Raw genomic sequence first — 144179 nt, 5'->3', positions numbered from 1 at the left:
CTGAGTCCTGGCCAGGTCAGTGAGGACTGTGGCTGCCCCCGGGACTTCACAGAGGGGCCCAGTAGGTCGTCAAATGCAAGAACCAGCAGACCACATGAAACTGACCATTCCTCGCAGTTCATGTGCATCAATTAATAAAAGGAACTTCTTGGGGTGGTGCAGAGCATGTCTGTGACTTTACTAGGCCCCATGGGGATGGGGAGTGGCTTTGAGCAGAGCAGGCATGTCCAGAGACACCCTGCATCAGCACAGGAAGGAACGCTGAGTGACCAGGTGGGCTTGGTGGGCAAAGAACAGGAAGCACTAGAGGTGACAGCAGTCGTCATAGTGTGGCTGAGACCAGTGGACAAAGACTAGCAGAGGCAGGTGGAGGGAAAAGCTGGGGTCCCTTTCTCAAGCTCTGGATACTTCCATTTCCTGGGGAACAAAGAAGGGAGAGTAAGCAGGTAGGGGTGCGAGGTTGACCTAGGCTGAATGGGAATTGATTGACAGTCCCATAGACCGGGTCTCCTGTGCTGTGGCCAGGGGCCTCCTGGCCATCTGTGGACACAGGGTTCAAGAGTGAAGCTATGCTGAGAAATAGAGAAAGGTGTATGCCCTTCCTGGCTCTTGGTTTGGAGATTTATACTCTCCTCTGCAGTAGGTCTAGTTCCTCTCCTCTTCCCCTTTCTGTCTGGAGAGCTGGTTGGGGTGAGATAGCTCACATCTGGGATTTGCGCTCACATCTGTCTGACTCCAAAGTCCATATCTGTCTTGTTGGTTTCACTCTCTGAGACCAGCTGCCTGGGGAGCCAGGGACAGCATATCCATTACCTTCCCATCAAAGAGTTATAAACCCAGAAAAGTGGCCCAGCCATGCGGAGACCTGGTTCCCAGTTGCTCGGCCCCACTCCCCCTATGGACAGAGCTGGAAAACGGGACTACAGGAGCCAATCGCAGAAGGCAGGGCCCCTCCCCGCTTCCCGCTGAGCATCAGTTGGGGGCTGTGTCTGAAGACCGCTCTAGGGCCAGGCCCCATGCACTAAAACACCAGAAGGATTTGTCATCTGAAAAGCGGAAAACATGACAGAGATATCTTGATGAGTCCATCACCGAGGATGAGGCAAGTCTCCCTGCCTCTGGCGCAGACATCTCCAGCCGAAAGATACCACCTCCAGATGTGGTATCCTCTAAAAATAGCAGGTGGAGTCATCTCCCCTGGCTAATTGTTCTAAGTGGTCCCTCAATGCCATCTGGAAGTGGGTCTCGCCAGTGTACCAGGACGACGCCCAATTATCTGCACGACGGCTCCTCAACGCGGGCCCCACAACAGAGGGGCAGCAGCTGTCTCCTCTTTCCTGTCCTCTGCCAGCACCCGCTCTGCCTCCAAGGACATGCGCTGCACGCCGGGTCCCCAGGCCCTGCCAGGGAAACCTTCCCCTGGAAGGACGTCCTGGGAGCAAGGTTCTAGTCGAGTGGGGCAATTTCCCTCTCCCTCACCACAGGGAGGCCTTGGAGCAGGTGAGGTGGGGCTTCCGGCTCTGTCCTTCACTGCTGGGGAAAAACTGGCCAGGTCACACCATTGGCAGATGCTGCTGTCTCCACTCAGGGATGGCTTTCTTGCCAGCAAGTCCGGAAATAAGGACAGAAGATGTGTGTGATTTTGAGTAGCGTGGAAAAAAAAGAGGGGAAATGGTTCCTGACCTGTGGCCCTTTAGTATCATGCCTGCCCAGCCCTGCCTGGAGATGAGGGGGAGGGTGCAGAATGTCTCCCTTCTCCCTGGAGAGTGTGGGCTGCTAAAATGGCTCACAGAATTTGCATCCAAGAATATTGGAACTGGAAAAAGACTCTCAATGTACCAGGTTGTCCCAATTGTATCTGTGAAGACCTTTTAATTTTTTTATTGATGCATATTAATTATACAGGCTTCATTGTGGCATATTATTACAGACATTAAAACATAATTTGGTCACTTTCACATCCCAATAAAGAGAGCCCCATAATTCCTTTCCTTTACTGGTCTCCCTTCTAATTTTAAGGAGTCCCCTCCCACTGCTATTCATATTTTTTTCCTTGTAGCTTCCACATTGGAGAGAAAATACATAATACTTTTCTTAGTGTGACTTATTTCACTCAAAATTATGGTCTTCAGTTGCACCCATTTTCTGCAAATGACACAATCTTCTTGTTCTTTATGGCTGGTTAAAACTCCATTGTGCATATTTGTGTGTGTGTTCGTGTGCGTGTGTGTGTGTGTAGACCACCCTTCCTTCCTTCCTTCCTTCCTTCCTTCCTTCCTTCCTTCCTTCCTTCCTTCCTTCCTTCCTTCCTTCCTTCCTTCCTTCCTTCCTTCCTTCCTTCCTTCCTTCCTTCTCCTTCTCCTTCTCCTTCTCCTTCTCCTTCTTCTTTTTGTACCAGGGATTTAACACAGGGTACTTACCACCGATCCAATATCTGTAGTCCTTTTTATTTTGAGCCTTGCTCTCGCTAAGTTGCTTAGGGCCTCACTTAGTTGCTGAGGCTGGCTTTGAACTTGCAATCCTCCTGCCTCAGCCTCTTTGGCTTGGAATTACAGGCATGCACCACTGCACCCAGCATACATATACCACATTTTCTTTATCCATTCATCTGTAGATAGTTACCAAGTCTGGTTCTATAACTTGGCTATTGTGAATTGCATTGCAATAAACATGGGTAGGTATGTATCTCTAAAATAGGCAGGTTTTAGTTCTTTTGGATGAATACCAAGAAGTGGTATAACCAGATCATATGGTAGTTCTTTTCAGGAACCTCCCTACTGATTTCCATAGTGACTGTACTCATTTACATTCCTACTAACAGTATAAAATTTCCTTTTCTCCCAGGTCCTCACCAGCATTTATTGTTATTTATATTCTTGATGCTTGCTATTCTAACTGGAGTGAGATGAAACCTCAGTGTAGTTTTGATTTGCATTTCCCTGATGGCTTAATATGTTGAGCATCTTCTCATTCAACTGTGGGCCATTTGTACTTCTCCTTTTGAGAAGTGTCTGTTCATTCACTTGTCCATTTATTGATTGGGTTATTTGCAATTTTGATGTTGAGTTTTTGAGTTCTTTATATAGTCTGGATATCAGTCTTCTGCTGGAGGAGAAGCTGGCAAAGATTTTTTCCCATTCTGTGGGTTGTGGCTTGGGATCAAAGGATCACAGGGATTTCGTTGCAATTTGGGGAACTAAGACTTAGAGAGGAAGGGCTTGGAAGTAGAAGAGGCTTCCTCTGGAGGTGACAGAGCTCTGTCACCATTCTCTTCTGGGAAAACTTCAGCCTGCAAAACTCAGCTCAAGCTTCACCTCCTCCAAGAAGCCTTCCTTGATTCTTTCTCTGCTGTGTTCTCTGATGTGCTTACACACACACACACACACACAAACACGCACACGCGAGCGCATGCACTCTTCCCTCTATCAGAACATTATCTGCCTCCCTGATTGATTTCAAGCTGCATGCAACAAGTGATCATGTGACCAGCATAATGCTTGTCGCAGCCGTTACTCTATAAACGTTTGTTGAACAAATATCTAGGAGCCAAAAGGGGAATCCTCGGTGAGCATCTATGCTGTCCCTTCCACCTTGTGATCCGGAAAGTCCTGGACTGCAGTGTATGGGCTCCCTGTGACTCAAGGAGGAGCTTCCTGTTGGTGCAACACTGGGAAGCTGCTTCTGCCAGATGCTGCCAGGGTTTCAGAGGTGGAAAACGAGCAAGCTGCAGTTTCTGTCCTGAGGGACTGTGTAGTCTGGGAGGTGGGGGACAGGAGCCCGGCTGACCCAAAGGCCTGCCAGGCAGTGGGGGCTGGCTGTCACAGATAACTGTCATGTCAGGGTGGGGAGGCTGGTGGTTGGCGGATGGGACTGTTCTCCCAAGGAGGGGGCATAGGTCAAGTCGAGATTCTACGGGTTTGATGAAAGGGAAGGGTATTCCAAGTGGAGGGAAGAGTGGGGACAGTGGCAGAGAGACATCTGTAGAGCACTTTAGGGCCAGGGAGGTTGTGCGGGAGCCCAATGACATCACCCCATCATCCTGGACCAGAGTGGGAGGAAGAGGAGGAGGGAGCCTGCTGCTGCAGAGGCCCTTGAGGAGAGTCCAGGCAGCCATGCCTGGACACCCACCAGGAGGCGGGGTCAGACTGGGGGAGCTCAGAGTGTCCCCATCTAAGGAGCTTCAGCCCTATCCAGTGGGCAGCAGGTCCTTCCTGCAGGGCGGGAGTGCAGACTGGGCAGCATAAAAGCAGGACGCGTGGGTATCCCCTATGGTGACTATATGTCTCTGTCACCCACCTGGATCCATGCCTTGAGCTCCGAGGGGGGCATTGTTCCTTTGGGTAAAGGCACTGCCTCCTCTTGCGATGCCAACCCCCCAAGAAAGGGCAGTGCATGCGCCTCAAATACCCCATCGTGGGCCAGTGAAACTGGATTGAAGAGACCCAAGCCAGCATGAGGGACCTTGGAGGCTGGGGAAGAGGAGGATCATGGTGCCAGCAGTACCTGAGGAGAAGCCTTGGCTTCTGGCTTGCCCCAGCCCTGGACAGCCTGACCAGCAGAGGTGGCTCTGTGCCATACAGACAGCAGCACCTGTGCTGGACACCTGGCTGCCACCTGGACTCTGCACTGTCACCTCCCATTGGCCATGTCACCTCCCTCAAGTTGCTTTTAAGTAACCTTAAGTGTCGGTCCCAGCTCTGAGTATGAGTTACTATTGGGGGGGGGGGGGAAATGCAAGGAATCAGCACAGAACAAACACAACTTGAAACTTCTGCAGAGATGTGGGGGGTAGGGTGGGATCCAGGGGACCACTCCTCCCTCAGGTTGCCTGCCCCAAGGACACCGGTTCTCTGGTGCATGGAAACAAGCTTCAGTGGCTTTTCCTCCCCTGGCCTGCTCCCCAGCCACTTCCCCTCCCGCCTCCAATTTTCTGGCCGAATTGTTCCTTGGTTTATCTTTGACCTCCACTGCAAACCAGGCCCACTCTGACAAAGCTTTGAAGTCAAGTGCCTGTGTCTCCCACTCGGGCTGGGCTGGGCCCAGCTGGACTCAGGCTGAGTCAGGGCAGAGGTTGGGGTGCACGTGGCTGGAGGCAGGAGCAGGGAGGCCCCCAGCTTGCGGGCTGTGGCAGATGGGAAAGGGCTGGTGCACACAGAACAGAGACAGGCATCTCCAAGATGGAGTCAGACAGCAACAGGGTATGAGTGCCTGGGGCCAGTTCTCAGGGCCTCGCCCCAGAGCTTGGTGGTGGATATTTCTGGGCAGCAGCTATAAAAGGCTAATGCAAGGTGGGTGTGGGGATGACTACCTGAGTGGTATTAATTGACCTTCTCCAGTGGTTCTCACACTTGAGACTCCTAGGCACAGCTTGTGAAAACTCTCAACACCAGGCCCTGCCCAAGAGTCTGATCCAGTGGGTCTAGTGGGGTCCAGAATTTGCATTTCTAACCAGTTCCCAGGGGCTACTGCTGCTGGTCTGGGTACCACACTCTAAAACTGCTATCTGAAGCCCTTTGTCTCCCACCTCTGGGGAAAAGGACCAGGCCAAATATACACAGGAAGCGAGCCTATCTCAAAATTCATTTTGCCAGAGTGAGCCATAGGGAGTCAATGTTGGCTGAGCTTTAATGGTTCCTAGTCACTCTATCTACAATATCTCAGTGAGTCCTTACAAGGGTCTTGTAAAGTGGGATTATCACACCCATTTTAGAGACGAGTCAAGTCACCCTTTATCACCTGTTGGGTATTGGCAGAACCAGGATTTGAACCCAGGCAATCTGGCCCCAGAGCCCCTCAGGACATCTGTGGGATCAGTTCAGAGCCTGGAGAAAACCGTGTATGTGAAGCACACCCCGGGACAGGGCTGGCTCTGTGCCCTGGTGCTCCTAGGCCCCCCTGCCTCCCTGGCTGGGTTTGCTCCCAGTGGGGAACACTTCTCTGAGGAACTAGCTGAGCCCCTTGCGTGAGCGAAGACCTATTGATAGCATCAGGAGCACTAAGAGGTTGGCTAGCCCCTTCCATTTGTTTTTTTCCCATTAAAGCTGTTTCAGAATCTCCTTAGCCTATATTTTATTTTTTAATTGAAGCAGGCGCTCCTCCCGCCCCTCTCCAATCCACTTGGCGGTATAATTCCGGGAGAGGATGGGAGGGAGGGAGGGAGGGGGAGAGAGAGAGAGAGAGAGAGAGGGAGAGAGAGAGGGAGAGAGAGAGAGAGAGAGCACGCACACAGGGACCTGTGGGTGCATGTGGGTGACTGTGTCTCTGCAGCATGTGTGTATACGCACATCCCTGGGTGCACGTGGACCAGGCACACACATGTGGGGGTCTGAGTCCATGCTGCCTGCCTCACTGTGCTTCCTAGATAGGCGCCGACCCCCGACTGTGAGCAGATGTGCCTTGCAGGGCAGGGCAGGGCAGAGGAATTGCAGATGCTTGGCTGCCAAAAGGCAGCCAGTTCTGAGGTCCAGCAAGGAGCCTGGAGCACCTTGACCCAGCAGAGGAGCACCTTACCCCGAATACTGCTGCTGGGCTGCGGGCTGGCCAGGAGGTGGCCTCTCCCCGCCTGCGCTGTTGCACCGCCAGGTGTGGGGGAGACCTAGCTGCCAAGCTGTTTATCAAGTCCTTTGAAATGGCTGAGGCTGCTGGCCAGGCCAGGGGGACGCAGGGCTTTCTGAGCTTTATGGGCCTAACTCGGTGCTGACCTCCCCCTCACTCCTCTCCTATGCCTCTCTGGCCTTTCCGCCCCTATTCCCATGATGGAAAAAGGAGGTGCCCTCCTCCCCATTCACTCTGCAACCATATGGGGACAGGAAGAGCCTTGGGGTGGGGGAGGGAAGAGGCAGGAGGGCCTCTGTGTCTCAGGGTAGGGGTGGGCTGGAGCTGGAGGGCGGTAAGGATGGTCTTTCAAGAGTCCACGATTATCTGCTCCCCTGTGTGATTACAGGGCTCCCTCCTAGCCCAAGACAGACCCCCTCCAGGAAGACAGAGGCGAGAAGACATCACTAGAACCCCCAGATCCTGGTCCACTCTTCTAGGCCCAGTGTGTGAGGCCCTTGGCACACAGCAAGCACTTAACATATTTATTGACTATTTAATAATAACTGCTAAACAAAGAGGGAAAGAGTTCGAGGCTTGGGGTAGGTGTGGATGGAGAAAAAGAAGAAGAGGAAGAATATGCCCATGAAGTGGTCAAAGAGAGAAGCCAGCAGCCCAAGCTTCAGCAAGGCCAGGGATGGGGAGAGACAGAGGACAGAGGGACATTGGGCAAAATGCCCCCAAGTTCCCCAGCTACAAAGGCCTTAGAAGCCCCGTCATCCCAGCCCCTCCCCTGCAGGACTGAGCACCAGTGCCTGCAGGGTCATCCCTGGCCAGGGTGCTTCAACTCTGCTTTCCCCCCGGGGAGTGAGTGGCTTGAGGGTGGACGTGGGGACATGGGGCTGTCCTGAAAGTCTGAATTCTTTGATGTTTTCCCATATGGCAGGGGTGGGCTGGGTGGGCCCATCTTCAAAGGAGAAAACCAGGCCTCCTTCTTCCTTTCTGAGAAGTGTTGGCATCAATCCTGGCAGGGTGGGGTGGGGACAGGCCAGTGGCAGCCTTCTAGATGTGAAGGCCACACTTGCTCTGACCTATGCAGGGCAGGGCACCCCGTTATGCAGTCACTCCATCATTATCACCATGTTTGCTGTGGGGGTCTTGACGATCTAGTTTGCAGCTAGAGAAGCCGAGGCTGAGCAAAGCTCAGAGGCCTGCAGTAGAGGGTGGGAGAGGAGAGAGGGGTGCAGAGAAGGGGGAGGGACCCAGATGTGCCTGAATCCAGAACCCGGGGCTGTGGAGCAAGGCAGGCTTCTCCGAGGGGTGGAATTTGATCAGCTGATCTTTCAGTGATGGTAAATTGCCTATCTGTAAGAACCCGTTGGAGAGAAGGAACCCGCTATTTTTTCTTGTCAGGAGAGTCATCCCGTCTTGGGCTACCACGGCTGCCACCCAGCATTAGGCTGCGCTGGGGGCCCTCTGCATGGAGCAGGGGAAATTAGAGCCAATCAGTGTGATTTCAAGGCAGCAGCTCCTTCCTGGGATCCCGAGGCCACGCCTGTTAACCAGCCCACAGCTCTGATGGCCTGATACCACAAACAAATGGCCCCTAATAGGGACCAGACCTCCTCCTGCCCTCCCACCTGCCTGCCTATCTTTGGGCATAAATGCTGAGCTGAAAGCATTGCCCCCTAGGTCCCCCTGAGCCCACCCTATCAAATGGCCCCAGGATCCGCTGATCCAGACCAGGCTCAGATGGGCCCCAGGCCATCCGATCCCTTGGACTCCCATGCCTTCCTCTACCCACTAGAGGGTCCAGAAATTCTCCACCTGCCCTTTGGCAAAGGAAAGAAATCTCCGGAGGCTGGGACTGCAGGAAAGACTATTTTTGAGGTTCATCCTCTCCTTTTTTTTTTTTTTTTTGGTACTGGGGATTGAACCTAGGGACACTTTGGCACTGAGCTACACCCCTAGATCTTTTTAATTTTTGAACTTTGAGATAGTGTCTCATTAAATCCTCATTAAATTGCTGAGGCTGGCTTTGAACTTGCGATCCTCCTGCCTTAGCCTCCCAAGTTGCTGGAATACAGGCGTGTGCCACCATTCCCAGCCCAGTCCTCCTCTTGACTTGATGGGATGACATAACATAATGATGAGGTACCCTGCCCTGAATAGTCCTTCTCAGATCAAGAAGGATCTTCACATCCAGGGGGCTGCCAAGGCCCCATTTTCTGGTCCTGACTTGGGCTCTCAGGGGTTCTCACCTAAGATTCTGCATCCTGGTCCCATCCTGCTCCCTCAGGGAGCTTTTCTAAGGCTCACCAAGGGCATTACTTCCCTGTTTACCATCTCAGCGGCTCCCTGCTGCCTTCAGGGTAAAGAGTACAGCCCTGTCCCCGTCCTTCCCACTCCCCAGCTTAATCCCAAATGAGCCAGGACAAGAGTGAGCCCAGCAAGGCACCCATCCACCTCAGATGCAAAATTGAAAGGGACACTAAAAAACTCAGTAACCAGAATAAATAATGACTTAAAATAATCCTTTAAAAATGTCAAAATGAATGCGCAAAAATCTGCCATGTGCAAAATATCAAAATATTTTTTTAATAATTAAAAAAAATAAATGACAGCGGAATGCATTACAATTCTTACACATATAAAGCACATTTTTTTCCCTATCTCTGGTTGTATATAAAGTATGTTGACACCAATTCATATCTTCATACATGAACTTTGGATAATGATGTCCATCACATCTTAAGGGAGAGGTAGGCTGACAGGGCAGGATTAGAGAGAGGGAGGTAAGGTGTGTCCTGTTGAATGCCGGCCCAGCCTGTCTTTATTTAGCCTCAGCCACCACCTCTGCAGTGCTAGCTCTGCAACTGGAGGCACCCACCTTGTGCTCTACCCACCACCAACATCCAGGCCTTGGCATGGGCCGCCCCCTCTGCTCCTTCTCTCTTCATTCTTCTGTTCCTCACCGGGGTCCTTCAAGATTCCTCTAAATCTGAGCTCTGGTGGTTCCTGCCTTACCCTGCAGTTGGGATTAGGAGCCCCTCTTGGTCCCTCCGCGTGCCCTCTACACCAACCCTAGCGCACCCCGCAGCACCGAGTGCCTGGGCTGTGACTGCCATTCCTTACAGCCTCTGGGGCCAGCTGGTGAGATCCTTCTGTGGACAAGGGTGGCTCAGTCATTCATGATGCCTGGCAAAGAGGGTTCTCCATCGTCTTTAATCGAATGAAGGAAGAATGAATGGACAATTGAAAGAATAACATGGTTGTGGGTCACATCCCCTTTCCATCAGTACTTTAATGATCAAAATGAAACAAAGCCCTTGCCGTTCCTTGGACCCAGATGAATCCGCGCTCTAGAGTAAACCCTGCAACATGTTAGTCTGATAAAGAGGTTCTAGCAATCTCTGAAAGTCTTGGCTATTGAAATCGGTCTATACTTTTAAAAAACACTCCCCCCCCCATGATTAGAGCCTTTCAACTTACTCTAAAAGATAACATAGGAAGGAGGAGACAATGCAGGCCAATCCTGCCCAAATAAGGGAAAACCCGACTTTCTTTTATTTTTAGCAGCTATTTCTCAACTGCAAGAAGGCAAAATTCCATGAACCAGCCTTACAGGAACCCACCAACTTCCAGAAACGTTTTATCAACTCATAAAGATTCACATGTGCTCAAAGACACAGGGCCTTTAGGGAGGGGCCCCACAGATGGAGCCTGAAGCTGAGTCTCTGTCTCCATGACAACTCCCCAGCCCATCTGGACAAGGCGACCCCTTGAATAAGCTCAGCTTTGCTCCAGGGGCTCAACCCATCTCTCCTCAGACTCCTGGAGACACACAGTCCTGTATTTTCCTGATGTTCGGTCGGCATGACAGCAGAGCATCCTTGAAAAGTGACATTCCCTGGAAAAGCTGAGCAAACCTGAAAGAAAAGAGAGGCCATCCGCTAACTTCTAGAGACTCCCTAACAGCAAGTCCCCTGCAGGGGCTCTGGAGGCAGAGAGGCAGTTAGCATACTTGGTGCCCTCTGTCATCTTCATCCCTACAATTGTGACCTCCTCACTTTGACCCTGAGCATGAACCCTAACCACATAGGATAGCTGGAGTCTGAGACCTGGGTCTCCTCGGCGAGTCCGGAGCTCTCTGCCTGTTGACTCATCTGTGAAATGGGATAACATCAGAATGAGCTCATCCCCGCCAAGCCGGAGAGCCTGCTGCCTCGTGCCATCTCTCTGTTTCCAACATGACTTTTATGGCTTCCAAGATGGTGTCTCCTTGTAATCTTCGTCTGCAACAGGCTCGTTTTTCTCCTCAAATTCCTCCGCGTTTGGCTAAGAACAGTCTGTTTTTCCTACATTTGTCAAGTTGCTGGAAATCCCTAATGCCCATTCGTGTTCCTTCCAAGGGTTAGCCGAGCACCCTTTGTCTGTCTTTCATCACTCTTCCTCCACACGCGGGCTCAAAGTTACATTTGAGTAGAACCCTGGCTATCGATGCCAGTCAAATGGAGACTTTGGCGAGACTCACTTGCCTGGGTCAGAGTGGGAAGGAGGCCCCAAAGCAGTCCCGAGCATCTTTAATGATGTGCAGAAAGAGAGGGGCCTCTGCCCGCCCGGGCAGATGTACACAGCTGTTAACAGAGAAGCCCCTAATACTGTGACCAGTGCAGAGAAACGATCCCCTCCAATGCTTCCTAGTGGAGTTAAAAAAAAAAATTTTTTTTTTGTGTTGTTGATCGTGCCTTTGAACTAAGGTCATTTAAGTATACAACAGATGTTCCTCGGAGGGAAACAGACTTATAAAGTCAGGAACACAGAAGGGACCTAATGGTTGACTGGGGGGGGGGGGGTGGCGCATTAAGTTCGTAGCAGTTAAACTCCTTGCAATGTTAAACAAAACAATGACGCAATTTTATGCACAATAAAAACCTGTCAAAACAATCATCCTGGGCAGTGGAGGTCCTTTCAGTCATCCTTCTTCTAAAGATAAACCAAGGGCACAAGTGACGGACGTTTCTGGCCTCTCTGTGTGGTTACAGCCATTGGCGTGGTAGCTTCAGTCATTCCTGGTTGAATCGTCCAGGATGGTGGAAGAACCGAAGAACTAACTGGGGATAGAGGACGGGGGCAGGCATCAGAGAAAAAGGCAGAAAAATCATGATCTGAGTGGTTTGCTGGTGGTGAAATCCATGGTCCCCCTGGAGGTGAGATGGGTGGGGTCTTTGGCAAGCCCCATGGTCTCATAAGCCCATCCACCATCTACTTTTCCAAGTCAGACTCCACTCTGAGAGCTTTGGCCTTCAGAATACAAATATTTATTTATTGAGTGTCTACTAAGTAGCAGGCGCATCCATTGGGCTTCAGCATGGTCCCCTGCCAGGTCCTGTATGCAAATGTGGATCTCCATGAGAGAAGCCTGCAGCCAGGCCAAAGAGAAGGAGATGTGAATTCAGAGAGACGGAGCTGTGACTCCTAGCCCTGGCGCCCACTGGCTATGTGACCTTGGAAGGCTCTGAGTCTTGTTTCCCCCATTTATAAGATGCATGTGGTGACACTTACATCACTGGGTTGCCAAGCCCCCTGGTGCACTGTAGGGGACTCACTTTTGTTCTTGAGAACAATCTAGCATCCGTGCCCCAGGGAGCTTCTGGTCTAGATAGGCAGGCGAGGTCCGAGTTCACAGAAGTGAAGGGGGTTCTTCCAGGCTTGGAAGAGCAGAGCTCATGAAAGCCACAAAGGCTTAGGTGTTATGGGAACTTAAGTAGAAGGTGGCCACGGAGGCTGGGTGATTAGGGGTGGGTTCCTGGAACTGTCCTGAGTGGGGCTAGCAGACTTTGACTATATTTTTAGTTATACATGACAATAGAACGTATTTTGACATATTATACATACATGGAGTATAACTTACTCTAATTAGGATCCCATTCTTGGGGCTGTGCAGGATGCGGAGTGAACTCACTGGTTGTGTGTTCTAATATGAACATAGGAAAATTATGTGTGATTTATTCTACTGTCTTTCCTATTCCCATCCCCCCATTCCCTTCATTCCACTTTATCTAATCTAATGAACTTCTGTTCTTCCCTATACATCCCTTATTGCATATTAGCATCTGCATATCAGAGAGAATATTTGGCCTTTGTTTGGGGGGATTGGCTTATTTCACTTCGCATGACAATCTCCAGTTCCATCCATTTGCTGGCAAATGCCATAATTTCAATCTTCTTTATGGCAGAGTAATATTTCATTGTGTATATGGATCACATTTTCTTTATCCATCTATTGAAGGCATCTAGGTTGGTTCCATAGCTTAGTTATTGTGAATTGAGCTGCTATAAACATTGATGTGGTTGCATCACTGTCGTAACTTTAAATCACTGCTGATTTTAAGTCCTTTGGGTATGTACTGAGGAATGGGATAACTGGGCCAAATGATGGTTCCATTCCAAGTTTTCTGAGGAATCTCCACACTGCTTGCTTTCCAGAGTGGTTGCACCAATTTGCAGTCCCACCAGCAATGTTTGAGTGGACCTTTTCCCCCACATCCTCACCAACATTTATTATTGCTTGTATTCTTGATAATTGCCATTCTGACTGGAGTGAGATGGAATATCAGTGTAAAGGCTAGTAGACTTTGGAAAAGGAAAAGGGGCAGAAGCCAGTGAGTGGACATTCACTGGGAGAACTGAAGGCCTATTTGAGGTGGGATGTGAGGTGGCCAGTCTGGCTGAAGCACAGGTTCAGAGGGTTAACAGGAGGAAGTTAAGACTAAGAAAGTGGAATGTGGATTGTGAGGGGCCTTGGATACCAAGCTTAGCTTTTTCTGGAGGCAGCAGCAACTCCTGTAGTTCTTTGAACTAATGAACACTAATCCCATTTTTATTCCAAGAAGATCCATTGGAGTCCTTGAATAGGAAAAGTCTCGCATCTCCTCGCTCTTGTGCTTGTGGCAGACATTACTAGTCAATCTCAGCTTGCAGGCCAGGAGACAGTTTGGAAGCTGCTCTGATATTCTGTGAGATATTCTGTGCGTGGGGTGAAGAAGGTGTGCCCGGTTATTTGAAAGCATGCATCAGTCTGTATTTTATTTATAGCCAATAGATAGAAAAATCTCACTGTGAGTGTACATCGATCTTCCATCTTTTCTGCTCCTAGGACCAGGGTTTCTGGGGCTGGAACCTTCTCTGCAGCTTCCTGGCTCTCTGTCCCCAGCAGTCTCTGGTGCCCCCTATTGGATTTCAGATCTGAGTGTGACAGCTGCAGCTGGAGTCTCCCTCTGAGCCCTGGCCCACAGAGGGACTGGGGCCGCAAGCTCAGCCACAGGGACCCTGCATCTGAGGCTCAGCGGTAAGTGGCGGTTTCCCATCTGCTGCCTCTTTGGCAGCAGTGCGCATCTGAAATGTCTGAGGGTTGGGGCAGGAGTTTGGCAAGTGTCGTCTCACCCTGGAAGAGGGTGAAATTTTCCTGAAATGACAAACCATTTCAATCTTTCAGGGCTTTCTAAAGTTACTGAGGTGCCAGAAAGGGAAGGCAAGTCTGCTTCATATTGTGGTAATTTCCTTCTTGATTTGCATTTGGAGCTCATTTGGATCCAAGGAGATGGCAGCTACTTATGACCCCTGAACTCACGTCCTCCTCTGCAGAAAGGGAGAAGTAGGGGGTTTGCTGGAGAGCAGGGGCCGCCCTTCAGCCGGCCAGGCTCCTGGCCTCCAAAAGGGAAGGGCAGCTCCAAGGTATCTCCTGAAAAAGCCTATTTCCACAGCAGCCCTTTGTCCTGACTGCTGCCCACCCCATCCCACCTCCTCCTGCCCTGAGCCTTGCCAAGTCCCGTGGCCCAGCTGCCTCCACCTCCTCAGGTACCATCACCTCTCACCTGCAGGGCTGCCATGGCCTCCTCCTCCTCCTGCCTCCACCTCTCCACCCAGCACCGGGCAGCCTGTTTGAAGAGCATACTATTGAGGCAGAGGCTGATCCAGTGCTGGTCCGAGTGCTTTGTCCACAGTAGCCTTGAGGACAGCATTGTCACTTCCCTGATGTCCATTTGATGGGTGAGAAAACTGAGGCACAGACTGCTTAAAAGCTCACTCGAGATGATACAGCTCTCAGTGGCAGGGCCAGGCCCAGAACCCAGCTGGCCTGGTCCAGAGCCCAGGCAGACAACCCTCAGGCCATGCTGGCTCCTCTGGTGCTGCATCCTTGGGTGCCAACTCTTTTCTCACTGACCTCTGGCCGCCCGTTGCATCTGAACAGCACTTCACCCTTGCCAGGCCCTGCAGGGTCTGCCTGGCCCTGCCTCTGCCCTCCCTTGGGCCATTTCCCTCTTGCTCACTCTGCTGTGGTCAGCCTGGACTGGAGATGTTGGGTAAAATATCAGAAGCACGGTTAAATTCTAACTTCAGATAAGCAGTGAGTACTTTTTTTAGGATAAGTATATCCTATGCAATATTTGGTATATACTTATACTAAGGAAATATTCATTGGTTATCTGAGATTCAAATACGTGCGCGCACGCATGTGCGTGTGTGTGCGTGCCACTCACTCTGGCGACTCAGGCTGGGACTCCTCCTCCACCTGCTAAGCTCATACCCTGCAGGGCAGCTACTGCACCTGCCTCTGGGCCACGTTCCCCTGGACCACGTCCCCCTCCCACGTGCCTGGAGGGCTCCTTCTCGTCCTTTCTGTTCCTGCTTCACCAAGAGGCCTTCCCTGACCACAGTCTGAACCAGGCTCCCTGTTTCTCTGCCTCAGAGCATCTTCTTCTTTCCCACAATTTAGAACTTCATGTATAACCTGCCTCCCTGTTTGCCTGAGAGCTCCCTCAGGGAAGGAGCCCACTTCTTTTGTTCACTGATGCCTGGTGCCCACCATAGCCAGGCCCATAGCATTGTTATGTCAACAAATATCCCTGCTTTTGCCCCAGCCGGCGCCTCCTCTGGGAAGCCCTCCATCTCCCCTCACCCCGTGCTGCACCCACTCTTACTTTCCTTTAGTCTGGTTGATCCATGTGGTGAATGAGACCAGTTGTGTCGGGCCCAGCTAGGTGGGTCCTCAGGAGCTCTTTCCTGCCCTCAAGAAGCTCATGATTCAGGAGGGAGGTGTGGGAATACCAAGCTCAGGTGCGGTGTGTGCCCAGGAAGTCTTAGGAGGATGGCCCAGGAGCCATGTTGTGGGGACAGTGACCTCCTATGAGAGTCCTGCATGGGCTGCCCTCACTCTCAGGCCTGGAAGAACCAGCTCTTCTGCCCCTGGCCCAGCAGAGCTGGGCACAGACCTTGGCACACGAGGTTCTGGAGACTCGCCTGCCCCTGGTGTCCCAAGGGCAGAGGCTCTGCTTGCTCTTTTCTGTATCCCCAGCTCCTCCTCAAGCAGCTTCAGTCAAGGTGAATTCATTTCTCACTTAGAGTGCTTTGGGCTGCAAGTAAAGAATCCATGATGCAAACTCCAAGAGTCAATAAGGAGACGCCTCATCTCCTACTGCAGGAAGCCGAGAGGCAGGTGGGAGATCCAGCCACCCAGTGATGGCATCAGGGACCCAGGTCTCCCTGAATCTCTGCTCTGTGGTGGGCAGCATGGGTGACAGGCTAAGGGTGGCTCCTCTGAGACTGCAAGCCACCCGTGGCACTTAGGTCTGTGTGACCTTCTGACCTCACCCAGCACAAGAGTGAATGATTCCATAATCATCCCTTATGTCCTTATCCTCATTCTGATGGGGGCAGGGACCCCTCTGGACCATGGGCAGGTGCTATGACAATGACACATTCTGATTAGCATATGGCAGAGGTGCTAACCTTTCTTAGTTAAGGCTCCTTTGGCACTTTAGTACTTTTTCACAGTATCCTAGACCAAAAGAAATAGCCAACAGTCCTGTTTATTAAGTAGAGTTACAATGTAATAAGTATGTCCTAACAACTTGATAGCCATTTGAAAAAAATAATGCACATAAATTGAGAGGAAAATAGCATTTTAATATCATCCTTAATTAACCACAATTATCTAGTAAGGGGATGCGCGTGCCGGTTGGGCTCTGCACAACTTCCCAGACCTGGAACTTGGACTGGACACCCCATCCCTTTTTCTTATGTACACTGATTCTTTATGTGGTACTTGCTTTTTATGACAACAGCCACTTAAAACCTGGTTTCACAAAGCTATGGTGTCCCCAGTACTATGATTGTGAAGTCCCTTGAGTTGGTGGTGCATATGATTCCAACATATGTGACTGTGTTTCCCTTGAAAATGGAAAATATCACTGTGAATTCACTGCAGCATACTGGGGTGCCTTGGATTTTGGGGTGATTGTGTCTCTCTGGAACTGAGCATGAAAGAAATCAACTCCTGGACAAAATTAGGATTCTGTGTGGAAAGAAGAGAGGTGTGGATACCAGGTAAGTAACAGGATACAGTGAAGTAGACCTGAATGTTTGTTGAATGAATGTTGGATTCCAAGGCCATCAAGAAAGGAAAAATACCTTCTGGAACCTTCTTTCTGATGCTCCCATTAAGAAACAGGGAGTGAGTTTGCTGCAGAAGCCAATTCCTACTGCAGAGCATCCCTTCCCGTTGTCTCTGTGGTTTGGCTTAATCCAACATGTCTATACCCAGTTCAGATAGTCACCTCGTCTGAGCAAGCTGGTGCAGTCTGTGAGCCCTTCCTAGGGGCCTTCCATTCACATGCTTGGCTCCCAATTCACTTTCTTTTTTTCCAGCCTCCCTTACTCCCCATTTCTGGTTGAGATCTGTATGACACTGGTGTCACTCACACTACCTCCCCTGGCGGGGACATCCTGTTCTGGAATCAGGGTTCCTGTTGCTGCTGATCACAGTTGACAGGGGCACAGGGGAATTGCTGACCAGTCTTGTCCCTCCAGAGACCTGGGCAGCCCCTCCCCTGGTACCCACTCAAACGTGGGCATCCTGGCTCCGCCCTGGCACTGGGTGGCAGGCTTAGGGCTGCCCCCAGCTGTGATGCATGTCTGATCATGGCTCTTTGTTCCCATCCTCATTGCAGAGAAAGGGTTCTGTCCTGATGGCTCCTCTTCCCCCACCCCCACCACCTAGCAAGGCTCTGACTTCAGGATCACCAGAGTCCCCGGGGAACGTCTGCAGGGTGAGTCACCGAGGCCTCCTGAGACCTCAGGTCCAGTTTCTCCTTGGCTACTGCTCCGGCTTATCGGAGCCCGTGTCCTTGTTCCCCAGCGGGCTGAGTTCACACAATCTCTTTCTGGAGATTGTGTTCCCAGCCTCTGCGGCGGCTGGGGCTGTGATAACCACCTGGTGAAGCGGCCTTCAACTCTCCTCCCTTGGAAGCATCGTGTTTCAGAGCCGCCTGCCTGAGGGCCACTGCACAGCCAGACTGACCTCTGGTCAGATGAAAAGCAGGGGCTGGATCCTGTGTGGGCCAGACAGCAGTAGAGCAGGACGACGAGAGAGCTTTGGCGTTTTCTCATCCCCAGATTCTGTTTACACCAACCTTAGAGACCCCCTGCATCTGCCTTGATGAATAATCCAAAGCAAGCAAGTGGTACAGCACCAAGCCCTGTAAGTGGAACTCACACGCACCAGGCACTGTGTCAAAATGGGCATTTTATAATCACATTGGATCCACGTGATCACTTGGCAGCTGCTTTGATGTCCTTTACTCCCACGTTATAGATTGTAAGACTGAGGCTTGGACAAGTTACATAACTTGACCATGGTCATGCTGCTGGCAGGTGGCAAAACTGAGGCTTGAGCCAGCAATTTGACACCACAGCCTGGCTCCCTATCTCCTATGCTACCAGACTGTCACAGGCCAGGTGGCATTGGGGACCCTCTAGTGCAGGTACTCTGATTGAATGATGCTGACTGAGTGTCTGGTTTCAAAGAGGTTCTGGTCTTCTCCTCTTCTGAGCCCAGACCTATTTCCAAAGAGACTCAAAGTCTTTTAATTTTGTGGGGAAGGTGGCCTTTGGGGGTGTGGAGAAAGAAGACTGCTTGGTGCTTGGAAATCCCTGAATGAATAGTGAGAGAGAGCAGAGATAACTGGCAGCGAGGTCTGCGATTGAGGGACCCTCCAGTACAGGCCGCGGGCCCAGCGCATTGAACTCTCCACAAGTCAGGTGCAGACTGGTCACAGCCTCCCAGAGGTGATTGGGCAACGGAAACCAAGAACCCTTAACATGTTTCGACACCGCACCCAGTAATGCCCTTCTAGGAATCGCTCCCAGAGCTTGTTCATATCATTACTTTCAAATACCAGAAATGAAAACAGCCTAATAGGGGGTGCTTCCGCAAACCCTGCTCAGCCCAGGAGGGAGGACCATGCGTCCTTTGAAAACTAGTATTTGCAGGAGAATTCAGTGTAAAGCCAACTTCCGATATTATGCCAACCTCGGGGTGGGGAGTGGGCAGAGGAGCTGCCCACAGAAAGGTAGAATGGATAAATCTTCAGGGTCTCAATTATGTAAGGAAATGAGCCAGCCAAGGGGCTGGGGAGAATCAAAGGCCAAGTGCCATCTTGTTAGTGGCTTTTCTCTGCCATTTTTTTTTCTGGTTAATATATTTTTATTTGCTGTTTTTAGTTGCACATGACAGTGGAGTGGATTTTGCCATGTTCTACCTACACGTAGGGTAACTTATTCTGATTGGGATCCCATTCTTGTGGCTGTGCATGATGTGGGGGGTTCATGGCCGTGTATGAGTTTAGGGAAGTCTGACTCCTTCTACTGTCTTTCCTGTTCCCATCCCCTCTCCCTTCCCTTCATTCCTCTTTGCTCTCTGTGATCTTTTTTGGTGTTTGTAAAATGTTCCAGAGATTTAGCCATAACAATAAATGGAGGGACATGCTTCTGGGTTGGGCCTAGGCATCTCCCACAGGGTGTGGTGGCAGAGAGGTCTCAGGAGATGTCGGGGTGCTCGCGTGCTCTGCTGACCCAGAACACTCGCTGCCTTGGGAGTTCAGCATGGGTATGGCAGGGGGCAACTCTTCTGCAAGCCGCCAGCTGGTTAGCTCTGCCTGCTTCATGGTAGAGCCTGGCCCTCATAGTTAACCCCTGAGGGGGCAGGAGCAGCCTTACCAACATGGCCGCCCTGTTGACCAAAAGTTGATACCGATTTGGGATTCCCCTCTCATCCTCTGCCAAGTCACAAAGCCTGTGTTGCCCTGGGAAGGCTGGCTCTTGGAATGTACAGGAAGAAGCAGAACCTCTGTGCCAGGAGAGATCTGAGTTTCAGGTCCTGGTTTAAGGGCCAGAAAGATAGCTACAGAGTCAAGAGGAAACTTGATGTCCAGGGTGCTCAGCAGGGTCCACCCAACCCGGGCTGCCATGCTCCTAGACCCACACTTCCTGTGGAGGGGAGGGTCCAAAGAGCTTGTACCCCAGGTAGGCCACAACTAGAGCAAGGGGACATCTCTATTTTTGTTTTATTAGATTTCACACACACACACCCCATCTGTGTCTGCACTAATAGTAGCCTCTATTTGTTGAGTGCTCGCCCTGTCCCAGATATCCTTATAGAGGTCAGCAGGGTGACCTTTAGAGAATGACCCTGTTAGAGCAACCTGGGACCCACCCAACCCCAGGCCTGCCACCTCAGGAAACGGACACAGAATGGCTGTGGCGCAGTGGGGGACAGGGAGGAGTGTCCCCCATGGATAGCCACAGGGTGCTAAGGAAGACGCCTGCCAAGCAAGCGAAGAACTACTTCCACATGGTGTGGTTGACACGCGGCTCCACCCTGTGGACACTCAAGCTCACCGTGACGTCCTCCATTCCTTTGATTGCCAGGGTTCCAGCTCACTCCGGAAGTCCCTGCCCCCATCCCACCCCATCTCATGGGCCAGCACCAGAGCTATGCACACTGTCCCTCAGGCACCCCCTGAGATGCCAACTCCTGGCCGTGCCTGGGGATGCATAGCACTCTGGCACCTGGGCTCCAGGAGACCCCTGCAGGAACGCGCTCAGGCCTGCTTTCCTGGCTATCAGCAGGACATGGCGCTCTCTCCGTGGTGGCTGCACTGGCCCCGCTAAGCTATGCTTGGCATCTGTGTGTGGTCACAGGGGCAGTTCTGGGGTTCCTTGTTGCTGGTTGCTCTGGTTTTGTTTTGTTGACTGCTGTTTCTTAATAAGGCTTAGATCAGTCAGAGATGTGGCAATGGAAAAAAAGTGTAAGAGACATTGGCTGTGAATGCCAAAAACTATCAGTGTCATCTTTCAGCCTTGCCACCTATCTTAACTACTATTTCTCAAGTTCTGGTTGTTCTTCCGCATCCTATTTCCCCTTAAAGTAACCTGATGAAGCAGGTGATAGTTGACCATTCATGTGTTCACATCCCTTTAATGAGGTGTTCTTGCAGGCCAGGCATTGTCACCCCTGCTCCGAGACGCAGTGACTGAGGTGCACAGGCCGGCGAGTAGTGGTGACCCGTGTGGATAACTTGCCGAGAGGGGACCGGAGCTGGAGGAGGACAGGAGCCCTGACCTGTGAGCTCAGGGTCTGCTGGAGAGGACCCTTGTTCCTTTCCGGGTTCCCCAGAATTCCATTCGACAGAATGAACACAAAAAGGAGAGCATGGAGCACACAGGTGCAGTTGGAACTTAAATTTGGAATCATCATTTTTGTTTTATTAGATTTTACTTAAAAATCTCTCCCTGTAGTAATTATAAAGCACTAATTGAAATAATAACAATAACAACAACAATGATGTAATGATGATAGAAGGGAGATTAGTACAGTAGAATAGGTGGATGGGGGAGGGAGAAGGGAAGGGACTGGGGAATGAGACTGATCAAATTATGTTATGCACATGTATGACTATGGCATAATGAATCCCGCAGTTATGTATAGATATAATGCACCCATAAAAGAAATTAATTTAAAAAGAAAAAATCTCCCCGTGTGCCAGTGTCTGAGTCCATTTGGGCTACTAAAACAAAGTGCCAGAGCCCGAGTGGCTTATAAAAATGAGAGTCTTATTGCTCACGTTCCAGAGGCTGGATGTCAAGAGTAGAGTGCCTGCACAGCTGGGTGCTGGCGAGGGCCATCGTCCACATTACAGACTGCTGACTTTTCATCGCATCCTTACAAAGGGGAAAAAGAGTGCCAGTCTCCAGGCTTGTCCTCACAAGGCCACTAATCTCAGTTCAGAAGGGCTCATCCTCATGACCCAATTACCTCCAAGGCCCCACCTCCAAATACTGTCATGTCGGGATTAGGTTTCAGTGCATGCACTTCAGGCAGACATGGACACAAGGCCACTTAGGTTACATTCACACACCCAGATCCCTTTCCTCACTAAGTTCAGTCCAACGTATTCTTAGTGGACCCTTGCTGTGTGCTTGGATCTGAGCTAGCTGCTCCAGGGATGAGGTAGACAGGGGGGAGTGAAGGAGAGGACAGGAGCAGGTGTGGTCTCTGTAGGCAAGGAGTCCAGGTATGCTACCAAGACGGCCCACAGAGGAGACATGGAAGAGGTGGCCTCTGCCTTGGGTCTCTAATGAAGGTAGGAGCCGGATTGGTGGTGAGACAGAGGAAAGGACATCCCAGATAGAAGGCCCAGTGAGGTTAACAGAGGGGACAGAAATAAGCCTGATTAGAGGGTCAAGACCTAGCTGATGGGAGAGAGCAGGGGACATGTTCTTGAAAACTTTAATCCAGGATGTTCTTGCTGAGAAGGGATAGCAAAGTCCCAGTCCCTTCTGGAGCATGGAAAGAGTCTCCTCTCACCACCTGGAGGATCCTCTTCTAGGAACTTGCCTGTGTTCCTCCTTCCACTATCTACCAAGTTTGTGACCAAGAGGTGCAGTGACATTAAGAGGCTGGCCTCCAGGTTGTTCTCGGTTGTTGGAGGGACATAACGAACATCGCTATTTCATCCCGCCGTGTGAAGATCAAGTGAGCTGTGAGCCTTATCAGTTCCAGTGTCCTGGTGGCTCGGACTGTGCAGCATCACATTCAAAGAAGCTCAGTCCAAGAGCCGAAGTCCCTGACAAGGAGGGTTTCATTCTTCCCCGCCGAACATCTCGGGAGACCCACCCCTCAACTCCCCGTAATGATTCTCAGATTCTCCTTCCTCCTCTCAGCTCTGCACATCTTGCTGCGCCTGCTCCCAAGCCCTCGCCCACTGAGCCTTTCCGGTTCTGTTCCTGCTCATCAGCCTCTGGATTCTCCTACATTAGTGTTTTTGACCTGTTACAGCTACAGGGCCTCCAAAGCACTTAGCACAGAGCTGGGGCCTCCTTTAGCATCTCGGGCGCATTCTGTTATTAATTAGGAAACTGTGAAAGAACAGAGTAATTGTTCAAAGATTAGAGCTCAAAAAAATATAATCGCATAGTCCAAATAGCACTTTTTTTTCCTCCTAGAAAGATTAAATAGCTGAAGACAGTTATTTACATCTTGCAAACCTTATAAAAGAAACTTTCCCATATGTTTCCGTCCCTAGACCCGCGTCCTGAACCGTGTCCCTGGATAGCACAGCGCTGCCTGCTGGCTCTGCTCTCGAGGTCTCTCTGGGTCTCAACTCCTTCCCTGCTCCCGGAGCCACCGTGAGCACCACTGAGACTCTGGAGCTGGAAGGGCTTTCATGGTCCCTTGGTTTCCAGAGTGGACAGAGAGACTAGGACTTGTGCCACTCAGGCTTCTCGGAGTTGGTTGGAGTCGTGAGAATTATTGTCTTAGGACAAGAGATGTATAGTGAAAAATAAGAACCCTCTGTTTATTCACAGTTCTGCATGGAGCATCTACTGCTGATCTGCGTTAGCAAATGGTGCTTTCCAATGAGAGCCACTCCTCTAGATTTATCCCACCTTACACAATTCCCTTGCAGTGTGACTGTCCTTTCTTCCACCTAAAAATGGGGACCTGTGTTAACTCTGCTCGAATCTGCATAGGTATGTGTGACTACTTTGACCAATAGATATGGTGCAAGTGATGCTACCTGACTTCTGACTTTAGTCATAAAGGTAACATAGATTCCATCTCTCTCTTCCCCCATACCCAGCTGCCACACTGGGAAGAGGCCAGATCACATGGAGAGAACTGGCGCGTCCCTCAGTTAATCGGCAGCATCCATCACCAGACATTTTGAATGATCCTTCAGATGGTTCTGGATCCTAGGTGAGGCCTGATGTTATGGATAAGATGCCCCTCCTGTGCTAAATTCCTGGCTCCTTCACAGAAATGTTGGAGATATAAATAACTATTGCTTTAAGTCAATAAGTTTTGGGGTAATTTGTTTTGCGGCTATAGCTAGCTAATACATAGACCCTTTGGGGAAACTGGACCTGCAGCTGTCAGAGTCTCTGGGAGATTTCTAAGTTAACAGACCACAGTGATGTTGTTTAATATGGCTTCCCCAAAGGGCAGCACTGAGGAAGTGTGTCTGACTCTCCAGGCACGGCGAGGCGAGGTGGGGGCTCTGAATGGCTTCCTGGAAGAGGTGACATCTCAGCTTGGTCTGGAAGGGCGAGGGGAGTTATCAGGTGAAGGGAAGAATGGCGAATGGGGACACTCCAGGGGGAGGACCTAGACCAGGGGTCAAGTCCAGGCAAAGGTTCATGCAGGGAGTCATCTGGGTTTCCTTGGTGGGTGAGTGACAGGTGTCCCTGAGAACTGATCCATACAGGAACCCACAGCTGGCAAGGCCCCTTGCCTCTGCCCGGAACTCGTGCTTCCAAGGCCACAGCCTCCTAGACCCTGTTCCAGGTCGGGCTCTGGGACCCGTGTGTGGAGGCCATGGCTGCCTCCTCAGAGAGGAAGGTGATTATAACATGAGTCACAGTGTCCTTCGTGCCTGGACAGTGATGCGGCCATCCTGGGCAGCAAGACAGGAACTCCCTTCAGATGTTCCCCAGCTGCTACATGGACCCAGTCCTGCTGTAGGACCTGCCCACCTCCCTCTGTCCCTGGGCCTTTGCCTGGGTTCCCTCTCATGCCTGAGTGCTGTTCTTTCTGCCGATTTTTACCATTCCTCCACAGCCCCCACCACGGCCTGTTTACCTGTGAGCCTCCCTGCTGGGGGAGGGGGCCCAGAGGCCAGGGATGTGTCTTCCAGGGCCCAGCGCAGAGCGGGCCTTCTTTGAAATCTTGCTTTTGGGTGAAATGACCGCGATAGATGTTCCTGTATCTGTCATCAGAGCTTGGAGGACAGGCCCTGGGTCTGCCCTCCAATCCCCACAGCAGACCTTCCACATCAGTGTCCACTGAAGGCTAACTGGATGGACATGTCTCTGTAACCCACTTTGCTGGAACATGGGTGGCTCTGGGCCTGATGCTGGGGGGCTCGCGCTCTGGGTGTGGTTGGTGGGTTGAGCTGAATGGGATTCCAGACCGGGGACCAGGGAGGTTAGGGTGGTGGCTTGCCGTGTCTGCCTGTGGGTCTCTCAGGCCCTCTGTGGTTTGGGCCTGTGGGTCGCATGCAGGTGTTTGTGTGTGTGCGAGTGTGCATCACAGGCATCTCAGATGTGCCCACACGTGTTCCCCTGCCTGCGAATGCTGCGTGTCTACTGAGGATGCTCCCTCCCTGCTGGGAGCTGGGACAGAGCCAGCCACCGTGTCTCTCTGGAGCCTCTCGCCTGGCAAGCACCAGGACAGCCAGCCCGGCTCAGCAGGACCCTGTGGTTTTTCTGGCAAGTTCCGAGTCATGGCACAGACACAGCCGGCAGCGCTGCCCACCCCGCGGCCCCCTGCCTGGGTGGCGTGCGTGTGGATGGGGCCAGCAACTCCCTGGCCTCCTTTTCGCTCAGTAAGGAACAGATTATAATTCCTGGGCAGGCTGCATCTGCAACCAACTCGAGGGAAATAATCGTTGAGTGAGTTGAAAGAAAAAAAAAAAAAAAAAAACTGCAGCAAGAAACTTCAATCCAGCCAGCCAGCCGTGTCATTAAATTAGGCTAATCTAAATCCTCAGAGCCTAATTTAGCAACCTCCCAGGCGACCCCTGCATGGCTCTCTGGAGTTCCCATTGCAAAGTCCTTACCGGAGGTGATTTCAGGGTACAGGGGGCAGTGGCCTTGCACACCGGAGGGGACACACAGAGCCTGTGATGGATGTCATTGGCTCCCCGGGGACCAGCTCTGCAGGAGGGTTATGAACTGAGAGACACACTCTGTCCTTGGGCTGAACCTGCTCCCACACAAGCCCCCAGACCCCTGCAGGCCTGGCCCGCTTTACCTGACTCCCAAGGGTTGGTACAAACCCTCATGGGCCACAGGGAAGGAAGAGGGTGGGGAGAAGCTGGGCTGGAGGTGAGGCATGGACCTGCCCAAGTCGCCTTAGCTGCTGGGCCTTGTGGCTGAACGTGGGGGGACGAGGTGGTCCTGTGCTACCAGGTCTGAGGTTTGTCAGGACGGCTGCCAATCAGGAGCCCACTCAGACACAGATGGTGCCTCAGCCAATCCCCGCACCCCGTTTCCCCTCTTCTTCTGGAGCCTTCGCCCCCTTCTATGATTTCCTCATTCATTCGTTGGCTCCCCTCTCTCCATCCCCCTCCCTCCCTTCCTCCCGGTCCATGCTTGGGGAATTGCCTGGCAGACACCCCAAGAGAACTTGGGGTATGCGTCCCCAAGGGCTGGTGCCGAGGCCATGGCCCCAAGCTTGCTCCTCTTCCTCTCCCCGTTTCACTCCTCATGGCCTCTTTCTGGGGTGCCGTCTCCTCTCTGCTCCCCACTCCTGGCTCCTGTGAGTCCACGGTGGGCTCGTGGGGAGGCCTCTTTCAGGGCCACTCAGGGGAAAGGTGGCGAGCTGACCTGATACATGGACTAACAGGGGAGTGTGGCCTGGGTCCCCCTCCCCCTTTGATCAAAAGCCTCTGAACCCCTGATGACATCCCATGGCGTATTCCTCTATTAATCAGAAAAGCCTTGACAGATGTAAGCAATTTGTCTTTGGAGAGGACGGGAGGGGGCGAGGCGAGGGAGCCCGGCCCGGCCCCGTCAGGGTGGAGGAGATGTGGAGGGTGAGTTTGCAATGAAGGCTGAATACATGCATACTAAGGAGGCCGGGAGCAGGAGCCAGGCGGATCAGAGAGGGACGCGTTTTCATTTCAAAGCATATTTCTCCCTTGATTGAACAGCCCCCCCACTACCACCACCAAACCACGGATGCTGGAATGAGGCAGGGATCCAGGGGTTAATCCCACCCAGACCCCTCCGGGGCTCAGATGCACGAAGCCACAGGGGCCTGGCGGGCAGGGTTCAGGTGTGGCCTTGTGGGCGTGCTCGTGACGTGGCCTCACCTCTGGCTTGCGTATGACGGGGATGCTCAGCTTAAAAGCAACCCAGATACCTCCTGGACCTGCCAGGCACATCTCGGGAGCTAGGTGTTGGGACACAGAGAGAGGAAACGCGATGTCAATTCTCTGAAGCCACCAGGCTAGACCACCAGGCAGATGCACAGTGCAGGAGATGGATTTTGTGGAGTTCCAAGGGACACTATGGACATGGTGAGGGACCGCTCAAACAGAGGGGATACTTCCCAGGGGAGCAATACAAGCTGGGTCTTGAAGGATAAGAGCCGATGTGCTCTCATGACCAAAGTCTTTCCCGCCTTTGTCCATTTGGAAAAGGCCTACTCACGTTGGGTCTCCCCCTCCCTGGCCCTCTCTCCTTCACTAAGCCTCGAAAGGCTGGGAACTGTGTCTGACTCCTCTCTTTGTCCTCAGTGCCAAACCCAGGGCCTGGCACAGAGCGGTAACAGGTGTTTCCCTAAGTGGGTGGAATGGTGTGCGGGCCGTGGGAACCGTGGCAGGAAGCAACCCCGGGTATGCAGAGGCCTGCAGCCCGCGTGTCCACGTCTGTGGGGCTGCATCCAACCAGGAAGGAAGCTGCACACAGAATGTCATTTCTGTTTCCACGAGGCTCCCTGGCACCACACGTAGGCAGCCCAAAGGTTGGACTGCAACCCAGGAGTCCTATGCAATCTCACTCACATTAGGGCTTGGGGAAAAAAAAAATTTAAAAAAGAGAGTGCTCCATAAATCTGTTTAGATGCTTCAAACGTAGACTTTAAAGCTGGCTCTTGCAAGTTTCCGAGGCCAGAGCTTCGGCCAATGTTTTGATCATCCCTGTCCCTCCCCTCCCAATAAACACCTAGTGCACTTGGCCAGGTTTTCTGTGGTCGGGACTTTGCAGATCTGTGATTCACCGGAGCGAGCCAGGGAACATGAAAAGGTGTCACTGGGGAGAAATATTCAGGGAGGGATGTGAGCGGTCAGCGCCTCCACCGAGTAGGACAGACTCCCACAGCTTTTCCTAATAAACAAGTTTCCAGGGCCCTTTGAATTCTTCCGGCGAGGAGAGGAGCTTTAGCGTTCACGTCGAGGGAGGAACATCACGGACAGCGACCTCGCAGGCTGGAGACTCAGGGAGGGGAGTTGAAAGCTCTGGCAGGAAACAGAGCTGGGAGTGGGCTGGCACCGGAGTTAGGGTCACTGACAACCGCCCTGGAGCACCAGCTGTTTGCCGGACACGGTGCTAGGCCCGTGCCATAAAAGAGGCTCAGAGAGGCAAACTGCTCTCTCTCAGGTCATGTGGCCAGTAAGTGGGGAGCAGGGGTCCAAGCTGGGGTTGCTGGTTTCCCAAGCTCCTGTTCCTCTGGATCGCAGTGACTTGGGCAACGCTGGGTCCTTCGTGGGCTCTGACCTGGGTCCTGGGCCTCAGCCTCCTCGTCCTGCTGATTGGACACACCCAAGGATTTGCTGATGCTGAGGACCTCCAACAGTCCCACATGAGTTTGGGGTCTGAGGATTTTGGAGGATTCACCCGAGACTCAGCATTTCCTCTGAGAATGCTCTTCAAGCTGCAGGAGGAACCTCAGCCAGCCACTGTGTGTGTGCCAATGTCACATCCCCATCCACACTAGTTATTTGTTTTGTGGTCCTGGGGATTGAACCTTGAGCCTCCCACATGATGGGCAGATACTGAGCCACATCCCTCCAGCCCTTTTTATTTTTTGAGACAGTTTCTCTCTAAGTTGCTGAGGGTCTCCTTAAGATGCTGAGGCTGGCCTTGAATTTGCAATTCTCCTGCCTCAGCCTCCTGAGAGATATGGTGATTATAGGTGTGTGCCCCATATCCTGCTCACCCGAGCAGGATATGGGGCACACACCTATAATCAACTCTCTGACCCACAAGCTAGTTTAATGTCACCCCCACCATCTACACACACACACACACACACACACAGCTCTCCAGGGCTTCTCTGGTTCATGTATTTTGCAGTCTCTTAGTGCCTGGTAATAATACTAAAAAGCAGCTTATTAAGAGCCATTTGCCTGCTCGTGCCCAGCATCGTATGGATGACCTGGATCAATTCTCACAACCTGCTCAACAGTGGGTAATACTGTCTTCATTTTGCATATGAGACAATGGAGACTCAGAGAGATTAAGTAACTTGTCAGAGGTCACACAGCTAGGAAATGGCAGTGCAGCTAGTCAAAGCCCTTAGCTGTCTGAGCTGTTGTTCATGTACAGCACTCTTCTTCTGCAGGCTGCCCTTCTCCTGCCTGAGACAGTCTCTTCTATCTAGTGAATCCAAACTTCCCAGGTGTGAGGGGACCAGCCTCTTCATCCTCCAGATCCATCTAAACCTACTCTGCCCCTGTGTGTTGGAGGTGTATGACATGCTCCGTCTGTGCATGAGTGAGTGGGTGGCTGCATGTGGCTGTGTACACTTGTGAGGACACATGTGGATGTGATTGTGTGTGCATGAGTGCCTGGGGGGGCAGAGGCAGGGGACAATGGCAGGGAGACGATTTGGCAGCCTTATGGGGCTGGGCAGAACCGTTCTGTGGGAGATGAGCCCTGAGTGCTCCTGAGAGCCACTGCTGAACCCCCAGACGACAAGAAAGGGGCAGGAGCTGGCTGAAAGGGAGAGGGAAGGGACCCGAGGGAGGGCAAGAGCCACTATCACCGGCTGAGCCAGCCCAGCAGGAGGGAGCTGCCCAGGGTGCCTCAAGAGACAGGTTCTAATCGAGCTGGGGACCCCTGGGAAACGCAGGCTTCAACTTCACCACGGCTGAGCGTGTCCCTGCAGGTGTGGGGACATGAAGGTGACCACACTGCTGGTTTTCAATGCCTTTCTTCTCTCTGAGGTCCCATCTGGCACTGGGACAAACCCTGAGGTCAGTGCCCCAAGAAGACAGCGGCTAAGCAAGGGAACAGATGTCCCCGACTCTGGGAGGAGTCCCATCAGGCTTCCAGGGGAGGGACACTTCTTCCAGGGCTGGGAGGAAAGCAGGGGCAGAGGGGGATCATGCTGTTCAGGATGCAGAGCCCCACGATCCCTGCCCCCAGGAATCCAAGGGACAAGTTCTGTATGTTGGGTATGTCTGACTTCAGGCTTGTTTATGCTTCCTATGAAGGGGCACTGGTCACTTTTGGAGAAGTGCCCAAGGGACTGTCAGCCTGGCACAGAGGGCACACAGGGTGGGTCTGCTCCAGGAACCTAGAATCATCCAGGCTCCCACTGAGAGAGGGGGAGTTGGAGCTGCCACCAGGCTGCCCAGTGAGGGTACAGGTGATCCCAGAATAGGGGACATGGAGGTGCATGTCCCCAACAGAGGGAGCTCAGTGTCATTGAGGCCAGGGCCAGGGCCGAGTCAGCCAGTGAGGAAGCCCGTGGACACTAGTCATGCTGCAGGAAAGGCCGTGAGCTGGGCACAGTGGTGCTTGCCTATAATCCCAGTGGCTCAGGAGGCTGAGGCAGGAGGATTGTGAGTTCAAAGCCAGCTTCAGCAAAAGCAAGGAGCTAAGCAACTCAGTGAGACCCTGTCTCTAAATAAAATACAAGATAGGGCTGGGGGTGTGGGTTTAATTCCTGGTCCCCTCTTCCCCCCAAAATAAAGCCATGAGTCCTTAGCCCTGAGCATCACCAGGGATGTCAGCAGGGGTCCAGAGAACCACTCCAGGGCTTGGCTTCACCTTCCTGAGGCTCCCCAACCCTGTGTCCTGGGAATCTAAAGGGGGGGAGGGGGGAGAGACTGAATTTGGCCTGAAAGATGCAGTGAACGTGTGACCCCTGTGTCCTCCCAGCGTCCTCACAGGGGATGTATTAGAGAGAATAAAGGAAAGCTTCATCTGGGGACATAGCCTGGTCAGGCAGTATGTGAGTTTGTTGACAGTGACACAAGGTCAACCTCAGGTCCAGCCGTCACTCTGTGCAGACGATGATGTGCCTCCCGTGTGACAGTTCTCTGCCTTCTGTCTCTTGGGAACAGAGGCCTTTTCAGAAGGTCATACCTCAGTCCCTCTCCCTCCGAGTGGCAGTGCCCTAGTTGCACCCTGTTCTTCCCACTCGTTCTGTTACTTTACGTACAGGGGAACTGAGGCGTGTGCCCTGTTCTGGCGGCTTGCGGAGCTGAGCTCATTACTGCAGTACCCTGGCTGCTGTGGGGCTTCTGGAGCAGCGAGAGCAGCTGCCCTGCAGATGCCTTCTTCTATCACCTCTCCAACAAGAGTCCCCTCTCTTGGGCCACCACACGCCCTGGCATTCTAGGCTTCAGTGGAGAACAGAACAGACAAGGTCCCTTCTCCCGCGGAGCAGCGTTGGAGCAAGAAGCGTGGACACAGGCAATCGATTACTCAATAGACAGGAGAAGTGTCAGGTCACAGTAAAGGCTAAAGGGACAATGTGACAAGCTGGTGCCGTCAGGAATAACCTGGGAAACAGCCCTCACCCGTACTGAGTGGTCCAGGAAGGGTCTCTGAGGAGGTGGCATCTGGACTGAAGCTTTATGGTGACATGGGCAGCCATGCAGAGGGCACGGGGATTCCAGATGAAGGAACAGCCTGGGCACAGGGGCGGGGGTGGCAGACAGCATTTGATGACCAAAAGAAAACCGCTTTTGGCTGCAGCCCTTCAGGACCCCTGGAGACTGGAGAGTGCTGGCCAGGTGACCTGAGGTGGAGAGGAGCCTCTTCTGCAGGGACACAGAATATGACTTACAATTTTGGAAGTGCACCCCTGTGCAGAGAACTGCCCTTTCCCACTGTGCTCACTGACGCTGCTTGTTCTGGGGACACCATCCATCCATCCTGCCTCCCCAGGGGGACAGCCAGATCTCGGAGGTAAGAATAGAACTCTCCTCCCGTTGCACCTGCCTGCCATGGAGATGCCAAATGTCATAAGTGAATATTTAAAGGTCCTGTCTTTACCGGGAGGGACCTAACAACAACCCTGCGTGCAAAGTGGAACTTTCTATGTGACGGCTTCCGCTGCTCAGAGGCAGCCTGAGGTCCACCCTTGCACCCAACAAAGCACACTTGGGAGAGAGCACCTTTGTTTTCTCTTGCCTTGGAGATGGTTCTCCAGGTTGGCGGGGTTCCTCTCCACCCAGGCTCCCACACAAGCTTGGAGCAGCCCTGAGTCTCATTAGGAGGACGCTGTCAGATGAGCTTAGTGTCCCGTGCGTCACTCCTCAATGAGATCTGATAGGTAGCAGACGTGTGTGCTGGGGATGACCTGGTGAGCAGCCACCCCTCTGCCCCCGCCTTGCCCGCGGGGGGCTCCCCCACCCCCTGCAGGGTGCTCTGCAGAACTCGGATCTGAATACATGAAACATGAGGCCATCCCCATAATCAGAGCTGACTTATGGGAAAATTAAACACAGAAGGACGCGCCAACCCAGGGAAACCTGGTCCTCTATCTCCCGGGAGGCACAGTCCTTCTCTGAGGGAGAAAGCTTGACCCTGATGTCAGCTGGAGAGCTGTGACCCTGGGGTGGCAGTTGCATCTAGAGTACACGTTTGTATCAGCTGGAGCAGGAGGTAGAATCACCAAAGGAGAACAAAAGGGTGAGATCTTTTGTTGGGAGTGTTCCATCCACTCTAAGTCCTCGTGGCTGGATGTCATTTATTTTTCATAAGGACTGAGTTGGAATCTCATTAAGTTTTTCCAGGTGACTCAGAGGCACATTATCAAACTCCTCCTGAAGCCGGGAGCAGCAACCACGGAGTCTGCTGAGCCGGTTTACGATGGAGAGGAACCTAAGGGGCTGGTGGAGTCGGGGCAGGAGGAGATCCGGGGGAGCTCTCCGGAGGCTGAACCCAGTACAGGGGAGATTGCACTAGGCCCAATTTAACCCCACCGTCGCCTGCTTGGATTGAAGGACAGGCCAGAAGTCCTCTCTCTTGGGTGGCATTGAATTTGCATCCTGGGGCAGCGGGAAGATACAGAGCTTGGGGTCTTCTTTGTACACCCTAATTTGCAGAAAGCCCTTTGAAATTTGCCGTAGGCTCCTTTTCCACTTAAAAAGATGCTGCTTCTTAGGATGTCAAGCACATGCTGGGCTGAAGGCTGTCATAACGCATCACCGAGGACTCCCACACCAACCCCTGAGCACCGCTGTCCTGGTCAAAGCAGAGGAGGCGAGCATCTTGCTGCCCACTGACGCAGGAGCAGAACGTGGGAGGGTTCAGCTGGACCTGTCCACAGCTGTGGACAAATCAGCACCTGAATGGGCCCAGTGCTGAAGGTGTCCATGATACAGTCAATGACTCCTCTTCTCAAAGACAGATCATAGCGACTGAAACCAGGCTACGGAACCAGAGTTTGGTGCCCTGAATGCCAGGCAGGATGGGGCGGGGCCATAGATAGAGGTCACCGTCCCCTGAAGGGCTGGAATGGGGAATTTGGAAACATAAATGCTTATGTGGAGGAGGTGGATGGAGGGCCAGAGGAGACTCTAGAAGATTGACCAGAAGTAACTCTAATCACAACAGCTTCCTTCCTGAGCACTGGCTACGCACGTGGCACCATGCCCGTCCTGGCCCCACCTACCCTCCTAACAAGCCCCCAGGGTGGCATACTAGCATTAACCTGATTGATTGACAAATGACACCACAGAGTGCAGGGAGCCTGAGCCCACCGCCCAGTCTCGTGTGAGCTAGCTTCGGCAGTTAGGATGGGAGCCCCCAGTGTTTGGGCCCAGAGGCCCTAATGGCTAAGAGAGGAGAAGTGGTGGTCAGGGGTCTGGGCTCAGGGTGCAGGTTCCTCAGTGGAAACTGGCTCATAGGAAGTCCATTGTGCACGGGGGTGGGGGGGGGCCTGGGAACTCCACCCAGTAGCTGCACACCCAGGGAAGAATCAAAAGGGGAGGGACAGAGCAAACAGTTTGGGGGCCTCCTGCTGACCATGCAGGCAGGACCGATAACTGCCTCCTTGGCTCTGGGCTTTAGGACCCATGGCGGCTCCCTGGTACCCACTGTTGTCTGTCTGCCCAGACCCCTGCCCCTGCTCAGTGCCCCACATCTCAGACTTCTCAGGTTCTGGCTGGCCTCTGGGGCTGGCACCAGTCAAGTGTCTCCTCTTGAACCCTGGTTGGGCATTGGCCTGAGCCCTGTGCTCCTGATGAACCCCCAGCCCCCAGTTACTAGCAGAGGTTCCTGGACCAGAGGCCTGACCTGTGGTGCTGGTTATGAAGCTGCTCTCTCTCTGCCCCAACCTGCCCTCCTCGGAGCTGGGATGCTCCTAGACTCTGCAAACCACATTTGCGCCCTACCAGGGTGAGTTGTACCTGGCTCTTACAGTCCACCAAGAGGGCCCCGGTCCCAGCTCAGCACCCATCAGTAGCTGCTAGCTCTGCACATTTAGGGAGCCAGCCCCTAGCACCCTCTCAGAGACGCCCCCTTCTGAGTCCAGACTCAACCTGCAGCCTCCACGTGTCCCCGTCTTCAAAATCCCAAACTTCCGCCTCTGCTGCCACAACCCTAGGTGTTCCTGCTAACCCTGAGCATCTTTCACGCGCTCATTTGCCATTACTGGATTTTCTTTGAAGAGTTTACTCAAATAATTTGCCAGTTAAAAAAAAAAATTGGACAACTTGCTTACTGTTGAGTTGTGAGAGCCCTTTATTCCTGCTATGCTGTCCTTACCTTTTCAAGCTCTTGCCGCTCTTTGCCTGTTCAGTTCTGCAGTTCTCAGTTAATGGTGATGGTTATGAAACCTGTCCAGTCAAGGAGGATCACGAGTTCAAAGCCAGCCTTAGCAATGGTGTGGGGCTAAGCAACTCAGTGAGACCCTGTCTCTAAATAAAAAATAAAAAGGACTGGGGATGTAGATCAGTGGTAAAGCACCCCTGGGTTCAATCACCAGTACCAAAAAAAAAAAAAAGGTATTTTCTTTTCTTTCTTTCTTTCTGGTTCTGGTGATTGAACCCAATGTGCTTTACCACTGATCTAAATCCCCAGCCCTTTTTATTTTTTATTTTGAGACAGGGTTTCACTAAATTGCTGAGTTTGGCTTTGAACTTGTGATCCTCTTGTCTCAGCCTCCCACACCACTGGGACAATGGGCATACACCATGGCACCCAGCCAAAAAGACATTTTCTATTGCTTGATGCCCATACCTGCTTAGGCCTCAAATTCCTTCTTCACCAGATGGAGACAGTGACTCAATCCAGGTGGCCTTGAAGACTCAGCCAGGAGATGCCAGTGAAGGGTGTTGTGGCCCAAGGTTGGGGCAGAGGGAAGACTTAGTCAGTGAAGACAGCAGTTCCCATAGGGCCTGGTCATGAGCCCCAGGGCAGTCCCTGGTATGGGCTTCAAGCCAAGGGAAGGAGCAAACAATCTCTTCGGCGCTGAAACACGGGCAATTTTCCAGGTCAAGTTCTTCTGTGACTACTAATGGGATGAAAGAAAGACCTAGGTTGCCTTGGGGTGAGGAAAATTAGCCCTTCTTACACAGTCTAATTTTAATGAGGACAAACAAACTTCCAGCCTTCAAGATGTACCATTAAGAAAAGAAAAGGCAAGTCATCACTGCAAGAAAACAAAACAACACATATAAAAACAACTAAACACATAAACAAGTCATAACTGCAAGAAAACTGGACTTTCTGCTAGCGGCCCCTCCTTCCCTCAGCCCCTCCCTCTGTTCACCATGCTGTGTCCAGGAGCCTGACCAGATGGATGGCGTGAACATCCGCCTGTCCACTGTCTTCCCGTTGGATTGGGCCAGGCAAGGCCCCAGCGGAGCTCTGAGCAAGGCAGGGGAGTGGGGCTAGGTACTGCTCTAGCTGACCTGCAGGGTGCTGCTGGCCACCCATGGGCTGAAGGTCACTGCCCCCTCAGGCAGCCTGTCTGGGCCTCTCCTTCAGGGTCTGGTAAGCCTTCCTTCCTCCTCCTGCCCTTTCAGCGTCTGGACTGTCCCTGTCACTCCCCACCCTGCTTACACTGTTTGATGAGCCTGTTGGTGAAACCTCCTTCAAATTATCTTGACCCAAGTGGCCAGCCCTTGCCGGCTGGGGCCCCCACTGATGCAGCCTGTGATCTTCTTGGTGGAACAAAACAGACTCCAATCCTGGCGAGAGCATCGGGGTGCCGGTGGAGCAGGTGGAAGCAGGACCAAGGGGCCCTGCCTGTCCTGTGATGTGCAAACCCTTACCCCGATGCTTGTGTCTAAGGGAGCCCTTGTCCTCTTCCAGTGCCTTAACTCGGGTCTGGACCCAAAGTCCTTCCCATGGCTCACTGAAAGGGGTAACAATTGTTTAAGTTAGTCAATACGGAGAGACATTAACGGGGACACAAATGGAGAGAGCCCAAGGCCTGAAGCATTGTGTGTGACACGGCAGGGCAGAGAGCCCGCGGTAGGCACTGCCATGGCATTCCAATGAACTCCACGGTCATGGCTACCATTTAGTAACCACTACTGGGCCCTGGCTGCTGGAGTGGCATTTCCCATACATCATTCCACCTTTTCCTTATGCGAACACTGTGGTGTAGACAGCAGTTTCTACGTCCAATAGCGTTGAGCTCGACAAGATCAAGTAACTTGTCCAAAGCCATATTGCTTATAAATGACAAGCCAAGATTGGATCACAAGTCTGCGTTTGAAATCCAGTAAGCCTCCCTGCTGCCTTCCCTATTGATCCTGGGGTAAAAAAGTCAGAGCTTGTCTGCAGGGGGAGTCCTCGTATAAGTGGAGCCCAAGGACTAAGAGGACCTAGTTAGTACCTGGCACCACTCAAAATGCCTGGAGCCCCAGGCCCTCCTGAGCAGGGTGGTGGGGAAGCAGCAACCAGGCCACCTCTTCACCTGCCCCCCTGTGGCCTCTGCTGTGCCTTGTGGTGGAACAGAGCCCAGAGAACTCACGTCACTTGGCAGGACATTTGTCCTTGCTGTAGGGGGATGGGTGGGGGGGAGTCTGCGTGCAGGTGTCTTGGAGGGTCGAGAGCAATCTCAGGCTGCCAGGTGCCTCCCGTGGTCCTGAGGGGCATCCGAGCACTAGTCCTGGGCACCCTTTGCAGCTGGATGCTCAGACTGACTTTGTTTCCTAGACCCCTTCTCCTCCCAAATGCCTGATTGCATTCTCTACAATTATTTCTGGAGCATATAGAATATCTATGCAGAGTTTAAAGGCTATACATAAAATGACCGCCTTACACATTGCCAGGATCTGAGAAGCCCTATATGAGCATCTCCCTTTCTCTCCTAGACCAGGTGTCTCGAGATCAGCATTCTGACGTTTTGGGAAGAATAGCTCTTTAGTGTCCAGGAGTGGGGAGGACTGTCCTGTGCCTTTTAGGATATTTAGCAGCATCCTTGGCTAACAGCACCCAGTAGATACCAGGAGCATTCTTCCTCACCCCAGGTTGTCACAACTGAATACAACTCCAGATATTGTCAAATAATCCTGTGTGTCAGAATTCTGTTGCTGTGACAAAATACCTGAGAAAATCAATTTATAAGGAAAAATGGCTTATGTTGGCCCATGGTGTCAGAGGGGCTTCAGTACATGGTCACTTGGCCCCTTTGCTTTGTACCTGGGGCTCCATAGCATATCACGGTGGAGTACTGGGGTAGAGGAGGCTGCTTACCTCATGGCAGACAAGAAGCAAAGTGAGAGAGAGAGAAAAAGGCAGGCGCTGAGGTCCCAATATCTCTTTCAAGGGCATGACCTCAATGACCTAACTTCCTCCTATTAAGCCCCTCCCCCAATGATGATCAGACTGGTGACCAAGGCTCACACATGTGCCTTTGGGGGCCATTTAAGATCTAACCATAACACCCTGCGGGGAAAAGTCACCCACAGCTGAGGACCTCTGTCCTATGCTAACTTGGTGGTTGTCCCGGCTTGGATTTCAGATTCATGGCTCCTGTGTGTGCATCCTGAATGCGGCACAGCTGTGCTCAGAATGTTCTAAAACTTCCTGAAATGGAGCCTTATGCTGCGTGCATGCTTGTGTCCTGGCTTGTTTGCTCTACCTTGCTTTTCTGAGGTCCAAGCTAACTACGCTCATCGCCCTGTGCATCTCCATCGCTGAGATGCGCATCCCGCTGTGTGCACACACCACGCAGTTACTCACCCTGTGTGTCATAATTTTATTGCTGTGACAAAATACCTGAGAAAGTCAATTTATAAGGAAAAATGGTTTATATTGACCCATGGTGTCAGAGGGGTTTCAGTACATGGCCACTTGGCCCCTTTGCTTTGGGGCTGCCGGGGGGCCATTGTGGGTGATGTTTGTGGGGGGTGTTCCACGGCAGCTGTCCGGGTGCCCGGGTGGATGTGCGTCTCTAGGGTGCACACAGAGAGATGGGATTTCTGGATCACAGAGAATGGACATCTGTAAGATATTTTTGCTTTTGAGTCGTTGTACAAAATTGGCTCCTCGGTGGCAGGATGTGACATTCCTGTTGTATCCCATCTTTCCTAACTCCCACTGTTCGTCAGTGATGCCTGCACACACCTTAGTTATTCTGACACCCCTTTGGCCTGCACACCATTGGGCACCTGCCCAAACACCACCCCATGGATCTCAAGCCTCCCTCTGTCCCCGCTCTCTCCAGGGTGTTGTGACTCCTCATCTCTGGCCCTCCCTTTGGCCTGGGGATCCTGCCCCTCCGTGTGCCACGTCCCAGCAGAAGGCTGAGTGTTGGACGAATGGATGATGCGGGAGGTGGTCCAGGCATGGGCAAGAGGAGAAGCTGCAGCCCAGCAGGGCCAAGGGTTGAGCCCGGGCCTCCTAGGAAGGCAGAGAAGAGCCTTCTGCTTCTTAGCCTGTGTCCTTCCCAGGGGGACCCTCCCCACTCCCTGGGCTGAAAGAACAAAAGCCCAAGACCCCCAGAGACTTCCTCCTTCCATGGTTTTCCACCCACCTCCACCCCCTCATGCACTTTGTCCTCAATGTCACTTGAGGCCCCACAGGGAGGCAGCACAGAGCCCTAGTGGGCACTGGTCCTCCTTCCCGAGGTGGCCAGATTCCTGGGAGACCTTGGCTGGGAAAGGGGAGGGAGTGGAGTGGGAGTGTATCCTGTCTATTTCTCTGCTGCATTTTGGGAACAATGACCATGACCAAATTCCCGTCATAAGAGAGCAGATCCAGGGAGTCTGGGGGAGAGGAAGGCAGATGGGCCAGAAGAGGCAGTGGCGGGCAGGGTGGGCAGCCTGGAGGGCCTCATGAGGGAGGCATCACGAGGGTGAGCCTTCCCCTCAGTCCAGCACACGGTGACTGCTAGCAGGCCACCCGGCACGGCAGAGGGCAGGTGAGCAGGTGGTGGTGGGAGCTAGCAGGTGCCCACACTCCATGCCCTCTGAGAGAGAGCATCACGGCAGGTGCTTTACGGCACTATTTCAGTTTCTCTCCAAAGCCTTTTTGAGATGGGATGAACACCATCCCACGGCCCAGGTGGAGACTCAGGGTCTTGGAGAGGAGAAGCAGCCTTCCTGAGGTCCCCACCTTTCCAGAGCACATCCATCCAGGCCTGCCGAATGGACCTAGGGGATTTCCACTGCCCCACAGTGTCTCTCGAAGCCCACAGTCACAGATCTAAGCCGCTTTGGTGTCCCCGTGTGCACATGTGCTATGGACTGAATTGTGTCCCCTCCGCCATTTCAGTGTTGAGGTGCTGGCCCACAGTGTCATAGGATCTTGAGGAGGTAATGAAGGGTACATGAGGTCACAGGGTGGGGCCCTAGTCTGAGAGGACCGTGGCCTTATGAGGAGAGGAAGTGCTCACTGAGGACAGGCCATGGGAGGACACAGGGAGAGGACAGTCTGTAGGAAGAGGGCGCTGGCCAGCACCCGACCCCTGATCTCAGACATCCAGGCTCCAGTACTGTGAGAAAACATATTGTTATTATTTTTTTTTCCATGGCAGCCTGAGTTAGGACTTGGGACAGGGCAGAGCAGAGAAGAAATCCAGCAGCCTCATGGGCATTCTGGGAGGTGCCTGAGAATCAAAAGGGACCAGGAGTCGGAAGAGCAAGGGAGCCCTTTAGAAAGGAAGAGATTCCACTGGAGTGGGGGGCAGAGATGAAAAGGGAGGTTGAGGGGACCTTAACCGAGTGAAAACCCATTTGGGTTGCTATGGTTACCATCCCCCCCCCCCCCGCAACACACCTGTACTTTAAAAGCACTTGCTGTCCGAAACCCCTCCACCCAGGCCACTCCTCGCGAAGTCTCCCCAAGGAGCAGAGTTGCCAGAAAAAACACACAGGCTGGCCCGTTAAACTTGAACTCCAGACAGACGAAGGGTACTTGTTTACGTCTGTCCCAGATGTTAGGTGAGCTACACGTGAACTGAAAGGTTCTGTGTTGATTGTCTGAAATTCGGATTTATCTGGGCACTCTGTATTCTTATTTGCTAAAGCTGGTAACCCTCAGTAGGAGATCTGTGTTGATATCACCCCCATTTTACTGGAGAAGTTGAGCAGCTCCCTGGACGTGCTCAGTCGCGTGGGGCACGGTCAGCTCTGGGACCTGGGCATCCTGGTTCCAAGGCCCGACCCTTCACCGTCTGCACAGCTGCCACCTCTGAGAGCTAATTGCTGAACAGAGTTGCAACCTGACATCTGGGGCATGTGTCAAACCACAACAGAGCCCGTCTTCCCTTTCATCAGGCGAGGCTGGGGGAGCTGCCAGAGCCTTTGGAGGGAGGGAGAGCCTCACTTCAAAGGCCTGCTCACCAGGAATTCCAGCCACAGCCCTCCAGGTTTGCTTTTGGATTTGTGACTTGAACTCACTTGGCTTTGGGGACTGAGGTTTTACTTGTATGTAGTGAGACTATATCGCTTCTTTTTTTCCACTGTGGGGGAAATACCACCTTCAGTGAATTTTTTTTATTTGTTCTTTTTTGATATATATGACAGTAGAGTGTGTTATGACACATACATACATGGAGCATAACTTATTCTAATTAGGATCCTATTCTTGTGGTTTTTATATGATGTGGAGTCATACTGGTCGTGTAATTCATATATGAGCATAGGAAAGTTATGTCAGATTCATTCTCTCTTTCTTATTCCCCTCCCTCCCTTCCCTTCATTCCGTTTGTCTAATCCAATGAGCTCCTGTTCTTCCCTCCACTCCCTTACCCACTTATTGTGTGTTAGCATCTGCATATCAGAGAGAACATTCAGCCTTTGGTTTTGGGGGATTGGCTTATTTCACTTAGCATGATAGTTTCCAGATTCATCCATTTACTGGCAAATGCCATAATTTCATTCTTCTTTATTGCAAAGTAATATTCCATTCTGTATATGTACCACATTTTCTTCATCCATTCATCTGCTGAAGGGCACCTAGGTTGGCTCCATAGCTTGGCTATTGTGAATTGAGCTGCTGTGAACATTGATGTGGCTGCATCCCTGTAGTATGCCCTCTTCCAAGTTCTTTTACATCTGTCCATTAATCCCTGGGGCCACTCTGCAATGTCTTCCAGTACTGCTCACCCCATTCTGCAGATGGAAAACCTGAAGCAAAGAGCACTCCGGGGCTGTCCCGTGCACAGTAAAGGAAGCTGGCTTCTCGGCCTCTTTTCTGTTGCAAGGGTCTTGCCAGGCTACCACCGGGAGGAGTGTAGTGTCAGTGTCACATGAGACATGGGAAATTGCTCCTGGAATCTTAGAACCTAAATTGCTCTAAGTCAGAATCAAACAAAGTTGCCCTGGATTCTGTCCTCACCCTGTGGGAACCGGGATCAAAATGCATGGAAATGACTTTCCTCCAGAGGACTGGTCCCCACACCTGCTGTGTTGCTCCTGATGTCCTTGCCCTTCTCTTTCTGTGGTCCTGTTGCTGGAGTTGTGGGTTATAGTCAAAGGATGTTTCGTCCAGAGTCCACAGAAATCGTGGCCACTCTGACTGCCAGAATTTCAGAACGACTATCAGCTACAAGCAGAGAAGGCCTTTCAGGGGGCTTCTTTACTCCCCAGGAGACAAGCTCACTGCTCAAGACCTCTGGCCAAGGACCCTGGTCTCCTGACGGACAGGTCCAGGGATCTGTGAGAAGTTCACTTGGAGGGAGACGCTGACACGGGTCCTGCCGCACCGCACAGGAGACCAGGCTGGCCGCTTCACGTTTTCCTTCTGACGTGGCAGAGGAGCTGAAGCCTGGTGTGGGGACGCAGCACGTGGCCCTGTGGCTTTGCATGGCTTTCCTTATCCACCACACATTCATGCCCGGAGTGTGTCAGACTGTGTGGGTTGGCCATGGGGCTGCTGCGGGTTCCCTAACCCTGCTTATCTCTTGAGAGTTCAGACCTTAGACTGGGCTTCCTGGCTTTCTGGGAAGTGGGAGGTGAAGCTTTGGGGACACTATGGTGTCAGTGCCGATGGGAACACATGTGTGAACAGTGCTGGGTCATCCATCCAGGCCTATCTCCTATCCTCTAGAGATGGAAGGATGGGCCCACCTTGATTTCCAAGCCCATTTCAATGATCAGGGATGGTTAGAGGAGAAACAGCCTCTCTGAAGTCACCCTCAAGGACACGGTGACATACACAGTGACTCTAAGAGTCTCTAGTCTCTAGGCCAGCTGCCCCGCTCTGCCATTCTCACTGCTACGACAGGGAGTTTGCAAGGGCTGTCGCTTCTTGGATTGAGGTTGAGAATCCACAGAAGTTCCCAGATGGCTGGATTCAGATTCAGGATCCAGGCATTGAAAGCCCCTGACGTGGCTCTGTCAACTCCTTCCAGCCACGTGGGCCAGGCACCACTCACCTGTGCTCTCCAATCTCCACGTTCCTGCAATGACCTTTCCTGCTGGCACTCTTGATCCTAACCATCTGGCCCAGGACCCATGTCCCCCACCTCCTCTGGCCTCCAAGACACTTGCCACCCACACCAGCCCAGTGGTACTGTTCCCGGAAGCTGCAGGGGATATTTCCACCAGACACATTTGTTTATTTCTCATAACCACCCTACTAACTCGGGATTACTCTTCCCATTTTGGAGACAAGCCTCAGATTTTAAAACCCGGGTTTCCACAGGCTCTAATTTTTAAATCCCGGTTTGGGGGAGGCTGAGATTGCCTTCCGATGAGATGAGCTCCCTCCTTCACCCCACACTGAAGGATGATGGCAAGGCCTGTTGGGCACAAGTGGGGTTGCCAAGTGCCAGATGGGAGGGAGGTGTGGCCCTCTCGTCCTCCTAAACAGACCCTGTAGAAAAGATAGGAAAGATAGGCTTCAGTGATTTATGGCCAAGTTTCAAAGTTAGAAAAGAGGATTTGCATGCCCAGATGTGTGCTTTCAGCATTTAGGGGGTGGACAAAGGCTTGCAGCAAGGTCACCCTTCCTTCCCCGAAGGGTGCTCCTGTTTGCTTCCAGCGTCTGCTCCATCCTGGGAGACCTCAGGCCTCTGTGGCTGGAAGGAGGAAAGACTGAGGGTATGTCTGCCCACAGGGAGGGTGGAGAAGGTAGCATGAAGTTGCAAGAAGAGGAAGGCTGTGCCTGATCTCCACCAAGAGATCTCCACTAAGAGCCAGCCTGGTAGGGTTCCCCTGGGTCTGAGCCGCCTGGGAGGATGGACGCTCAGCGCCAGGGGCCCACTGCGGTCCCACAGCGCCACCTAGTGCCAACCTAAAGAACCCGCGCTGCGCTCACTTCGCGGAGGAAGGCGCTGTCCAGGAGCCCAGTGCACCCCTAAAGGACCAGAATGGGGACAGGCTCTTTCCCGCCCATCCCCAGTGCCACTGAACCCACACTGGCCTTATGCAGCTGCCCCTGCGCCTGGCACCTGGGATGATCATCCCGGCCCCTCTCTCCCATCAAGTAATTTTGGAGCTCAATAAAAACGCCATCATGCAAAAAAAGGGTACACCTTACAAGAGCAGTCCTGAGGCCACTCTGGGAGAACCTTCTCTGTGCCTAAGGCAGCAGTCCTATCATGAGCATTACACCAAGCCTCACAGCAGCACGGAATGACGGGGGCTTATCCAACTCATTTTAGGGAAGAGAAACTAAGTTTCAGAAAACTGGGGTGACATACACGTTCACCCTGTTAGTGCAAGACAGAGCCAGGTTCCCACCAACCCCGAGTCTGTGGGCTCCCCGGGAAGAGCCATTGCTCTTGTCATCTTCTTCCTCGAGCTGTTTCTACTGCCAGTGAAAAACACAGCCCTCCTGCCACACAGGTGTGTGTTCAAACCACCCTGCCGCTCAGCCTGCCTCGCTCGCCCTTCCCAGAAGTACCCTCCCTGCTCCACCACTCAGGTCCTTTGTCCTTCAGGGAGGCCTCCCCTGCTGACCATCCAGCTCCCAAGGTAAGGGTGCTTATCACCCCTTGATCTGTTCCAGCACCGCTGAGGCCCCTCACATCTGACACATGACTGAGGTGCTGTCTTATTGTCCTTGTCCCCACTCACTCCCTCCTCAGCACCTCCTCCTTCAGCCAGATTGAGGCTCCTCAGGGGACATAGGCCTGGCACACAGCGGCACCCCACAGGCTCTCTGCACGGTTTATGAACATGTCAGCAAATTGTTTGATACACCTTCAAAAAGTGAAGTCTGATTCAATTTGCCTGAAATAATGGCGGGTCTCGGCAATCAGCTTCTAATGAATAAAGTGGGAGGGCAGTTGAACCGTGATTTCCAACACCGGGTTAGAAAATGTGATATAGCTTTGTCTGCACCTCCCGCCCCCTGCCTCAGCATGCTGTCTTTTGGGATCCAGCCACCAGAATGTGCAGAGGCCACAGGCCAAGTGCAGAGGCCCATGTAGGTGTTCTGACTGACAACCCCTTCTGAGGTCCCAACCCAGGGAGGTATCACCTGGCAGATGCGAAGAATGAACCTTCATATATTCCGGGACACAGCCTTTGAGCCACCCCAGCTGGAGTAAGGAGGAGCAGAGATGAGCTGTCTTAACGATCTCTGCCCAAAGTAGACTCATGAGCAAAATAATTGTCACTGGGCTGGGGATATAGCTCAGTTGGTAGAGTGCTTGACTTGCATGCACAAGGCTCTGGGTTCAATCCCCAGCAACACACACACACACAAATTGTCACTAAGTTTGGGGAAGTTAGTTACACTGCAATAGACATTCTGATCACTTGCACAGATAACTGTAAGCAACTACTGAGTACTGAGCGCACAGGGTGAAAGGGATAGAGAGATATCAGACTGCCATTCAAAGGAAGGAGAGCAACTGAAAAGTATTGTATTTATCTCACAGGTTACAGGCATCCGGATGTGCTCCTGACATATTAGGATTGCCGGTTCCCTCATCCCTCTCATCTCGCCAGTGGCAAATAGGGGGATGTGAAAGAAGCATTATCATCTCATCCTTTCTCAACAGAGGGTACTGCTGAATGAGCAGCACCTGGGGGTCCTGGCCCCTGGCCACTTCTGCCTCCATAAACTCCTCAAGGCAGCAGTGTCTAGATCACCTCTATGCTGCACCCCCAAATCATGTAGGCAGCTCTCTTAAGGTAGTCATTGACCAAGAGTAACTAAAAGAATGTCTGCCATTTATTGAGCACCTGTTATAAACCATGGACTTTATTTGTATCATCTCAATCCTCAGAGAGCCCTTCAAGGCAGGTGGTAACAGAAGTGTCTATTTTCTAGGTAGCCAAATTCAATTTATCAATGGACACATGGTCAAGATTTGAACCTATATTTGTTTAACATCCTGGTACCTGGTTTTGCCAGTGATTCCCTTCCATCTCATTCCTGGGGACATGAAGGGCTCAGGTGAAGTTCTGATGGACCCTGGGTAGGTACTTTTTCAACTGACACATGCAGCTCTTATTGACAGAGACTTTATAAACAAAAATCATTAAAAAGTCAATCCTACAAATATTTAAGTTATATACCATAAGTTATATATGAGTTATGTTATAACTTATATACTATAAGTTAATCCATTTACTTACTTTCTATAACAAGGAGGAAAGCAACATTAAAACATTGATCTTGAGCTTTCTGATCCTATTCAGATTTTTCTCTCTTCTTAGCTTAAATAAAAACATACAGGATTATTGTTGTCAGCATCAACAACATTCTACTCCACCCCCTCTCTTGTGGGGAGCCATTCTCACACGTGACTGGGCAACTCCCGGTTTGGGTCTGAGGTGCTCTGGCTAAACTGTGTCGGAGCTTTCACGGCCCTCTCCTGGTGCGAGAGCCTGTCCGTGTGAGGGTGTGACTGACCACTGACCCCGGAGGCCAATCACTGACCCTGACCTTGGAGTGCGGCCCCCCTCAACCTTCATTGGATGGAATTCTCCCCTGAAATTCTTGTTCCCCAATAAAAGGCTACTCCCTGGCGTGCTCCCTCTCTCTCTCTCTCCTGCTAGCCCTGAGTAATCCTTGCTGCCCTACCGGGTGGTTCGAGGTGGGAGTTCAGAGGGAGAGCCGTCTCGGACCTGGTCATAGAAAAAGGTAACTGAGTCTGTGTGTTTATTTCGATCTCACTAGTTAACTTTTATGCCAAGAACCTCATTAATGAAACCAGTGCGCTGGTCGCATGGTGGACTCTCTTGTTGCTGCAGGGGTCCTGTCTGCCCCCAAGGTCACCACCACTGCTTAGTGCTTGGAGCGGGTTCCTCTCATCCTTGTCTAGAGACCTGGGCCCCTTCTCTTCTAACTCTGCTATCAATAATTGTTTGTTTATCCATTGATTTAATGAATATTTACTGTGCTCTTACTATGGTTCAAATGTGATGAATACTAAAGATATAATATCAAAATCTCTGCCTTTATGGAACCCATAGTCAAAAAGGTAAAATAGAGAATGACCAAGTAGACTAACAACAGTTTAACTAGCATCTACATAAATGTGATGAAGGAGGGACTGGACTCCAAGTCAGCATGTGACAGGGGAATCTCGATACAGCGGCTTCAGGCTATAGCACATAAAAGGGAGACCCAGGTTATAGCACATATAGTTTCTCAAATAGAGTACCAAAGAGGCAGAGAACTGAACACAGAACTCTGAAGACTGCAGAGGGTCCTCTTCAGGTATGCAGCCAGGTACTGACCAGTGTGTGTGAAGCTGGGGAATGAGAAGGGCATCTAGAGGAATTCAAAAATGAAGGGCAGCACCCAGACAGTGTGGGGATTGTGCCTATCCCCACCAGGGAGACGGGAACAACTCATGCATTGTCACAAGTTGCCTCAGTAATGGGAAATAACTAGCCATAGATGGACCATAGCTCCAATTCCAGCCAACAAATTATGAAAGGTCAAATGTTTCCATTTCATTTAACTGTATCCTGGTCTGGAACATGAGAATATTTATAAGAATATTAAAACATCCAACAAAGTAAAATTCATGTGTGGGATCCCCCGCCCCGTGCAAAAAAAATGGATAAGCATACAAAGAAGCAGGATAACATGACCTACAATGACAATCCATCAATCTAAACTGACCGAGAACTGACACAAATGTTAGAATTTGGCATGAAAGGATATTAAAAGTTACTATAACCACATTCCATGTGTCAAAAAAGTGAAGCAGAAACACAGAAATTACAAGATGCCTAAATAAAAAACTTCAAAAGATGAAAGCTACAATATCCCAGATAAAAACACACAGGATGAAATTAAAAGCAGATTAGACAGAGCAGAAGGAAAGCACGGTGAACTTGAAATACAGCAATCGAAACTCTTCAGAATAAAACATACATAGAGAAAACATTTTTTTGAAAGAAAGGACAGAGACTCGGTGAGCTGTGAAACAATATTAAGCAGCCGAATGGACATGTAATCGAGTTCCCAAAGCAGAGCAAGAGAGGGAGAAGGAGGCAAAAAATAGTTGAGTATATTCGACCAAAAAGTATTTGAAAAAAATTTGAAATCATGGACAAAATATTTCAAGATTAGCTGAAAACTATATATTTATTGATTTAGGAAGCTCAACCAGCCTCAAGCACAAGTTGCATGAAAAAAAAAAAAAAAAACTATACCAAAGCATATAATAATCAAATTACTCAAAGTCAATCATGATGAGGAAAATCTTAAATGCTGACAGAGGATGTGTGTGTGTGTGTGGGGGAAGACACATTATGTACAGAGGAAGAAAAATAAGGATGGCAGATTTCTCATCCTAAATAAATAAATAAATAAATAAGCAGGGAGATATTGGAGCCACATCTTTTAAGAATTTGATGCATTGTTTATTTTTTATAATTTTTTTGTTGGTGCACTATATATAATGGTGTGATTCATTATGCTATATTCACATATGCTCTATTCATATATGCATACAATATGATTTGTGCGATCTCATTTCTCAGTATCTTTCCTTGGCGTCTTCTCCTCCCTCCTCCAGATCCACTTTGGAGTCATGTCTTTAAAGCACAGAAATTTTAAAAAATAAAATAAACAAAACAAAACAACAAAAAAATTGACAAATCTAAATTTTATATCCAGAAAAAGTGTCTTTGAAAATGAAGGCACACAGCTCAGCACAGTAGTCCTGTAATCCCAGAAGCTCTGGAGACTGAGCCAGGAGGATCGTGAGTTCAAAGCCAAACTCAGCAATGATAAGGCACTAAGCAACTCAGTTGAGACCCCGTCTCTAAATAAGATACAAAATAGGGCTGGGGATGTGGCTCAGGGGTCGAGTGCCCCTGAGTTCAATCCCCAGTACCAAAAACAAAAATAAAGGCAAAAAAGAATTTATCTCAGATAAACAAAAGCTGAAAAGAAATTCCACATGAGTGTGCACGTGCATGTGCGCGCGCGCGCGCACACACACACACACACACACACACAGACACAAATGTCAAAGTTTTTTCAGGCAGAAGGAAAATGATACTAAATGAAAAAATCTGTTGAAGAGCACCTGGAAATAATATCTACATGGGAAAGTATATAATTTTTATTACTTAAATCTCTTTAACAGAAAGAAATTTTTTTTTGAGAATGAAAAAGTGGAGCAGGATATAGCTCAGTGGTAGAGCACTTGCCTAGCAGGCAAAGGTCATAAGTTCAATCCCCAGAACCACCCAAACCAAAACAAAAACAGAATGAAAAAATGGTGTAGCCATTCTAACAGCTTCTTACAAAGTTAAACAGCTTTATATGACTCAACAATTGTGCTCCTGAGTATTTACTCAAATGAATTGAAAACATATGTCCCCACAAAAATCTGTACGTGAATGTTTATAGAAAATTTATTTATAATTGCAAAAAATTGGAAGCAATGAAGATGTCCTTCAGTAGGTGAATGGATAAACAAACTAGTGCATTCAGATAAGAATACAATTTTTTGATTGACAGGAGCGAGCTGTATGACTTGAATTGCATGATATTGTGGAAAGGGCAAAGCCATAGAGATATTAATAAGTTCAGCAGTTGCCTGGAGTTCAAGGGAAGGAGGAAGGGACCAATAGGTGAAACACAGGAACTTTGGGGGAATTACGAATACTTCTGTGACATTATGCATTCCTCTTTTTTATTTGTTTTAATTAGTTACACATGTCAGTACAATGATCTTGACATATCATACATTTGAATCAAATGGGGTATAATTTCTCATTGACATTATGCATTTCTTAAGACCCACAGAACTGTATAACACAAAATGTAAACACTAACATAAACTGTGGACATAAACTAATACATTAACATTGGTTCTTCAATGTAACAAATGGACCACAGCAACACAAGATGTTAATAATAGGGGAAACAATGTGTTGTGTTGGGGTGAGAGGAGGTAAAGGGGAATTCTTTGTACCTTCTGCTCAGTTTTCCTATAAATCTAAACCTGCTCTAAAAACCAAGTGAAAAGATAATTGACTTTTTCGGTATTGGGGATTGAACTCAGGGGCACTCAGCCACTGAGCCACATCCCCAGCCCTATTTTGTATTTTATTTAGAGACAGGGTCTCACTGAGTTGCTAAACACCTTGCTTTTGCTGAGGCTGGCTTTGAACTCTAGATCCTCCTGTCTCAGCCTCCTGTTTTATCATTTTTAAAAAGTTTTAAAAATGATAAAACAAAAAGGATAATTTTAAAAATATAACAACTCATTGTTGGAGATATCTATCTCTGAGATATATGTGAGCTAAAATGGCATAAAGGCTAAGAAGAGAAAAATGGAAGTAGACTATTATGTGGTGTTTCATGAAAAGTGGTATAATATCATTTGGATGTAGACTATGTTATAGATGCATAGTATAAATTCTTAAGCAATTGCCAAAATAAAAATAGAACAAATCAGCAAAGGATATAAAAAATAATCAAAAAAATACTTAACTAATTTGGGAAAAAACAGGTAAAGAGGAAAAATAAAACAATAACACATTGGAAAAAGAAAAACCAAAGAACTAGATGATAGTTTATTTGTTTTTAATTCTCTCACAGAGAGAGCTCCAGGCCAAGGTCCATTGTATTAGATATTTAAGAAGGAAGTGATACCAATTCTACACAAACACAGCCTAGAAAATTGAAGAGGTTGAAAGACTTTCCGGTTTATTCTGAGGCCAGCATTATCCAGATTTCAAAACCAAAAAACATCATAAGAAAAGATAGCCATAGATCAATATCGTTCATAAATACAGAGTAAAAATTCTAGGAAAAAATACCAAAGCAATTTGATAATTAATGAAAAATTATAATACATCCTTATTATGTGGAGTTTCCCCAAGAGTATAGAGTTGGTTTAATAAGCAAAAATAATAAATTTAATTCATCATATTAACAAACTATAAAAGTAAAATCTAGCTCAATAGTTGCTGAAAAAGCATTTGAAATTTTAACATCTCTTCCCAATTTTTAAAACATCCTCAACAAACTAGGAGTAAAAAAGAATTTCTGCAAACTAGCAAAGGCATCTATGAAAAATCTACAGAGGATATGCTTCATGTGAAAGACTGGTGCTTTCTATGCTCAGAGACGAGGATGTGTGCTCCCACCACTGCTACTAACCCTGGATTAGAGGTTCTACCAGTGCAACCAGCTTCCCTCCTGCCAGAAAACAAAAAGAACAGCACTTAGAATGAAGATTCAAGTTGACTTTATTCACAGACATGATTGTCTATATAAAACATCTGATGGATTCTATAAACAAACTACTAGATTTGTCCAGAGGTGGTAGCACACGCCTATAATCCCAGCAGTTTAGGGGAGGCTGAGGCAGGAGGATCACAAGTTCAAAGCCAGCCTCAGCAACAGTGAGGCACTAAACAACTCAGTGAGATCCCGTCTCTAAATAAAATACAAAATAGGGCTGGGGATGTGGCTCAGTGGTCAAGTGCTCCTGAATTCAATCCCTGGTACCAAAAAAAAAAAAAAAAAAAAAAATCCAAGAAACAACAACAAGAAGAAACTACTAGATCTGAAGAATGAGTTAGCAAATATGAAAGATACAGGCTCACTTCACAGAAAGCAATTGCATCTCGATAGATTGACAATAATCATAAATTGAAATTAAAAAACAATAACATTTACAACTGCACCAAAATCGTAAAACAATTTGGGAATAAATCTGTACATCGAAGGCTACAAAACACTGTTGAGAGAAACTGAAGACCTAAATAAATGGAGTGAAAAGCTTTGTTCATAAGTTGGAAAGCCAAATATTGTTGAGATATCAAATTTTCCCAAATTTATACATTTGATATACGAACAATAAAAGTTTTAGAAGGATTTTTTTTTTTTAGAAATTGAAAACCTGATTCTAAAATTCGCATGCAAGTGCAAAGGACATAAAATAGCTGAAACAGTTTTGGGGGGAAAAGAGGACAAAATTGGAGGAATGATACTATCTGAGTTCAAGAATTGTTTTAAAGCCACAGTAATCAAAACTGTAGCATTTTCATAAAGAAATGAAAATAGATCAGTGGTACAGAACAGAGACTCCAGAGAGATCCATACAGGTAGGAAAACAGACTTTTGAACAAGGTGCAATGGTAAATTAACAGAGAGGATAGTCCTTTCAACAAATTAGTTTAGAAAAATCAGTATTCTTATGTCTATTTCAATCCATACTTCACTTGTAAATGTAAAATAGGCCTAAATGTAAAACTGTGAGCCTCTAGAAGAAAACATAGGAAAAGGTCTTTGTGACTTTAAGTTAAACAAAGTATGACCCATAAAAGAACACATTGATAGATGGAATCCCATCAAAAAGTTCACTTCAAAAGATGCTCTACCAAGAGCATCTTGGGAAGCTACAAATTGGGAGAAAATATTGGAAAACATTTTCAATATAAGACATGTGTCCTGAAGATGTAACAATCTCCCAGATCCAATAGTAGGAAAACAACCAACTCAAATTTTAAAATAGGCAAAAGATTTAAATAGACAAACTGCTGGAAAAGGTTAAGTGTCAAACAAGCATACGAGAAGATGCTTGACATCATTGGTCATCAGGTGAGTGTGAATTAAATAAAATACCATAACACATTTATCAGAAGAGCTACAATTAAAAAACATGACTGGTAGCCAGGTGCAGGGGTGCATGCCTGTAATCCCAGTGGCCCTGGAGGTTAAGACAGGAGGATCAAGAGTTCAAAGCCAGCCTCAGCAATTGCAAGGCCCTAAGCAACTCAGTGATACCTGTCTCTAAATAAAATACAAGAAAGGACTGGGGATGTGGTTCAGTGGTTAAGTGCCCCTGAGTTCAATCCCTGGTACCCTACCCCCCAAAAAAGAATGACTGTGTCAAGTGTTGGTGAGGATATTGAGAAAACAAAATGCATTACACTGGAGGTATAAAATGGTATAACTATTTCAGAGGGTAGAAGTTAAGCATCATTAACCACATACTCCTATAAATTTATTCCAAAGAAACACAAACATATGTCCAGAGATTTGTACACAAATGTTTATGGGAGCTTTATTTGTAATTGCCAAAGACTGGAAATAACCCGAAAGTCCCCCAATAAGGGTAACAACTGGTGGCATATCCATGGAATGAAATATTACTCAGCAAGAAAAAAGGGGAAAGATAGTTAATACATGTGACAACTGGGAAAATCTTACAATATGTTGTGTGAAAGGAGCCAAACAAAAAAAATGAATGCAAGTTTGTGATGCCTTTTGGGGGGGGCAGTGCTGGGGATTGAATTCAGGGGCCTTCAACCACTGACCACATCCCCCACCCTATTTTGTATTTTATTTAGAGACAGGGTCTCATTAAGTGGCTTAGCACCTCAGTTTTGCTGAGGCTGGCTTTGAACTCACAATCCTCCTGTCTCAGCCTCCGGAGCCACTGAGATTACAGGCATGTGCCTCTGTGCCTGTATATATAAAACATACGTCCAAAGATTTGTGATGCCTTTTATATAAAACTCTAAACAATGCAAAGTGATCCAGAGTAAAAGAAAGCGGTGGTTGCTGGGGGAGAGAGGAGTTAAGTGGAGAGAGCAAGAGGAAGAGAATCCCAAGAGGCCTATGCTTGCATGGTGTGTATAAGGTAAAAACTTACCCAATTATGTGCTGTAAGTGTGTGTAGTTTATTGTGTGTCAATCATACCTGAATATGTCTGTCTGCTTGTTTGTGTTGGATTTACAAAGAATCAACTTCACTGGGAAATCATTGAGGTCAGAGATCTGTGTTCCCATATTACCCACAAAGCTTATCTCAGGGCTGAGCATGCTGAGAGGATCCAAAGAGGTTAGAGTATTTTCAATTCTACAGAATGTCCAGAAAGAAGCTCACTGAGCAAAGATGTTCTCTGGTGCCATTTAACTGATAAGGAAATTGTGATTGACTGAAGCAGCCAGAGACACAGCGGGTGAGGGGACTAGGTCTGCGCACTTATTTCTCTGGATTGTTCAGATCAATTCATTTTAATCTGAAATGTTTGTAGACAGACAGTTTCTAAAGGAGGCAGCATTAATGCCACCCAGCTAGGGAATGAGGTAAAATGGGACAAGGACAGCGACAGCTATGGTGATAGTAATGGGAATAATGCTATTTACCATTTGAAGATCACTGGACTGTGTGCCAGAGTACAGAGCATGCTTTTTTTTTTTTCAGTACTGGGAACTGAATTCAGGATGCTCTACCTCTGAGTTCCATCTCCAGCCCTTTTAATTTTATTTTAAGATGGGGTCTTGCTAAGTTGCCTAGGCTGGACTTGAACTTGAAATCCTCCTGCCTCAGCCTCCCAAGTTGCTGAGGTTGCAGGTGTGTGCCACAATGCCTGGCTTGTTAGTATCTTTAATCCTCACCCCAGTTCTGTATTGAAGCTGTTATCACCTGCCGCAGTCTGGCTGGGCACAAAATCACGAGCCACCACACAGCTTGTAGATTCAAACAGCAACTCTTTATTCCCGAACTCACACCAGCCGTCTACAATCACGTTCTGGGGAAATCCATGTTCTCTGCCCAAATCCACCCCCACTGGGCTTCTGTCTCCCAAAAAATACTGTCTGAATCCCGTGAGAACTCAAGGGGAACTCAGGCAGCAGGATATGCCCTATTCCCAGCAGGAATAACCTTAAACCTGGAACGCCCTAAACCCGATCCACCTTGGTCCTTGAGCAAGGTCACCTACATGCAATGTCACTGCAAAATGTCCTATTTCCACGAGTCCTTCCACTAAGCAACATGGGGTACGCTGGCAAGGAAATTGTCATACCTACTTGGCTAATGGCTCCCAGCAATCACCCATCTTAGAGAAGAGGAACCAGGAGGTAGTGACTAATATGGCCTCACACAGCTGAAAAATTGTGGAGTTACAGTTTGAACCCATGTTCGTCTGATTCCAAAACCTGTGCTCCTACCATTAAACTGCCCTCATTCCCAGGCAATCATGCATGCGTAGATGCATGCATGTCTTCTTGGATACACATTCAGGAACCCACAAACATATATGCATACATCATGTACACAACTAAAAATATACAAGTATGTGTGCACACACGTGAGTACACATATATGCACACACACATTGGAGGAATGCAGATTCACATGCATGCAAAAATGCCCCACATGCATACAAAAATGTATGCTTACAAATGTCTCCTGAACATGCGCACACATGCAATACACATTTACACAAAGTATACAGCCCAATACCCACACATGTGTGCACAGATTTTTACACAAAGCCTATAGCCAAACAGCCACGTGTGTGTGTGTGTGTGTGTGTGTGTGTGTGTGTGTGTATGCACTGGCACACATTTGGGGCACCCTAAGAACATAATTCGGCCCTTCTTGTTCCGGATTCCCACAAGCAATAACCAAGGCAGTCTCCTGCCACCTTCTCCCAGTCTTGACCCCAGAAATCTTCAGAGCACTGAAGTCTTAAGTCTAAAGTGAAATTATGCTCAGGCTCTTGATCTGGGGTGGGGGTCTTTAGGCAAGTCTGGCCAATCAGATGTATCACATTTTCCCATGAAAGAAATTTCTGATGGGCTTATTAACCTTTGAAAATACCAGCTCTCAGTCCGAAGGACTTCCTGAGTCCAGATTGAATTGAAAAATAACCTCCTGACAGGCCACCCGGTTCTGAGATGATGGGAATTACTTTCAACCCAGGCCAACATGTCTCTCAGACAAAATGTTCCACATACCAAACCTGACAGCAGCCAGCTACTGGGAGCTGGGAGCCAAGTGCCATCTATTACAAATTATATCCACAAGGGCCATGGCATGGGGACAGTTACTTTGGGCTCAAGTCACTGTGGGGGCTGCTGGGGTGGCAGCAAAAAGCCAGCCTCTTTGCTGGCTCTTTGACATTTATGTCCCTGTGCTATAGGATGGAGGGTCAATCTGTCATCCCAGACCCATGTGGCCTTGGCCTCTGGCAATGATTTTTCATTTTGAGTGTTCACTTTGGGGTAGAGCTGTAGTTCAGTGGCTACTCTCAGAAGAAAAGAGATAGTGTCATGTGGAAAATTGGAGATAGATAACTCCGGGAGTGGAAGAACTGACTCATCTATCCCCACACTCCTTCCCTCTTTGGGGTCACATTCTAGCCCAGAAGACCATCTATATGATTTCTGGAAGTTTCAGTGTTTTTCTTTTCCCCATATGACACATGCAAAACAGATTTTTCTATCATAATAGTTGCTGGGGACCCCAGAGTTTTGCCTCATCTCTGTATTGAATAAATTGGGTGGTCCTAGGCAAAGTCCTTAAGCTAAGAGCCTTGGCTTAGGCACACAGAGGACGGTGACTGCTTTGTCTGCCTCATCAATTTGCCATGAAGACTCACAAGGTTAATGAGAAGATGGTGTGCTCTGAGAGGGAAGGGTGTGTGGTTTGTCATGTCTTTCTCCCTCCCCGTCCAAATTTTATCTGTCAGACACAGCCTTGCAGTCTTCCAAGCACGTCTTCAGATGGTCTCCCTCTTTCTCTGGAGTTATCAGAAATAATTTCTTGGCCATTAGATCCTAGCTCCACATCTGCACTGCTGCAACCTGTCCCACCTCTTGGTGGGCTGCATCTCAGCCATGTGCCCAGGTCCTAGCGGATACTCCAGGCTTCTTAGCTTCCAACACAACCCTACTTCTTCTCAACCAATGACCTTTTGTTTTCTATGGCTCAGAAAAACAGAGGCAGAGAAGTAGGAAGTCCCTCTGATTCCCTTTCCAAAACCTATCTGCACTCTGGCCACCTTAAACTCCTTGGCACTTAGCACAAAGCCCCCTTCCCATCAACTAACACTTAGTTTCCAGAAGCTTCTTACATCAACTCTGTCCCTTATCACAACTGGATATTTACTTTTCCGTCGCCCTTTTGCAGACCAGTGAACTTCACCCGGGAGCGTCCCCCACCCCCAATAAAACTCTTTTTGGTGCCTTATTCTTGTTCCGTGGTTCCTGGCCTTGGGTGCCCTTTTCTGTTTTGCATTTGATGCCGGAAACCCCAGAGGAGTTCCAGCCTCTCCGCCCCTGCCCCCCACTCTTAGAGGCTGAGGCTGCTCCTCTCTGCTGAAGGAACAAGCCAAAGGAACCAGTCTGGGGATCTCTAGACCACCCGCCCTCATCTGATCTGATCCAGCAGACATGGGGTAAGTCCCCTTCTCTGATCTTTCGACTCCCTCCCGTTTGTGGGGACTCTGTCCATAAATCACCACCGTGTGGACTCTCCCTTCCGACTCGTCCGGGCCCCCAGTGGACTGTAGAGACGTCTCTCTCAGTCCCTGGCCAGGCCACTTTGATCTCCTGTGAGCAGAGTAGGTAACTGGGACAACTTTTTCCTTCCTGCTCACCCCCTGGTGTCGAAAGATCATGGGAAACACAGAGCCCACTCTGGACCCCAAAACTCCCGTGGGGTGTCTATACATGATTTTTTCCAAATTGGGACTCGCTCAGGACTTATGCCATAAGGCTCCTTTTCTATTCCACCGTGGCCTGGCCACAATACACTTTAAAGAGATAATGGCTCTAAATGGCCTCCTGAGGGGACTTTTGATTTTAAAACCCTCACTGATTTGGACAATTTCTGCCAACGGATGGAAAAGTGGTTAGAGGTTCCTTATGTTCAGGCCTTTTGGGATTTACACTCCCATCCCTCATTCTGCTCCACCTGTTCCACTTTCCAAGTCCTTCTTGCTAAAGACACTCCTCCTTCCAAGTCCCCCTCTGCTCCTGACCCTGACCCCTCTCCGCTTACTGAACCTCCTGAGACACTCTCCTCACCAGCCCCCAGACCCTCCCATCCTGATCCTCCTCCTTATCTGGAATCCGCTCCACCCGAGTTAGACCACCCCCCCTCCCCTGTCTCCTCCCCAATAAGTGCCCCTACCAGGTCTCACCAAATGACCCAAGACCCTGAACTTCTCTGTCGTCTCTGTGAGGTGGCAGGATCTGAGGGCATCGTTCAAGTTCATGTCCCTTTTTCTTTACAAGACCTCTCCCAAATCAAAAAACGCTTAGGCTCCTTTTCTGCTGACCCCACTACCTACGTCAAATAATTTAAATACCTTTCTTAAGCCCATGACCTTACTTGGCATGATGTCCATATTATCCTTACCTCCACTCTTACCCCAGATGAACGCACTTAAGTCCAGGTAGCTGCACGGAACCATGCAGACCAGGTTCGTTTGACCGATGACACCATGCCTACAGGAGCGGCCATCGTCCCCAACACTAATCCTGATTGGGGCTATCAAAATGGACAGGGCCGATGCCACTGTGCCCAGATGATACAGTGTCTGCTGGCAGGCACGCAGGCAGTTTCTAATAAGGTTGTTAAAGCTCAAACTGAGAGAAGTCCCTCAGGGGCCTGATGCGAATCCTGCAATGTTCCTTAAAGGCTTAACAGAGGCCCTTGCTCTCTATAATAGAATAGACCCTGAATCTCCCTCTGGGGTGACCGTTCTGGTCACTCATTTTATCACCCAGCCAGCCCCCAATATTAGAAAAAAAGTTAAAGCGGGCTGAGGATGGTCCCCAAGCCCCCATCAGAAATCTGATGAAAATGGCCTTTAAAGTTTACAGTGCCCTTGAGGAAACAGCTGAACTCAGCCGGCAGGCCCGCTCACAGAAAAAGGTGGTGCTCCAGACACAAGTCCTGGTAGCAACTCTGTGGCCAGCCCCGGCCCCTGCTGGGGCTCCCAGGGGTGCTCAGAAGTCTGCCCCACCTGGGGCCTGCTTCATATGAGGACAAGAAGGCCACTAGGCCTGCCAGTGCCCTAGCCCATGGCCCCCCTTTTGGCCGTGCCCCAGCTGCAAGCAGCTGGGACATTGGAAAAGCGACTGTTCCCTGGCCGGTCCCTCTCTGGTGCCTCATCATGGGGGTATGGCCAGGCAGGTAGTTCCTTCTCTTGAGCTTCTGGGACTGGCTGATGACTGAGGAAGCCGTGACTCAGGACCCCCATAATCCTCGCCAAGCCCAGGGTAACACACTAGGTAGGGGGTAACTCCATTACATTCCTTGTGGACACGGGGGCTACCTATTCTGTCTTGCCTGCCCACTCTGGGCCTTTATATCCCTCCCAGATCTCGGTCATGGGGATAGATGGAACACCCTCCTTCCCAAAGAAAACGGCCAGTCTGATGTGCTCCTTAGAGGGACATCTCTTTACCACTCCTTTTTAGTTATCCCTTCCTGTTCAGTTCCCCTCCTAGGATGAGATGTCTCTAGCCCTTGGGGGTTACCCTCCAGCTCTCACCCCATCCCCCTACTACAGAATTCCTCCTCCCCTTGATTCAATCCATTATAGTAGACACCCTCCCCCACCAGCACTCATCCCCTCCCACCGGGCCTCGTAATCCCCCAAGTCTGGGACACCTCCAAACCAGTAATAGCAACACACCATCAACCTGTGCAGATTCAGCTAAAGCCTGACTCTAGGTTCCCCTCTAGACCTCAATTTCCCATTTCTCTCCCTCACCGCAGGGGACTCAAACCCATCATCAAGGGACTTCTAGATCAACTTATTCCCATTGACTCTCCCTGCAACACTCTGATCCTACCTGTCTGCAAACCATCAGGAGCTCCTGACCAAGAGTGGTCCCTAACCCTTATGCCCTCCTCTCACATACCACCCTCAACCTCTCATTTCACAGTTCTAGATCTCAAAGATGCCTCCTTCACAGTCCCGCTTCATCTAGATTCTTACTTCCTCTTTGCTTTCACCTGGGAGGACCCTGACACCCTCACCTCACATCAACTAACCTGGACTGTCCTCCCTCGAGGCTTCTGGGATAGTCCCCACCTGTTTGGACAGGCGCTGGCCCAGGATTTAGCTTCCTGTGATCTCGGAGTCAGTACCCTCCTACAATATGTAGATGACCTCCTCTTATGCAGCCCATCTTTAGAGACTTCTCGGGAACACTCTGCCCACCTACTCACCTTTTTAGGTTCCCGAGGATACCAAGTTTCACCAGCCAAAGCTCGACTCTTAGTTCCCTTGGTTACCTACCTGGGCATTCTTCTAACCCCTACCTCCAAAAGCCTCCCTGTAGACAGAATCCAAGCTCTTAGGAGACTGCAGCCTCCTGAGTCAGCAGACCAGATCCTCTCACTTTTGGGGCTCGCTGGATTCTTCCAACTGGGTTTCCAGTTTTGCTCTTCTTGCCAAGCCCCTATACCAGGCATCTAAAGACATTCAATTTGGACCGTTGACATCACCAGCCCAGGTCTCTCGATCTTTCCTCAAACTCAGAGATGCTTCGATCTCCTCACCTCCACTCTCCCTACCCAACCCCAATTGTCCCTTCCACCTTTTACAGATGAAAAACAAGGGATTGCCGCTGGTCTTCCGGCCCAGCCCCTTGGAACCTCCTGCAGCAAATCTCTCTAAACATCCCGACTCTACAGTACAGGGATGGCTGCCCTGCCTGGGACGCCCTCGCAATGGTAGCCGAACTTACCAAAGAATCTCTACAGTTGACCTTCCTTCAACCTTTGACTGTCTTTTCTACCCATAGGCTTCAGGACCTCCTCGGACATAAATCTCTCTCCCGCCTGGGCCCCTCCCGAATTCAGGAGTTTCATTTACTTTTCTTTGAAAACCCCACCATTTCCCTCTGTGCCTCTCCACCCCTTAACCCAGCTTCTCTTCTCCCAATGTCTGGCTCTACCCACCCACCTACCCACTCTGGTCCTCAAGTACTTGAGGCCTTATGCACGCCCTCAGGAAGGCCTCTTCGACCACCCCTCGCTGGTACAAGACCTGACAATTTTTGTAGATGGAAGCTCAACTGTCGGGCCAATCGCCACAGAGCAGCCTATGAGTGGCCCCTAGAGCCCCCTTCAAACTGCTCTATGGCTGCCCCTCCCTGATTGATCACAACCCTCCCATCCAACCCCAACTTCTGGCCTCATATCTATCTTATCTCACCTTGCTCTGCAACCTCCTCCAGGAACAAGTGGACTACCACCTTCCTGCCCCAGCAGAAGTAGTGCTTTCTGATGGTCCACTTCAACCAGGAGACTCTGTCCTTTTAAAGGAACTTCATCCTCGATCACGCCAACTGTGCTGGATAGAACCCCATATGATGATTCTCACCACCCCTACATCAGTCAAACTATTAGGCCACCCCTCTTGGTATCATGTTTCTCGGCTCAAGCTTGCTCCAGAACCTAAGTCCTGGTCATCCCAATTGGTGGGACCCACTCAACTGCAGATCATCTGTGGGCCTCCTGCTTCTTTTCCTCTTGAGTTTGTTCCTATAGGTGCCCTGACCTGAATGACGATGCCTAATCTGACGCTGCCTAATCCCTACCGCTGGCATTTCCAGGTACAAGTCACCTGGGATGGTAAGACCCGGACATTAGGAACCAGTGATTGCCAACCTGCTGGTTGCCAAACAACTCTCTCCATTCTATTAACTGGCCTCAGTCTTTCTGGCCGAGCGCCCCTCCTCTGCTTTGACCAAACCAAGCGGTACTGCAAGTCCCGACCAGATATATATGGAGGATGTTCTCAAACCTCCTGAAACATGCACAAGCTCAGAGAGAACACCCAAACCCAATTCCTAAATACCTATTCTGGAGGTAGGACCTATCTGAACATCAGAGATCCCTGGGATAATTTCTGGGCAGCAGGAGTTGAGGGAAAGCTGAACACCTAGGCCTGGGACAGTTCTTCCTCTGGAACTGTTAAGATTTTCCACACCTACACCTGAGTATTTCCTTAGCTCCATCAATAAATCCTCCAGAAAGAAACTGCCCTCACTCACCAGCCAGGGGCACACGAGGCAGAGAAGGGGGACCTGTTCACATGGATGGCCCTTGTACATCAGGGGTTACAACTCCTGAACTACTCTAGGGTCAATAATATTTCTGAATGTTTTCTGTGTGCTGCTCTGGATAGCCCCCCCCCTTAACAACGGTCCCTCTGACCTTTCCCCTTAACATCTCCCAAGGGGGTGATGCCTCTCTGCCTCTGATGGGGATCCCCCCTTTGATAATCCCCTGCAGCAGCAGCAAAATCTTTCCATCTGCTATGTCTCCCAAACCATCCCCAGTTGCAACGTGACTATTATGGGGTCCTCCCAATAATAAGAGGTTGACGAAAGTCATCCATTCTTCTACTGCCACTCCTTTCTGCACCCCTGTCACCCTAGTTCCTCAACTAACACTCCTTGAGCCTCCACCCACTAGATCTCAATGGGCTGCCTTTCTTCCAGTGATCATAGGCATTTCCCTTGCCTTGTCCCTGGCCGCCTCAGGCATTGGGGCCTGGGCATCAGGCTATAATTTAACCACAACTAAAGAGCTTGAAGAAAAATTACAGCTAGCAGTCGAAACCTCTGCCAACTCCCTGGAATCTCTCCAAAGACAAATAATATCGCTTGCATGGGTCACTCTCCAAAACAGGCGGGCCCTAGACCTACTCACCGCTGACAATAGTGGTACCTGTGTATTCCTTAGGGAAGAATGTTGCTATTACATCAACGAGACTGGCCATCGATGTGCTACTTTGGCTGAGTGAAGAACTGAAATGAAGGCAGCAGCAGTCCACCTCACTCCTCCCAGGATGATGAAACTCAGCCCTTGCTGCTTGGTTGGGTCCAATTGTTGGTCCCATCCTCATGATCTGTGTCTTGCTAATGGTTGCTCCTTGACTCCTCAGATTTATCCAAAACTGCATCAGCAAAGTCTCACAGTGGTGGTAAATCAGATGCTCCTCCACCCCTATAGCCATCTTCCCAATGAGCCTCCAACTCCGACCTTCCCTAGACAACGCACCCCCCCCACCCCCCCACCCCCCCACCCCCCCCGCACCCCCCCCCCCCCGCCAGCAGGAAGTAGCCAGATGAAACCAGTGCCCTGCAACATCAAAGATGTCTACCCACAGCTTTCCCTTCCTCTCCCCCTCCCCATCCCTTGGTGGCCATGGGTGGGGACTTTTCACCTGGCTGAAGAGACCAGGCCCTTAAACTCAGCCCCTAAACTCCACTCGGCCAATCCACTAAGGGTAGTAACAATTTAGTTGGCCTGGACCTTCCTACCTGGAGTGACCTATAACGGTATTGTTCTCGCCTGGAGCATGTGTGACTTCCCTGGCCCTTGTGAACCTCACCCAGGAGCGCCCCCTCCTTCCCAATAAAACTCCTTTTGGTGCCTTATTCTTGTTCCGTAGTTCCTGGCCTTGCGTGCCCTTTTCTGCTTTACTCTAAGCATAGACTAGGGAAGGATAGGACTAGGGAAAGATAAGACCTGCACAGCCTGACAGTTGGGAAGGAACATAACAGATTCATTAATTCATTCAACAAACGTTTGCTGTGCACATAGATGGCCTAGGTTAGGGGATATTACAATAAAATATGTGAGTTCTACTTCCTCACATGTTGAAGTTTGAACATTAGAGAAGCACACCAAGGCAAGCATATAAAGCAGTGTTTATTTTTAAAAGGGTAACGTAGATTTCTCCCAGGAGGGAGAAGGTGGCCATAGCTGGTATTCTGGTACCCCCAGAAGCGAGGTGTTCTGCCCTTTTCATATGTCCTAGGTTTCCTTTCGTTCTCCTGCTCTCTTCCCCTTATCTTTCTCCTTCCTGCATAGATGAGTAGGCCCAGGAATGCTGGGTGGGATGTCCAAAAGGTGGGAAACAGGTAGGCCGAAGGGTGAAGGGCAGGAAAGAGCAGCCCAGGACACATTAATTAACAACCTATAGCTCCCTGTAGGGAGGGGCAACCTGGGACAGGTCACCTTAGCAACGGGTTGGAGCAGGGGCAGATTCTTGATAAGGATGGAGGAAGGGCTCTGAAGGAATTAACATTTCAGTCATTCAGGGGACAATCTCCAGCTTCCCAGACTCACTCAAAATTGGCCTCCTTGATTCCGCCTGACTCGATTTACCTATCTATATTGACTGCCTGTCTAATTCTTGCTTTACTGGGATGAGAAAAATAAGTAAGCAGATAAATGAGTAAAATAATCAAGAATTGTGAAAAAGACTCTGAAGGAAAGGAGTAGTTATGAGATAGGAGTAAAGTGTATGAACAGGTTGTTTTTGTAGTTTTTGGTAGTGATAATCAAGGCGCAGGATCAGGCATTAGATCTGGGGTGTTTGCAGAAAGTTCGAATGGAGAAGTCCAGCTAAAGATGGGAGAAAAGGTTTGGGCAGAAAGTGTAAATTTGTTATTTAGAACCATGGAAATAAATAAAACACCCAGGAAAGCGAGCACATAGCGAAAATAGTGTAAGTCTGAACTTTGGCTACACGCGTAGGGAGAGTCATAAAATAATCTATAAATGCCCAGATGGCTTCTGACGCTCTTCGGCTGCAACCAGACTACATTTCCCAGACTGCCTCACCCACTGAGCGCGAACCGGAAGTTTATCACAGTTGCTTCCGGCGCAGGCAGCCTCCAATCATCATGGCGACCCTCAGAATCTCTGTTCCTTTCTGGAGGCTTCTGACAGGTTCTCGAGGAACCGAACGGGTCTGTGTCCGAGCCCGAACCCAGCCCCAGCCCGATACTCCGCTCCAGCCGCTACCTCAGCCTTCCGCGGTGAGGCTGCTGTGCCGCCGGCTCAGCTCCGAGGCCGGTAAGTGACCCGCCAGACGTCTGCTAGGGCTTCTCCTGGGAGGCCTAGAACGGCGGCCCCTGCGAGTCTTCCCTCGGTGCATTCTCAGCCGTAGTCGGCTTCCGTAGTTCTTTGCCGGGTTTATCATCAGCCTCCCAGGCTTATTTACGCAACCCGTCGTGCCGGAGCCCTGCTCGGTGCCAAGCGCGCTGCTAAGCTTATGGCATAGAGTAAGCTAAGGCTGTCAAGGACGCTCCCCTGAGGATCCCAGCCCAGCGAGGAATTGGCAGTGAGTGCTCTGTGACCCTGGCTGTGATAAGGACGCCCACAGTGAGGCATTCAAACTAGTTGAGAGGGCTGGAGTGGGTCCCTGGAGAGCACTACCAAAGCCGACACCTGGCGGGCCAGCTGTGCTAAGGAGGAGACAATCTTCCCAGCAGAAGGACAGCATAAGCAAAGTCCAGAGAAGGGATTGAACAGGTATTTTGGGAACTCACTTTGGAGGTAGGGTTGATAAGACTTGGTTATGGCCTTAGGTAAATCTAGGTCTAAAAGGAAAAATTGTTTCTCAAGTTTCTGGCTTGATTAGTTAAATTTATACCAAGATGGGCTGGGACTGTAGCTCAGTGGAAGAGCGCTTGCCTAGCATGTGTGAGGCACCACATACAAGTAAGTAAAATAAAAGTCCATCAACAACTAAAAAAAAAAAAAAAAAAGTTTTGAAAAAAAATTTATGCCAAGATGGAGAATATTAATTGTAGGATGTTTCTGTTTTGGGTGGTGGTGGGGGGCAGTGCAGGTATAGATGAGGTGAGGAAATGGGAAGGAAGGCGGTTTTAGACTATTAAATTTGAGATGCCTTAGAGATTCAAGGGTTAAGTATATAGCTAGGAACATCAAATTAAAATGGTAACTGAAGTTGGAAGAGTGGGTGAGATTGAGGAGAGAGTAGTGCTGAGAGTCTATATGTGTTGGACACTCTAAAGGCGCTGTGGGTGCCAGAGATGAGCAAAAGACAGCTTTGTTCTTCAGAAAGCACGTCATCTAGTGGGGCACACAGTGAAATAAGCAAACCACCTTAGCTTTTTTTCCTGAATGATGTTGGAAGCCACAGGTGAATTTTAAACTTGAGAGTCATTTTGATTACATTTTTAAGATATTTCTCTTAAGTAATCTCTGTAGAGAATGTTTTTCAGTGAGGCCAGAAAGGAGGCAGCATATGATAGGGGGAAATGGAGGATTACAGAAAGATTTATGGGATATAGCAGGTCATGTTTGTATCAATGTTCTTTTTTTGTAAAACGGAGATAATTATTATATTTACCTCATAGGATTGTTGTGAGGATCAAATGTGCTAAATATGTAAAGTACTTAGCTCAGTAAGTACTGGTACATAGTGAATATTTAATAAATGTTAGTGGTTATTATTACTGTTATTTTTACTGCTGCTCTTGGCTGAATGTGGTACATAAGGGAGAATCCGGGAGTGATTTAGGTTTCTGGCTTGCATGATTTCATGAATGGTGCTGAGATAGGAAAATCAGGTTTGGAACAAGGAAGTTGATGAGTTCTGATTTGGCAGTATTGAAGTGCATGTGAGATGTCCATTGAGTAGGTGGGTGGAAGATGATCTTGGCTGGAGATTTCAGATTTTAGAGTGTAAGTGTGATTAAAGTAACAGGAATGTAGGAGATCATTCAGTGAGAATGTGAGAAAGGAGAAAAAGACAGTTCAGAGTTCAGGAAACCAACCCTACTAGGAGTAGCAGAGGAAGAAGTGACTGAGAACAAATGGCTTTTTCTTTCCTTTTTCTTGTGGAAATGGAAAAAGAAGTGAGGCAAAGGGAAAGGTGAACTGCATGAGGCAGAGTTGAATTTAAATGGGAAGTTACTGGACCCTGGTATCAGACAGATGTTGGTAAATCCTGGTCATGTCACTTAATAGCTAGTTGTCTTTGGGTTAGCATTAGGATACTCATTTATTTAAAAAAAAAAAAAAAAAAAGGATATCAATACCTATTTTGTGGGTTGTAAGCATTCCTAAAAATGTATGTTGTGCCTGGCTTTTAGGAGACAAATTTGAGGGCCAGGAATATAACTCAGCAGTAGAGTCCTTGCTCAGTGTGCATGAGGCCCTAGGTTCCATTCATTGACAAAGAAAAAAGCCCTCGAAAAAGACAAATCTGGATATGGTAGCAACCATTACTACTATTAATATAACATTAATTTTTTTCCTGTTGTTCCCAATATTAGAATGTCTTTTTGGCAGTTTTGTCTATATTCACATCCTTACCATAGTAAATGTTCAGTAAATTTTGAATGAATGAAAGAATCTCAGAGGTATTATGCACTGCTGGGATAGATGTTGTACTAATGGGTTTTTTTTTTTGTTAACTTTTCTATTGAGAGGTCTTGTTGGCCTGTCATTTTTGCTGGCTTCTTATGTACTGAAATCCATTTTAGCAGAGTCTCGTAGCTCAGAGATGAAGAAACCTACATTTATGGATGAGGAAGTCCAAAGTATCCTCATCAAGATGACGGGCTTGAATTTGGAGAAGATTTTTAAGCCAGCTGTACAGGAGCTGAAACCACCAACTTATAAGCTAATGACCCAGGCACAGTTGGAAGAGGTATGTGAACACAGGAATGTTAGTAGGATATCTTTCATTAAGGGATTAAACAAGATTTCCAGAGGCCCCCACAAACTCTTATAACTGTTCTTCCACATGCATCAGTGAGCGGGTACCAGGCACAAAATTGGGAAAAGAATTATGAGGAGGCAGGTAGAGAGGAGGTGGGAGTGTGGCCAATAGTGAACAGACTGGGGCATATGGGCCAGGTCTGGGTTTCCAAGCAGAGGCTCCTCTCTGCTCCAAACCAGCCTGAGTATCCTTCCTTTTTCCTGCCTGCTCCAGCTTCCTTCCTGGAGAAACATCTGCTGTGAGCTGCCTTGGGGCTGAAGCTTTGGTGAAATTATGAGATCCTGCTGAGCAGCATCCTACTCCAGGCACCAGTGTCCTCCTGGAGCCATGGGTACTGAGACCTTTGTGAAATACACTTTGATGTATGACTATGTGAAGCAGTAAAGCTTTTCTTTCTCATTTAAAAGTAGCTTATAGTTGCAAGAAATTAAAATATCCAGTAGTAGTATATTTTGTGTACCATGAAAGTCCCCTGTTTTTCTCTCAGAGGTATCCACTTTAATAATGTGGCAAAAAGCGGTGTTGTCAGGGGTTAAGAGTGTGGGCTCTGAAGTTGAATTTCCTGGGTTCAAATCCCAGTGCCAGAACTTTCTAACAGTTTACTTAACATCTGTTTTCTTTTCCATGAAATGGAGATAACAGTAGCACTTAGATAACAGGGAAGTGTGGGCATTGTGAGCCAAATATATTAAGCCTGTTTGAACAATATCTGACACATAGTAAGCACCTGATAAATGCCTCCTCTGAATCAAGAAGCTTTTATAGCCTGGTGTTGTCTCACCACTCTTTTGCTGGTGTGATAATGGCTAAGCCTATGGACGCGCCTGCCTGGTCACACCGAAGGAAAAGGCAGGGCCCATGAATCCAAGTTTGGCTTTTTACTCACTATGTTATTGCTATAGCTTTTCTTCTTTGCAGTCTTTAGTCTTTTTCTTTATTAGTTTCTGCTTTTGTCAGATCATCCTTTGGTCTGTAATCTTGTGTCTTATTTCATTAGGCTACCAGAAAGGCAGTTGAAGCAGCCAAAGTGCGATTAAAAATGCCACCAGTTTTGGAAGAACGAACACCAATAAATGACGTGTTAGCTGAAGATAAGATCTTGGAAGGAATAGAAACAGCCAAATATGTGTTTACTGATATATCATATAACATACCACACCGGGTGAGTATATGTCTAATTGCAAATTGATCTTTGAAATACTATGTGGAGATGGGTTTGAGGAATGATGTGACCTGGTTCTGTCTGATGCTTTAAAACTAGAATTCCTGTGACTAGGTGAGACCTTTTGGAAGAAACAATATAAAGAGAAAAGAAATATAGACCAACCCATGTTACCATTTCCCTACCAATTATGGGTTGAGTATATTTTAGATTGACTGCAAAGAATCAGGTATGCTGAGACAGAACAAGTTGTAAATAGACAGAAACCCACCACATACCACAAGTGGACAAAACCTACAGGACAGTGAGAAAAGGAAGTGCATTTGGCCTAGGATGTATTGCTCTCCTTTGCTGAAGCCTTTTAAGAAGAAGGCCTTTTTCCACCCTGCGTAGTCCATGGTGCCAAGAAACTCAGACTTCCCAGTGGATTTTTACTTTACAGCATTTTCAGTAAGAGCGACAGATGTTTCTTAGGTAATTTTCAGACATCACTGCTTCTGTTTTTATTCTCTGGTTTCTCTTCCCTTGATTGCCAATTTAAAAGAACACTCTGATTTTTAAAAAATATATCAATTTTGTATCTGGGCCTTATAAGTAAAGAACTAAAAAAAAAAAATAACTTTCAGTTCAGCCCACAAAATACACTAGAGTACTTCAGAATGCTGAGTTTGAAAGATGACCTCATATTACTCATACTTTGATCATATATGATTATGGCTTGAAGACAAGATTTCAGCTGTGTGCATGTCTGCACCAGCCATCTGCAACTGACATGAATGGGAATCACAGAATTTCATTTGAATTAATGTCTTTGTGTTGTGGTGTTTTAATTTATGTTTGCAATTTAATTTTGCTGGTTGTGGGAACATTTTAATAACTTGAAAAAAAGAAACTTAATTCTGGTTACTCAAATTACCAAAATTCTTTTGAGGAAAAATTATTATATTGACATCTGCTATTTTTTTTTTCCTATTTGCAGTATTTGATGAAAGTTTTAATTATTTTATCCTCAGAGATTCTTATACCCTGGAATTGTAAGAGTCAGTACCGTCTGGTTAATTTATACATTGATTGGGTGTGTATCAGTTACCAGCAATGTGCAAAGTTCTGTGTATGTCTTTGTAACTCATCACACATCTTCCTGCCCTTGTCCAGTTATGTAATATCTGAGAAGTGCCAAGAATCTTGTACATATAAATTGCCAGTTGAATGGTACAAACAATGGGTGGAATTCAGAGGAAGTGATCCCGTGGTTTGGGATTTGGCTCTTGGCAGAGTAAAGAGACCAGAAGCAGATGGACCAGTCAGTCTTTCTGATATATATATATATATATATACATCTAATGCCAATATGAGGAGTCACAGAAGTGTAGAATTAACAATTAACATTCTTGGGTTTGTTCCTTTTACCTCAGAGACTTTTAACATAGATCATAAAGTGTTAAAATCTATTTAGATGAAACTTTGGAATGGGGAAATGAAATAATTTGAAAAGGTTTTTTAGCATTTTTTTTTTTATCTCTAAAATTGATTTAGATGAATCTTGAATGAGTTTTAGTTTGAACCATTTTATGTATTGAATCCAGGTTAGCACTGTAGTTGGTATTCATAAATTTTAAATTTCTAATAGATGCACAGCAATGATTAGCAAAGGAAGTATCAAACCTTGGCAAAGTCTTTGCAGTTTAAAATGATCATGAACTCCTATGTACCTATTGTGTTTTATGTTTCCAACTTGCATTTTATATTGCTGATTGCAAACTGTTCTTATAATGGACTTAGTGTGGGACACAGGAACTAAATATAAGCCTAAACAATTCATCCTTGATCATGTTTTCTAATTCAGGAGCGTTTTATTGTTGTCAGAGAACCAAGTGGCACACTACGCAAAGCCTCTTGGGAAGAACGGGACCGGATGATACAAGTTTATTTTCCAAAAGAAGGTCGCAGAATTTTGCCACCAGTAATTTTCAAGGAAGAAAACCTTAAGGTAAGGTAAATTGTGTTTTATATTGTAGACTCAGTGGTGATGATTTGTTGAACCAGTTGGCTCTAGTTCTATCTGGTATCTTAGTGTTGATAAACAAAGGTAAATGTCTAATGATAACTTGACTAGGGTTTTTTTCTCTTTCTCTTATAATTGGTGCAGCTGGGATTTGAATCTAGGTGTGTGACAATTAGCCCCATTGTTTCTTTATGACTCTTTTTTTTTTCCAGTCCATCTTTTAATTTTTTTGAAAAATTCCTGACATTACAGAACTAAACTGAAATGTATTAATAGTCCACTCTTACATTTCCATGACAAACAGAAAAATTCATGAGCCAAAAACAAACAAACAAAAAACAACAAAAAAAAGGAGAAGCTTATAAAACTAAATATGGATCTCAGCATTAACAGCTGAATAGAGAAAGGAATTAAAATGCTTTAAAAAAATCACGAGTGGATGATAAAGTGTGTAGAAACTGAAAATTTACAAACTATTTTAAACCTGGAATTGCTGAGTGTTCAGAAACTACCCAGGTGGATCATGGGTGGTGGTGAACAGCAGAAAGGGATTATGGATGAATCTGTTCTAGCTGCTCCCCATGCCACCCGTCTCCGAGGAAAGCCTGACGTTGATTAGATACTGAGCCAGGCTAATGCTGGCAGCAGATCCAGTGATGATAACCTGCCTATCAGTAGATCCTTCCACTGGGTTTGCAATTTTGATCTGCGCCCCAAACATCTGACGGATCTCATTGATTTTGGCTCCTTGACACCCAGTTATGCAGCCAAACAAATTGTTTGGAATGGTGAGTTCATGAGAAGTAGTCTGAGCAGATGCATCCAAACCTGCACTGAATCCAGTGTTGCCATGGGTCATAGGAAAATGAAACTGTTGCATTGCCAACTGGTGTAGCTTGGTCACATCTGGCTGTGAATGGCATACTATCCTTGAATAGTATAGGCCTCTAGAGGTGGTCCCTCCAGGTCAGGGTTGAGAAACATTGACGGGGTGGTTTGGGGAAAGCTCGCACTGTCGCTGCCTGTGCTGTACCTGTCCTGACCACCTGCAAAGATGACTGGAGAACTTGACGGCTTGGGCCGGTACGGGATGGTCACGCCTTTTTGGGGGGACTGGGCGAGTCTCCAACATGACCAAGCAGATCTGTTTGACACACTTAATGATGGATTGTGTTGGCCCACTCAGTTGAATTGGGGAGCATATCCCCTGCCACCTGGACTTGAGCCTCTGTGCTTTCTCATATTTCCTTAATCTTGCAACTACCTTTTCCAATGAGAGAGCCACACTGACTAGCAGGGACCACCAGCCTCAGAGTGACCTGGGGTCTACTGGCAGCTGTGCTGTTGGTCATAGAGCTGCTGATGTCCTCTTCCAGTTTGTCAATGATCATAGCAAAGGCTTTGAAGATGGCATTAGTGGGTCCAGCCAAAGTGATAATTCTCTCAGGACAATTCCCTTCTGAGATATTGATACGTGCACCACTCTCCTCGCACATCTTCTTAACCGATTCTCCTTTCTTTCCGATGATACTGCCAACTTCCTTTCCATGCATAAGTAGCTGAATGGTGAGAGTGACATTTAATCCACCTTCAATCGCACCGGTGTCCATGTCAAGCAGTGTTATGGGGAGCTGGACTTTGGTCAAGTCTTTGGTCACTGGTGGGGGTGAAGCCAAAAACTGCAGGCGCAAAACGAGGGGAAAAGGGGAGCAGGCGGGAAGGGGGGGAGGCTGGGGGCGGAACAATAGGGGTGGGCGGGAAGGCAAGGCGCCCCCCCTCCCCCGCCCCATGGTGGAGGAGGAAGTGGGGAGTAGAGGAGGAGGAGGAGGAAGGGGGAAAGAGACCCCAGGGTGGGTGGAGGGCGGGAGAGGGTGCAGATTGCTGCTGCATCTGGCTGCTGCCGCTGCTGGTCTGGGCTCTTTATGACTCTTAATGGCACATTTTGTGTTATCTTGGATGGGCAGGCCTGTGATGGCACCAGGACAAGTGCTCAACTTTGGTGTTCACATCTAATTCCAATTCTGCTGTGTGGTTTTAGACAATGTACAGCAGGGACCGGCACGTTGATGTCCTCAATCTCTGTGTTGCCCAGTTTGAGCCAGATTCTACTGAGTATATCAAAGTGAGTATATTTAATAGCTTCTGAAATACAGGTGTAAGTATGGTTATGAACAAGATTTTTAATCTAGCACAATGAGTTTTGTATAAACTTTGATACAGGTGAATGAGAAAGTAAATACCTGAAGATCTATTACGAACAGATGTGTGCCAGATCCATATTTTATTCATAGAACCATCCTTGATTAAAGATGAGGGAATTTCACCTTGGGGAGTTAAGTAGCTTGCTGAAAGTTGCATTACGAGTAAGAGATAGGATTAGAACCCCCAAAATGACAAAGCCTATTTTCTTTTTAATTTATTGTACAGAAGTAAAGTTACTTACTAAATTTGCCCAAGTGTGTCTTATAACTCAGTATGTGTCCATTAGTACCTTTTGTGGTGTGTGAGGTGTTACTGTGGGTAGTTTAGGTGATGCCATGAGCCAGGAGAGGGTTTGCTATGGCAAAGCCTATAGCCCAGTACTGGTTGTATGGAAGGCTGCTAGGTAAGTATGCAGGTACTTATCACTGGAGCCTATAGAGTATGCTAGGAAAGCTTCATAGGGGTCTTAAAGAGTGTTCTAGGAGGGCATGGAACTCTGTGGCAGGGGGAGGTGGGTGAGAAGAGGGGCCTCAGGTGGAGAGAATAGGATGAGCAACAGCTAGAAAATAACCAAGTATACTTGAGAATCCCAGTCATCTGGTGCTTGAACATGCAATGCATATATAATATATATATATATATATATATATATGGGAGTGGTTCCAGATCAAGCTGGAAAGGTACTTAGGTCCACAGCACAGGTACCCTTGATTCTAGGCTAGACTTGAGTCAGCAGGCCTCTGAAAGCCTTTTGAATAGAAGAAGCCCTCACCAGAGGAACATTAGTAAGAAGGAATGGGCGAGCTGAATGGAAAGTGAACTGATCGGCTTAGGGAGAAAAGGAGGAGTGAAAAAAATATTCTTGATTTATTTTTTCCCAGTGACAAGAGAGAGTGATCAATTATTTGCAGCAGTCTGTGTATCTGAGATCCGTGCTTGGCTGCTGGACAGAACTAAACAGGGTGTAAAGGTCTGGTGTTACTTGTTCTAGGCTGCCATACACTCCTGTAGTGGAAAAGACACAGATTTGCTGTTTTCTAGGCAACTCTTGTTAATAAAAATCCTCTTTCCTCCCTGAGGAGGTTTTAGCAGGAATGTCCAAATTATACAAATTGGCTAATGAGAGTGAAGGCAGTAAGTAGACCTGGATTTACTGGTGCTCTCCTAGCAGCACTCAAGCTGGTCAGTGTAAACTGAGTAATGCTGCTTAGATCTTTTTATTTTCCTGTTTCTGAAGAGTTGCATTTTATGTGAATAGGTTCACCACCAGACCTATGAAGATATAGATAAACATGGAAAGTATGACCTTTTACGTTCAACAAGACACTTTGGTGGAATGGCTTGGTATTTTGTAAATAAGAAGAAGATTGATGGTTTGCTGATTGACCAGATTCAGAGAGATTTGTAAGTATGATCTTAGAAGAGTCATTCTTATTGCCCTAACAGCGTATTTGTGTTAAAGCTGTGTATTTTCCCATGGATCACAGTAGCTTGTGCAGCGATAAACAGAAGATTTCACTTACCTCAGCTTGTGTGGGTTTATTCTAGCATGACTTAGTTTTTCCAGTCCTTGTTTTTGTGTTGCATAACAAGACTGGATTCTTTTGAGAAGTGACTTTGGATCTGCATGGTAGGCTGTGAGCATTGACTTATCCTGGGCTCACTAGTGCTTCTGGGTATCAGTGAACTTTCCAGATACTCAAAGGATGATGAAATAGCAAATGTAAAGAAGTAGACTTGACCCTTTATGGGTGCTTGTTTTCTTTAAGAACTATTTCTAGGGCTCTTAAGTAAGTCATCATTTAACTTACAAAAATACTTTTGCTTTTGCTAAAAAGCTTGCTTTCTCAGGATTTAAAAACATCAAAAAGGTTAGTTTTTTCAAAACAATGTAGAACAAAGACTTGAATTTTAGCTTCAAACTGGTTTCCTTCCAGGTTCTAGCTGAAAATAATATAAGCATGCATTATTTTGTTGTGCTTTACAGGTATTGTGTTTTATTATAAATTGAAGATTGATGACAAACTTGCATTAAGCAAATTCATTAGCACCAGTTTTTAGATAATTGTTAGCATTTTGTAGCGATAAAGTATTTTTTTTAAGCTAATGTGTGCATATTGCCTTTTTAGATGTAATTTATTGTACACTTAAGTAGACCACAAAATTGTGTAAACTATATGCACCAGGGAACCAAAAAATTTGCTGTGACTTACTTTGTCATGGCATTTGCTTTATTGTGTGGAGCTGAAGCTACGGTATCTCCAAGATATGCCTTTAGTGTACTTTACAACTAGTGATAAAACCAGAAAGAATTGTTTTTTTCCCCCCATTTCCCATTCTCAATGCAGGGGACATTGAGCTGACTGCATATTTTTCTATTGGTTGGGTCAGGAAGGCCCAAAATTACAAGGAAAAGAAGTGAGCATGGCTGTCAGAAAGTCAACTTTCTATAAAAAGCCTTTTCTGGGTTCTAAAGTCTGAAGAAGACGATTTACTGATCATTGCCATCTTCAGGCTATTGGAGTTTGACTCAGAGTAGCCTATGTGCAATTTGAACCATGCACACAAAGTAAGGCATTTGGAACTGGAAGGTTCCACTTGCCCACGTTTGGAAACAGTATCATTTCTCCTAGAAATAGCAGTCCTAAGGGTGATGATAACCAGGCCAGCCTGAGTCTGTAGCAAGTAGTGTGATTCAGTACAGAAGGCAGAAATATGCCTTCATCCTCCATAACAAGGGCTGGAGTGATTGGGATGTGCAAAGGGTGTGCCTTGATGAACTTCAACAGTGACATTTATGAATGAATTTTTTGCTTAAAAATTCCTCCAACGCAGTCATTCTTAACTTATTAAAATATATTTTTATAAGAAATAAGAACAACAGAGATGTTTAATAAGTTAAAATGAAAAGTTCTTTACTGAGGTATACTAACCTGTGATATTGTAGAATTTCTCATGTAAGCTTCACATCTGAAATGTCTCATACGAGGGATGTCTTAGTACTTAACCCCTCTGTGGTATGCTGCAGGGGACATTGAGCTGACTGCACATCCCCAGATGGGCAGGAGAGGGTGTGCATCCTTAGTGAGTGGAGACCAGGTCAGAATTATGATTCTGTACAAACTTAATGAATATTCAATCCCACTGATGATTCTTTAGAGATCCTTTAAAAATATTTTTGAAAATAGTAATTTATTTGCTCTTAATATTAAGAATGGGCTAGGGATTAGGCTACATTTAAATATAGAAATCCCATTTTAGCAGAAACTTAATGAGACATGATTACAATATGTAGAAGCCCAGTTAAGCTCTTCATATTTTTATTTTTAATTTTGTTTAAAGAGATATTTTGTTGCTACATTTATTGGATTTTGTTAGGTTCCAGCTAGCAAAATAGATGTGTAATTAATTTTTGTGTTATTCATTTTTTTTTTTGCCCCCAGAAAGGTTCAGTGTACCAAGCAGCTTTGACTTCTCAGTTTTTCCAATAGGTTGTGTTTAAGGGTTCTTTAGGGTAGGTGGGGCTTGGGATAGCCCAGGACATTTCTCTGAGGTCACCATGGTTTGAGGAATTCTGCACCTATTCCCATGTTCACCCTCTGCTTTATCCCCTAGTTCAAGTGATGGGAAAGTGGGGAAGGTCAGAGTGATGACCAGGGGGTGGGGTGGGGAGTAGCAGTGAAGTAAGGTGTCTTCACCTCTCCAACCCACTTAGGGGCTAGTAGCTCATTAAGTATACACAGCAGATCCTCAAAACTTGAACATATTTTGGTGGAAAAGACAGAAGATTGATGTGGGTGGAACAAGTTAACAAGCAGGGAAGGAAGTGATATGCTCTTGGGCCAGGTGACACAGGGCTAGCAGGCCATGGGTTTTACTGTGAGAGCAATGGGAAGTCACTGGAGAGACTGAAAGTGTTCTGGATCTGTGGTATGTGGGTGATTTTATATAAACAAAGTTGTATGCAGCCATGCACTTAAGGTTTGTGCAATTTATTGTATTTTTTATTGAAATAATATTTTAAAATAAAAAAGCAAACATGAGCACTTGATTATTTTTACCCCTCTCACTTTTGATGTGGTGAATGGTAGGACTGTGTGAGAAGATATTGGTTTGGGGAAGTCTAGGAAAGCTGTTTTACCAGGAATTGAACCCAGGGGCGCTTATCCACTGAGCCACATCCCCAGCCCTTTTTATTTTTTAGAAATGGTCTCGCTAAGTTGCTTAGGGCCTAAATTGCTGAGGCTGGCTTTGAACTTGTGATCCTCCTGCCTCAGCCTTCCCAGCTGCTGGGATTACAGACATGTGCCACCATTCCCTGTGGGAAGTTTTTGTGTTTATAAAATGTGTGAATTGAATTCTTGTTCTGGTTTCATCATAGGTAGTAGTGACACTAAAATTAGGCAAATTTTTAAATTTCCACTTTAAAAAAATTGCTGGTATAGAACCTTTCCTTTTGTCTGTTGTGCATAATTTCATATATGCTTTACAAAGATACTAATTTTTAACTAATAGGTTTCCATGGATATTCTCATGGATTGGTAGTCAGGTTCCTCTTATAGAGGCATTTGTCTACTAATTCAGTCTCAGTGAAAATTGGTTAGCAAATGCTACTAAAGGCGAGTGGCTTTGAGAATCACCAACCTGTTTATAGGATGAACTGGATGCTGGTGGAGTGGGCTAACCTGGAAGGCATCTACCATTAGGAGTGGAGTTTCTGTGAGACATGATGTTCCGTTTCTAAAAAGAATGTAGCCACATTTGAAATATATTCACTTTTAAATTGGGTATTTCCTGTGACTCCTGCCCTACGTGCCTCACAGAGTTGCTCTGAAGACTAAATCAGTCAATTTTCCTAAAAGTGCTTTTGGAATTCTACAACTGAGGGTACACCCTGCCCCCTACCAGCCTGAGGAATGTCTGAAATATCATGTAGTTTGATGTTGGCACATCCGTGTATAGGCCTGTGAAGTCAATGAACAAAGCCCATCTGTATCATTAAGCTGTTTTTACTCTCAGACTTGATGATGCCACCAGCTTGGTCCAACTGTATCACATGCTCCATCCAGATGGCCAGTCTGCTCAAGAGGCCAAAGAACAGGCTGCTGAGGGAGTCAATTTAATTAAGGTAAAGGGTCTTTTTTTCACATTGGCTGTTTTGTGATGCTGATTGAGTTGGGAAAAATTTAGAAGTGGGTCATATTTAGCAGTAACTAAACAAATCTGTGAATATGAAACATTTGTGGTCTTGAAAACATCAGTGTGATTACAGCTCTCTTGTAGAAGCAGATGGAGTGGGGGGGAGCTGGGGGGGGAGTAGTCAGGTAGGTGGGTGGTGGGTGTGCTGACAGCTGGAGTCTAGAGAAGTTCAGATAGTTATGGGCAGCAAGTCCCTGGTTCTTTGAAATACTGCAAAGGCAAGCTGCATCTGAGGTGCTAAGTCACCAGCAGAACCAGGTGAAGGACTAGAATATGTCCCTAGAGCAGTGTGGTGTTATGTTAAGAATATGTCCTATCCTTCAGTGTGGTGACATGCTCACTGGGGAAAACCCATAGGTGTTGAGGGGAGAGGGTGGTGGTGCTTGGATGGATACTGCCAAGCCTATACACTTCTCACACCATGGGCTACATAGATTTATGTGTAAATGCTGAGAGTTTGGATATTCTCAGGAAGGGAAAGGGAGGTCACTGTGTAATTTAACTTCTTCTAAATGGACATGGTTTTGTGGAACTGGCTTCTGTGCCAATAACATTGTTTGCATACCGAAAAGCAGTTAGGTTACTAAGGATAAAAATGACCACTCTAAGTAGAATAGAGAGAAACTACAGAACAAATCCTGATTTTTCTGTGATTAGCCAGATAAAGCAAAATGCTTTTGTAGAAAACATTCTTTGAAGTGAAAAATGAGTTTGCTAACTCTCATCTCATCTCTTGAACCCAATTGGTTTTCATTTTAATTATAGCATAAAGTACAATATCAGGTCCTTTTTTTCTGAAAACAAGCTAAAAGAGGTAATAGCCATTCTGGTATTTAGAATCAGTAATGCTTTTTCGGATCATGTGTATTTATTGCTTTCAAGAGGAGAAGTAAAAATCAAGGGGAAAAGCTGTAACACTTGGAAGACAACTGGGACTCTTCTTGACATGTTAATAATGTCTTTAAAATGGGAAATTTTACAAATAGTATACGTTCTATTGTTTTAAATTGTATGTCCTATTGTTTTAAAGCCATTTTTTTTTTAAACAGGTCTTTGCAAAAACTGAAGCCCAGAAGGGAGCATATATAGAATTAACACTGCAAACTTATCAAGAAGCATTCATGAGTAGTCATTCTGCAGCTTCCTGAAAATATTTTAAAAATACATTTCAATTTACTAAAACCTTCCTTTGTTAATGTTTATCTTAATGTTTAAAAACATCAAGATCAAAAGGTACTGATACATAGTTTGTTGTATATTTTTTTGTTTTTTAAATTCCACATAGTGCATCTGACAGAAGTATAAAGAAAAACTTTTTACCTTATTTATTTTTCTAAGCTTCAATCTGATAAATGAAGAATACATTTGACTGCCTGATTATGAATTTCTCTAATTATGGTAGATGAGTACACAGTATTTTAAAAGAGTACCAGGCCTTTGACACCAAATAAGCCAACAGTTAATGCAGGTAGAGCCCAGCTTACTGAGGCCAGAGGAACAGGGGTTTTAGACCAATTCCAAAAATGGGTATTACTGGACAAAATCAGGAAGAGCTCTTGTCAGCCATGTTATACGACAGAAGACAGTGTTATAAGGACATCAAGAAAAGTACATAGATGTCCAGTTCTAGAAAACTATGATGATGTTTGCAAAATGCAGATTTAGTTATACAAAGAAAAGAGAATGCAGGGCTGACCCTTGGGTGAGGTGTGATTTTGGCTCAGCCTTCTACAACTAGAAGTCTCTTTTTATTATTCAGAAAGGAAATGGAAGTATTCTCATTAATTCAAAGGATTTTAATGACAGTGAGAAATATCAAAGCCCATGTCTGTTTTAATCAATGAAGAAAACACTGATTTAAACTGCACATGAACTCCTCCTAAGAAAAGGAGGCCATGTGCTCCTGTTGGTCCACAGTATTTACATATAAAAACCTAAGAAATTTTTCATATTTCCTTCCAAGCACTGTGGTCAGGGTGATGATCAATACCTATACATAATAATGATTTGTTTAGTCAAATAAATGGAAAACTACAATTCAGTCGTCCAGGATATCTTCATCCAGATTGATATCCGTAGTGTCAATATCTTCTAATTCCAGATTGTCCAAATCTACTTCTAGTTCGAGTAAGCTCTGCAAACAAAAGGAAGATGATGGAGTTCTAAAGCACTGTGTTAAAGAACTTAATGTGTTCCTCCTTAACTATCCCAAATAGCATCTTCCCACTTCAAAGTCCCTACTCTGAAACTTGGGTACATCACCTGCCACAGAGGCACAGGCAGCCTGCACACACGGGAGGAAGGGACAGGGGAGGTTTGGATGGTGTTTGACCCACCTTTTCTTTTTCTTTGTTGGCTGTTTGGGAGGCCACGATAACTGGAGTCGGAGATGGGGGTTTCTCATCAAGGTCCTGAAAGCCCAAGTAGAAATATATATGTATAGAAATAAAGGCATTTTTCCACAAATTTTAAACTTATCCTCTGAGGGAAGAGAGATGAGAATTAGGAAGTGGAAGATGGTACTTAAAATCAACGGTCTCAACCAAGTTATCACAAGTAGTACTCACCTGCTGAGCTATAGATCTTGAGGGGTGAAAGCCTTTTGCCTCTTCCATGACATTTCTTTCTTCATTTGGCTATTAGAGAATAAAGCAATGATGAAATGAAAAATCCTGAAATTATATAACTGCTCTAGAAATTGGCCTAAATCCCAGATATTAGCTCTTATCCAGCAATAATGTATCCAGCACTGTTCACACCCTGAAGTTAATGTGCTCGCACCCTGTAGTCACACTAAATCAAGCCTAGCACCTGATCACTCACCCCCTTACCGTGACTAGGGGGTACTGTTTGGCTGGCCACAGATCAGCATGTGTTTCCTTCACCCACTCTTCAACCACAAAGGCTTCTTTTAATCCTGGGAAAAGGTTTTCATACTCTGTTGGGTCAGCAAGGGATTCCGCTGCTTTCTGATTGACTTTTGAGAGATTCTCTCTCCAGAGTTTCACTACCCTATTATAGACATCATGAAATCAAAGAGAAATTACATAAGCATGCCCTGTTTTTATCTGAAATATTTCTTCCTAAAATTAAAAAGTCTGTACCTTGAAACCTGACTTGGTAGGTAAGTTCGGGCCAGGAAGGCAGCTTCTGGCAGTCGTCCGGTTCTGATCAAGAGCTCAAGGCAAGCATCGAGCCTGAAGATTAAGGAGGAGAGTAAACACTACAACAACAGCACTTAACATTTGGAAGAAATGTGGATTTAATGTTGCAAGGTCAAAATCTTCCCCAGTCCCCTCACACATTCATCTCATTTCTGTTCCTGGCCACTTACTCCTCTTAACAGTATATTACAGACTTGGTGGACTTCAAGAGTGTGAGGGATACGACAGCTTTTATGACTACTTTCAATCTACTTAAGGGCCTTTTCAAGAAGAGTCAAAGCAGTTTGGATGAGCACATTTTGAAGGCTTCAGGATATAGGCAAGTAGAAATTCAGTTTCAGCATCTCCAATGTGGGCTGGACCAGATTATCCAAAGGTGCCCAGTAGAAAAGGAGGATGCCATTATTAAGGATACCATGTCTATTAGCTTCAGTTTTTTTTTCTTCCCCTTGGCAAGTTTTACAAAGCATTTCAGAATTCCGATTTTTTTAGTTTTAGGTAAGAAATGGAGTAATAGAAGCACCTAACAAAAACCCCAAACAATATTTTTGTAATAATATGACTATTGAATGCAATAAAAACATACTGAGTAGCATAAAAACAACTCAGTAGTAGAGTTTAGTCAGATTTTGCCTTCAAATGAGTTCTAAAAAAACTTTTCATATAATTTTTGAATTATGCATAAAAGATAGTGGACCTATTTTTGCAGAAATATAAATTCACATATATATGTGTATATATGTCATGGTGCACAAAGTTTTAAAATGGGGTGTAGCTCAGGAGAAGAGTGCTTATCTAGTATTTGCATGGCCCTGAGGTTTGTTCCACAGCATCAAAAAAAGTAAGTTTATTTTTTGTTTGTTTTTTGTGGGACTGGGGACTGAACCCAGGAGCCCTTCACTACTGAACTACACTTTCAGTGCTTTTCTATTTAGAGACAAGTCTCACTAGGTTGACAAAGCTGGCCTTGAACTTGTGATCCTCTTATCAGCCCTTCAAGTAGCTTGGATTAGAGGCATGGACCATCATGCCTCGCCAAAAAAAAAATAATTTTTATGACAAAGTATGCAGGGCAAATTTAATGAACACTTTTGTGTTTTATTTCGTAACAGGGCCAACTAATTTCTAAATGATTTGGCACCAAACTTACAAATGTGGTATTTTTATGCTTTTCTGTTGAACTCAAATCTGAAAGTAACTGGCATTTTCATCCTCCTTCCTCCATGCCACAAACAGATCAAAATTGTCCAATTTGGGTAAAGGCACCTGCCACTCAGATACCAACTGGAGCAGCACGATAGCCTCCTCCTGTCAAACAATGAAATGCCTCAGCCACTAACTGGCAGGCTGTGGGCAAGGGGTTTAACTTTTATCCCACCCTGAGCACCTCCTTCAGCTCACATTTATATCAAGGTCATGGAGTATCCCTTGCTGAAGCTGAGTGCCACCAAGGTAACACTGTCATCCTATTGCCCACACTGTTCAACACCATCTGGCCAGCCATCAGTTCTCTCCAGCCTCACAATTAATGTGGAAAATTTTAATTACTGTGCTTCCCAAGGTCTTTTACACCTTAGATTAATACTTACTTTCCCTGTAAAAAGTAGCTCATGAATGCCACATTATTTTTGCCATCTCTCTCTGCACCCTCAGCAAGCTTGTTCACCATACTAGCATTTCCAGAAGCAGTGGCTAAAAGCAGCAGACCTCCGTAATCCTGGGCATGGTGCAGACACTCCTGGGCGAGGCCAAACTGACATTTACTGATGGCAAGTTCAGCAAGTTGTTTCCACTTCTGTTCTGACTAAAAGAAAGAATTTCCAAGTTAAAATACCTTTGAAAATAAACATTTCAATCTCCAATATCAACATTATTCTGTTCTCTTGAGCATCCCTGTATAACAATGGAAAATACTTTACACACACACATACAAAGACATACACGGAGCTGTACTTATTAAGTTGGCACTTTCAATCAAAATTAGAATAGCATGATAAAATGTACAATGAGGAAATTATTCACATATACAAAATTAATTCAAATAATTTTAATGATGCATGAATAATTATCAACTTATTTTGTAATTACACAGTGAAACTGAAAGAAAACAAGCTAAATTGGAGTTTTAAGGAATTAGATTGCAATTATTCTAACAAGTGAATTTAATACCACTTTTTTGAAAAATTATTCTTAAATATTTAACAATAAATATCTGTCATTTGTAGCTTTTCAGAAATCAAAATGCTACACATATAGATGATCTTAACATAGCTAAAATTTATTTTGCACATCTGAAATTAATTTACCAATAAATGCTAGAGTGAAACCACAATAAGGATATACAATATACAAAGATCTATAAAATATCATCAACCTGTCTTTCAAAAGACATGCCTCTAATCTAGGTTAGAATCCTGCTTTAAAGTCCAGATCTTTCTTACTAGCTTGGGATATTGGCAAATTATTGATGTCTATGTTCTTTTAGAATTCCCAGAGTGGTTTATCTACTATCTTAAAATTTTTTCTTCTCTTACAAAACAAATTTCACTCAAAACAGAAAAAACTTAAGTTATAGTGCTAAGACTGTCTCAAATAAAATGTGTTTGATTTATGCAAATTAACAATGCATCTTTGAAAAAGATCAAAAAGAGAATAATCTCACCAAAATGAGTCACTAATTTCCATCTGGAAACTTTAATAACAATACATTATACCAAAGACATGGAAGTACCTGCTGACCCTTCCATCAGTTATAAAAAATCATGAACTTGAACATACCTCTGCCTCCACTGCTAACTGGTATGCAATTTTCAACTCTCCAAGTTGAAGAGCAAGCTCAAAACGATGTTCAGGATCTGTGGATACTGTAAGAGCTTGCTGTTTGAAGCCCTAAACAAAATTTAAAGCAGAAAACAAGTAATATATATGTGTGTGTGATGTATCTACAAGTACAAAATGTGTTCATGATACAATGTACACACAGAAAAATCATCCATTTCCCTCTTAAACTAAAACTACTTTGCTGACACAGAAACCCCACAACTTAAACAAAAGTAACATAACAAAATAATGAAAAGCAAAAACTAAGAAGTCATTGAATTAACTGGTAAGCACAAGCCTGGCTGATGGAATATTCAGACACATACTACCTACTGTTTTTTTAAGAAAATGGTAGCTGACTAATTCTAGATGAACTCAAGTAAACAATAATTAACAAAATTAGAAATGTGAATATAAATAAATATCAAAAAGAAAGGGATTTTTGAAAATTGGTCAAATAAGAGTCACTTCCAAAAAGAAACCAGGTGCACTGGTATATACATAGTGGTAAATCACTGAACAAATCCAGGTCATCTAGTCCAGGCTTTGTTTTAGAGTGGAAGTTATTGCCAGTAAATGGGCAAAGGAAAGGGAGTCAAAACATAAACCTTTCCAATTTTCCATCATCTGTAAGTCACTTAGCAGACATTTTGTGTGCAGGTTCAGATGATAACCAGGTATCACTACCTATGCCTATAGTGTTGGTCTTGCGTTATTCATCAGCAAGTATCCCAATGGTCAGAAAGCCTATGAATTCCTTTCTATGTTCCAGTTTGCCAACAGAAAAGGGCATTTAAACGAATTTAACCACTAAATTAGCTTCTAACTACTAAATTAGCAGTACAGATGGGATCTGCCCTACAGGCAAGGTTTTTAGCTCTGGGGGTGTGGTGCTGGTTGGATGAAAAGCTCAGAGGTCGTTTGTTCTTCAAAAATTGAGGGAGACTGCTCAGTATGGGTGTTTTTAACTTTTCAGATTATAAGTTCTACCAAGTGAATTTAATACCACTCCCCAAATTCATCCATGAATACAAACGGGTATTCTAAATAGTCTGAGTTACAGGCCATGGATGTAGCTTGGTGGTAAAGTGCTTGCCTACGTCCTCATTTTCCATAGAACAGAAGTCACAAGAAATGCTTAGAGCTAAATGAAGAAAAAATATATGTTATGCTGTGTTGCATGTTATTTAGACATGTGAAAATAAATATGAAGGGAATTATATTAGAATTAAAAGTAATTATCTCCAGAGAGTAAGAAGGAGACAGGAAAAAGGGAAGTCACCTTTTTTTAAAAGAACTTAATTCATATGGTGTGCACATAACTTTGCACAAATACTACAGTAAGAAAAAGACATGCTGGTAATGGAAAATTTTGTTATGTGTATTTTACCAATTTAAAAAAAAAGAAAAAAAAAACATGAGATAGAAAAATGCAATGCAGAAATAAAAATATTAATAAAATGGAAAAGATATATATAGGAGGGGAGGACAGATAAATCCTTACTGATATTTAAAGAGGGAATTAAGGGCACTGGGAGAGAAGAAAGAAGAGTGTAGTTTTACCATAGACTGCAATAAACTGACAGGAGAAATCCCACTGGCACAAGCAAATCACACCAACATTCTTTTAAATGGCTAGTTTGAAAAAACACACACAAAAAGAAGTAAAAAAAGGATGAAGAAGAAAGGAAAAGTGGAAGGAAGGAGACAGAAAAGAAAAGAATATTCTTACCTGTTTTTCCAAAAAGTGTGCTACTCTGGTCCGCTGTTCTTTTGGAATGGTAGGAAGGACCTTATCCGCCATGCCAAAATCCCTCCTCATGACAGCGGTCTGGTATTCCAGGACTGAAACCAGCAGGGAGTAGCTAACAATATTCAACTCTTTGTCACCCAGATAAAGCCTATTGTCTTTAGGAATATAGCCCAGGAGATACATTGTCCTATCAAAGAAACAGAAACTAAATTAGAAGCCCAACACTACAGTTACACACACACATGACCCGCCCCCCTTGATTCTTGCTCGATATCTTTCCATTTGATTAATGCAATTTTGTTTGACAAGAGGCAATCTTCCAAAACCATAACACAGGGAAGTCAGCCTATAATTGCTATAAGCCAGTAACAGGTTCTGTTGAAAGAGCACACTTTTCAATTTAGGATGCTTAAGACAGAAACAAAACTATACTCCACTACCTGTCCAAGTGGGCAATGGTGACTATTTCTCCTCCAACATAATAATTTAATCTGTTCACAGAACTTGTGTAAATGAAGCAGTCGCCTACCCACAGGCCTGTTTTCACAATTTCCTGAATCTCACCAAGAACCTGTAGAAAGAAAATACTGTGATTATATTATTTAACATTGAAAAACTGTCAATAACAAAAGGCTGAATATAGTTGAGTTTGATAAGGTAAAAAAGAAGGAATGTAGAATAAAACTCTATTTCAAGAAAGAAAGTCTTTCCTTGAAATTTCTATCTTCTTTCTTTTTTTAAGAACAAATTTCTACTGTTAATATTTGTCATATTAAATCTCACTGTTGGTTCAAAATAATGATCTAAAAGAGAATTAACTTAACCCCCAATACACATTAAACTGGAAAATGAGATATTTTGCAACATCTTTTAGGACATCTACATCAAGGATGATTTTATCTTTACCACCTGGGAGCTCATTTAAATCACTCTGGCTAAACAGTTTGGGAACAAAACAACTTCAAATTTCCTTAGTGGAAAATATCAGTCTAAACATTCCCAAAATCGAAGCATGAATTTCTTTTAAACATATTTACTTTTGAAAGAATTCCCCACGCAAAGACACTTCGCCGGGAGAATTCCAATTTTATTGCAAAAAGCTGTGTGCTTATATAGAACTAAGGGGGAGATGGTAGGGTTTAGATAAATGGCAGGCAACCCGTTTATTGGCAAGTTCTTTCAGATATCAGCTCCGGAGCCCAGGAATTAGTTCTCATTGGGGCTAAGGTTCCCCACCAGCGAGATTTGAAATTGGCGCCGGCGGGAGAGTTCACACGGGCGGGAACTTTTCGCGCCACTGCAGAAAAGAAGAAGGTAGGAAGAAGAGGTGCTTAGGCGCCATGTTGGGGTTTTTTTTCTCTGGGGTATGGCTGCCGTTTATACTTTTCCCAACAACTTTCAGATTCTGTTTTATGAGGCAAGATTTTAATTTTCACATTTCACCAGAACCCTTTAAATACTTAGTTTCCTCAATCCTAACTTTAATGAAATGCTAGAATTAGTGCAGTCTTTTTTTAAAAGTGTTTTTCGCTTTTTAAAACTTGTTCTTTTTAGTTATACATTACAGTAGAATGTAGTTTGACATATTATACATACATGGAGTATAACTTCCCATTCTTGTGGTTGTACACGACGTTGAGTTACACTGGTTGTATATTCATATATAAACACAGAAAAGTTATGCCAGATTCATTCTACTGTCTTTCCCATTCCCATCCCTTCTCCCATTCCCCCCTGTCCAATCTGGTAAACTTCACTCCTCCCATCCTTGAACAGTTATTTTTCTACTCATGTTCTTAGTATGGCAGATCTTTCCATCTTCTAAGGTCTTCTTCAATTTCTTTCTTTAGTGTTCTATAGTTTTCATTGTAGAGGTCTTTCATACCTCTTTTGCTAGATTCCTAAATATTTTATTTTCTTTGAGGCTATTATGAATGGGACAGTTTTCCTAATTTCTCTTTCAGTTGATTCATCACTGATGTATAGGAATGCAACTAACTTTATATCCTGTTACTTTGCTGAATTCATTAATGAGTTCTAAAAGTTTTCTAGTCTTCTAAATATAGAATCAGATTAGGGATAGTTTGAATTCTTATTTTCCTGTTTGTAATCCTTTAATTTATTTCCTCTGTTTAATTGCTCTGGCTAGTTTCCAGGACTATGCTGAATAGAAGTGGTAAAAAGAGGGCATCACTGTCTTGTTCCAGTTTTTAGAGGGAATGCTTCCAATTTTTCTCCATTTAGAATGATGTTGGCCTTGGGTTTAGCATATATAGCATCGACAATGCTGAGGTATGTTCCTTCTGTCCCTATATTTTCTAGTGTTTTGGACATGAATGGATATTATATTTTGTCAAATGTTTTTTCTAGTACAGTCTCTTTTTAAGTCTATAAATCATTTAAAAACAAAGCTAAAGTCATACTGATGCAATTACCTCAAAGGCATCTTCAATGCCATCTTCAGTAACTCCCTCATGCGTTTCCTGTGCAGCCAAGACTTTTTCTGACAGATATTTAAGGATAAAAAATGATTCCTCAGTGGCAATACAGACGAGCTCTCCTGAATCAGACCAGAAAATCTGTAACACAACAAACAGAAACACAGACAACTCATTTGGATTTCTGAGTGAGTATGACAAACTGCTTATACCTTGTTTCTTATAAGACTAATCTTATAGTAATAAACATGCACTTGAATTTTGCAGTATATTTACATGTGTATGGAGGGTGGACAGGGCAGAGCTATTCTATTTAGCCTAGCAGTGGAAAGAACGATGGGAAAGAGGAAGGAGAGCTGTTGGTAACACTGGATGTGCTGGAATTTATGAGTGTCAGCCTAGTCTCCTCTATTGCTCTAGAACACTATTTCTTACCCTTAATTTTTAATAATAAAAATCCCACCCCCCATGAGCCTTTTTAGACGTTTTTCCCTAAAATTTCCCCTAAAAATATTTTAATACCATAATTATTCTGTATATTTGTTTACACATATACATAATGAAAACACATATGATACATAGATACATATCTGTTTACACAAAAAAAGGGCAAAGTCCCCCTCCCACCACACCCATTTTCCCACTTGGGGAATCACCATGCTTTAGAAGACAGGGTCAGGACCACAGGGAGGCTATTTTGCCTCCAAAGATACTTTCTGACAATGAAAGTTATCAGGGTAGCAGGCAGTTAGTTCTAAAAGTACAACATGTTGTCACTAGAGACAGTCACCTGAACCTTAAGCAGCCATCATCAGATAAACCTCAGAAAACTTTCTGACTGGATGGGGGCTTCTCAGGCCCTTCCACGTCAAGAACTCCCTGACTTCTTATCTTCAAAGCACTCTTTTCCACAATGTCAAAAGCCATTTGAAATATGAATTGCACTTGGAATTTGCATAACTTTTAAAAATATTTTTCAAAATATCCAATGTTTACTGCTTCATTTAAGTATCACAATTCTGAGGCAAACAGCACTGTGTGCAGCACTACGAGACAAGGATAGCAGGGTACAAGGACACTTCCTGGCCTCAGGGACCCAGACCTCATCACAAAGATGAACATTCCCAAAACAGCAATGGAGTGACAACTCACGTGTTTGGGCTGAATTTCAATTCTGCGTATGAGTTCCGTGTTGTCCCAGTCATAGAAGGCCAAGCCATTTACAGACCTGACTCCCAATAAGAAGCCTCCGTAGATACCTTAAGAGAACATAAAAAGATCTGGCTTAGATTTTTTTTTTTTTTTAATATATTTTTAGTTGTAGTTGGACAAAATACATTTATTTTATTTATTTATTTTTATGTGGTGCTGAGGATCGAACCCAGCACTGTGTACATGCTAGGTGAGCGTTCCACTGCTGAGCCACAACCCCAGCGCCTGGCTTAGATGTTTTTGAGCCATTACAAAGCTTTTAAAATTGTATCATAAGTAAATGACACTCACTTTCAGCTCCAAAATCTGGTTTAAATGATTTTTTTTCCTTAAAGTTCTTAAATATCTTCACAACACTGTTGCTCTCTCTTATTGCATATCTGGGGTGGAGGTGGGGGAATAGGGAAGACAAAATACAAAATAATAAGCTAAACCATAATTCCATTATACATTAGAAATATCTTCAACTACTGAGTAATTAATTATGCATAGATACAAAATGAATATTTGAAGATTCATTGATGTATTTTTTTCCCTAAGAGATCAGTGAACTCTTTATAGTAGGATAAATAAGGAATGGGTTTCATATGATGTATGACACAGATTAGCAGGACTTATAAACCATTTTAGAAACTGGAAATGACCTAGGTGTTTATCAATGGGTGAATGACTAGACAAACTACAATATATGTATACAATACTACTCTGCACAAAAGGAACCAATTACTGATACAGGCAATGATGTGGATGAATCAAAATATGCTGAGCAAAAGAAGCCAGTACAAGCATGCATACCATATGATCCCATCTATATGAAACTCTAAAGACAATCTACTATACACAATAACAAAAACATATCAGTGTTTGCCTGGGGCTGGGGAGTGGGTGGGTAGATGGGGATGAATGGACTGTTAAGGGAAATAAGGGGATTTTGTGGGGATATGAAAATGTTCTATAATTTGTGTTAGTGGTTATGGATTATATACATTTTTCCAAATCCACTGTTTATATACTTAAAATTGTGCATTAAAAAATATATAATATATAAATTATTTCATTAAAAGTGATTTTAAAAATCTAAGAAAAACTGTGATAAGTGGCTCATCAGTCAGCCATGTGTGGTATCAAAAGGAAATACTTACATTTAGGTCTCTGCCTTAAAAACAGAGACCAGGAGCCGGGTATGATAGTGTATGCCTGTAATCCCAGCAACTAGAGAGGCTGTGGCAGGAGAATCACAGGTTTGAGGCCAGCCCTAGCAACTTAGCAAGGCCCTAAGTAACTTAGTGAGACTCTGTCTCAAAGTAAGAAGGACCTCACCCAGCTAGGTCATGAAAAGGCAGCTGCACCTTAGGACAAATGCCTTCAGGAGGGTCTTCAAGGACTTGAAGTTCTGCCTTAAGTCCATAAGCACCAGGTCCTGCCACAGGCTTCATCTAGGAAATGGTGTTGGGTCCCTAGTTTAAAGGCATTATTAAATTAGGTTGACTGAGAGAGCTCAATACCAACTACAGAAAGGACAAAGGGTTTATACTTCCCAGTTGCCACTGACTAATTTTATAACGGGCTGTGCTGGTGGAATGCATCTTTAACAGGGAGCAGTACAGAACACACCAAGCCTCAAGAACCCAAAGTACACTTATCAGTAATTACAGCATGCTGACTTAATCATACAGACCAAACTTACTCAGAAGAATCATGGGCCCATGCAAACTCCTGGGCAGAACCAAAGCTCTTGTTTCTCAAGGCCATTGCTGTGTAGATGATATACTCTCCATCACCACACACCACAACAAACCTAGAAATTACAGAAGTCAGGGAGGGATATAGAGAGGGCAAAGAAGTTAAGAAACAGAAATTATATTTATGGCAAAATAATTCTAATAACATGTTATGTCAGCAAATTATTATAACTTAATGTTTTTAAAAGTTATATATTTCTTTGAATATAGAGCTACACAAAAATATTCTAGTCAACAAATCCAAAAGCAAATGATGAAGTTATTGCTGAAAATGTTATTGCAATAGCCTTCTCTTATAAACCCAGAAAAATATGGACAAGAAGTTGAGAATGGAGGATTTCAATTATTCAACTAGAATTTGTTGCACACCAAGATGCCTAGCACGTTGTTTATGACACTTACACCATAAGAAGGTACTGTCTTATTATAAGATTATCTCCATTCTAACACCAATCATTTAAATGAAGAAAAATATATTCTAATTTTTAGTGACTTCATAAAATTTATTTATAAAATTCATAAAATTTAAATGTTAAATACTAAAATTTAACATTTAAATAATTATCCTAAATTTATTAAATAAAAATAGATGGTGAAGTAGTCAAGTAAAATTTTCCCAGAAGACACAAAACAACTCCCTTCAAAATTATCATTTAGAACACTGTAAAATTCCTGCTATCAAAAGATTACCAAAGGTAAAATGCCAACCTCATGGCAAAGAATGTTTTATGATATCAAGGTAAATATATATATAATGCATTCATAACCTTCATAAGTCAATTGATTAGGTTACAAATAACTTGATATCATTTACTGATCTTTGGCTGCATACTTTGCCTTTTTTTTAATACTCAAGACACATACTATCTTTTTTAAATGATGAATTGTTAATTTCTGGAATTTTTTTTCTCTCTCTTTTTTCTTTTTTGCACTGTACTGGGGATTGATCCAGGGCTTTATGAATGCTAGGCAAGCACTCTACCAGTGAGCTACATTCCAGACTTATAAAATAATTTGTAAAGCTCTACAGGTTTAAGCTCATTGTTCTACGAACTTCTCTCTCACAAGATTCAAAAGATGTCTGGTGCTTTATAGCTCTTAAGGGAATAACAATCTGATGGTTCAAATTATGAATAAGGGGCAGAATTACCAATTCCAAAACTTTTCAAAAGATATATACCTCAGAATCAATTTTCTTTAAGAGAAATGAGGGAGCAAATATTAGGAGCACCTACTAAGTGTCAAGGTAAGACATGATTCTTGCCCTCAAAGAAGCACACAGGTACACAAACCCAATATGTGTGAAATAAAAACAAATGCAATTTAATCGCTCCACCTTGCATGCCAACCTGGTCAACTGGCAATATCTGCCTGTGTCTGTGTTGGGGATCATGCAGCCAGGGCAAAAGCTCAAAGAAGAATGAGTAGAGATGCCTACCCCAGAGATATGCTGTGGATATGCACACACACTCTGTTCTAACATACACAGAAGCTCAGAAAGAGATTTTGGCGATGACTTACCGCCCATTGGGATTGTGCTGAATAGTCTGAGGGTATATTTCACAACTGCCCATATCCTTTACTGCCAGTGGCAATCTTTCTCCATCTTTAATTTCAGCATCTCCCATTGCTTTTAGATTGGCCTGCTGGACTTCTGAATGCTTGGCCCAAATTATCTTCCCATTGGCATCCATGGACATGGCAGGTTCCTCCCGACCAAGCTGGAAGAATGACAAGTGGCTCTTAGCAATGAAAAGGAAAAAATAAAACCACAACAAAATAGACACTCCTTCCCCTTAACAGAGAGGTCTATTTCCTTTCTTCCACTTTAAAACACTGTTACTTAATCTCTAGTGCTGAAGGAAAGAACTGCCAGTTCAACAAAACTGGTGACTTGGAATGAGACAGTACTGAATTACAAAGGAAAATGACTTTGTCAATGTCCATGTGTTTATTTAGAGAGAGAATTACCTTAACAATGATGCTCCCTTCATCATAGCCCAGAGCCACATTGTTGGACCCTCTCAGACTGGCCACACACCACACCCGCTCCATTCCATAATTCAAAGTGCTCTCAAGCCGATAGGTGCTTGAATGCCAAATACGGACTGTTCCTAAAGAGAACAATGTGAATATTCCCTTTTGATACAAACACCCAACAATAAACTGTCAGGTGAAGGAGTCACAGGGAAGTCTTTATATCAACAGAAAACACATATGCCAACTTAATGACCACTTTTTCCCTATCTGTAATTTTTAACTGATTTTATAAAGGAACATAAACATAATAATAGAAAATCCATAAGAAACTAAAACAAGGAAATGCAATTTGAGGTGTGAAACAGTAACAACATTTCCTGGGTAGAGTGCTTACTATGTGCCAGATGCTTTCTACACTAATTTCTTCTCATCCCCGTACATAGTCCCATGGAGTAGATATGTGTTCTCATTTCATAATTTGCCCAAACCACATTCACCAAGTGACAGAGCCTGAATTTAAAAACCAGGTTTGACTCTGACACACAGGATCTTTCAGTTTTTCTCTAGAACATCTGGGTGTCCTCTTCTTTAAGTGATAGAATCAAAACACACCAGAATGATGAAGATGATAAAAATATGTCCCTTTTGTTATTTAGTAGCTTAAGTCTAGTATTCTTTTTTTGGGTGGGGTACCAGGGATTAAACTCAGGGGGACTTGACTACTGAGCCACATCCCCAAGTCCTATTTTTGTATTTTATTTAGAGACAGAGTCTCACTGAGTTGTTTAGTGCTTCGCTTTTTGCTGAGACTAACTTTGAACTCTTGATCCTCCTGTCTCAGCCTCGCGAGCCTTTGGGACTACAGGTGTGTACCACTGCACCCGGCTTAAAAGTCTAGTGTTCTAATAAAAAAATGTCAGAATCACTGGAAACCTCCTATTACAATACAGCGGTGTGGGTCAAACCACTTGACTGAAACACCTACTGAGTAAATAATAGGAGCTCAGGAATAAACATATACTCCAACTTACCATCTTCTGAACCTGTGATGATGATTGGCAACTCAGGATGAAAACTGGCACAAGACACATTTTGGGCATGTCCCTCCAGTGTCTGCACACATGTTTTATTCTGTAATCAAAACACAGAAACAAATTTTATTAGTAAAAAAGTAAGTAACCATCCTTAATTTTCTCAATGCACAGATGCCTTATAAATGATAAAGGTTAAGACAATCTGAATAAATCCGATATAGAAATTTTTGAAACAGAATTTTACATACATGAATGCTTAATTTCACAGACCAGATAAATGTAAAGGTAATTATCATTTAAAGAAGAAGAAAAAAAAAGATCTAGATTTTCATTTGAATACTATTTCCCCGAATTCTTAGAATAATGAATTTCCCCTACAATATCCACACCTACCATCTGTGGACTAAGCCAGTCAGTACAGGGCTTTGCTTTTAGGTACTTAGTCTGCTAAGTACTGCTACTTTAGTCTTTTAACATATTTATTCTGAACTTAGGGACAAATTTGAAAATATTTCAAAGTATAACTGGTTTTCTAAGTCTTACTATATTAACTGTTTTACATGTGAAAAACAAAACAAAAATTTAAGAATATCTTATAGCTACAAAGCATGGTACCACGAACTTATAATTAGGTTTACAAGAGTTCTATGTGGCAAAACGGTTGTACCACAACTATGTTACGACACTTTTGCTGATATGTTCTCAAATACAAATGGGAGTCCACCAATGAGGATACTCAAGGATGTATAATTTATGTATAATTTAAGATTATAATGTTAAAATTTATAACCTCTATTATTAAGTAAAAAAAGAAAAGATGTGAGCATATTTTTGAAATCTTGTGCATTTGTGTGTTCTTGTATTGCTTTTTGCAGTGCGAGAGATCAAGGCCAGGACCTTGCACATACTAAACAAGCACTCTACAAATGAGATACAACCCCACCCAGTGTTCATTTCTATGGAGACTTCTGGGACAATGTTGGTGCAAATACTTAGGCCTTACATTATTACATTATGAAAAGAATTCAACAACCCAAGTTTTAACTATATTATAAGAAACAATTTTTAAAAATGTCTAGCATATGGCAAGTAAGGCCATAAAAAATTGTACCTGGTAATCCCATATTTTAACAAGACGGTCATCTGCACCTGAGATGAGGTATGGTTTGTCACCACCACTGTAGTAATCAATGCAATTCACGCCTTTCTCGTGTCCCTCCAGAGTGAAGTTTGGTGATGAAGAGCCCAGCTGCCACACCTTCAGAGAGCAACAGCATCTGCCAGTTAGTACAAGGCTTTGCTTTTAGAAGGCAGATCCAGCACAGTTCTGACATACTAAATAAAAGGCCAAAGCCCAGGAGAGAAAAGCTAAGGAACATTCATTTTTTTCACTTATTTTTGTTAAATTTCCAGAGGGCAGAATTGGTATGGTCTTCTCTGAAAATGCCAATTTCTAGCCTTTATCCCTATTGAATTCAGTTAAACCACAGTGAAGTCCAGGAATCCAGATGGAACACCTTGAGAAAACACTACTTTAAGATTAGGTGAATAATTTTATGGACTATTTAATACACAGCTAAGGAAAGCGGGTTTAGTTAGATGTATTAAAAGACAAAAACTACTGTTTAATTAAAAAATGTAAAATATAGAAGAGTAATAAAAAATTATAGGATTGAGCTTTATGTTTACAAATATTTACTGGATGCTTAACATGTGGAAGGCCCTATGGGGGGTAAATATGTGTAAAACAAATGTAAACAAATGATTACTATTTACTCTATACCACAGATTTACGCTAAAGGTAATTCTTTTTCTCAAGATAAACCTAATTTAGTGAAGAATTTTAAAATTCTTCACTAATTTCAAAGTTTCCAACGTATGTCAAAGGCAAGCATAATCCAAAGAAGGAAAAAGAAGTAAACTCAAAACCCTAAGATAGTCAGACCCATAAAAGTTTATTTAAGAAAAACAAATAAAGCATCATGCATATGTAGCAAGTGTGTGCAAGCAAAAATTGATGATTTTAAATCTATGCCTATATGCCTGTATTTTAAATATTTTTTAAAAAATAATTATTTTTTAGTTGTAGTTGGAAACAATATCTTTAGTTAATTAATTTATTTGTATGTGGTGCTGAGGATCGAACCCAGGGCCTCACCCATGCTAGGCAAGTGCTCTACACTGAGCCACAACCCCGGCCCTGTATTTTAAATATTATAATGGAAAAAAAAGAATATGAACGCACTCACTGCAACATGTACTAATCATCGAGTGCACCCTAGGCAGTGTCTGGAGGAAAAAGGAAACAAAGTTCCTGCCCCGATCTTCCAATATATCAGGGGACAAAGATTTCCAAAAATACATGGATTATGACAATGTGAGAAAGGTCATAATGGAAGCAAAAGCAATGGAAGATATGGGATGATTATAACTGGCTCTGTCCAGAAAGTGGGTCTCAGACAAGAGCTTCTCAGAGTAAAACTGTACTAAGTCATGAAAGCTGGGTAGTTCTTCAGAGGAAAATAAATCAAAAAAGTGATAACCGACACATACAGCAGACACCCTACCTTGATGGTCCTGTCCAGAGATGCGCTGGCAAACTGATTGTTATCTTTGGGGTTGATCACAATCTGCATAACATAATGTGTGTGTCCTTCAAACACTTGGGAGCAAGACCATTTTTTATCCCAGTCCCAGAGCTTAATAAGCATGTCATCTAGGCCAAAAGAAAGTCTCAAGTTAGTTGCAAATATTTTTTTTTTCAATTTTAGAACTAAGAGTCTCTGTGCCTTTCAAGGCAACAAACCTAAAATAAATTACACCTTCTGTGATTTTTAAAAATTGAATCAAAATTGAAGAAGATTTTTCAAAAATCCTTTATTTATCCTCAGGACAAACTTAACTCTTTATAAGAGTGGATATAAAGTAAGTAAAACAGATTACAAACAGAAAATATTTTAAAAATCTTGTGAAAAAATTTTTTAAAAAACTCAGTGGGCTTCAAAGAATGACAAAAGTGCAATACAAGTCTGTCTGAATAACTATTGCAAAAATAAGCATTTGCTCTTATGAGATTGGTTAAAAAAAAAGTTCTCAATTTTTAATTTAAAAATGTTTCAAAGAGCTATAACCAATTCAGCAGTGCTCATTTAATTGCTCTCCCAAAGGTCTGCTGTTTTATACATAATACCAAGGAGTGAAAAAGACTGAATATAAAGATAAAAGTGACTAGGGTCTATGGCAATCTGCCAACTCACTCATCAGTATGTAAACGAGCTTTCTGTTCAGCAGATGTTTAAACATCTAGACCTTCAGGTCTTCCCTGACAGGAACTGGAGCAATTGCTATGCAATCCTAAGTACAGTTGATATTCCATTAAAATACAAAAGCAAGCAGCATCAATAGCACAGTAATAGACTTAAATGGTTTAAAAGCTGCTTGAAATTAGAACTCTACTTGTAATAGCATTTAAAGAATAGCATGTCTTACTGAATGAAAATGCATTACCCAAGGAGATACCCATGACCAAAAGAGGTCATTTCTTACCACTGCTAGTCAGAATGAAAGGCTGGGTTGGGTGAACAGCAATACAGCGAATGTAGTCTGAGTGTGCTTCAAACATATGAACTCTCTCCAGAGTATTGTAATTGAACACTCTAATCTGCATGTCATCCTAGCAATGGAAATTTAAAAACCACTGTTACTATTAGGAAGTAAATTGCATGAAAAACTCTATTATAAGCTCAAAATATGAAGTCCATGCTTCAAAACACTGCACTAATGAACAAAACAAATCAGGAATCAAAATTTTGCAATTAATTTACATGATCATTGGCCAATTAAGAAAACAGTATTACAAATTATATAATTACTTACTGCTCCCGTCACAACCCAATTCTTTCTTGCAACAAACTTTGCAGCTCGAACGGGAAGATCACACACTTCAAATGTCTTCACCAGTGTCTTTAAAATTTAACAATACACATATTAAGTCATGAGAAAATAACTGAAAGATCTATTCTAATGTATTTAAAACATTTGACTATTAAAATGACTTTTAATTAAAAATACTCCCAGACTAAAATATGAATGATCCACATTAAAATTTAAAAAGGACTGATTATCTTTTTAATAGATTTGAAATCAAAGAGTTTTAAAAGACAAGAGAGAACAAGTTTCCAAAAGACGGTATTTCAGATCTTCTGTGCTCTGGCCCTTCCCTCACTTTCCAGACTTACCTTCACTATTCCCAGCCTCATTTCTGCTCCTGTTCCCTCTGCCTAGAAAATCCATGCATGCTAACTGTACTCTCCTTTCCTAACACAGCACTGTATAATTCATGCTTAATTTCAATTTTCCCTATTATGCTCTCTAAGGGCAGGAATCATCTTTACCACTGTATACCCAGAACCCAAAATAGCAGTTGGTACACAACTAGTGGGTAACAAGTATTTGTTGAATAAATTAGATCTTAGTTTCTTCTTTTTAAAATTGAACCCATATAAGTAACTCAAACAAGATGTTTCTTTTATACACTTTAGTAACATACTTTCATATGAATATTTATATGCTGTCAGTAAGTATCACAACATAGTGATTTAGACGCCCCTTCAAAGTAGGTTATATACATAAGACAAAGGTAGAAAACTAGAAGACCTCCTGGAAAGAGCAGAGGCATCCCTCCTTGATACCTGTTCTTTAAGATTCTAAAAAACCAAGCTTCATTTTGAAATTACTTTATGTTCCAGAAAGCAAGAATGAAATAAATAAGGAACATAATATAATCTTACTAGTTAAAAACCATGTACGTTAAAGAAAAAGTAATAGAGACTGGTTCACTGTTGAGCTTACTCTGGCTTCCCAGGCCAGACTTTGCTTTAGACAAAGCTTGAACAAATTGGGCTTCAATGCTCACCTATACACCTGCTACAATTGACTATGATATACACATTGAGAACAGAGAACACGTAATCTAAAAGATAGCAGGAAAATCCATCAATGCTCATAAGGAGCCAACAAATCCTGGGATATGAGAAACAGTGAAAATAAATTAACTGTAGAACAAACTATCATGGTTCAGCATGATAGGTACCGTGGCTGGTACAGCTACATGAGAAATGGTCTCCACACTCTGGAGCTAAATGATCCACAGAAGAGGAAAAGCTACACTTAGTACATACAAATGCCCAATGTAAATTAGGAAAGCAACGACTAATATTTACATAGCCCTTTACAGGTCTCAAGCAATTTTACCTAATGTTATTTAATTCTATTAACAATTATGTGATATAAGATTTTTAAGAACATCAACTTTAGTATAGATAAAATAAAGTGATACTCAGTGTGGTTAAAGGAGTTTCCATATAATTTAATCAGCAAGTTGGCTTTGAATCCTAAAATATTTTTAAAAAAAACACACACAACAAAACAAATAAACAAAAAAAAATCCCATTGCATCCACTCAAGAAGTATATAATATCTCCTTTTTTTGAAATTCAAGTACATCTGAATTAACTTCTAAAACCCTTTTGGCTCTCTTAAGAATTTTATTCTCAATATACATAAATGGCAAATAACTTCTGTTAGTGATAGAGGGGAAAATGCAGACAGAACCAAATATAGATCACTCAATAAAGACTTACTAAGTCTGATAAATACCGCCACACTGTGCCCCATGCACTGGAGGGACAATGGGAAAGAAGATAGTGGGATGCCTGTCCTCAGAGAATCCCCAATCTCAGAGAAAAGAAGGAAATTAAACAAGAAATTACCAATGATATGAATTACAAAAGTGGAAGCAGAGAGCCCAGCAGGAGGACACAGAAGGGAACAACAAAGAAAGCAGAGGCAAAGTGGATGACCTAGGTAAAGCAGAGGTATTTGATAGTAAAGCCTAGAGGAAACATGAAGGAACTATATCTGGCCTTTAGAACATATGACAGTGAAATAATAATGCTGGTAGATGGGTAAACTGAGCCAACAGAGGAAATCCCCAGGGAGAATTAGGGAGAGGAGAATCCAACATATCTGTAAAGCATAAAATACAAGGACTTTAAACATTTGGATGGAGAATTAGACCAAAAGGGAGCAGAGTGGGAGAAGGAGAGAAAAGCTGGTCAGTATATTACCTTTATCAAGCAAATTGCAGAGAACAGAAATTATCAACTAGTGATAAAAAACATTCCTTTTATTCTTTAGTTCAGTAAATGGGTATTAATAAGTTACTATGTGTCAGGTAATAACATAGGCACTGGGATACAGCAGAGAACAAAACGTTAATGAGTATAAAATATCATCCTGATGGAGCCTGGTTCAGTGTGCGGTCACTGTTGTTTCACTATAATGAGTGTAAGCATACAAAGGTGTTTTTAGTTTTACTCCTGACCTTGGCTTGCTAATCCTATTTTGCCATCTTAAATTCCTCAAATGTAAATTTTATCAGATTTCAAGATGGATATTGAAGATAACTACTATTTGAGCAGAAACATCACTGTACATTATAATGCCAATGACATGTTTTGTACATTGAAAGAAAAATTTTAAAAGACAATCTGAAAGACTGCAGAAAATATGAGAAAAAATTATTTGAAGGATACATTATTTACTTAGGTGAAAGAGAATAATGTAAGCATTAAGGCAGACAATCTAGAATAGGCATACTCTCATAAGTATAACCAAAAGTTGACTATGAATATTTCTGTGTTTGAAAGTTACTTGCATATCATTACATTGAGTATTTGGGTAAACAATTAACAATCCACTCTTAAAGATGATCAGAATAGTCACTGAATAGAAAATTAAATATGAACTACTAAATACTTTATAGCAAATCACCTTACATTAACATCTGTTTCCTCAATTTCAAAGAGTTAATTCTACCTATATCAGAGTAACTAGATTTAAATATCACATATAACTTGTCCAAAGAGTTTCTCTCATAAGCTATACCCTCACAAATGTAGTTGCGCTTTATTTAAAATACTTTGTATCAAGTTATTTTAGAAAATAATATGCTCATAGCTACTGCTATCTGTTATGACAGTTCTCTTTCATTATAAAATAAAAGTCCAACACTGCATTTTATTTCTAATAAATTCCTTTAAAAATCCTACCTGTGTTTCATGATTCCAAACACACACACTGCCATTGTACAGACTTGCCAACATCCATGGCTCTGTAGGATGCAAATCTACACTCTTAACTCGATCAGATCTAGCGGTTAGCTTTCTCTTGATATCAAGTCGGAGAGGCTAAGGAGAAAAAAAACATTAAAACAAAAATCAAATTGTTTAGTCAAATTAAATATGAGACCGAAACTACAAATAGTATGTTAATAGGCCTATAAAACAATTCTGTTTTTATTTTGCTAAATTATAGGCACAGTTTAAAGCACCTACTTCTCCAATCATATGTATAAAATATGAAAATATCTAAAAATATGAAACCTACAGCAACAGTTTTCAAAATTTTAATTATCAGGATCCTTGACATCTAAAATTTATAGGACCCCCCCCAAAGACTTTTTAATCATATTTACTAATGTTTAATCATATTTACTATCCATGGCTCTGAAAATTTCAAAAGAAATTTAATGAGAATAGAGGCAATGTTTTATATTTTTGTAAAAACTCTTTAGATTTTGACTCAATAGGAGATTTTTTTTTTGGTATCTGCTTCTGCCTTCAATATGTTGTGATGTTGTTTTGGATGATATATGCCAGAAAAAACTACCACCACACATGGCCTCACATAGATAATAGAGTTGGAAAGAATATTTTAATTTTTGAAAAAACAGAATTTTCTTCTTTGATACCACATTAAAACTCAAGTGGTAGTTTCTTAAAAGATACTTGTAATGTGGAATCTGAAACCAAACTAATGAACTGCTTATGCTTTGTTAAATTAAAATCCAGTGGTCTATCCTATACTTTGAGTGGCTTATTCATGCATTTTATAGCATCAAACATTGATTATATGGGATATGTTGGTTCACTAAGTTAGGCATATCTTCCAAATGGAGATGTATTTCATTGTACTGTATCAAAAAGATCATATTCATTAATCTCACCACCTACTTCAACTGATAAGTCTAAAATATTAGAAATTCATCAAGTTCAGTGACAGAAGTTCTCTAAAATTCTAAATTTCACTTTGAAGTTCTAATTTGTCATTAGCAAATAATACTGTCTGGTACCAGCTAACTTCTTACAGTTTTTAAGAGTATGTTTAACAAAATCAAGTCTAAATAACTAGTTTCTTCAGCTGTTGTTTCATGTAAAGTTCCCCTGACTGTATAAGTGCCTTTCCATGAGACAGCCATCACACTTCAGTAGGCAGCAGCAGAGGTACTTTATGCACCCTCCTCACTTCATCATACAGAATTAAAAAGATGTGTACTCAAATGTTGAATGCAATGCCATCAATCACTTTTACTGTCTCATCAATGACATCCTTAAGTGAAACTGGCTTTTAAAACATTGTGTGACAATGGAGATACACTATCAGTATAATTTGGTGCCTCTGCATGAGCAGGCTTACCTTTCATTACTTTTACACCATTGGTGCAAATATTAACATAGTGAAAGAGGCCAACAGCATCTGACCATTAGGAAAACTTAATCTGTGGTCCTTCCTGGAAGAATGGGGATCTCTAAGGCATTGCAGAACACACTTTGAGCACCTTTGTTTATAAACTACCTACTGAATAAATTCAAAATAGCTGCTAAATCACAGCTCTGTGCCCATGTCATTAGTGTCATGGCAGAAAATTTTCTGGGGCTGGGGATTGGCTCAAGCGGTAGTGCGCTTGCCTGGCATGTGCGGGGCTCTGGGTTCAATCCTCAACACCACATAAAAATAAAATAAAGATATTGTGTCCACCTAGAACTAAAACATTAACATTAAAAAAAAGAAAATATTCTGAAGAAATGTTATTCATGAAGTCTTAGTAACTCTAAGTCATAATAGTAAAAGAGCTCTTCAGAGAAAAGCACATTTATTTTGGCAGAAAAATATGAAACATGAAATGAATATCTACCAGAGGTAATTTCCTGAGACAAAGCAAATACCTCAGGAGGCATTCATTTATCTTGTTTGAATCTCTATCAAATGTGGGTCGCAGACTATTCCATTCCAGTCTTTGCTCTTACTTTTTCCTATTCATACCTCCTATACTTTTAGCAACAACCTTTACCTTTTACTTAAAGGATGTGAGTTCTCTGACTCTTCAGTTGCCTCAAAAAAAAAAAAGTTTCCACTGTCATATCTTCCTTCTCAAACTTTCTACGTTGAAACCATTATCTCTGAATTCCTTGCTAGTTTGAGGGAAGCAAAACCTTCTGCTTCATCCATTTCTGAAATTTGTCCCACTAATTACTATAACAAAATTTAACATCTTTTTTTTGGTCTTCTTAGAGTTAGAATAATGGCAATATTTCATTATAAAAATACTTGATACTTAAAAAATGAAGTTAGGCAAATCTAAGGTTTTTTGGTTTTTTTTTTAAATGTCTATACTGCAAGCACAGGAGACCCAAACCAGCACAAGTTGTTAATATCAATGATGTCTTTGTGCTGGGAACCTGGGTAGGTACACATCCAACACTGTTCTTCTAGAACTAAGGAAACTGGACTCTAAGCCACATATTTTACTGTAACAATGTTTTAATTACTGAGTAAAAGTGATGCTTCAGAAAGTGGGCCAGGGAACTCTGAACATGAGTTATCTCTACATACTCTGGAAGAGCAAATCCCAGTTTAAAACACACAGGTAAATGTGTGCTCCTGCTCTATTTCCTTGAACATTTCAATGATTACTTTGAATAAGGTTCAAGCACATGGGAACAAAGATGATTAAGATGCTCATTCTGTATCCTCCAGCTCCAAAAGTATCCCTCCATCTTCCAAAAGATGGATGATTCAGGTAAATGCAACTGTCATCAATAAGGCCTTTCTTATTACCCTAGTCTGAAGTATTCTTTCCTAGAGGCTACTGTAGGATTTCATTTTAACTGCTCATGGTAAATTTTGCATATATCTCTTCTTGCTTCTTAGAGTAGACACTTAAGGACAGGGTCACTGCTTACACGTCTTTATTTGCACAGCACTTTATATATTTAGGAATTGGGAGAGAGTTAGGAATAAAGTATAACTCAGTACTACAGAGTCACACTGGATTCAAACTTAAGTTCCAATGTTTCAGCTCTACATTTCCTAAGTACAAACCTAGGTAAGTATATTTAACCTCTCTGAGGTTTGACTTGTGTAAAACAGTGATAATACTAACATATACCTTTTGGTGTTACTAGAATTTAATTTAGAGTTCAGTTGCAACAATACCTGGCTATATAGTATCCACTCCATAAACATTATTTATAAAATCTCTCTACCAGCTACTGAGAGAACTAGGTGGCAAATGTTAGCAAAGTGCACAGCACAGAGTAAATACTATTGTAGTACATGAGCAAACGAATAAATTCACAATTTGTGCTTTTCACAGAAATTGTTCTTAGGTATTGGGAAAGGAATGAGTCCAGTGCCCCCTATTCCACCTCCATGGATATCCACAGATGCTTAAGTCAAATTATGAAAAATGATGTAGTATAGGACCTACAAAGTCCTTCTGTACAATTTAAATCATTTCTAAATTACTTAAAATACCTCATACACTGTAAATGTTGTAAATAGTTGTAATACTGTGTTTTTTAGGGATTAAGAACAAGAAAAAAAAAGCCTGTACATGTTCAGACAATTTTTTTCCAAAATTTTCAAACTGCAGTTTATTTAATCTGTGGATGTATAACCCAAAGAAATGGAGGGGCTGACTGTATATTAAAGAATAATGGCAATATTTCATTATAAAAATACTTAATACTTAAAAATGAAGTTAGGCAAATCTAAGGGCTCTTTAAAAAAAAATGTCCATACTGCAAGCACAGGAGACCCAAACCAGCACAAGTTGTTAATAATATAAAGTGTATAATCAAGAGATTTAAGGTCTTTCTCAAGGGCTCTGAACCTGGGGAAAAGAGAGTCTACAGATAAGTATGGCTTGGCAGGAGCTGTCTGTGAGGGCCACCTTTACATTGCAAAACGGGTGTTTCTCTGAGTATTCTTCTGGCACTATCCATAACTTTCATAAGTTTCCCCAAGAGATCAACCTCTGATCCAACTTTACCACAATGAGACTTGTTAAACTTAATTTTTTAACTGCAAGATAAAGGACTTGAAATGAGTAATCCACACAGTCTTCAAGCTCCAAAATATCTGACCATGTACTCCATAATATGTTTTTAAAAAGGCAGAAAAATGTTTACAAAAATACTTTCTTTTTTTTTCAGAAAAGATATTCTCACTCTTGTTTTTCTTCATCATTATAATACAGTTATGCAAAGGCATTATAGGGAATGTTTGCGAGTAAGTGATAATAAAAATGTGCTGTCCTGATTGCTTGCTATTACTACCATTCACTGCTTTCACTGCATTTGCAATACTGAAAAAGCACATTATCAAGCTTTAAAAACAACTTCCCAATCCTTTTCCCTCTAGAAAACTAAGAGCTACTCCCAAAATATTAGAAATTCCATACTGCAAGCACAGGAGACCCAAACCAGGAATTGTGGGAGGGTTAGGAATAAAGTATAACTCAGTTCTACAGAGTCACACTGGATTCAAACTTAAATTCCATACACATTTTATTGACTCCCCCGCCCCTTCTTCTCTGCTTAAATTCATAGTTTGTAGTCAGCACACTATCCAGGAAAAAAGCCCAACAGGAGTGCAAGATTAGCTGTCACAGTCTTCAGCGTAGAATGGAGTAGTTTTGCAAAAACTGCCCAGAGCTCAACGTTTTTTCTAATCCACTGACCCCAATGCAGACCTTAGACGGTTTGGAAAGCACCTTAAGGCCCAAGGGGAGTCAGGGACCCCTCACTGAACAGACATTGCCTCCAAAACCAGCCCAGTCTGTTGGTCCCCATCACCTCCTCCCTCCCAGGGCTCAAACAGAACCGGGCCAAAGGCGGCGGCCGCAGCCGAACCACACACCGCTGCTTATCACGGCCCTCAGCCGAGGAACCCCAAGAATGGTCCGCAGCCGATAGGACACCTACCATGGCTCCGTCAGTCCGAGCCCGGGAACTCACTTGATCCCGGTGGCGAAGGGCCTGAGAAACCCACCGACCCACAGACTGGCCGACTGACTGACGTGGAACTTCCGGGAAGTGATTCTCGCGATAGTCAGAGGCCCGGCCTGAGCGCCTGCGCAAATCCCGCTCGGGGGCTGGGATTTCCCAAGCCCCGCCCCAGTTTCCTAGGTAACGTGGCCCGCCCAGCCACCCGGAGAAGGCGAGGCTTACTTTGGAGGGCGGGGTGTGGCTTGGGAGTGGAGGTGTGGCCTGCCCGGTGGCTGAACGTAGCCTGGAGCTGCGAAGCGCCGGCCAGGATTTGAAAACCCGGCGTTGTAAAGGATGAGAAAGGCCAAATGCTGAATGTCCGCTGGACACTAATGGCAGGGGAAGCGCGCGGATGGTGAAGTTGGTCGGGGAGACGGGGAATCGCGTCGCAACTCTGACTCTAGCTCTGAGAGGAGGGGCGGGGAGAGAAATGGCGAAGCAAGTTCTAAAACCTGTGTGCTCTGGTGGACTTGAGTACAAGGTCGAGAGTTCTCTGTGGGCCCTGTAAGGCCCTGGTGGAGGAGAAGATAGGGGCCCGACTCGGGCCTCCGAGGTCAGAGAAGGCTTGGGAGCCTGCAGTTCTCTAACCGAGGGCGATTGCCTTTCGTTGAGCATCCCTGAGTGCCAGTGACTCACTTTGCGCACATTTATCAGTCTTGGATTGTGTGCCAGCTTCACATCAAGTCTGAGTTATCGCTCTTTTACTATTGAGGTAGCTAAGGGTCCGGGCAATTTATTGTCCTGGCCAAGACCTCTTAGTGTCGGGATTTGCACTCGAAATGGACGTGTCCTGAAAGCCTGTGCTGTGTCTACTATATCCAAGTGCTAGTTGAGTTATAGAAGAGGGGGCCTGTGCCACAGGTGTTGCAAAGTAAAATGCAAGAACATCCCTTACATTCTGCCTTTTTTCCATTTAAGAAACCATCATGGGGCAAACAACTTGCCCTCTGGCTACATGGGCTGACAGACATTACCTGGAGACTTTATCTCTCCACCTCCTAGGTTTTCAAAAAGGCAATACGTGTGTGTTGACAGTAATATTCAAAGGTAGGTATTAAAGAATTGCCTTTTAGTAGGCTCCTCTAATGTGACTTCTTCGTGGATTCAGTTTTCCTCATGTTAAAAAAAAAAAAATCAGGCTACAGAATTTCTAAACACCCTTCCATTTTTACTATCCTGTTTTTCAGTTACATTCAATAGTAGAAGAAAAGTGGCTCTGGAATTAGATTTTAGTGCCAGCAGTATGACCTCATGATTTGTAATTGAGGTTAATAATTACATAGTTAGTCTATTGAACGACCGAGGATCACAAGAATTTGTTGAAAATTTAACAAATAAAAATTATATCTAATATGCTTGACTAGTGAAGCTTTCATTATTTCTGATTCCTGACTTGGGTTTGAAGCAGAACCAAGATTACAAAATAAAACGCTGGATCATCTCTATTTCAAAGGGGCTCAGTTAAGGATTCTTAAATCTTTATGTACCACTAGATACAAAAGGATTTACCTAGCTGGTGTTGATGAAGGGCTGAGCCCCCGAGTGTCATGCTCATCTTGTATCATTTCAAAAAATTCCACTGTAGTTAACTTACATTGAGTTCTGTAATTGTGGACTATAAATTAATTATTTCTACCATGACATATTGAAATTGCACTGTAAGAAAATCACTAGGTGCTGCCATAAGATAATATCCCTAAAATGTTGACATTGAGTTTTGGTTGAAAGAAGTTTCATTTTAAAGAAGTAAAGTTTTCAAGTGTGAACTCATACATACACTACTGTTAAATATATGTATGTATATCCCTATGTGTTCAACTGTGGGCTTAAAATAAAATCTTTTGTTTACTCTTTGGTTTAGAGGAGACTGGAAGGTTAGAAAAATAGCTCCAGGGAAGAAAAAAAATATGGACAAGCTTAGCAAATTGGTGAAGGGTTTCCCAAGAGGTTGACTGCAATTGATCAACAGATCTTAAAGTCTTACCTGGTCAATTTCCAGGATGGCTGTTTCAGCCCTGCCTTTTGTTGTTGCTGGGAGAATTCCAAGTGGGAATTCTGCCAGCAGAGCCTCTATCAATACCCTAGATGCACACTTGCCTCCCCATCCTGTCCCTACCTCTTTATAAGAAGTTGAAGAAATGAAAATAATTCCTTAAGGAAATATCTACTTTTGTATGTTTGTTTTTACTTTTTAATTTATGTGCATCATCATTTAGCAGAGTGGTGAGTAGGAGAATACATACGAATCTAGTTTCTTCCTTCAAAGTGGTTATGATATATAATCAGGAAGGCTCAGTTATGCCCAAATAATTGAATACCAGACAATGTGAATACCCTGAGAGTATTTGAGTATCAATAAGGTATATTTGATTATCAATAAGGTAAAGGGAAAATGAAATACCCAGTTGGAGAGATAACAAGTTTCTTGAAATTAAGACAGAATTTGAAGTGAAGAGTACCTGAAATGTTGAGGACTAGAATATGTTCAGTTTGCTTAGAGAATGGAGTTCATAGAAGAGCAGGGAGGGAGAAGAAAGGTGAGGAAGGTTATGACTAGAATCTGAAGACTTTGAAAAACAACATTGGGCTTTGATTCAGTAAAGCAATTGTGAACCATTGGGCCAGAGAAGAAACCTGTTTTTATTTGTACTCTAGAAGATTTACCTTTTGTTGGTCTGATGACACTTTGGAAGTAATGAATCAGAACAGAGAGACTAAAAGTTCAGGAAAAGTGAATGTGGAAAAAATAGTAATAATAACTTTTTATTGAGTGTCTGCTATGTACAAATCCACAGAAATACACTGGGTTCTGCAATTCACATAGTAATACTAAGAGATAGGCATTCTTTTGTCAAATTTATAGGTGAGAAACTGAGACTTCCATGTAATATGTTCCATGTCACATTGTTCATGAGTGAAGGACAGATCTGAGGTATGAGCCCAAGTCATATCTAATTATCCTAATTCCCTTTTTACTGGACTGTAATTGCTCCTTTTTCTCTTGAGAAATTAGAGTCAACTGGATACACAAATTGAGTTTGTTAAGTTGAGGAAGTGGGAGACATCTTAATGCTGATGTTTTGAATCTAGTAAACCCAGAGGAATATCTTTAATTAGAGAAAGATGTGGATCTGGTGAATGTTAGTGGAATGAGTGAAGAACAGCAGAGAAAGAGACCCAGGAAAGAAGAAAAAGTGAGAGAAAAGGAATCAGTAAATGAACAGTTGTTATAGGAGCCCCCAGAAAATCATGGTACCCAAGGAAAAGGAAGGGAAAATGGAACAAGGTGACTAGCAGTCTTGGTGGCATTAGAAACTACTTAGCAAAAAATATTTCCAAGGAATGATGTGATTATGAGGACACTAGTAACCTTTAAAAAAGCATTTTCAGTTGAGTAGTGCTAGGGGAAGCACGTTTGCAAGGGAATAAGAAATGATTGGATGATAAAAAAAATTGGAAGTTGTGAATAGAAACCATTTACCAAGAGATTAGTGGTAAAAAAGCAAATGTTGATATGAGAGCTGTAGCACTGAAAGTAGGTTGTCTATTTCTACATTTAGGGTGATGACATCAATTACATTATGATAACACTCTAAACTGATATATGCAGCTATGGACCTTTGCAGTATGAGTAGGAAAATACTAGGCACATATCAAGAGACTCTGTGCAAAAAAAAATCAATTTTTCCAGAGAACTAAGAATTGTTCAGCATGCCTGGGCCAGAGAATAAGGGGGAAAGATTGAGAAATGGTACTAGAAAGACAGATGCGGCTCAGCTTCTGAAGGTCCATGATTGTCAGTTTAAGGAACCTGGATTTTATCCTGAAGGCTCTGGGGAACCATGGAAGAATGTTAAGTAGGAATAATCTTCATGCTTCACTACTGATTCATCACTGCCCAACAGTTACTTTCCCTATTAAAGGAAATGTTAAGATTGTCAGATGAATTTCTGCATAAAGTGAATAAAAGTTTTGACCACATGATCACATATCAACCACCAGCAGACTAAATTGAGTTGGCGAATCACTGAGCTGTCTTCCGGAAAGAGCAAAGATGTGATTGCTGGACATTTAGAAGCAAAGATTTGGCTGATTGCAGAAGATTTGATTGACCACAGTGTGCTGTGCCCATCATATGACTGATTACCTGATAAGAATTTAAAATTTGTTAAAAACAAATGTACAGCATGGGATTTTGGTATGGGATTTTGAATGGAGAGGATATTCACATTTATTTTTGCCTAAAAGGGTAAAAATCTAGATTGTTGGTCCGGTTTTTGACTTGTGTGCAATTTTACCTTTTAAAACTTTAAATTAACCTCATGTTTCTTTAATAAAATTTTTTAGAGGGATCAGAGGTTAAAGTGAGTTTTGAATGAAGTGAAGGAAGTGATTTCCGAGATGGGAATTGTTTAACATGTAAATATGGTAGGCAGCGTTTTTAGGAGTTCGTCATTTGGTGACCTAAGTATCCTGGACCCTATTGTTCATACATGGAGTGCCAAGACCAGCCATGGTAAGTCATGACCAGCAGACTGGGCACTTTGACCCAGGGTTGTGTTGTGGTGTGACCTCTCTAGGTCTCAGTTTCATGACCTACAAAATAATCTTGGACAGCATGAGCTCTAAGTCCCTTCTCAAGAGTCTGTGATTCTCTGATTTTGTGATATTAAGAGGATGAGGAGGGTAGTTGAAGGATGTACAAGTGGACATTTGCTTTCACATCATTCACGTGACAAGGCAGAGGTCTTCCCACATATTTCATGGCATGCATTGCTCCTTTTCTCTGGAAGCCACCTTTGTCAATGGGTTTTTGTTGGGACTTCATTATGCTTGGAACAATGCCCTGTGAACCCTAGGGTCCCGAGCACAGGGCAAGGAGCCTGGTAGGTTCGAGGGCACCAGAGTGGAGGCCCATGGGTGCATGGTATGCGGAGTCCCTGAGGAGCTTTCTCTCAGCCAACCTTTAACTTTCTTTCCAGGGAAAAGATTTCCCAAAGTTTTACATAACCAAGTTGATAAGTTTAGAGCAATTATTTTTCTTTAAGAATTATGTCCTTGCAAATGACAGTGCTGCATAAAAATAAATGAATAATAATGACAAATAGCTTGGCTATCTGGCATGTAGCAGTTACCTTTAAATTAATTGAAAAACATTTAATGTAAAAGTGAAATATCTGGACTGACAAGGCACTGCACAGTATAATTTCCATCAAATTGCTTTATTCCACTCTCTTCTAAAGAATTTGTCAGCTCAAGTTGATCTAAGGACATTACTGAATTTGAATTCAAATGTAGTTCAAACCCCAAGGTTTAAAAACGAAGTCCTTAGACTCCAAACTCATGATATATACTTTTGTATCTGAAGATGATAATCCAAATCATATTGAGCTGCACTAATACAGGCTTTCCATTCCATGTCAAAGCAACTTCACACTGATAGTGCTTGATACATTCACTAAAATCCAAATAAACCTATTGTCCTTAGAAGAAATTGTTTATAATGCCAAGCGTGCCCACAATTTTGGTCATCTGACAGTGACAAGGAATACAGATATATTTGTTCTGAAAAGGTTTATATATGAAGTGACTATGACATTTCACTTTATATACATTCATACAGATAGGCAGGCATAGGTAAAGTCAGTATCTGGGGAAGTTAAAAGGGGCCGCTAGGTGATTTTGTTTATTTGTATTTTCAAATTTTTCTATTATATACTGTATAATAAAGAAGTTATTTTAAGCAAATATAAAATGTTCCCAAAATAGCTTGCGATTTTGAAGAAAGCTTATTTTAAATCTAAGTATAACAAAGAAATACTTATTTTCATTTTATAAAACCCACTTAAGGTGAGCCAAAATGATATAGTCATATCCAAAAATGAACAGTTTGCCAAAAGAGAATATGCAATTGCTGTATGCTACAATGGAACTGTAAATCAGGTATTGAGAAAGGAATGGATTTTATGTTAAGAGGTATTCCTGGAATAACTAGGCAAGGAAGCAACTCTGTTCGAAGGTCTAGAACTGCAAGGGGAAGGGAGGGGTACCCAGGAAGTAGAGGAAAGAAGGGTTGATATGGAGGCTGATGGGAAGGCATAAGCAAAGCTCCTATTCTGTTAATATGTCCTAGAATTGCCAACACATATGGTATTAAAATATGGAAGTATTTACCCATTGTTAGATAGTCTCAGCTCTGAATGTCTACAGGGATGCTTGCGTTCCTCCCCTGCGCACATTCACATTCTAGCCATACAGGGGATAAAAGCTCATTCCACAGGAATCCTCCAGAATCCTGCTCCTCTGACAGCCAGCATCTGGACTAATACTGGGAGTCTTTCATGATTGATGAATGCCACTATGTTAACCATTTTCAATGTCAACCCTGCCTTAAGGAATGATATAAAGAAGTGTTCTTTGATGAGGAGTCAATGAGAAGAAAAAGCCAGTGTTCCCACCAATGAGATGTGTTCACAGTGGGGCAAGTTTTGAAATAGGTTTGGTAGGCCTTGGCAGCCACCTCCAACCATGTAGGGAAAACAGACACACACATATGTACGTTGTTTTTGTTGTTGTTGTTGTTTGTTTTTTTAATCAACTCCACACCATGGCAGGGCTTTGTTCTATAATGTTCTCAAACATGGGTTTGGTGAACTTCTCATCTATCTCATCATTCTTACAGTACAATCAATCAAAGTGGGTTTTTCAAGTCTCTTCTAGAGTGTCCAGAATTTGTAGGCAACCACAGATTAAGAAAAGGGACCAGATTTGTTCTCAAATGATATTTTGTAATTGTTGTGCAAAGAGTTTTAGGTGAACACTAATTTTCCTTGAGTATACAAAAGCTAGATCAGTCTACTCTTTTTTAACTTGTTGTTAAAAAGTCAGCTGGAAGAGAATTCATTATTTCCCCTGGTGGTTGTTAAGATTTATCTCTTTGTCTTAGATTTCTGCAGTTTCATGATGGATTATTTAAGCATGGGTTTCATTTTATTTTTCTTGAAGTTCACCAAGTCTCTCAAATCTGTGAATTGGTGTCTGTCATCAGTTCTGAAAAATTCCAATCTCTATTCTTCTTCATTTCTTCCTGCCATGCCAGTATTAAAGATTTGTGCTATGTCCTCCACATCTTCTACACTCTTGTGGATTTTTTTTATTTGGTCTGGTTTTTTTTTTTTTTTTTTTTCAGTCAGTACTGCTTTCTATAAGGTCTTCAGTTAATTATTTCTCCCTGGTTTAGTCAGCTATTTCACATCAATGACCAAATCAACACAGCCGTAGAGGAGAAAGAGTTTATTAGAAGGCTCATGGTTTATTAGAGGCTTAAGGTGAGGCTGAACATCACGGTGGGGCGTGTGGTAGAGGGAAGTAGCTCATATGAGATCAGGATGCAGAAAGAGTTTCTATTCTCCAGGTAGAAAATATATACCCCAAAGCTATGCCCCCAAGTCCCACCTCCTCCAGTCACACACTACTACTTCAGTTACCACTCAGTTAGTCCCTGTCAGGGGATCAATTCACTGATTGGGTTAAGACTCTCACAACCCAATCATCTCTCCTCTTACATTGTCTCACTCATAAGCTTTTGGGGGACACCTCACATCCAAACCATAACATTTTTGCCCCTGGTCCTCAAAAGCTCACAAACCATCTAACAAGGCAAATTACATTTTTTTTTCCATTTCCAAGAGTCCCCCCCCCCCCACCTAGTCAACAGTTCAGAAATTGCTCAAAGTTCAAGTCCAAAATCTTCTCTAAGGCTCAAGGCAATCTCGCATTGTGAGCTTCTGTAAATTTACAAGTATTCAATATATAATGGTACAGAGAAAACATGTCCACTCTCAAAAGTAGGAACATAGAAAGAAGTATGGGACCAAAGCAAGATTGAAATCCAGCTGGGCAGATAAGTCCTGTAGTTCCATATCCAGCATTTTGGGCATCATGATGTTTTTCTCTAAACAGCATATGTAGCTCTGCCCCTGTGGCCTTGTTTGTTCATCCCAAGTGGACTTTATGTTGGCTTGTCTCTGCTTGATTCCTGCAGCTTTCCTAGGACTATGTGCCATGTTACTGGCATTTCTTAATCTTGGGGGTCTCCACTACAGCTTTGGCTGGCTTCCTTCTCACATCTCCACACTTTGACTTCTCCAGGGGTTGCCCACAGGGACTCTCACTCTGCTGCACTTTGCCTGCCCTCCCAGGCCTTCCTTTAAAATCTTGGTGGAAGCCTCCATGACCCCTGCAGAATTAGCATCACGTGGTTGACGTCAAGGTCTGCAGCCATCGCAAGCAGTAGCCAAGGCTCCAGGGACCCTGGCTGCAGTAGCCTCTGAGTGTCTGGGTGGCTGAGCACATTGAAAAAATTTCCTAGGTCCCCTTGTGCAAGAAGTGTGTTCTACTTGTCTCTTCTCAAGAGAATTTTCACTTTTGAAAATTGAGCTTGAGATGGGTGGCGCCTTGCCAGCTCCTGAGATGCCGTCAAGCCATCTTTCTTATTGTCTCTGGACAAAGTTTTCAGGAGTTCTGTAGTGGCAACGTTGACAGCTGCAACTTCCTTTAGCCCAGTTTTACCCCTGCCTTTCAAGACCAAGTTTTTCAAATATCTCTTATCTGCTTTTTTCTCTTGAATATCACAATAAACTTGGCTAAAGGCAGCCAGTAATATCCATGCCACTGCCTGAATGCTATGCTTTCTAGAAATTTCTTCTGCCAGATTAAAAAGTCCAGGGCTTTTAAAATCAGTTTCACAGAAAGTCTCAGGACACAGGCAAAATTCAGACAACTTCTTGGCCAGTACATAACATGAATGGCCTCTACTCCAAATTCCAATAGAGTGCTCCTTTTCTGAACCCTCTTCAGCCTGGTCTTCACTGATCATGGTTCCATTGCTATTCCGGTCTTCTAAGCTCCCACCAGAATCGGCCATTAAATTGTGCTTACAACAATCTAAAGCATTTCCAGCTTGCACTTCTACACATCTTAAAATTCCTCCCACCAATTCCAAAAAGCTTTAAAAAATTCTGAACCACATGGTCAGGTTAGTCATAGCAACAACCCCACTCCTGACCAATTTCTGTTGTAATCAGCTTTTTTTGCTGCTGTGACTAAAGGATCTGACCAGAACAATTTTAAGGGAGCAAAAGTTTACTTAAGGGCTCATGGTTTCAGAGGTCTCAGTCCATGGAAGGCTGGCTCCATTCCTTGGGGCTTGAGGTGAGGCTGAACATCATGGCAGAAGAGTGTGGCAGATGGAAGCAGCTCATATGGTGATCAGAAAGCAGAGAAAGAGTGTTTCTACACTCCAGATACAAAATATATACCACAAAGCTATGCTTCCAAGTACCACCTCCTTCAGCCACACCCTACCACTTCAGTTACCATTCAGGGAATCCCTATCAGGGGATTAATTCACTGATTGGGTTAAGACCCTCATAACCCAATCATTTCTCCTCTGAACTTTCTTGCATTGGCCACACATAAGCTTTTAGGGATACCTCATAACAAAACCATAACACTCTCTTGTATTGGCAAAATATTGCAAATATCATCATTGAGTTTTAATTTTTTTATTTGTTCTTTTTTAGTTATACATGACAATAGAATGTACTTTGACATATTACACATACATGGAGTATAACTTTCCATTTTTGTGGCTGTACATGATGTGGAGTCACACTCGTCATATATTCATATATGAACCTAGGAAGTAATGGCTGATTCATTCTACTGTCTTTCCTATTCCCACCCCGCCTCCCTTCCCTTTATTCATTTTTGTCTAATCTAAAGTACTGATCATTGAATTTTTAATTTCAGTTAGCTTATCTTTTTATATTTGGCTTGATTCCTTTTCAGATATACTATGTAACTTTTTATAATCTTATAGGTCCTTTTAATTTTGTCACTTATTTCTATAAACATGATAAGTATAGTAGTCTTCTGACCTTGGTCTGATGGCTAAAGTCGATGTAGGTCAATTCCTTCTCTCTGGCTGGTTTCCTTGATTCTTCCTATCTTTGCTTGGATGACTGATCATCATCCTGAAATCATTTGTGGGGGAATTCTTAAGTCAGTTTGGATGTTCCCTCCTCCAGAGAAGCTTTATTTTACTTTTTTCCAGGCACCTGAAGACAAGTACACCCAAGATCTCCTCCTGTTACATGGCTTAAAAGTCGTGGGGCTTAACTGAATGAACACACGGCTCCAATCTACATGAGGGAGGTCAGTGTGGCCACAACTTTTCAAGTGCTGTTTGTCTTTTTTTTTTTTTTCCTGCTTGGCTGAGGGCCTCAGAAGCATTTCCTGAAATCCCCTGAGACTGAGGGATAGTCAGGGCAGGTTTGGATCTAGTTTAACCTCAGATTGCATGTGTATTAATTTGTTGTAACACTCTCCAGTTTCTGTGGCCCAAATCTTGACTTGTGACATCTATCTCCTAGTGACCACAGCAGTATTGTCAGATGCCTCTAGGGGTTTTGATCATCTGGTAGCGTTCTTTACCCCCTTTGGTAGCATAGATATTGATCTGGAAGCTCTTTATTGTGTTTTCAAGGAGTTTGGTTATTTTAAGGGAGTGGTGTTTGTTTAGCTATATTTATCTGTATTTTTTGTTGCTGTTTTCAGCAAGAAGGCTGATCTGAATAACCTAGTCTGCTACTACCAGCAACCAGAAGCCTCTGAGGGATTTTATAATTGAGTCTTAATAAATGTGCTTTGGGGATGAAAGACAATAATGATGATAAGTTATTCCAATTTAGAGTGGAGGAAAGAGGTCTGGGCTGAATTGTCTAGAAGTTGTATAACCAAATAGTAGCCCACACCAGAGCTACATTTTTAAAGGCAGTGAGAGGAAGGCCTTCTCAGGGCCCCTGAAAACCAGCCCCATCTGTGGGCAATGTGGCAAAGTAACAATTTGATATATTTGGCAAGGGTTGTCTGCAAGTTGCTGCAGATGTTTGTTTTCTCCCAGCATCTCTTGGCCTTGACTCTCCAATAGCTTCTGTTCGTCATCTGTCCCAAGTCATCCCTGCATTCTCTCCACCAGGGCTTCCTCTCCTGCCAGGATCAGAATATGAAGGGAAGGTTCACAGCACTCACCAGTATTCCTAGGTTAGAACAGGATCTTCTCCCATGGGAAAATGTTACATGCCCATATTTACTTGTATGATTTCAAGACTACATGAAACCCATGTTAAAACAAGCACCAAGTCAATGATATAGACCATAGAAATTTAATAAATATTTCCAGATGAACTGTTGTATGCTAGGAACCATGAACATTTCTCCGGAGGGAGAGGTGAAGGGGAGGAGAGGAAGAGGGAGAAAGGGAGGGAGGGAAATGAGATAACGTCTTATCCTAAATGTGTCTGCGTTTTTTATGATAAGAATTTTACAAGAATATTCATCTTCACAAACATATCTAGGGTAACTGCTCTTTTGAAAAGACCTTGTAAAATCATTCTAACTATTTTTTAAAAAGCAAGAAGATCAGATGAGCTTTATTCCAATTGTAATAAAATAACAGGGAGCTAGCTATAGATTTTAGTGGTTCATTGCCACATGGTCAAACATGGAGGGATCACTAGTGCCTGCACAAGTGACCTCTTCCCACATAGTGGGTTATGGCCATGTTATCATGGGGACAGCATCCATGGGTCACTAAAAAGAAATTAGAGATGTACACTACTACTTAAGAGCCCTGGATAAGGAGAGTGTCAATCTTGCTTTTGGCATTAAGGGAGAAGGTAGAAACACCAGAAATTTGGCCACATCTTCCAAAAGTCAAGACTAACAAAGATGTTCTTGATGCAGCTTTGGAACATTTTGTACAGATCAAATGTTTTCTCATTTTCCACCATTCCCAGTTGCCATTTGCTAAAAAGCTAGTGTAGACAATAAAATTCACCAATGAGACTGAATGAGCTCCTTATCCTGGGACTATGTAGAAGTGCATTGAACATTTAAATTTACAACACTCAGCTTTTGAGCTCAAAAAAAAGAAAAATGAATACTCTATCATCAATTCTTCTTTATTATGGAGTGAGCATAAGCAAGAAGTGAGTTTGTTGTACTCTCAGAATATTTCAGTCCTTTTTGTAGCTCCCATAACATGAACCTATTGCTTCAATGAATGAGATTCAGGGCTTAAATGCAAAGTGGTCCCAAATGCAAAGTCTTTGTCATCTAGTGCTTAATCCAGGAAACAGTGAAGGTAATAATGCACATGTTGGATTTATTAAAATACAGTTGTATATCTGTCTCCAGGATGGTTCCTCCTAAGGACATTTTAAAGATTATTTTGTTATAGTTTTGCATATTGTGTTCAAAACCCAAACCTTGATTGTCTGACTCTGATATAAATACAAAATACGTCTTTTTCTTTTTTTTTTTTTTTTTTGAGAAAGAAAAATTCAGACAACTAGTGAATTGAGGGTGCAAAATGGACAGCTTACCATGAAGAATTCAGTGTGACTATTTCTAGCCAATGACTTTTTATGGAAGATCTGTTCTGCACAAGACACTATTAGGTACTGCTGAGGATATGGTAAAGATTCCTGCCACTCAAAATCCTTCACTGCTGCACTGAGTTCTATAAAGAAGGAGCAAACCAAAGATAAAAGGAGCACAGAGAAGGGGAGGATGCCAGCCAGCTGTCCTGGGAGAGTAAGGATTACTTCAGGCAGAAAACACTTAAGGAATGAACAGATTTTGAAAGAGGGAGACCGTAGCAGTTGGATATTGTGGGTGTCATAATTTGGTGATTGTTTTGTTCAGCAACACTGAAAGTATCCCCATTTTATAGTAGGGGAAATATGGTGGTCACAAAGATTACCTACCTTGCCCACGGCTACAATAGAGTGGGGTCATCAATCCAGATGGGTATGGTAAAGGATATAGCCCCATCTGTTAATAAGGATGACGTTAGGCTAGGTAAATTCCTAAAACACTCCACAAATGAGCACTCAGTAAATGTAAGTTCCCCTATTTTCTTTCTATATCGTATCTACTATAGCACCTCCCTCAGCAGTAAATGTCTAATAAAAAGGTCAAGAAGAGGGCTAGAAGGTGAGGTTGAGGTGATTGTACAAGCAGGAAACTTGTACAATCACTGGGGTCTGCATTCTGGAAGAGGACCCAGTACAAATCCCATGGGAAGATTTTTTTTTTTTTGCCTGTTTTCTATTGCTGAGGAGTTGAAAACAAGGTCTTCATTAGGACTCAGCCCTACTCATAGTAACCCTGATTATTGCTCTATTAGAATGTATATGTACATATTCATAAATATATATAAAATATAACAAGTAGTATTGTATGTGTATCATATATTTAGAAATTTGAATGCCACAGTGGGGTGTTTTTTTTTCCAACTTACTACTGTGGATGCCATTGCTCTGACTGCCCTGCATACCCCCCTGGTTTGGGAGAGTTCTCTGTCCCGTTCCTTGCAGGCTTGAGCCTTGAGTGTGGCCACCTGACCTCAGTACAACCTATAAGGTGCTCCTGCCTGCCTGAGCTGAATCCTGGGAGGCCGGTGGGTAGGGGATAATTTGCCTCACTGTCCCAACACAGTGGGTATGTCCAGGGCAGTGAAGTGCAGCAGCACCAGGGGAGGGGACCCAGGGCCCTGATACTCATCTTCCATAGCAGAGCAAACAGGGTCATGGCCCGGCCTTATTCCCCAGCCAGAGTCCTTCTGAGGCACACCTTAGGCTTAAGGTTTCTGGAGTGAGTGTCTGTGGTTTCCATCAAGAGTCCCTCCCAGCACAGGATGCAGTAAACTGGCCCCACAAAAGAAGCTATGGTGCTCTCAAGAGTGCCTCTGAAACCCAAAGGAAAGCCCCCAAAGTCACAGTGACCATAGCAAAGTTGGGATCGCAAGGAGCCATTTCACACGGACTTGGATTTGGTTATCATTTATGGAAATAATGCTCTTTATGCTCCAGATATATGGGCTGCAAGAAAACAGTCAGAATCAATCATTAACCAAGGCCCTTGACTCCGTGGCTCGGTTGGTTCCTTGGCTCATTTCTTATTTTATCTAAAGCCGGGTCAGACTATTCAGGTGGAATGTTCATAAAAACCAAAGCCTTGGTGTGAACATTTCCTTTAAGGTCAGGGTAATTTACAGTCTGTCCAGAGAAGCTCTTAGAGATGTAGAATGTGACTGCAATCCACAAGGAACTCTCATTACCCTTCCCTCCTATTAGAAATTGATTCTGGCACAGTTGCTTCAGGTGGAAAGTGACTCTGTCAGCAATTGCTGTTTCTTTTTCTCACACATTGGGGTTTCCCCCACCAAGGTATTAAAGCTTCTTTAATGTTCCTTTAGGAGAGGTTAAATACAGTTATCAACCAATATTTGGAGTTTCATATCTCCCTGCTATTTCTACTGGGCTTTGCTTCTTGGGCAATTAGCAATCATGTGGAGTAGAAGATCTTTTCTCGAAATTACTTGAACTTGGCTACTCTGTGTGCCAGGTGACCCTGAAGGAGAATGCTGCTAAACAAGACACTCAGACCTGACTGTGGTTGGCAGTATTTGTCTTCCTCTCTCTCCCTACCCCCATGGCTCTCCCTGTATTTTAGGAACAGATGACACTAATACTGTCGCCATGCTATTTCTAATGGCTTGCAGCTTGACTCTGACCAGACTCAGTGAACAAGCCCCCTTCAATAGTGAAGTTAAAGCTGACAAAGATCGGGGTGAGCTCATCTTTGTATGTGGCCATGGGAGTTCCTGTAACTTTCTGGGTATTTTTCTCTCAATAGCATGAATGGTGCTACATTCATAATATACAACCTTTCAATCTATTAAAATTTACGCCCCCTTTAGTTACATATAAAAATTCTCCTGCCCCATACATAGGACATTATATCTTTCACAGATTCCCAGACATTAAGTAGAGGTTGATCTTAATTTTATTATATATTTTCAAGTTTCCAAATATGGAAACATATTGAATATGCTTTTTAAAAAATGAACTGGGATCCCTGGAACTTTGGGTCAGCCTATATAAAAGGAGTCATCCTGCAGGGTGGTGGTCCAACAGCCATTCTTAACCTTCTCCTTGATGACAAGTACTTTAAACACTCATTAGCATTTCCATTTTTCTTTGCAGTGAGGAATGGTCATGCAACATAGTTGTGGCGATGCTTTTCAAACAGAAGTCTGCTGGTGGGGGTTCTAGAAAACTTTGCATAAAGAGGACAGACACACCTGCCTCTCCTGCCTTCTTGATCTGGGGAAGTTTACCACTGTACCACCCTCAGCCTTTTCAATATAAAATGATAACAATATGTAACTCAAGGGTTATAAAGCGAAGGTATGTGAGATGAGGGCGCATTTTGAAAAGTACTAGCCCCATGTTTTTGCATCTGGTGTTTTCTTTTACCCTTTACTCCCACCACTCCATACCTTTACTCATGGTCAACTATTCTATGATTATTATCTCAGGGATGGAATGTACTGGTGAAAACAGATATAAGAAGTCCCTCGAAGTCACTGAGTAGGTGGGGGTATGGAAAAACAAGACTCCAGGCATAGATTAGAGAATTACTAATGATTCATGGAGTTTTAAAAATCATAAGAACAGTAATTGACTTTCATTTACAGGAAAATGGAGTGGACATATTTTCCCTCTCTGTCTCCTACGTATAACAGACCAGTTAGGGACCTCAGGCTCCAAATAATGATGCAATGGTAAGTTCTATGGGTTTTCTTTTTAAACTATATATCCTAGATTTGGAACTGAAGAATTCAACACCCAGGAAATATCAATTACTCAAAGCAAAAATAGCCCAAATAAAAGCCTATTCTCACTAAGCAGTGGACCATGAAAGGGGCAAAAATAGCAAAACAAAACTCTTAGATGATAATTGCTTTACTCCAGCAAAGCACCTTAGAAAAAATGCTGCCCTACCCATTTCATGGCAGCAAAGACCAAGTAGTAAGCCTAGATTTCTACCTTCACCAGACTGTGATAAGTGTCTCAACCCTTCTGCTGGGGTGGTGCCAAAGAAGGACAAGTGGAGTTGGGACCTAATCCCCATTGGATGATAAGCAGGCCCACACCCCCACAGCATTAGTGGACACCATGTGAGAAGCCTGGGATCCACCCCTATCTGCCAGAGGTGAAGTTCTCCCCCATTGGGGCAGCATCAGAGAAGGTCCAGAACTAAGAAGTCCGCTCTCTTTTCCATCCCCATGGCATCCATTACTGGACACCTAGGGAACAGCACGAGGCACTCCTACCAATCCCATCCAGTTAGGTATCAGTGTTAGCCTTGTGGGAAGCTAAAACTCTGCTTAACACCTAGAAATAACAAGAAGCTCCCACCGTCATGTCCTCAGGTGTTAATGGAGGCTGAATGAGAAAACTTGACTTTTACCTTCACCCGTCAGTAATTAGATGCCCTTCCAACCTAACCCCCTGCTGCTGGAGCAGTGTCAGAGGAAGTCAGCCAGACCAGAACATTAAAATAACATAAGAGCATCAAACACAATACCCAGAGCGCCCAGGCTTCAACTGAAAATCACTCATCATACCAAGAACTAGAAATACCTCAATCCAAATGAAAACAATAAATTTAAATGTCAAAATACCAGTTATTGGCTGGAATTGTAGTTCAGTGGTGGAGCGCTACCTAGCGTGTGAGGCACTGGGGTTGATCCTCAGCACCACATACATATCAATCAATAAAATAAAGGCATTGTGTCCATCTACAAATAAAAATATTTTTTAAAATACCGGTTATTTTAGAATTATGTGACGAATATTTTAAGCCAGTCATCATAAAAATACTTAAAGGAGAAATTATGAGCATACTTGAAACAGAAGCAAAAAGTCTCAGGAAAGTGAAAAGGACTTATCAGGAGAAAAACTGAAGGTAGGAACAACAAAATAAATATTTTACAAAGGAAAAATCTTACAAGCAAAAAATTTTAAAAACTTCAGCGGATGGACTTAATAACAAAAGGAGGAGGACAGAGGAAAAAAATAAGTACAATGTTAGGTAGAATATTAGAAATTATCCAGTCTGACTATAAGAGAGAAAATAGACTGAAAACAAAACGAACAGAGCCTCAGGGAATCTCTGGAATTGGAACAGAATATCTAACATTAAGTCTTTATAGTCGTGCAAGGAGAAGAGAAAGAAGACAAAGCTGAAAAAGTACATACATAACTAATGGCTGAAAATCTCCCAAATTTGGCAAACTACATAAACTTCCATACTCAAGAAGCTGAGGGAACTACAGAATAAACTTAATGAAATCTACACCAAGACTACATTCTAGTCAATTTTCTGAAAACTGAAGACAAAAGAGGATCTTGAAAGCAGCAAGAGAAAAAAAAAAATGATTCTTTACTTATAGGAGAAAGCCAATTCAAATGACACCATCTTTCTCATCAGAAGCCATGGTGACTGATTGGATGGAAGGAGCACATTTTCAGGGGCTGGAAGAAGGACACAGAATCCTCCACACCCCAAATAATCTTCAGAATAAAAAGGAAGCATCAAGATGCTCTCAATCAAAAACAAAAACAAAACTAAGAAAATTTGTTAGCAGCAGCAGTACTGAAAGACAGGCTAAAGGAAGTTAGGGACATAGCCCTAAATGTACATAGAGGAAATATTTAAGACAATTGTATCATAAGTGAAAGAGAGTAAAAACATATAAAGGGAGGTAAGCTTTTATACTTCACGTGAACTGGTAAAATGATGCTATCTATAGACTGTGACAAGTTATTATAAATAATATAATTACATAGTAATAAAAACAGCCATTGAAAGGCTAAACAAAGAGATATAATTGAAACACCATTAAGTCAAAATGGAGTACTAAAAAGGCCAAGTAACCACAGAAAAATAAGAAAATGAAAGCAGAGAAGTGAAAAGAGAGAATAAACAAAAACAAAATATAAAATGTCAGACTGAAGCCTTCATGATCAATAATTACATTAAATGTTAATGTCCTAAATACATTAAAAGACAAAGATTGGCAGAGTTGATTAACTGTGCGCTAGCTACAAAGAACTCACTTCAAATACAATTATATAAGTAGGCTGAAAATAAAATGATGGAGTAAGTATAATGTAAACATTTATCAGGGGAAAGGAGAAGTAGCTAAATATTCCAGATAAATAGATGTCAGAGAAAAGAAAACTTCCAGGGAGAGAGATAGACATTATCTAATGATAATAGGATCAATCTACCAATCAAACCAAACCAACCAAAACAAAATAGTTATCCTATATGGGTATGCACCAAATAATAGAGATACAAAATATGTGAAACGAAAACTGACAGAACCTAATGGAGGACTAGACAAAAATCTAATTATTCTAGAAACTTCATTAGTCTCAACAATTGACAACACACCTAGCAAAAAATCAACAAGGACATAGAAGAACACTATAAATGTAACAGCAGCATCAACAAATGGGATCTAATCAAAATATATAGAACAGTCCAGCAAGCATCACCAGAATATGTGTTGTTTTAAATGACCATAGCATATATACTAAGACAGACCACATTCTGGGCCATAAAACAAATTATAACAAATTTGAAACAATTTGAAATATACAGTGTATTCTCCAACCATGATGACACAATTCTAAGTAAGAAACACATGAAAACTAGACAACCAACATCAATTTAATGAATGGATCACAGAGGAAGTCTCAAGGGAAATAAAAAAATCGCATTTATTTGAATAATGATAAAAATGTATCAGCATTTTGGCGATGTAGCTGAAACAGAACTGAAAGTTAAATTTATATCTCCAAATGCCTACATTAACAAAGGGGGAAATTCTCAAGTCAATAACCTAAGTTTTCACCTCAAGAACATAGAAAAAGAAGAGGAAAATAAACCCAAAAGAAGCAGAATGAAAGAAACACTGAAGACTAGAAATCAATGAAATTGGAAATTAAGATGAATTCAGTAAAACTAAGAGCTGTTTTTTTTTTTAAGACTAATTTCTAAAAAGACTGACAAAGAAAATACAAAAAATTGCCAATGTCAGAAATGAACAGGGGCTGGGCTAGAGCTACCACTATGTAGTCTCCAAAAGGATAACAAACAACTCTAAATAAATATAACCTCTAAGATAAAATTGGCTGGCTTCTCAGAAAACAAAATTATCCCAACTCACCTAATACAAAATAGAAAATTTGAATAGCTTTATGACTATTAAGGGAATTGAGTTTATAATTTCAGAACTCCTCAAAAAAAGAAATCTCCAGGCCCTGATATTTTTCTGGAGAACTGAGTCAAATATTTAAAGAAGAATGAATAACAATTCTGTATACTTTGTTCCAGAAAATAAAATAAGAAGGAACACTTTCTACTTCATTTTATGAAGCTAGTATTGCCCTAAACCAAAATCAAAGACAATATCTACCTGTCTATTTACACACACAACCACTATCTCTCATGAACCTAGACACAAAAATCACCAACAAAATGTTACAACATATAATTTGGCAATGTAATACAAGGAATTATACACCATAACTAAGTGGAGTTTATTCCAGGAATGCAAGGCTTTTTCAATATTTGGAGATCAATCAGTGTAATCCACCATATCAATGCACCAAAGAATAAAAATTACACAATCATATCAACTGATACAGAAAAATTATGTGTCAAATTTCAACACACTTCTTCACGTTTTAAAAAAACCCTCCAAGAAAAATAGGAATAGAAGGTAATTTCCTCTACTTGAAATAAACCATCTACAAAAACCATCAGTTAACTCACTATTTAGTTGCAAAGAATTGAACACTTTCCCTTAAGAGTGAGGATAAGGCAAAGACGTTCACTCTTATCCAACATAGTGATAGGTGTTCTATCCCATTCAATTAGGCAAGAAAAGTAAATTAAAAGAATATATATTAGAAAGGAAAAATAAAATTGTACTTACTTGAGGGAGTGTCTATTTGGAATTCCAAGAAATCTACATAAAAACCAAAATATGTTCAGAATAAGTATAGAATACAAGATTAAATATACAATAATCAATCTATTGCTATACACTAGCAAAGAAAACAGACACAAAAATTAAAAATGCCTATTACAAATGCTTAAAAATTAAACATTTAGGGGTAAATGTAGCAAAACATATACAGAACTTGTATGCTGAAAACTGTATATTGTTGATGAAGGAAATCGAAGAAGATCTAAATTAATGAAGAGGTATACTATGTTAATGGATTGGAAGATTCAATATAATTAAGATGTAAATTCTCCCTAGGTTTATATAGAGGTTGAAGGTAATTTTTGTCAAAATCCCAAAAAGTATTTTGTAGATATAGACAAGATTATTCTAAAATTTATATGAAATGGCAAAGATACTATAATGACTTAAACAATTGAAAAAGAATAAAGTGAGAGCAATAAGTCTTACTGATTTTATGACTTATTATATAACACAGTAATCTAGACTACATAATTATTGGAGGAAGGATACACATGCAGATCAATAAGATAAAATGGAGAGAAAAAAAAAGATAAAATGGAGAACCCAGAAATCAATGCACACAAATATGCCCAACTGATTTATAGCAAAGGTACAAAGGTACATAATTCAATGAAAAATAAAAAAAGAGCCTTTTTAGTAAACAGTACTTGAACAGTTGGATTTTATTTTAAAAAAGAACCTCCCTTTTACTTTGTCCATTCTCGTACTTTGTACATAAATTAATTCAAAATGGATCATGGACTTAAATGTAAAACATAAAATTTTAGAACTTTTAGGAGGAAATATAGGAGAAAAATCTTCAGATCTAGGACCAAGTATGAGTTCTTAGAGTTGACACAAAAAGCATAATCCATAAAGAAAGAATCAATTAATTGGGCTGTGTCAAATTTTGCTTTGTAAAAGACTACATTCAGAAGATGAAAATATAAGCTGCAGATTGGGAGAAATAATGGTTTCTCGTGTATCTGAGAAAGGGTTAGTAAGTAGAATGTACAAGGAATGCTCAAGGCTTAACAGTGACATACAATCCAATTCTTAAATTGGGTAAAAGATATGAAGAGCCAGTTCATTAAAGAGAATACACCAAAGGCAAATAAACACATGAAAAGATGTGCAAGGTCATTAGCCCTGTGGGAGAATCACTACACAGTGGATGGCTAAAATGCTCTAAGAAGGTGGAGAAACTGGGTTACTCATACATTACGGATGCAAAACCGCGAGGCCACTATGGGAAACATTTTGACATTTTCTTAAAAACTGAATGTGATGTTACTGTAAAACCTAACAATTGTACTTCTGGGTCTTCATGCCAGAGAAATGAAGCTATATATGGAAACGTACATAAATGATTATTGCATCTTTTTTCATCACAGCAAAACACTGGAAACAATTCAGACGTTCTCCAACAAGTGAGTGAATAAATAATCCGCAGCTCATCTGTATCACAAGACGCTACTCAGCAGTAAAGAGGGACACACTCTTAGTCCCGGTGATAACCTGCATGAATCAGGAGAGAATCATGCTCAGTTTGGAGAAGCCAATTCCCCAGGAACTGGAGACTGTATGATTTCATATAGCATGCACCAATGAAATGACAGGATCATAGAAACGGCCAACAGACAAGCTGCCAGGGTTTAAGGAGATGGTAGAAGAGAGGGGAAGAGACTGGGCTAGAAAGGCCCCGGGAGGGATGGTTGTGTGCTTGTACAGTTCTGTGCCTTCACCATACTGAGGCCAATTTCCTAGCTGTGATATTGTAATATAGTTTTATAGGTGCTACCACTGGGTGAAACTGGGCAAAGGGCCTGTGGGATCTGTGTTCTTTCTTACAACTACACGTGGATTTACAACTACTTCAAAATAAGTGTGATTAAAAATATCAATACTTTGTTCAAACGATGTTACTTTATTATAGGTAAAACAACTTCTATCAACTGTAAACAACTTCCCTACAAGCATAAGCAAGTGGATTTAAAAAAATAATAATTTTGAAATACTTTCAAACAAAAAAAACCACAAAATGATAGTTTTCATATACTCTACACACATAAGCTCCCAATTATTACACCTTGAATAAACACAATACAGTGATTAGGACTAGGATATGGTATAATACCATTAACCAAGTTCAAGACTTCTTCAAATTCCACCACCATTCTTTTTAAAAAATGTTCCAGGGTCCCATATTGTATTTAGTTTTTGTTTCTCCCTGATCTTCAACAATCTTTAATCGTTCCATATTCTTTTATGGCCTTGACACCCCCAAAGATCAGGTATTTTATTGAGAGTCCCTCACGATGACCTGCCTAGGGCCTTATCATGACTGGACTGAGACTGGGAAAGGAGTGGTGGGGAGGAGTGGACAGCTGTCATTGAATTTTGCAGAATTAGGTTCTTCATCCCTGACCTTCTAGGAGTATTTCCAGGGCAACAACCACAGAAGCACCAAATAGACTTGTGGAACCCAAGAGCCAAATCCCATCTCCACAATGAGTTTCTGAGCTGGCAGGTCTCCCCTCCAGAGGAGAGGAAACATTGAGGGCATTCCCTAAGCTCCCTCCTATTCTGCCCCAGAATCTAGATGCAATCAGGAGGATGAAGAGACCCTTCCATGGCAACCACCGGCAGAACAGAGAGGCTCACTCTAGAATCTGTTTTGAATCATAGAACCTAAGTTTTATTTCTTATGCTCTTGAGCTATTGCCTGGGATTCATACCTCCTGGTAAGCATGAAATAAATGAGAGTGAATATTATGAAAGAAGGTGTCTGTATGTAGGAGAGGGGCATGAGCATGAGTGTGTGGGTTGGTTCTGAGCAGAGCGGCTGCACATTCTAAGGCCTGGAGTTAGGAGTGAGCACGTGCATCTGGGCAACTGCAGACCCCTCAGGGGGAATTGCTCTGATTGGCTGTGTTTGTCAGGTTGGGTTCCCACCGTCCCTGTGCTCTGTACTTTCCACTATGTGTGTAACACACCAGCTCACGATGCCAGGGAAAACGTCTTTATCTGAAATACCGCAGCCACTATGTAGGTGTAGGTGCCACACATCCGGGGGTCTCTGGTGCCCAGCACGTGTGTGCTGCCATCAGCCCTGAAGGAGAGCCCTAGGCCTGCTTGGGAGTGTGGATGGGAGGACTTGCTTCTTCCTCAGACGATGGAACAGTCTGAAGTGGCAGCTCAGCTGCTCGATCACCAGTAAAATTCCCTGACACTCTGTCCTCCTCTACGAACTGTGACTCAGTTTATATTTCCAGATTTATGGAGTATAGATTTTGGACCAAAAAGGTTCAGAGAGGGGCCAAATGCCTAAATTTACAGATGGAGAGACGGAGGTGCAGAGAGATAAGGGTGCCTTATTTAAGTGACCATGACAAGCCAGTGACTGGGTCTCCAGGCTGCTGGCCCAGTATATTATGGCTACTTCATCATGTTTCACGGCCTTCCAGGAGAGCCCCGTCCCAGGAAAGAAATAGCTGCCTCTCCAGACCGCCTAAATCCTACCTAACTTTCAAAGCCTGGCTCAAACACCCCAGCTGACCTCCCCCGTGGCCATCCTTGTCAATTCAACTGGAAAATTAAACAAGGATTGTCCAGGCCTTATCAAATGTTGTTCTGTCAGCTTAACTATTTCTTTTTTTGCTGCAGTTAAGTGTCTCATTAAAAAATAAAGACTTAAAAATCACATCTTGATATATAATATTATAAAAACCCATTAAGTTCTTGAGAACAGGCATCGTGATTTGTGCATGCCCCCCCACCCCCACCCCAACAGCACCAAGCGCTGGGTAGGTAGATAATAAATAGTAGTTGAGTTGATACTGTTAGTACAAGTTCCCTGAAGTGGGCAATGTGACAGAACGGTGGCTTAATAGGAAGGCTGGCAACATGGCTTAAGCAATGAGCATGGCTAGTTTCAACAAATGTGTGACCTTGAACAAGACACTTACATTGTAAGCCTCAGTTTTCTCACCTGCAATATGGAATAATATACCCTTCTCTCCTGGGACTGGCAAGAGGATTAAATGGGATACATATATGTGTCTGTCTGTCTGTCTATCATCTGTCTATCTATCATCTTATGGCCTGCTTATATAGTGTGGCCAGAACCATAAGTCTTCCGGTGATGGCAGCTACTGCTATATCAGCTACTAATGTCATCTGTTGGAAATCTCTGAGGGTCTATCAGTGCTATTAAGCCCTGTGGCCTCAAATGAAAACTTCAACAAATATAATCACCTTCCACCTCAAAGAAGGGCTACAGGACTCAGGAAGGATCATGTGGGTCTATCCCCCATGGAAATTCTCACCCACTGTTATGCCTGCTCGCCCCCCGCCTCCCACCCCCATGAAGGAGCCACACATATACAGGTGCTAGGTACCATGGTGATGTGTACCGGATACACAAAATCTATGTGAAGATTGTGTGTGTGTGTGTGTGTGTGTGTGTGTGTATGTGTGCGCACGCGCATGCATGCTTGCACATGCAGGGCACTCCCCTCCAAAATCAAAGAAAAATACAAAAACTGAGAAATGAAAAACCCCAAACCACAAACAGGCACCTTTGCCACCATCTCCTCTCCTTGCAGAAACACTCTTCAACCACTAGGCGGTGCCTTAATTCTTCCCTTTAGCAAGATTTTTGCTAGTCAGCGCCAGGGAGTCAGCTCTCAGAGTCTTTAAGTGAATCTTTCTTCCTCAACCTACTGCAGAGTGTGCAAATCATTTCCTCAGCTGATTCCGATGTATTCTGATGTGCTGGGAAACCTGAGCACTCTCTCGCCTTGTGGAGATTAATTACCTTGAAATATTCATTGGATTAAATGTATTTAAACATGCACTGTTTAAAGCTCAGGGCTGAAAAAATGCCATCCTCAAGATATATATTATGGGCATTAAATAATTAACTTTAGTGTGTGAGAGGGTGGGGGAGGTGGAGAGAGGGAGAGGGAGGGGGAGGGAGGGGGAGGACGAGTGGGAGAGGGAGAGAGGCTTACTTATGTAGAGCTTGGCCAGGGGTGAGACTGATAGCAGCCAAGTCTATTTGCTTTCCACAAATCAGCAAAATCCTGGCTAAGAGTATCTATTACTAGAACTGTGTGACCTTGGACAGAATACTTGACCTCCCTAAGCCTCCTCATCTGTGAAATGGGGATTAGAGTATCTCAGGTGAATGGATTTTAGACTAACGCATAGCAGGTGCTCATATAAAGCAACACTCAGCCGGGTTTTACTTCTTTAAACCCAGAAGAGGGACCTTGGTCCCAGCTCTGTGTTGTCCTCCATTCTTCCCTGTGCTAAGGGGTTGTCACTCAGCTCTAGAAGAGGCAGCAGAGAGCCTGGATTTAGATGCACTGTGGAGCCCTTCAGCCCAGGTCCATGGCCCAACTCCACCATGTGAAGGGGTGATGGTAGGACCTCAGCTCATAGGGTTGCTGTGAGGGTCGAAGGAATTGCCACACACACACAAGTGCTGTCCAGGTGTTGGATACTGTGATTTCAGGTTTAATTCAGAACTTGTGTGTATGCTATCCTTGGCTGGTCCAGTGGCCCCTCCTGTTTTGTCTCAGGGCCACACTCAGCTCTTGGAACTCCTAGAAGCTCCTGCCTTTTCCAAGTGGTACCTGCTCCATGCTCTAAATTTAGCCTCCTCTCTTTCACTCACTCAAATTCACCTCTCCTTGATTTAGGACTCCCATAGGAACTAATCTTAGCTTTATACTAGGACATCAATGGCTGATGATAAGCTCCAGGGTGTGTCTGTCTTACCCACTATCTATCCCTAGTGCCAGACAGGTGCCTGGACATAGAATGTGCTCAATAAATAATTGACTCTTTGAAACTTTGAAGACACAAAACCTTAGTTGAAAGTGATACTTGGAATGGTCAGTTGAAAGGAATACATCTTGACAGGCTGCCGAGGAAAACTCCGAAGCTGGGACTTCCACCTGTGTCCCTCAGACCAGAATGGCCAGGAACTTCAACTTTATGTGTAGAGCTATAGATTAACAATCTTTTTGTTTTGTTTTGTTTTAAAATAAATTTTGACTTACAGAAAAGTTATCAAAAAGAAGAAAGAAAGTAAAAAGAAAAGATAAAGAGTAGTCAAAACCCATAGCTCGGCTTCCTTGAATTTTATGTTGTTGTTATCATCATCATCATCATCATCATCATCATCATCATCATTTGCAATCTTGGGATTGAACTCAGAGGAGCTTTTCCACTCAGCTAAATCCCTAGCCCTTTTTATTTTTTGTTTTGAGACAGGGTCCCACTATGTTGCCCAGGCTGGCCTCAAACTTGTGATCCTTCTGCCTCAGCCTCCTGATCAGCTGAGATTGATTACAGGTGTATGCCACAGCACCCAACATCTTGCCTGAATACTAATATAACATCTTGTATAACAGAACAGTGATCAGAACCCTGAAGATTAACTTTGGTACTATTAATGTTATTGTTAATGCAGTCATTAATTAACAACAGTCCTAATCTGCATTTCACCAGTTCTTCCACTAAGGTGGATCTCACTCTGCATTTAGTTGCCATGTCTCTCTGATCTGCTCCACTCTGAGCTAGTTCTTCGGTCTTTTCTTGTCTTTTGTAACCGTGCCAGTTTTAAAGAGCTGGTTAGTTACGTTGCAGAAGAACACTAAATAGGGGTGCGTCTGATGTTTGCTCACTATTGGATTGAGGTCATGTTTTGGACAGGAGTGTCACAGTGACATCATGTCAATATGTCGTATTGCTGCTAGTAGTTAACCTTACCATCCAGTTAAGGAGGTGTCTGCTGACTTTCTCTATTGTAAAGTTTCCATTTTTCTTTTATAATTAATAAATATCTTGAAGGATATAAATAGTCCCCTAAAAGTGATCTTTAAAATATTTCTAGTTAAAGGGAGTGGGTCTTTGGGAATGAGACCTTGGGGACTGTATCTTGTCCCCAGCCCCTTATTTGTTCTCTCTCTTTCTCTCTCACTCTCTCTGGCCACCATGAGGTGAGCAGCTTTGTTCTACTCTATACTCAATGCCAGGAACCAGCTGATCATGAAACCACAAGTCAAAATACATCTTTCTTTCCTTCTTCGTTTTCCTCATGTATTTTGCCACAGTGATAAAAAGCTGAGTAATATGGAAATATGAGTTGAAGTTTGCCTATTTATTTACATCTCAATTTCTTCCAGTTTTGGTGAACAGTTCGCTGTTATGTCGTCTCCTGTACCCTCACCCTTTCTGAGTCCTTCCATAGAGCCATATTGGCTAACTGTATAGATCACCTGGGCATGCTTCCAATTGCACACTGGGGGAAAGTACAAGGTGGCAGGAAGCTTGTAGGTGATGGCTGGGCTTAAAAGCTGGGTTTCTGGCTGTCTGCCAAGGCCCCATGTTGCCTCTGCACACACTGCAACCTTTGCTTAACATGGAATTCACATAACCTACACATCCCTCCTACCTTGGCTCTCCAACACACGGCCGTCTCTGGGAGACTTAGAGACGAGGAAACAATGAGGCATATCCAGATGGGGTATGTTTACAAGAAAATTGGGCTGTTCTGTTCATAAAGCCACCATCATAAAAACCTTAAAACAAGTGGTAGTGGTGTTAATACATGAACAGAGGACACAGAAACACACCAACCAATAATGTGCCAATCCTTGATGGGATTTTTTTTAAAAAGGCTATCAAGGTCATTTTGAAGGTAACTGAGATTTGGATTTTAACTGGATATTAAACCCCAGGGAATTATTAATTTTCTCAAGTATGATCAATTTTACCATTCTATTGTAGAGCTTGCTTGTTTTTAAGAGATATATGCCGAACTCCTTAGGAGTGAAATGTCTTATGTATGCAGGTTACTCTCAAACAATTCTAAAAAAGTTTGTAGCCTAGGTACAGAGTTTCTGCCACCTCCCAATAGTCCTTTCAAGTATGTATTAATCCTCTGATGAAGTCGGAGCCCTCATGATCCAATCATTTCCTCAAGGCCCTGCCTCTGTACATAGCTGCATTGGGGACCAAGCCCTCAACACATGAGCTGTTGGGGAGGCATTACCCATCCAAACCATAGCAATTCCTTACTGATACAGATTTTAAAATGCATGAATAAATGGAGAAGAAAAGATAGCATTTCTTACAGCAAAATTTTAATTAATATTAATACAGTACAGTCAATGTGGCAAAATGTTAACGGTTGTTAAATCTAGGTGCATGACATAACAGGGCTGCTATTTCACAATTCTTCATGAGTGAAAATATTCCTACGATCCTGTCATATGTCCCACACTTATTGAGGAAACGTGGCCACACAGAGGAGGCCACATTAACAGCATGACGAGTGGCAGGCCCAGGTCCCTGAGAGACGGTCAAGTATGGAAAGTAGAGCTTGGGTTTCAGCAAAGCTGGGCTCCAATCACAGCTCCTTTGCTGCTTCACTGTTCAGCGACCTTGAACAAGAAACTTAAAACGTTTTGGCCTCAGTGGCCTTGAGTGTCAAAGGAGGGTAGTGCCACTCTATTTGTTGTGAGGATCAAGGTCACATTTGCAAACGTCATAGAAGAGATGCAGGTGAGAACTATACGTAAATCAGTGGGACCACCACAAGCAGCAGCTATTGTGGTAGGTGCCAAGGGCCACCTGGTGAGCCCCACAGAGGATGCAGTCCTTCTGGGGAGTTGGAGAGTTGCTTCCAGAAGCAGATTTGGGGACAGGACAGGGCAAGGGGGAGGATGGGGTCTGTCTCCAGGTACCTGGAGATAGATTTAGCAAATGAGATCAAATATGCAGTCACTTCTGGGTTAAAAGAATTAACTTGTTAAATGTGAGCATTTAAAATATGGCACAATATTTTAAAATCCTGTTTTGGCGTAACCTCGCTTAAAAAAAAATGTAGCAGGAGCTTCCAAAAATAGAAAGGTTGGCAATTGGATATTTTTATGAAAAAGCATGAATCTTGACCCCTATGTCACTCTGCATATAAAAAATTAAATAGATTATGGAACTAAATGCAAGAATCAGCTCTAAAACTTATAGGAAGAAAAAAAAAAAAAAAAACAGGAGAAGCCGGGCATGGTGGTGCACACCTATAATTCCAGTTACTTGGGAAGCTGAGGCAGAAAATTGCAAGTTTGAGGTCAGCTTGGACAACTAAGAAAGACCCTATCTCCAAAAGCTATGCAAAAACCAGAGAGTTACAGAAAAAAATTAATCTTAGATACACTTATAGGTGGCCCTTTCTTCAACTTACTTTACCTCTGACAGATCAACTCCAAATGCAAGACTGCATAAAAAGGAAACACAGAGATAAGCAATAAGAGAGGATCCTCAAAACCATGGCCCACAGCTGGGAACCTTTAAAACAGACCAGCCAAGATCTTTCCCAAGAGACTCCATTTGGATCAATGGAGTACTGGCCATGTCTTAAAAGGGGCAGTAACAGATACTAACAAAAACAGACAACCAGAGGGAATTCCTGAACCCAAAGCCAACAAACAGAAGAGAACCTAGAACAGACCAGAAGGGAGTAAATATCCCTAGGTTCTTGAGTCCCACTTAACCATGACTCTTACACCAGTGGCGCCACAGATGTCCCCATTAAGAGGGAACAGTTGGTCCCATGAAGAGGAATCAGGTGTGCAGAATCAAGGAACTTGGAGTGCACACAGGAGGACTTACCAGATGGCCAAAGTTGTCTTGATTTTCCTGAGTTCAGTTTCCTTTTTCTCAAAGTGGACCATGATATGGAGCAACCTGTACTGTTCAGGGAGAGAAGGCGGGAGTTCCCTAAAGCAAAAGGAGCTTCAGGAGTTGCTGGGATTGTCCCTCAGTCCCTCCCTTTACTCACGGGAACAGCGGCTCTAGTTCTACCTGGGGCAAACTCTCCTGTCTCCTAACTCTCTTGCAGTTGGCTCTCAGCAAGTTCTCCAGATACCTTGCAACCTCAGCATAGAGGTGAGGTTTCTTGGAGAACCAGGAGAAATCTAGAGCAGGGGATGCTCTTGGGTCCCATCTGGGTCGCCAAATTTGTGACGGAAAGCTCAGTCCTTGCCTCTGATGCCAACCCAATAACGAGGACATGGTTTTGAGAAAAAGGAAAAAAGGGATTTATTGCTTTGCTAGCAAAGGAGAAGCACAGGGGACTCCTGTCCCTGAGGCTGTGATTCTGAGACACTGTCTCAAAACAAAAAAATAAAAGAGCTGAGGATGTAGCTCAGTGGTAAAGTGTCCCTGAGTCATTTCCCAGTACAAAAGGGGGAGAAAAAAACAGGAAAAAAACATATTGGTTTTAGATTAGTCAAAGATTTTTTAAATAGGAAAAAAGCCCTAGTTCTAAAAGAAGATACTTGGATAAGTTGGACTTCAAAGGAGGCTATTTAAAAAGAGGAAGGAATCAGGGGAGGATAAAGGAAGATAATGGGGGGACATAAATAATCAATAATTCTAAATATGTTATATGTGTGTATGAATTTGCCACAAAGAAACTCATTATTCTGTATAGTTAAAATGCACTAAGAAAAAAAATCAGACTTCATTAAAAGTGCCTTCAAAAGGCATCATTAATAAAATCAAAAGGCAAGCCCTAGACTGATTAAAAAAATTTTTTAAACACATAACCGACCAAGAATTTGTATCTACAAATATGAAAGAATTCTTAAAACTCAATAACAAGGTGGCAAGCAACCTGATTAAAAATGGGTCCAAGATGAGAACAGCTACTTCACTCAAGAACATATACAGATGCATGAAAAGATGCCCAACCCTCTTAACTAAAACCGCAATGGAATACCAGTACACATCCGCCAGGTGACCAAGATTAAAAGGATAACACCATGTGTTGACAAGAACAAGGAGCAACTGGAACTGCCATTCACGGTTGGCAGGAGTGAGTCGGACAGAGTCTTATAAAGTTGAGCAAGCCATTGACATAATTCCCAGGATGTATAGGATACAAAAACATAAGATCCAATTTTAAAAGGGGTGGGTATGACTCTCAAAAATAAAACAGTAAATGAAAGAAAGCAAACACAAAAGTCTACATATTACCGATTATGCCTATAGGACATTCTGGGTTATGTTAAACAGGGGTGTTTGGGGAAGAATAATCTAGTGATAATGTGGAGATGGCTGATTCTCAGGGTGGGCAGGTGCTTGCCCTGGCTTGACCTTGTGGGGAAGAGGTAAGAGAGGGAGGCATGAGCACAAGGGAATGATACAGAAATTTAGCCTCTCATCCTGCTAGGGTGAGCTGTGTGCTTTTGAGCAAATCACTGAGCCTCCCTGGGCCTCATTTTTCTTATCAGTAAGATAAAGTTAAAAATTTCTACCCCCAAGGACAGTGAGAGATAAGCAGGAGTTACAGGTAGAGTATCCCACACCCAGGACTGAAGTGGTACCCTGTAAAGATTAATTCCCTCAATGCTGATTTATTCCCCTGGACCCTCATTGACGTGTATCCTGTCCCCCCGTCTCTGCCTCACTTTAGAAAATATAAAAGTGTAAACCTAAGCGGGATCAAAATGTGTCTCCCCATCAGCTTCTTCCCTGCACCAGCCCTGGGTGGGGTCTTTCTTTGACATATCTTAGCAACTGACATCCGGGTGACGCCGGACCACTCAACCTTCTTAGATATTCTTCTCTATAATGAAGAACTTGGGCCAGGAGATTGCCCTGGGCACCTGTTTCAGCTCCTTCCTGGCAGGATTCTGGTCAAGAATGAAGCACAGAACTCAGGGAGGAGTTGCCTGTGAAGGTCTGAGGGAGGAGTCAGGTCCTCCAAGGCCTGTGGTCCTGCTCTGGGTGGAAAGAGGGCCTTAGGGGAGAGTGTCTGGAGGAGAAGGATGAAGTTAGGGTCCCCAGTCCCTGCACAGTTCCCCCCACCCCAGGGCATTTTGTGGTGGGTGGGGAGTGTTCTGAATCAACGCTGCCAACTTCCTCTCCTCCTGTCCCCCACACCAGTCTCACCTATAGCTTCAAGGACTAATGGCACTTGGCTGCATCCCATCTTGTTGAATTCCTGGTTTTCAAAGAACAATGCCCTGTGATTTTCCATCAGGCTCAAATGCCAAGGCAATGAAAAATATCTAACTTTTTCGGTTTCCTCCTTGGAGTGGGGGGCACACATTTTAGAAAGTCTTGCTGAGTGGGGCATCCAGCCTGGTGTGCCTCCTACCTTGTCTCTACTCCTTGGGATTAGGAAGACATTCCAAGACGGGCGGTGGTTGCAGGTCCTGGGACCAACCGGACACAGGCTGACTCTGCCTTCCTGGGCCATCCTCTGCTCTCTCTGGTGGACTCAGGAAGTACTGCTGGTCTCCACAGTGGAAAACGAGGCACTAGCCCCCTATCATATGGCAGTGAGGGGCCAGGCACGGTCAGGGTGCAGGGGAGCCTGATCACCTGCACACGCATGCATAATGTCCCTCATCCTCTGAGGGCCAGCAGCACTCACCATGCAGGGAGGAAATGGCAGAGCATCACCGTTCCCTGCAACTTCAGCCTTGGAGACACAGGGGATACATCCCCCTTCAAACAGGGGACTGAGCAGCCTCAGGAGACCAGCCACAAAAGAGCCATTTACCTCCCTGGGTGGGCAGAAGCTGTGAGAGATGCCTTTTATCTTCAAGTTGTGATACACTGTCATTTTCTAATTGTCCTGTTGCATTAGCCCTCAGTTCTAAATCAGTATTCTGTCTCTGATGGACACATATTTTGTAAAAAGACCATGTTACACAGGCCCAGGTGCAGATCTTGGTTCTTCCCTTTAGACAAGGAAGCTTAGTTCTCTGTGATTGAGTTTCTCCATCTGTAGCCCAGGACCCATAGATGCCCCTCAAGGATTCACTGTGAGAAGTAACTAGACCAATGCAAGTTCCCACACAGCACCTGAACCTGATGATGCTCTTTAAATGATGATGCTTTCCGTGATTGTTTTTAGGAACCCCACACAGGAAGGGATCCTGTACACCAGATTGTTTTGGCTCCAAGGTTTATTTTACTAGATCAGTAATTTTCAAAATGTGGTACCTGGTAACTGCTTAGAACTGCAAATTCTCAGGTGCCACCTCAGATCTATTAAATCAGAAACTCTAGGGGGTGAGGCTCAGCAAGCCTCACCTCCAGGTGATTCTGAGGCACACTCAAGTTTGAGAACAATCACACTTTTCTTTGCACATTTGAGCCAAGAGAATTTTAAATTGTTTGGGATAATAATTAATCAATCTCACTCTATGCACCAAATTTGAAATAATGCAACGTCCCCCCAAATGCATGTATCATCATTTCAAGGCTGAATAAATTGTGAAGAGGACTTACAGTACATCTACTTGGAAGTGCCTTTTTAGTTGGTATCAGTTAGGATGTTTTCAGCAGCAGCTAACAGCAGTCTGGACTGAAACTGGCTTAAGAAATAAGGAAATGTATTAGTTCTTATGCCAGGAATTCCGTGAGAGTGGGGGAGCAGCTGCTCAGGCGCTTGGCTGCGCTGTGATTCTTTCTGTTCTGTGTGCATCTTTGTGTTGTTTTTTCCCCAGGGTGGGGGCACCGTCGCTGCAGCAATTCAAGATGTCACACTCAGCCCAGAGAACACAGTGAAGAAGCAGCCTCTTTTTGTGACTCTTTCTTTGGGAACCAGGAAGACTTTCCTGTGAGATTCTGAACAGTTCCATCTCAAGCCTCATTGGCTATTTCTAAATTACTTGCCCACTTCCAAATCAGTGACCAGCAAAATGGGAAGGACCTAATTGGCTCATACCAATTTTTGGTAGCTTATATAGTTGGAACTGTCCCCTCAACACACACACACACACACACACACACACACACACACAAATTCATGCACTGAAGTTCTAATCTCTAGTAGTTCAGAATGTGTCCTTATTTAGATATAGGGCCATTATAAGTCATTAGCTAGGATGAAGTCATACAGAGCAGGGTGGACCTTCATCTAATAGGAGTTGGGTCTTTACGAAAATTGGGCTGTCCTGTTCAGGATAGGGAGAAGTTTGGATACTGACACTCACCTGAGGAGAATGTCATGTGAACATAAAGCCAAAGAATACAGCAGGTAATGAACACTGTACTAATATATCTACTATGATGGGTACCTAGGATGTGAGAGAAGCAGCCTCACAATCCAGAGTGTCCAAGCTTCAGAATCCTGGTCTATGCTGCAACTCTGACCATCCCTGGGCAAATCACTTAAGTTCTAGAAACCACTGAACTGCAGGGTCCACCACTGAACTTTGAGATGGGATATCCATTATTAGCATGAGTGTTTTCCAAGATGCTCCCTTCTCTCAGCCCATCATGGAGAACACCTCCAGTTTCCCATGTGCTTCCATTCTACCCCCACCTCAGTTCCTCCCCACCTCACCCCCAACCTCCACACCAGGAGAGTTTGAGTGTGGTCCTATAGGACCAATTGCGTGAAATAGAACAGGAGAGGAGAGAAGAAAGAGTCAGAACTAAGGTAGGAGGTGCGTCTTCAGAAGAAAGAGAGAAAGAGGGGAGGAAGTGAGAAAAAAAAGTTGTGAAGACTTGGGGTAGAGAGAATTTTGGGAGCTTTTTGGCTAGTGAGGGGCTTCAGAGAGAATATAAGAGAATTTTCTCTGCTTCCATAGAGAATATAGATTTCCAAGGAGAATTGCTAGGGGTTATGGATTAGGTCTCCTTTTATATTTTCTAAAGTTTCCAGTTAAGAATGGAACTCTTGAGCTCTGGGTAGAGAGTAAAATTAGCTCACAAACTTACCCTCCTTGAACACTTGGTGAAAGAATATACATTTTTTAAAAAAATTAAAAATAGCACACACCTACCCCAAACCCAAAGAAGGAGCAGCAAGCCAAAGTGTTCAACTTCCATCACAAAGTCCAAAAAGTCACAGTGAAGGAATCAAACAGAAGTCTGCCTTGACTTGTCAAGACTAAGAAACTTCCCTGATAAGCGGTTGTGATGAAAGGTGAGATAAAAATTCTGAGAATTCACACAACTGTTCCCCAGAGAAAGGAACTAAGATAGAGCTGCCAGCTTAAATACAGGATGCTTAGTGAAATACGAATTTCAAATAAACCGTAACTATTTAGTGGGTGCCCCATGCAGTATTTGGGACATATACTAAAAAATTATTTGTTGTCTATCTGAAATTCACACTTAACTAGGGGCTGGTTGTATCATTGTCGTTATTATTATTTTGGTTGAATCTGGCAACACAGACTGAATTAATGAGCAGACATTCTGTAGAAAATGAAGATAGAAAATAAATAAGTGGGTAGATTCGCCTACCTACTCTTGAAAGGTCTTGTTGGAAATAGGACTGCCTGTTCCTTGGGTTATTTTCTGAAGGGTGTCTTTCTAAAGCCTGAGGGAACCACTGTTGGGCTTTAATAAAACCCAAGGAGAGAGAGCCAAAGCCCTTCAGGCTTCCTGTTACTTATTAATGAGCTTTTCTCCTCCCTAGTGCACATTCACGCTACAAAATATTGGACAGACTTTTTCACCCCAACCTCTAGAACCTGAAGAAGACAAACAGGCTATAGATACCATGGGATGGAGTCCATAAAGTGTTTCAGAACCATCATCCACATTATATGAGCAAAACAGATGGGATCACTTCTCAAGTATGAAAGCAAGCAATTTGTAGAAAGTCAAGAACCACCCCCCCCTAAAGAAAACTCAAGGAATAAGAGAAAATTCCCTCTGGGCATTTTGAGGTAGCTGTTTCGGTATCAAATTTTATAGCACTGGAAGAAAAAGAATAGAAAGTAAAAACAAACAAACAAAACACAACAAAAACCCTAGATCTTGAATTAACTCTCCACTTTAGGAATTCATAGTTGAAGAAACAGTCACAAAAGTGCAAGAAATGAACAAACAAAAACTATATGTTCAAGGATATTTGTTCTTTTTTTGTGATTGTTAACAAAAATTGTTTGCAAAATCAGGACCAATTGGGTAAATGGTAGAAATTCATGCAGTGGAATACAATGCAGCATTTTAAAAAAAAAGATTAGAGCCACACTCCCTATTTCTGAGAGTAAATTAGGTTCTAGAACAGCATGCAAAGGAGGATCCTTCTGAGGTCGACCTGCTACCCATGATCAAGTGCTTATGTTTGGAGAAGCCCCCAAAGGATGGTTCTATTTTTTTTTTCTCCTCTCTGCATTGAGTTTTTTTTCCCTTTTATACCAAATATGTATCATTTTTGTTTTTAGAAAAAATTTCAAAACTTTACATTCTCAAAAATAGAGAAATAGGGGCTGAGGCTGTCGGTCAGTGGTAGAGCGCCTGCCTCACACGTATGAGGCACTGGGTTCGATCCTCAACACCACATAAAAATAAATAAATAAAGATATTGTGTCCATCTACAACTAAAAAAAATATATACATTTTTTTAAAAAATTGGAAAATAAAAACCTTACACCTCCTTCTTGCTTCCTCAAGCTAGAAGACTTTCAAGTACCTGAAGCACTCTGGGATGAGAAAGACCAGCAGGAACAAGGGGGCCATATTTGCTTTGTAATGAGTGGCCACCCTGCCTGGCCTTAGGACAGTTCTGCAGCCAGCAGCCTTGGGGATATTTCAGCAGCAGGTGATTGGCTTGATGGACCACGGCAGGCAGGTGACAGGACCTTGGCAGCTGATTTGTTTTGAAAAGCAGAATGGGGGCCGAAGAAGAAAAAGAACCCGGCCACTTATTGGTTGGCAGGCCAATCTCTTCCTCCCTAGCCTCAGTTCCCTTGTCCATAAAGCGGAGTTAATGGAACATATATTATAGGGCCACTGTAGGGATCAGATAAAATAACGTATGTGAAAGATACTCAATGAATGTCAGTTCTCTCCTCTATGCTTTTCCATGGTGCTGTTAAATTTAGACTTGCATTTTATTGATGATGGGGCCTTGGATAGAGGGCAAATGGATAGGAAATGTTGTGGCGGGCTAAGGGCCCTCCCTGCTCCCATGCATCCCCACACACCTAGCCTTTAGCACACAGCAGGAGCCCACTGCTGGTGAGAGTCTTAAAAGTTCCATTGTTTGTTTCCGGAATTTGATTTCCCTGTGCATGATCCTATTTGATATGTGAGAAACAAGAAGATTTTACTGTAATTTCTAGGAATAGAACATAATTAAGCAGTAGTCAGAATATCAGAACAAAGGCAGTGTTTTGCACCCCGAGGGCTTCGCAATCAGCAAGGAAAGGGCAGAATGGCTTCTGTCATCTGAGATGGAAATATGGTTTCCATTTCCTTCTCAGGCTGACGCACTCTCGGTTCCCAGCTTTTCATCTCTGGGTTTCGGCTCAATTAAACAACAGGAGTTAGCCTGCTGCCCTGGGCTGAGGCACAAGTTGAGTACACTTGGTCACTTCCGGTTTATTCATAGCAGCAATTTAGATTTTAAAAATAATTAAGGCGAGTTAACAAGTCCCCTCTGCTCTTTTCAGAGGGACAGTTTGTCCTCGGGTATGATGAAAACATTCTTTCCGAAGCCAGTTGAACACAGAAACCCAGCAACGTGGGATTGCACAACACATTCAAGGTTTGGAATCAACAATAAAAACAAAAACAAACAAAAACATTTTTGCAGCAACTAGTATTACCAATGCAGGGAATTCGGGGAGCTGGGTTCTCTATGGGGCACCAGGCTTGCTGCCAGGGGATCCAGGATTACATCAGAGAAGATCAACGTCTGTGCATGGTCCAGGCAGATCTCACTGGGAGGACAATATTTGTGCCTCTCCATATTGAAAAAATACGGATGTACAAGGAAATTGAGAGCCCAACCTTCAGATTTTAAAAATAAAGGAAAAACCATATCAAACTTTTCCAGTCAGTCCTTTGATCAGGACAATGTCCCCTCTGTTGTGGTGCTGTGGGTGGGAATGGCCTTGGCAATATCTGGACCCTCACAAGTGTCCTCCAACAGAAAGGGAATGAGCAAGTCTCGTTTGAGACTGTGTCAGGGTTGGGCACAATTAGGAGGCAAATGACGCAAATGAATCAACAACCCGCCAAATGGCCTGGCACGGAGGCCGAGCTCTGCACAATGTGGGTCCTGGTCGCCATGGAGTTAGCAAGTGGCCCCTCTTGTGAGTAGCTGTGTGTGTGTGTGTGTGTGCGCGCGTGCCGGGCCTGTGCGCTTGCGCATGCCCACGGTAAGTGGAGTAGGAACAGAAATAAAAAATTCCGAACAATTGCCCAATTAGCTGTCCTCACAATTACGGGAATGTGACATTCAGTTAAAAATGCAATGATCATTTAAAACTCAATTGCCCACTTTGAAAGTGTCCTCCTGGCTGAGTTGTCATGCCAACTGGTTCTTAGAGTGGCGCCTGCCCCACTTGCTGGTAAGAGGCAGGACACAATGGCCTCCCTCTTACCCAGCTCGAGTTGACTTTCTTAATTAATGAAGTTGAAAGCAGGGAGGGACAAGGTTGGGAGCCAGTTGGGGTGGGGGGGGTCTCTCAGGCAGAGTTCCTTTTCAGTAATTTTTTTTCAGGCTCGAGGGAGGCCTCCCTTGGGGGTTACATCTGACGAAATGCACCAG

At 43.9% G+C, this 144179-nt stretch overlaps 2 protein-coding genes and 1 pseudogene across 3 annotated transcripts; 1 reads left to right on the top strand and 2 right to left on the bottom strand.

Annotated features, from left to right (window-relative positions):
* Positions 1-63907: 63907 nt before the first annotated feature.
* On the top strand, positions 63908-78593 carry Mrps22 (mitochondrial ribosomal protein S22). Of its 2 annotated transcripts, none has more exons than XM_027933592.2 (8): positions 63908-64099; positions 66544-66707; positions 67777-67941; positions 69788-69931; positions 71985-72068; positions 73407-73552; positions 77168-77276; positions 78397-78593. In XM_027933592.2, the coding sequence occupies exons 1-8, from the start codon at positions 63928-63930 to the stop codon at positions 78493-78495; spliced, it is 1083 nt and encodes a 360-aa protein (XP_027789393.1). In that variant the 5' UTR covers positions 63908-63927; the 3' UTR covers positions 78496-78593. The 2 variants fall into 2 exon arrangements, with proteins under 2 accessions (XP_027789393.1, XP_027789392.1); XM_027933591.2 differs by having other exon boundaries at positions 66541-66707.
* On the bottom strand, positions 70495-71602 carry LOC114091217 (poly(rC)-binding protein 2 pseudogene; annotated as a pseudogene).
* A 535-nt stretch (positions 78594-79128) lies between the features above and the next one.
* Copb2 (COPI coat complex subunit beta 2) lies at positions 79129-105715 on the bottom strand. Its single transcript, XM_027933590.3, has 22 exons — positions 105601-105715; positions 100603-100740; positions 97367-97453; positions 97037-97163; positions 96058-96206; positions 94602-94748; positions 93488-93587; positions 92448-92590; positions 91998-92197; positions 90422-90532; positions 89026-89114; positions 88675-88781; positions 87520-87663; positions 85525-85655; positions 85064-85271; positions 83290-83400; positions 82101-82315; positions 80452-80544; positions 80179-80359; positions 79915-79983; positions 79684-79758; positions 79129-79481 (listed from the first exon to the last, which is right to left on the bottom strand). Exons 1-22 carry the CDS (start codon positions 105601-105603, stop codon positions 79386-79388), a joined length of 2724 nt encoding a protein of 907 aa, XP_027789391.2. The 5' UTR covers positions 105604-105715; the 3' UTR covers positions 79129-79385.
* Positions 105716-144179: the final 38464 nt, after the last annotated feature.

Source organism: Marmota flaviventris, chromosome 8 (assembly GCF_047511675.1).
Source record: "Marmota flaviventris isolate mMarFla1 chromosome 8, mMarFla1.hap1, whole genome shotgun sequence".
Lineage (NCBI taxonomy): Eukaryota > Metazoa > Chordata > Mammalia > Rodentia > Sciuridae > Marmota > Marmota flaviventris.
The sequence above is the reverse complement of the archived record's forward strand: the minus strand, read 5'-3'. Positions and strand labels throughout refer to the sequence as shown.

Coding starts and splice junctions, on each gene's coding strand:
- Mrps22 (XM_027933591.2), top strand. CDS start 63,928: ATGGCGACCCTCAGAATCTCTGTTCCTTTCTGGAGGCTTCTGACAGGT. Junction 69,932..71,984: donor TCAAGGAAGAAAACCTTAAG/GTAAGGTAAATT, acceptor GTGTGGTTTTAG/ACAATGTACAGCAGGGACCG. Junction 73,553..77,167: donor GACCAGATTCAGAGAGATTT/GTAAGTATGATC, acceptor TTTTACTCTCAG/ACTTGATGATGCCACCAGCT.
- Copb2 (XM_027933590.3), bottom strand. Junction 90,533..91,997: donor CAGCACAATCCCAATGGGCG/GTAAGTCATCGC, acceptor TGTAATTTCTAG/GTTTGTTGTGGTGTGTGGTG. Junction 83,401..85,063: donor CACACTTTTTGGAAAAACAG/GTAAGAATATTC, acceptor AATTTTGTTTAG/GGCTTCAAACAGCAAGCTCT.